The sequence below is a fragment of the Nipponia nippon genome, unplaced genomic scaffold (genome assembly GCF_047370975.1).
Source record: "Nipponia nippon isolate SJK-2023a ecotype South Korea unplaced genomic scaffold, ASM4737097v1 scaffold_7, whole genome shotgun sequence".
NCBI classification, from domain to species: domain Eukaryota; kingdom Metazoa; phylum Chordata; class Aves; order Pelecaniformes; family Threskiornithidae; genus Nipponia; species Nipponia nippon.
Genome location: NW_028262391.1, coordinates 52,141,778 through 52,262,266, shown reverse-complemented (window position 1 = coordinate 52,262,266; position 120,489 = coordinate 52,141,778). Strand labels below are relative to the sequence as shown.

General features: G+C 53.6%; 1 protein-coding gene and 1 long non-coding RNA gene across 4 annotated transcripts; both read right to left on the bottom strand.

Annotated features, from left to right (window-relative positions):
- Positions 1-6,640: 6,640 nt before the first annotated feature.
- ZNF469 (zinc finger protein 469) lies at positions 6,641-20,191 on the bottom strand. The gene has a single exon (XM_087740582.1). The coding sequence runs from the start codon at positions 20,169-20,171 to the stop codon at positions 7,389-7,391; it is 12,783 nt and encodes a 4,260-aa protein (XP_087596708.1). The 5' UTR covers positions 20,172-20,191; the 3' UTR covers positions 6,641-7,388.
- A 14,736-nt stretch (positions 20,192-34,927) lies between these two features.
- LOC148051077 (uncharacterized) lies at positions 34,928-107,674 on the bottom strand. Of its 3 annotated transcripts, XR_015700610.1 has the most exons (4): positions 107,615-107,674; positions 55,328-55,376; positions 39,070-39,253; positions 34,928-36,517 (listed from the first exon to the last, which is right to left on the bottom strand). It is a non-coding gene; the product is annotated as an uncharacterized LOC148051077 (long non-coding RNA). The 3 variants fall into 3 exon arrangements; XR_015700611.1 differs by lacking the exons at positions 55,328-55,376; positions 107,615-107,674 and adding an exon at positions 40,124-40,198; XR_015700612.1 differs by lacking the exons at positions 55,328-55,376; positions 107,615-107,674 and adding an exon at positions 40,016-40,093.
- Positions 107,675-120,489: the final 12,815 nt, after the last annotated feature.

The following is a 120,489-nucleotide window of genomic DNA, read 5'->3' as shown; positions in this document are numbered from 1 at the left end:
GGTTCCCCGGTCCCTCCTTTGGGATCCAACCCCCCCCTTTGGGGTCCCAAGCCCCTCCTTGGGGATCCAACCCCCCCTCCTTTGGGGGCCCCACGCCCCTACTTTGGGATCCAACCCCCCCCTTTGGGGTCCCTCAATCCCTCCTTGGGGATCCAACCCCCCTCCTTTGGGGTCCCCAAGCCCCTCCTTTGGGATCCAGTTCCCCCCCCTTTGGGGTCCTCAACCCTCCTTTGGGATCCCCAACCCACTCGTTTGGGACTCCAGTCCCCCTTGGGGTCCTCAAGCCCTTCCCTTGGGACCTCAAACCCCCTTTAGGGTTCCTAAGCCCCTACCTTGGGACCCCAGCCCCTCCTTTGGTGTCCCCAAACGCCCCTTTGGGGTCCCAATCTCCCTTTGCACCCTCACCCCCACCTCTGGAAGGTCCTAACCTCCCACAGGGCCACCAATCCCCCCTTTGGGACCTCAGTCCCCCCGTTGGGGTCCCAGCCCACCCTTTGGAGGTCCTCAAAGCCTCCTGTGGGGCCCCCCCAAACCTTCTTATGGGGTCCCCAGGGCCTCTCTTTGGGATCCCAAGCCCCTCGTAAAATCCCGCTCGTTTGTAGATGGACAGTCCAAAAAGTCCCACTTGCGACTTCCAGGGTCACCGTGACCCCGGCTCGGGGTGGGGGGGACACCCCAGGGTGCACCGGGAATGGCGTAGCGGTGCTGGGGTCCCCTTCGGCATCATCACAGCCGCGCGAGCTGGTCCTCGCCACGAGCATGCAGCCGGGCGGCGATTTTGGGGCTAATTGTGGGGTAAACAGGCGTGCTTATATTTTGGGTCTGCGATGGGAATATTCTATGAAAAATAACCATTTCTGCCAAACCCGGCCCTTGGCCATGGCCGATCTCGGCTTGGGGAGGGTTTGCCGGCGGCGACGGGCAAGTGCTCCCCAATTAGTGATGCAATTTTTGGATCAGTGGGGGAGCAGGGGGCTGGTGGGCTGCGGGGACACGGCACAGCCCGGCACGGCACAGCCTGGCACGGCACAGCACAACGGCTTGGCCGTGTCCCCCCTCCATCTATCCCTGGACATGGGGTGTGCTTCCCCCCCCTCTTTTTTCTTTTTTTAAAGGGTTTTTAATTAACTTCCTGTTCCAATGGTGGGATAATGAGTTTTAAGCAGCACATGATTCCAGTAAAGAGGTCAAGCCGGCAATGAGGATGTCAAAAGAAATTAAGTTAGGAATTAAGAAGAGTTCCAGGGGAGAAAAAAAAAAAAAAGCATCGAGGGAGGGAGATGCTGCTGAGGACAAGGCTTTGCTCTCCCCCCACTTGGCCGGCTGCCCCCCAAAATGGTCCTGACGAGGTTTTTCACCTTGTTTGGCCCTGAATCGCAGCCTTGCTGGAGACCGTCACAGCCCGGGGCAGGCAGCTCTGCTTCCAGAGCCTTTCCCTTCCGCACCGCGACACGTGCGTGATGAAACCAAGCGACGGCTTCGCAGGGTCCGGCCCAAGGAGACCTGAGCGGCCTCTGCTTTGCATCATCCGTGGCGGGCGCTGACTCCATCAGGGCCTGGGTGATGGGGAGCCCAGGCTCCGTTCTGCTGCTTTTGGGGGGTCTCCGTCCCCCCTCGGCATGGCCGCGGGCGTTTTGGGGTTTGGGTGCTGGTGCAGCGCTGCAGAGCCACCCGGCTCCTCCAGCACATCCTTGGCATTGCCCACTGACACCGCTCACAGCACCCGTGTTATTTACCTGGCACGTTTGCTTACACTGAGACGATTAGACAAGCCATTTCGTGAAATGCAGCACCAATAATTGCAGGGACCTGGGGGGCTGGGGGTGAGCGGCCCTAAACAGGGCGCCCAAAATTCCTCTCCCCAGAATGGAGAAGGGGGATGTTGCCTATTCCTGGCTCTTTGTGCCAGAAGCAGCAGCGACAGCATCCCTCGAGGGGCCGAGGGGACAGACCCCGGTTGCTGTCACACCCTCGGGGGGCTGCATCTCCCCCCTGCTGTAAGAAGCCAAAAAAAGCCTCGGCCGAGCCGGCAGGTGCCCAACACCAGCGTGCAGCCCTGCCCCGGGGAGGGGATCCCAGCTACGGGGGGAACAGGTTGCAGTCCTTCCCCGTGCACATTCCTCGCCAGTGTCCTTTTAATTAGCTTTTTGGTACCATCCCAAAGCCTCTTACATCCCCCCAGGCCTGAGAATTTGCCGTCCCTGAGCCCTGCATCTCCCTGCCCCTGCATCCCACAGTACCCATGGGTGCCTCTACATGGGGACAACCGGCACGGTGCCGGTGACAGTGGCATGGCTGGGTGTTTTTTTTTTTTTCCCCTCCCCGATCCCGTTGTGTTTGCAGAGAGATTGTTATAGGGTAACAGAATAAATAGCGTGTTTTCCTGAGGAGTGAATTACACGCCTGCAGAGCAGAGATAATGTGTGAGCAGCCGTTTCCCCCATTGTGAGCGAGGTGACATCTTTTTATGGAGCTGTGTACATTTGTATTAGTGCCAATTAATCTGGGGTGATATTATTAGAGACGCAGGGAGAGGAGGTGTCGGCGGAGGAATGTAAATGGGAAAAGCTAAGGCGCTGCCTCGGCCATATTTCACGGGCGAAGGGCGGGTGGCGGCGATGCTGGGTGCTGCGCTGAGCACCCCAAGGCGGTCTGGGTGCCTGTGGGACCACGAGCTGCCCCAGCCGGTGGCACCATCCGCTGGCATGGCTCTGCCAAGGCTGCAGAAACAGCTATTTCTAGCTGCAAAAAGTCATATTTTAGGGTTTTTTTTTCTTTTGTCCCAAGAGGGAGGAATGGCATCTCAGTGTCCCTGCCTGTGGGCAGGCCAGGAGCCGCAGGGCTGGGGGCTGGGTGCTGGGTGTGCTGCGGAGGGGCCCTGCCACCTACCGGCAGGAGAACCTGGCCCTGGGTGCCACTTGTCACCTGCCTGTGGCTCAGGGCAGCCTGGGGACCTCGGCGGCTTGGGCACGGCTTGGGCTCGGCTTGGGCATGGCTTAGGCACGGCTTGGGCATGGCGCTCTGCGGCTTGGGCATGGCTTGGGCACGGCTTGGGCACGGCTTGGGCATGTCCCTCCACTGCTTGGGCACGGCTTGGGCATGGCTTGGGCACGGCTTGCACACATCCTGTGCAGAGATGCTGATTCGGGGGTCCTGGGAGCTGCGGTGGCAGCACGAAGGTTTTTGGGTTAGAACAAATGATGCGAAATGATGCTGGATGTTACTGGAGCCCGGTGGGAATGTGCGGATGAGCGGCCCCTGTGCCCCAAATTCAAGGCTGGGATTTCTCAGTTCTTATTTTTCCCGCTGTATTGATCTCCTGCTATAGGGACGATGCTCTAACTCACGAAGGACTGATTCCCCCCGTCCCTGGGGGTCAGGCAGTGAAGCTGGGCTGCAGCTTGAGGGGCTTCGCTGCTGGCAGGACGGCAGCCCCCAGGCGGGTGCATTGCCCCTGCGTTATCTCCCCGGCTCCCCCGGCGCTCCTGGCCCCACACCCTGCAGCCGCCCGGGCTCGGGGTTTCCCCGCCTGAAGGCAATTCAGCATCAAGGACACAGGAGCCCATGGGTGCACGTGGTCCCCATCACGCACATACGGCCAGGGGGACGTGGGAGCTGGGGTTTAAATTCCTGCTGTGCAAGTAACAGCCAGATTTGACTCAAGAGCAAGAAAAAAAAATATAAATCTTTAGCCCCTGCTAGCAGCGTGACAACCATGGTGGATCCCGTTATCCTCTGGGCTTTATGGAGAGGCTTAAAGCACCTCCAGCTCAGAAACTTGGGTGTGCGGCTGAGAAGAAAGGCCCGCTGGATTGGGGGGGCTTGGAGAGCAAACAGCAGCTTGAGGAAAATTTAGGGTGGTGGCATTAAGCCGAGAAATCCCCTAAGGGACTCTGTGCAATGCCAGGCACCCTCTGTTCAAACCCAGGCACCCTGCGACCCCCCCGGGGCCGGCTGCAGGGTCGTCCTCATCAGCGGAGGGTGCGGACTGGGGTCGCGGATGGTGCAGACCAGTGGGGTGCAGCCCTGGGACCCCCTGACGTGCCAGGTCCCGTGGGTGCCCCCCATGCCATTGGCACGCGCTGAGCAGCGAGTTAATCTGCAGCCGGGAGAAGCTGCCCGGCTTTGCCTTCCTTTCTGGAATTACGTTGATGAGGGCCTGCAATCTTCCAAGTGACAAGCGCTGCTGGATAATGCAGGACTCGGCAAACCCGGGGGCTTTCGGGAGCCGAGGGATGGGGGGGTCGCCTGCTTGGCAGGCACTGAGACTGCAGGAGGGGGATGTGGGCGAGAGCAAGCAGGAGAGGATGGGGGGAAAAAAAAAACCCACTCTCACTTAGAGGGGAAAGGGAAGAATTAAATATTTCACCCCCCAGAGCCGCAGGGATGATGCTAGCATCTCCCTGGGGAGCAGCATTGGGGAGGGACTGGTACCCGAGGCGAGCATTGCTCGTGGACTGTGCTGCAATAAGGTGGGTGCTGCTTTAGGACGGTGTCCCTGCACCCTGCCCAGGGCCCTGGGGATGGGTGCCATCCCCTGCAGCAAACCTCTGGCTCCCAGGGAACTTCGTTTCCAGGTGCCCAGGTTATGAATCTGGAGGTGCGGGAGAGCTCCAGTAACACCCAGGCATGAAATACTCCTCTGCCTCGTAGGTTTGTTGCCCTGGTGAAATATAGCAGAGGGAAAACGTAAAAGTCCCATTTCCAGCTCCATAATATTTCCTGCCAAAACAAAGTAAAATGTGCTGCCTTAAATTTTCTGCAAAATTCTTTTGAGGTTATTTTTTTCCCTAAATTAAGCCATACTAATTATTTTCAGCCACTTTATCTCCACTCTGCAACACACCAGGAGGGTGCAGGCAGCAAGCATTTTAAGCCTCCATAAACAAAAGAGTAGTTTGGAAAATAATTCTATCAATTAATCAAATTAATCCTGCAGTTTTAGTTACAAGCCCCAAGTGGCAAGGATTCTAGCCTGCGGTTAGGAGCTATCTCTCATTGACAGCGTTTAAATGTTATGATTGCAACAGTAATTAAAGAATATAATATGCCTGGCTTTGTGTCAGCCTCCTACCTTCAGACCTCAGCGCTGTGCCGGCAGAGGTCAGCTTGAGGACAAATTGGTGATGACCAAGCTGGGCCATCACCATCACCAATTAACAATGACCAAACCGGGCCATCACCATCACCAATTAACGATGACCAAACTGGGCCATCACCATCATCAATTAACGATGACCAAACCAGGCTATCACCATCACCAATTGGTGATGACCAAACTGGGCCACCACCATCACAAATTAATGATGACCAAACTGAACCATCACCAGTTGGTGATGACCAAACTGGGCCATCACCATCACCAATTAATGATGACCAAACTGGGCCATCGCCATCACCAATTGGTGATGACCAAACTGGGCCATCACCATCACCATAATGTTGGGCTTTTTTTTCCCCCTTGCGACAAGACACCCGTGTCATGAGTAGGACTCGGGCAAGACGCAGTGGGGAAGAGGAGATGCACAAGCATCTTCACCACTGAGAAGCTCCACCACTTTGCGAATGATTGCAAGGTGATGGCAGTGGCACCAACGTCCTCCTGCAGCCACTTTCCAGAGGACACCATGAAGACGTACAGAGCAGCCAACTGTCCATTAGAAATATCATCGTTTGGCTAGAGATGTGTGCGGGAGGAGGGGACCGTGGGGTACGGGACACAGCCAGGGAGGGAGATCCCACAAACATCACGCAGACAGGAAATTTCTGTGAAAATATTGGAATATATTTGAAAAGATTAGTCATGTATGATTTTACAGTACCACCCCATATTTTCATCTCATACTTTATTTAACAATATTAAAGAGGCACTTTAAAAGCACACATACAACATCATAAAACGGCGTTTCCTGCTCTCTCTCTGCTTCTCTGACAAAATATCAAAATAAAAACTTTTGACAGAACACATTGCACCCAAGGTAAATTACCTACAATATTTTTATATAATACAAAGAATTGTAAAGATACATATTAACAGAATAAAGCCTCTTTTTTTTTCCTTTGAAATCTAAAACAAAACAAAAAATAATTGCAGGACAGACGCAAAGTACTCTGACTGTTCATATCACATCAGTGCATTACTTCACCTCCTTGACTTGGGAGTATTTCAATAGTATTTTTAATTATCTTCCATGTCCTCGTTTGCACCTGAGATTTCTTTCCGGATTCAAAAGTTCGGTTGTATAACATGCTTGTTTAACGTGACGTAACCTTTTCGACGCTATGGAGTACCAGCATACAGGATTTTTTTTTCCCTAAAGTTGGATTATTTTAATTTTTTTTTTCCTGCTTCGTTTTCTTTTACAGGTAACGGCTACTTCCTAACGGTTCCCTTTTATTTTTCAATCAAGGAAGTCTGTATTCACATTACAAAAGAAGAATAGCACCAGTAACTGCATAGTAAAAAGCGGATACCTATATAGCCACTAACTCAATACAGTAAGATAGTTTAGAAGTGATACCGTTGAGGGCACTTGGACAGTACCGGTTCGGTGCGGTAAATTGGCACAGTTTTGTCATTGCGCAACCCCCTCCCCCCCCCCCAAACAAAAAGAAAACACACACGCACACACACAAAAACCCTAAAAAAAATCAGAGTTTGTCACAAGTGTCAAGGTGCAGTTTGCTCGCGGTGGCGGCTCTCCTCCGGTTACATCGTCTACAGTGGTCAAAGAGTGGCAGCATCCTCTGAAGGGCTCCGACAGCCCCGGCAGCCCCAGAGCCGGTTCGTTATTCTCTTGACGATGTAGAAACAAATTCCTAGGGATGGCTGTCAAAATATAGGACACTCGATTCTTAATTTAATTTTTTTTTTTTTTAATTGTATCATCTCTTAGGCCAGCTCCCAATTAAATGAATTGTACGGGATTATTTGTGCAAAATCTTCAAAAAAAATAATTTGCTTTCTACAGTGTACTGCACCTTATGAATAAGACGTCTACGGAATGAAGTTCATCTCTTCAAGTACTTTGTACAAAGATAACACAGACACAGTCTCAAAAGGGTCTGAGATTTGCAAGTATCCTTATAACCTCAGCACTTCTGCAATAAAGCAATTGCTCTCGACGATTCAGTCTGCCCAAAGCGATTACAATTTCAGTTCGTGAAAATCATCAGCAACATCAAAGTTCTAGCATTTGCATGATAAATCAGGTGAATTAAAGTAGATTAGTAGACACAAAGCAAACTATTTCACAGAGGCTGCAGTGCAAGTTCATTTAAGCTAGACAGAGAAATCATGCTACACAAACGAATTTAATGCTTTGATAATTTTTCCCTTGCAAACGCCATGAAAGCAGCCGAGGATCACCACAAGTCACTTCCATAAATTATTCTGAAGTATCTCTTCTTAAAGGAATTTTAAAGCTAGTTAATTTTTGCCCAAAGAGTTGGCTTAGCAGGTTGTTCTGGGACTCGGCGGTGCGGTAGCTGGCCAAGCCGGCTGGCTTGGCACCCCGGGTGGTGCGCGGGCTGTGCAAGGAGCCGCGTGGGGACGGTGCCGGCCCCTTGGCCAACACCTGGTGGAGGCTCTTCCCTAGAATGGCCTTCCTGCGTTTCACGTCCCCGTTGGCGTGACGGAGCTCCCCCTTCTTCTGATTGTAAGTGTCCAGGACCATCTTCTTCAGTTGGGTGCCTGTTTTGGGCTTGGGTACCAGTTTGTTGCAGTGCGTCTCCCTCCTCCCGGGGGAGAGGGCAGAAGCTTCGGCGTTGCTCCAGCCGGTGCGTTTGAGCTCACCAGTGCTCTCGCTCCTCCCCGGGCACGGGGTCCGGGCTTTTTTCTTTTTCCCATCTCCCTCCATGTTCTCCCGGGAGCCGGAGCTGCTCCGATGGCTCAAGGACTTGTGCTCTTTCCGCCTCTTGGGGTGAAGCTTGCTGGCGGCTTTGCTCGGCTCCATGTGGCCGTGTCTCACGGCACTGCTGGCTGCCTCCCCTTTGGGCTGGTGGCTGGTGGATTTGCTTGGGTTGTCGCCTTGGTCCTTGGCATTAGCGCTATTGTCCTTAGCCTCGGTCACGGCTTTCTCCTTCTCCACAACAGATTGCTGAGCCTCCTCGGTGCTGCTGCCAGGGCTGCCCGTGCTGGGAGCACCCTCACTGCCAGGCTGGCTACCCACGGTCTTCTTCTGCAGGGTTGAATCTTTGGCAGCCCTGTTCAGTGTGGGCGATGCCGTCTTGTCCTTCAGGGGCAGGGGGTGGTGGGCAGCCTCTGGAGACGTGGCCTTAGATGCAGCTTCCCAAGAAGAGGCATCACTGGCAATGGGGTTGGCCCACCTGTGTGTCTCCTTGGCCGGTGGAGCCTCTGCCTGTGGGGAAGGAAGCTCTGAGACCTTCTTGGCAAGCTGGAGAAATGGGATCCCATCCACAGTGTCGGTGGCTGCACTGGGATTTTCCAGGACACCTGCTATATATTCATCTTTGTTGCCAACGCTTGTTCTTTTATGGGCATCGGTGTAGCCATGTTTCTCGGTCAGGTGTGGAGGAGAGAGCTTTTGGTCTGTGGCCTGGTTACAAGCCAACCCAGCAAGGTCAATGGTAAACTCGGGTGAGTCCAAGAAAGGAAGTGGTTTCCCATCAAACGCTCCTTTCTCCAGCTCCTCGATAGACAGGGCAGCGATATGGCCAAGCTCCGGACTGCTGGCTGCAGCCTGTGGCAAAGACGGGGAAAGGCAGGGTGGTGGAGGCAGGGTGTCAAACTGGGATTTCTCCATCTCCGCCAGGAGGTCAGAGAAGTCACCCACCAGGTCTTCTGTTTTCACGGAGGGTTGGGGCAGAGGTGCTCCTGGGTCACTGGGTGCTGTAGGGAAGGAGTCAGGGGGAGCCTGCAGGCTGGGGCTTGCAGCCTCTACCAGCTGAAGGTCACTGGTGTGGTCCAGGTGGACCGGTGAGCTGCGCGGGAGTGAGCTGCTGTGGTGAGCAACCTTTCTCTTCTTGCTCGGCGGCATGCCCTCCCGGAGAGAGCCATCCTCTTTCACCTTCTCCCTGCCCTCTCTGGAGGCAACGCCAGGTCTCATGACCCCTCTGAATTTGAAAGTCTTGTTGCTTCCCACAAGGTGCTTCTCCATGTGCCGGTCATACTGCTCTTTCTTGGAGAAGGTGTAGTTGCACATGCTGCAGATGAAGGACTTCTTGATAACGTGCATGACGTCTGCGCAGAGCTCACAGGCATACAGGGTGGTGTGCTTGATCTCCTGCTCCTCTACTATCCCGTGCTCCTGGCTGAGGTGGTTTCGAAGCTCTTTGGTCTCCTGGTAGAACATCGGACACTTGTGGCACAAGTAAATCTTCTGTAAACTGTGCACAACTAAGTGCCGCTGGAGCTTGAAGGGTTTGGGAAACTGTTTGCCACAGTGATGACAGTCCCTGGAAGGATCCTTGCAGTCTGGGTGCATGGGGACAGATTTTGGGGTGCCGTCGCTTTTTGCCATGTGCTCTGGAGATGGACTGGTGGATGCTTTAGAGGAGCTGGGTGCAGGTAGCTTCACCTTGATGTTGCTTTCCAAGGGGTCTTTCATCGCCTTGGCCTCCTGCTCGAGGAGGGGCTCCTTGGGGCTCTTGCTTTCTCTGCTAACCGCATGCTTGCTGCTGGGGTCGGTGTGCCGGGAGGACCTGCTGGGCTTCCGATACATGATGGTGTTGAGGAAGTGGGTGACAGCGGCATTGTCCTCACTGAAGCAGGCTGGCAGGCCCATCACGGACTTCTGCGCTTGCCCCTTGCGAGCGAACTGGGTGGCATGCTCCCGGAGATGCTCGTTGTACATCCAGACGTCGGAGATCTCCTTCAGGCACATCCCACAAGCCCACAGCCCGGCTTTGTTTTTGGCGTGCTTCTCCTTCAGATGGTCCCTCAGTTGCTCCCGGGAGCTGAATTTGCGCTGGACACACATGTAGCAGGTAGGTGGAGGGGAAGGGTTATGGGAGAGCTTGTGGAAGTCCAGCTCCCCTAACGTCAGGAACCACTGGAAGCAGACTTTGCATTTGTACTGCTTGTCTTTGGCCTTGATGGTTATCTCATTGCGGTTTTTCCCCAGCTTCCCATCTTCTAGCTTACTTCTGTGCTTGCTGTGCTGGCCTGGCTTCAGCTTGAAACTCACAGCGTTGTCCTCCCCATGGCCAGGAAGATCTTCGCAAGGGCCGAAGAAGCACATGTCTCTCATTTTCAGCTTTGCGTTCAGCATCTCGATGTCGATGGTATGAAATTCGGAAGAGTCTGAATCTTCATTAGTCTTGCCATCGTAGGGCTCCTCCGCCAGGTTGGGGGGCTCGGAGCTTGCTTCTCTGAGCGAGTGCTCATCCTCAAGGTCCATCAGAGGCTCAAACATGTCCTCAGCAGGGAGGCTTTCGCCCTCCTTCTCCAGACTCCCCCAGATGTTCAAGCTGGGGAAGTTGTCCACTTGGCTGTTTTGGCACAAGAAGGTTAGCATGTTGTCTTCCAGGTCAATGTCCTCCTTCCCTTGGTCAGTCTTCTCACAGTCTGGACTCGGCCCAATGCTTTTAGATCCGCTGGGAGCAGCATCTCCACTCTTTGCCTTGCTGCCGTGACACATGTTTAGCATTAAGGCGTCGTCAACAGAGATGGTTTCGTATTCGCAAGGGTCCTCCCTGGTGACACAGAAAGAGCTGGTTTCGCTGAGGTCAGAAGCTAATCGGATCGCGAAGAGGTCAACGGCACCCGTTGGCCGGAGGTTTACCTCGGTGACGGGCTTGGGTTTCTTGCTGCGCTTCCCATACACCCGTGTGCACTTCCTGCGGATGAACTGGTCATCCCGGGGGAACAGCTGGGAGAATGTGGAGTCATCATCAAACAAGCTCTGGAGGTCTGAGACGGCCGTGCTCTCCACGCAGTGCTCTCTGCCCAGTGGCACATCTGCCTTTGCCCATCGCTTTGCCTCCGCAGGAGGAGGGCTGGTCCCTGGCGTGGTCTGCAGAGCGCCTTGCCCAGGAGCCTTTTGGGTGGTTTCTGAATCACACGTCTCCAGCGGCAGACCCTCTTCAGCAAGAGCCGTGGGACCCTGTGGGGCACCGCTCCGGTTCCCAGCACCGCTGCCTGCTGCAGGACTGTCTCCTGTCTCAGCATCCGTCTCCTCTGCGCCATCAGCACCACGATCCTGCTCTTTGCCTACCTTGCCCAATCCCTTCTCCACTTGCTTCACAAACCTGCTAACCCATTTTTTGCAAGCCTGCGTGTCTTCCACTCCATTTGGATCTTCCACCTCCCCAGGACAGGCGACCGTGCCTGTTACAGACTCCTTGCTGACCATCTCCTTTGAAGACACCATCTTGTCACCCAGGTCCTCTGCAAGCTCAGCTGCACAAGGGGACTGTTTACCTTTTTGAGAGTGATGGCTTGAGTTGGACCTATTTTGCTCCTCTGTGGAGATGCAACCACTTGGCTCATGCAAGCCTTCCATGATCCTGGGCAGACTGGAGCTGAGTACAGCAGCGGGAGGACCTGCATTCTTCTCCAGCTCAGATGGACCATCGGGCTCATTTCTGCTGGGAAATGCCTTTGCTTTCCTTCGTCTCACTTTCCTGTTTAGCTTCTTTTCAGAATTGCCGTTCACTTCTCCAGGATCTTTGCTTTGACTCCTTCTGCCCTTTTCTCCCTTTCTGGCTTGCCGTCCCGAGTCCAGCTTCCCAGCCGCCCCCTCGCCTGCTCCCCTCATCTCTGAGCGCGGCCCCTTTGCCTTCATCTCCCTCTGCAGAACACGCGTGCAGTGCAGCTCCTGGGACATCTTGAAGGAGATCACGCTGAGGTCGCTGAGCACTCTGCTGACCACTTCTTGCATCTGCGCGCTGGGCTCTTTCTCCAGCTCTGGGCATATTTTCTTGGGGACGTGTTCAACTGTGGTGGCCAGCATCTGTAAGCTGCAGGTTTTGTCTTTGACCGAAGTCTTCAGGCTCCTCCTGGGACCCTTTTGGGCTGCTTTCGATGTCTTGTCTGCAGGAACCAAAGTGGACCTGGGAGTCTTACTGGGCTGTGGTATGCCACCATTCTTCACCTGGTGCTTGACAGCTTTGTGCCTGGTCAGGCCAGGCTTGGATCGGAAAGTGGCTGAACAAATGTCACAGGTCACTGGGAGCCCATTTGGCTTCTTTTCTTTGTGAAGTTCATTTTGGGAAGGGTTTCGAGTACTGTTAGGCATGTTACCCTCTCCTTGGCCCACACTGTTTAACACACAACTCCCAGCTTCTCCAGCCCCATGGCTTTTGGGTTTCTCCCCTTTTAAACTCTTTCCTCCACTCTCTGTTGTTTTGGGAACACCAAGTCTCACCTCTGCTGCCTCTGAAAACTCATGGCCGTTTAACTCAGCAGGACCAAGATCTCCAATCCCTGTAAGATCTCTACTGACAGCAGCTGGCACCTGCTGAACAACAAAACCATTGGACAAAGCCTCTGGTTCACTTTGATGCTTATTTCCACCATCAGAGCAGCTTTCAAGCTTGTTCTCTTGATTCAGAGTTACCTCTCTTTCTCTGATCGGCAGAAGATCCATTGTGGGCTGGGTTGGGTAATCTTGGGTTTCCGGAGGAATGGAGTTAACAACCATATCTGTGACGGCACATGCTTGGTTTTCTTGAAAATGAGAGCCTGACAGCACAGGACTGGCGCTTTCGGGTACCTCTTTCCCAACACCCTCTTGGCTGAAAGGTGGTGAGCAGGGAAGAGAGCAGTCCTTCCCATGTGGTTTCTGGGGACCATCCCTCTCCAAGGCAGAGCCCACCAGACCTTCAGCGTGCATCAGAGCGCGGGACCTCTCCATCCCTTCTATTTCAGGTGGCCTGTAGTTACCCAAAATGCCGTCAGGGAGGTGATGGTGACTGTCCTCGACTGCCTCCATCGGCACGGCCCCGCAGTGATGCAGTGAGGGAGGAAAGGTGGGTGCCCTTTTCCATGTCCCTTGCTCTATGGGGCCCACGGTGGGGTGATGGACGCGATGGCTGTTGGCCTCGGGAGGACAGCTCTTCATGACGAATGAACTCGATGAGTTAAGCAGGGATGTGCCATATTTCTTCTCATCTGAGATCTGAGTGCCAAAGCTGAGGACCTCTCCTCCCTCGGCCCCACCACTTTGCAAGCATTTGGGGTGAGAAAAATTGGTCGGCAAGGGCAGGCTGGCTGGAGATTCACCCGTGTAGTGACAACCATTGAGGGACTTCTTCTTGCCCTTTCCCTCCCTGGGAACCTTTGTACTGACTGTGCCGGCTTTCGTCTCCGGCACCAAGCGCTGATCCTGGTGGAGATCCTCCTCAGAGGGACCGGGGGGGCTGGTGGGACTCGTGGAAGCACTGCGCAGGGGCTGTGCCCCCTGCTCCCCCTGATTCCTTTCCAGCCTCTCTGCGCTACCCAGCGTTTCTTTCTCAAGCAAACTACGGCTTAAATGGGATTGCTCATGTTTTTTAAATGCCAAGGTCGCTTTGTTTTTATCTTCCTCCTGCTCTTCCATGAGCTGATCAGCTTTCTTTCCTTGCCCTGGCACTGGGGTCACCGCTGTGTTTTTGAGTGGTGAGAGGTCGTTCTGCTCTCGGGAAACACCATCTGCACAGATATTAATGTCATTCGGCTCCGCATGTTCATTTGCTAAGTGCTGCAGCTCCGTTACGTTATTTTGCAGCTCCGGCTTCGCAAACGTGGATTGTTTTGCACGGTAAGAGCCCATCGCACTGAATGACTCCAGCTGCTCGCATCCACCAGAGAAAAGCACAGCCTCTTTCTCTGGGGCAGCAATATTTTCTGCGTTGCCTCCAATGGGGACGTTCCCCTCCCCTTGGCCAGGGCAGTATGTCCGATTTTCCCCTTCCAAGGCACCACCACTTTCCTCTTTCTGCTCCGGCTGGATGCAGGTGATGGTGGAGGGGTGGCTGGGAGCAAGCAGCATGGGGAAGCATGGCATCAACAGCTCCTCTTCGTTGCTCTTCACCGTTCGGGCAACGAAGAGCTGGAGCTGCTGCAGAGGGTTGGCAGCCGTCTCCTGGGATGCCAACATCTTCTGGGAGCTGCAGTCGCTCTCCTTGGGCAGACTCAGCATATCAAACAGCAGCACTTTTTGCTTGCTGGCTTTGTCGCCGGGTCCGGGGGCTGGATAGGTGGTGGGGCTCTTCCTCTCCCCCGTTTCTTCCATCAACACAGACCCACCACCATCTCCTTTGAAGTCCATGGCGCTTTTTGCCATTTTGGGTGACTCGGGCCTGCTTAAGGGTCTTTCTTCTGTATCTGGAACCTCTTTGATATGAGGCAAAAAGGCGAGATCCAAGGCTGGGGTGGGACCTTGCTGAAAGCCAAATTCAGGTTTATGGTTTGGAAGATGGGCATCAAACTTCTCCAGCTCTGCAGCGTCAGCGAAGCTTTCATCTGCTTTCCCTGGCACAGGAAAGCTGTCGGCACCACGCTGGCATGGCAGGGATGGCAGGGGGTCTTTGGTCACTTCTGCTGCCTCTAGGGTCTTGGGGAACACGGTGACAACAGGGGGGCTTTTTGTCACGGGGTCTGTGTAGATGGGAGCCTCTGTTTGGTCTGGCGTGCGCAAACCGGGTAGACTTTTGGAGGAAGACCCATTTTCCATCTTTCCAGGGTCACTTTCCTCGGCAGCCGCAGCTCCCCGGAGCTGCTTGCCACTGTCTTTGGAGCAGAAACGGTCTGTGGCGAGTGGGGCTGGTGTGCATATTCCTGCCTCCAGCGAGCCCAGCTCCACCGGGCAGGGCCAGGGCTCCCTGGGTCTCTCATAGTCCCCATGGGTGCTCGTGACAGCCGGCTTTTCACCCTCCAGCCTCTCCCCGACGCAGAGGTTTGAACTGCCCAGCTCATCTGCCAAAAACAGTCCTTTCTCCTGGGCCGTCTCTTGCTCGACTGGCAGTGGTGGGAACTGCTCGGCTGCTTGTCCTCGCAGATGGGCAGTGATGTGTTGCTCGGGTTTCTGAAGGGCAACGGATGCCTCGTTATCCAGCTTGCTGGTTTGCAGTTGACTTTCCAGCTCTGTGACTAATCGCTTGATCTCCAGCTCATCGTCTGGTATGTTGTTCATAAAAGTCATGTTATAATCCGTTATCCTGTCTGGCAGTGGCAGGGAGAGTTGGCTGATGGGGACAGGTCCTTCCTCAGGGAATTTCTTGGCTAGTGGCTTCTCCACTGAAAGGCTGTGGAACTGATTCATGTCTTCTGGCAGCATCGGAGCCACCTCCTCCATGAGGGACCAGTCTTTCTCCGGCATGAATGGCGGATACGGCTGCTCAAATGGCAGCGGCTTGCTGGGGGGATTGCTGGGGCAGGCAAATGTTGTCACATAACTGTCCTTGCTGGCAGAAACGCTCTCGTACAGTGGTGGATCAAACTCGGTGACGGGAAGCTCTCCAAATATTGAAGAGGAATCAAAGCTGAGAGGGGAGGAGACCTTGCCCTGCGGTGTTTCTGCAGCGTAGGGGGAGATGATGGCATGCTTCTGCTCAAAGGAGCTGGCGTTGATGTCATCCCGGCATAAATACACGTCATCCATGTGTGAGGAGCCCAAGGCTGGGGGCTTTGAGAAGAGGTTGTCATCGTAGTGACTGGGAAGGCCTTTGGGATCGAAAAACACATTGTCGCTGCTGACGTATGGATCAGGCGCCTTGGCAGTGAGCATCATCCCCACTGCATCCCCCCCGTATGGGGCAACCGGTGCGGGATAGTCCTTCCGACCATCGCAGAGGCCCTGTGCCTTCAAGTATTTGATGCCTGCTTCTGAGTAGGCGGCACTCACGTTGCCAGGACTAGCTTCGTTACCGCCGTGGGCTGGAGCAATTAGCTCTTCTGCACGGTACTTCAGCCCATCGCTCGTGAAAGGGGCAAACTGATGCCTCTGGTTGACCATGGTCAGCTCGGGTGAGTCCTGAGCCTCCAGGGTGGGTTCTCCTGCCTCACCCGTCTGCTTTGCTGCTCCTTTGGGCTCTTCTGCCCCCTCCTTACAGGAGAGCCCGACAGGGCTCCTGCCCGAGGTGGCCGTGCTGGGCAGCTGCCTTTCCTGGGGCTCCTCCTTCGCACAGTCCATCACAGCAACATCTGGTTCAGTACTCGGACGTGTCCTGGCGCCTGCTGGCAAAGGTTTGGCGGAGCCAAACCGCCTGCTCCCCCTGGAAAAGTCCTCTTTGCTCTTCTGGCTCTTCTTTGGGCTCCCGTCCTCGGGAAGGCTGAGAGGAGTCCTTGGCATGCGTGCTGGGCTGCCCGAGTGCCTCCTCCTCTGCGTCCCTCCCTTCTCGCTGCCCGAGCTGGCCCCATTAGCACGGGGTGGGCTGGTGCCCGTCTCGCCGGGCACGCTACCGCTGTGGTTGCTGCCAGTAGACGACTGGCTGCTCCGTCTTCGGACCCTGGCGGCACAGTCCTCTTTCTTGGCATCCTCCTGGCTCGGGACCCCCCTGTGCTCCTGTGCCTCCCTTTTCTGACCGTCCCTTTTCCGGCTGTAGCTCCACGCTGGGTCTTTCTCTTTGGCCCTCTCACTTCTTCCCGGACGTTTCTTGCTAAAGCTGTTCCTGGTCCTCCCGATGAATCCTGTGCCATGTTTCTTCCTCCCCCGGAGCTTGCTGCACTCTGCCCCATCATCATCCGAGTCAGAGACGTAGTCGTACTCCCGAAACCTGCCCTGTTTGGTGGCTGGCACCAGCCTCTCGGTGACCTGGGGGAATGGCGCCTGCTTGCTGCTCTTCACCTGCAGTTTGTGGAGCTTGTTCTTCTGCTGCACGATCTTGTGAATGAGCTCCTTGCTCCATGTCCCACTTCGGGGCTTCCGCTTCTTCGTGTCCTTCATGGAGAACCGGGGTGGCTTGGAGTTCTTGGTGGCAACACCCAGCCCCACCTCGCTCTTCGTCGAGGGCTCCTGGCTGAGCTTCCTGGGATGCTTTTGGCTGGAGGTGGATTTGGAGGAGGTGGTGGCCGGTGGGACGCTGTTCTTCCTGCCTGCCCGCAGCCTGGCCGTCCTCTCCGCTCCCGCTGCCCCGGGAACCGGCTCCTGGGCTGCCAACAACCTCCGTGCCACCCTCCCCTTGTGAAGGTGCTGCTTTCCTGCCCCTCTCTTCGCCTGCTCCCCACCCGGGTGGCCGTCCTCATGAAAATAGCTGGCCTTGGGCTGGCCCACTGCCTTCTCCTCCACTGCTGCCTGCTTTGATTTGCTTTCCGAGGCCAGGGCTTCCTTTGCCTTGTGGGACATCCCATTGCCGGCCGCCTTCACGCCCGTCAGCTCCTCATCGGCAAACACATCTATGAAGCTGCTGTCGATCTCGGGGTTATCCGACTGGTACCCCAGGCCATTGAGGGCTTCGGTGATCAGGCTGTCCAGCTTGGCGTCATCGATGTCCAGGTCCGAGGCAGTGAGTGGCAGGGAGCTGGCGGTGAGGCCGTTGAAGAGGCCACCCTTCAGAGCATCTTCCTTGCCCTCGCTTTTGCTTTCCCCATCCAGCAAGAAGTCATCGCTCTTGTTTAACACCAACAAATGCGCCTGGGGGTCTGGAGAGATCCCCAGGCTGGGGGGCTTGGGGGGCTCTGAGGGGAGCGCTTTCCGCCCCTCGGCTGCCCGGGGAGCATCCTTGCCCTCTCCCTGGGGAGCGGGATGGGAGGCGCAGAACTGGCGGTGCTGCAGGAAGGAGGAGAGGTTGCTGTAGTTCTGGTCACACTGCTTGCAGGTCAGGAGCACGTCCAGCTGGTCCAGGCTGGCACTGCTGAGAGAGCTGGCCAGCAAGTGATGGGAGGAGTATGGTGGCGGAGGCTGCTCCCCATCCAGCCCATCCGAGCATCCCTTGGCCACCTCCACACCGGGTTTGTGGAAGGGACTCTCCGGGGCGCATTTCAGGAGGCTGTCATCTTTCAGGGCATCAGGAGGGAAGTGGAAGGCCTTGACGGAGTCCGGGGGGTGGTAATGAAGCGAGCCTGAGCTCAGGACGTCAGAGGGGTGGAAGGGTTTGTTGCTGTCCCTGGGATGGCAGGGGTGCTGGAAGAAGGGAGAGGGGGTCAGTGCTCCGGACATCTGGCTGTCTTCGAAGCCAGGGTTGAGCGGGCTGCTGGACATGGGGGAGAGCGACGAGCAGGTACTGCCGCAGGTGGGGTTGGGGACAGGAGATGGCAGCGGGGACTCGCAAGGCGAGGCAGCCACCAAGGCTGACGGTGGCAGGACCAGCGCTGAGCCCGACGAGCTCCTTGACGGAGGAGGAGGACCTGCTTGACCCATGCTGTAGAAGAGGACTTTGCTTCTCGAATCGCAGGCAGGAGACCCTGGCTCCTTCCCACTTTCGAAAGAGAAAGTGCCCGTTGAGTTGGGGTCTCCCCTCTGGACGCCGAGGCTCTCTCCCGACAAGAGCTTTTTGCCATGGTACCCCGGAGAGTTACTTATGGGGGGCCCTTTCTGGGCTTTCCCGCTCCCCTGCCACTCCGATGTGCCCAGGGGGAATGGGAGCTTCTGGCTGGTGATCTGTCTCGACAGCTCTAGCCTGTTTTGACTGGGCATTGCAGAAGTGAGGTGTATTTGCTGCCAAGGCATCCTGGCATTTTTCTGCCTGTGCTGCCTCTGCTCGGGGCCAGACTGGCACTCGAATGAGAACTGGTTTCCAACAGGGTTTGAATAAGGTGCTGAATTCTGATCCATGGGAGAAAACGCCTTAGTGGCACCTTCCCAAGCTTGCACAAGCCTGGGGTGGGTGGGTGCCGTAGTGGGAATGCTTGTCTCGAAAGGCACGGATCCTGTGCTGGCGCTGCCCGCGGGGGAACTGCAATAGGCTTTGCTCTGAAAGTGCACTTGGGAGAGAGAGTTGGGTGGCATGTTCCTTCTCAGAGGGCTGCTCTGGACCAACAGCCGCGGGCTGGGGACACTGTCTTTCGCTGAGGCTTGCCTCTTACCGACTGGCTTTGGCATACTAGGCGAGTGTAAACTAGACGGAAAAACAGCTTGGTTTTCTTGGAAAGTGCTTGGGTTTTGGTCGATAGCACCAGACGACGAGAGAGCACCATTGGGGTTGGCGGGATGCTCGCTCCTGCCCTTGCAGCACGGCAGCGGGCCGTGGTGCGGGGCCGGCGGCGGGTGCAGGAACGCTGGCAGCGGTGGCGGTGGCGGGGCGGGCAAGCCGTACAGCCTGCCCTCGGGAGATACGCTCTCGTAGGAGCTGCCGGTCAGTGCCTCCTCTTGCCACTCTCTGGAGGACGAGTGGAAGGCGAAGGCGCCGTGAGCCAGCTGGCCGGCAGCGAGCCCCACGTCCAGGTACTCCTGGCTCCCCGCATCGCTGTGGTATGGCTCCTTCCCCGAGTCGTGCAGCAGCTGGAAGGGGTACTGGCACGGCAAAGCCCCCAGTCCGTGGGCGCCGGCTTTGCCGCCCTCGGGGAAAGAGCTGGGCTTCTGCACCGAGACCCCGTAGCTAGCACCGGCAAAGCTCTTCTCCGGGGAAGGCCAGGAGTTGGACCCGTTCGCCTGAAACTCTAAATAATGTAGCTGCCCATTGGTGCCGGGACTCTTGAGGGGGATGCCAGCGGCGGGGGGCTGCCCTTTAGGGCCGTGGCGGGGAGCGGGCTGTGAGGTATAGTTGGCGGAGGTATGGCCGGCGGCGGCATCGGGGAAGCAGCGGCCGAAGCCGAGGTCTTCTTGCCGGAGCTCGGCCTCACGCTGGGGGATGCTGGGCACGTGGAAGCGGTAGCTGCCGGCCACAAGGCCGTGATTCGCCTCTGGCTTCTTCGGGGGTGTCACCTTCTGCTGGGGGTAGGCGATGCCGATGGTGGGGTTTGGACGGGCGCTGGTGATGCTGAGCCGGTAAAGTTGATGGTGGCCCCGCTCGCCCTTCCCCGAGCGTCGGCTGCGCTCGCGGGATCGACCCTTCCCTGGGGGGGACTGGGGACCGCCCTTGACCTCTCCCCAGGCGCCGTCGTTGCCAAACTTGGGTTTGCAATGGAGGGATTTGAAGTCGATCTTTCCCGCTTGCTGCGGCCGGATCACGGCTTCCCGCTGGCTGTGGGGCTCCTTCTCCTTGGGGCTGGGGAAGGGGGACGTGCCCTCCCCGCCGAGCGCCTTCCCATCCTTCTCCCCACAGCCTTCAAAGCCAAAGTCCTTCTCGGGGTCTTTGGGGCCGGCCTCAGTATCACCGATGGTGTAAACATGCTGGGTCTCTCCAGTCATGATACCGAGGTGGGGGGAAAGGCTAGAAAGCCCCGTTTTCCCGTCCCGCTGCGAGCTGCCGTCCCTCCGTCACGGGCCTGGTCCTCCGCCGATGGGCACCGGGGCGGTGAGAGGGGCAGCGGCTCCCCGGGGCCGGGGCGGCGCAGGGTCCCGAGCGCCGGCGGGGCTCTGCCGCATCGTTTCCGACCTGGAGAGGAGAAAAAAGAGAAAGAGCGGCCGTCAGCCAGGGAGGGGGCCAGCGAAGGGAGGGGAGATATTTTGGCCCCTTTTCTTGGCACTGCGGTGGGGAAGGGGACGGAGGAAGGGGCCGCACAACCCCCTCAAGCAGCTCCGGGGCAAAACCCTCCAGCTTTGGCTCTTCAAAGGATGCTCGGAGCATTTCATCTTTGGCAAAAGCTGCTGAGGGAGGCACTTTTTGTCCTCCCGGGGAAGCTATTTCTGGGTACTACTTAGCAACATGAGCAGAAAAAGATGACAGAAGAGCTCCACCTACGGATTAGCGGGAAGGGCTGTCGGGCTGGGCTGGGAGAGGTGTCCTGGGAAGGGCTCTCTGTCCCTGTGTCCCCGTGTCCCCGTGTCCCGTCTATCATGACCAGAGGGACGGCGAGGTTGGGCTGTGCAGCAAAAGGCTTTTGCTCCACCTCAATTCCCCCCGGCGCATCCCTCCGACCTTGCTGCCCCTCCACCAAACCCTCGCTCCGAAACCCCTGGAGAAAGGACTTGAGCTTCTGCTGCCTCTGCCTGAGCTTTAACACCACCCGCAAATTGCCCTCGCAATTTTAGACGCTGTTAAGTAGGTGAAAGAATAATAACTAAGTCCCAAATTTACCAGCTGAGTTTACAATACAGGACCTCAGGGCATTAGACATGAAGCACAAGTCAAGCGCAGCCTTTTAAAAGGTATCACCAGGATTTTAGCCCCGGACGCAGGTTATATTAAAAAGAAGAGTAAACCCCTGTTTTAAAGAGTCTTTTAAAAAGTCTGTTGGAAACAGAAAGGGTTTCTTTCTCCTCCGTTGCTAGAAACACCTCTTTACTGTCTGCTGCAGGGGGCAAAGGCATGATACTGCTGGGAGCTGGGGAGGGGGCAACCTGGCTGCAAAGAAGCGTGAAATTCAGCTTATTAGTCTTCTCCCGGGTGTAATTCTTCCAGCTCCCCAGCCCTGTTTGGGGTCCACCCCGTGCTGCACAGCCTGGCCATCTCCGCGCAGCAGCGATCTGAGCAGAAAAGGAGGATTTCTGCAAGAAAAGGGGAGCGACCTGCATCTATTCGGGGTCTCTGCAGCGTGCACGGGTCATCTCGCAGTCCACGTTCGATGCTTTGCGCGCACACAGCAGCCGGGGTGAGCACCCAGCGCGCCGCGATGCTGCTACAGCACGTAGGCATTAATAATATTAGTGTGTATATAGAGAGACAGCAGAGGCACGGCTGCATCCCCGCTGCTCCTTCTGCAAAGATGCTGCGAGCCCTTGCAGGGAGGGGAAGGCAACGCAACGGGGAGAGCCCAGGGGGGCTCCCCGGGGTCCCCTCTCTGATTCGAGCTGCCGGGCTCGAATTCCCCCACAATTTTACACCCCACTAAGTGAAATGAATCCTGGGCTGATTCAGACAGACCCTACGCGCTCGTCCCCTGCGCGTCGGCCAAAGCTCACACGCGGCCCTTTGGCACGCAAGGGTTTTGCTTGCAAAACAATGCGCCACTTATGCCGCTTCCAGCCACAACGGCAAAGCCTGTTTGCTGCTGTTTAAATTTGCAAAGGCTCCTTGCCAAGATAAAATACCCAAGGCCAGCGCTCGCTACATTATCACAGTTGTGCTCTTTCAGCCACATAAAGGAGCCCTTTTTTTTTTTTTGAAGGAAAGGCTCGTTTGTGTATCCGTAAATCTGCAGGATTTGCATGGCAAGGACTGGGGTTTGCTGGTGCGTTAGTGCTGAGCGCCAGGAGAAACAAACACCGCGCTCCCTGCGCTGGCAAAGCGATGGAGATGGGGAAAGCAGAGCTGGTGGCACGCAGGACTGTCCCACTGATGAAGGGGATTCATGTGCCGTGCTGGGATGCCCGGCGGTGGTGACAGAGCCTGGGCAGGGGATGGGCACGAATTTATCCCATGCAAATGATAGACAGCGCATGAGGATAAGGGTAAGGTGTGAATTAGGTCTTCGTTCCCCAAAACCTTGATGCTTGTCCCCGCGCCGGGGCTTGGGGGTGCCCCGTCTCTGCATGGGGGTCCCTCCCGCTGGCTGCGGCCACGAGGCATCACCGTCTGCAACGCCAGCGGTGGGGCACGATGGCACGGCAGCCCTGGGAGCAGCATGGCGCCGAAATCTGGGGCTTCTCGGTGCGGCTCAGCCAGTCCTGCTCCGATGGGGCGTTTGATAAGGAGGGCTGGGCGTGTTGATTTAAAGCGATATTCCCCAGGCAGCTGCCTGCATCCATCACCCGAGGGTTTACGGATCCAGCCCAAACACAGTTTGCCCCTTGCGGGATGGGAAACACAGAATAAAATGAAAATAGGGACATTTCATCTTTCCTTTTTACAGGCTCTCAGCCCACTCCTTAGCCTGCCCCCAGGACCAGGCTCCTCTTTGGGTTACCGCTGGCATTGCTTCTTTGGTTTTTATGTTTCAGCTCCTGGAAAAGGAGGTGGAAAAGGATGGGATGGGGGCAAAGGAAGGTCATGCTTTAAAAAAAGCACGTGATATTTATTACCAGGCTGCCTGGCTGCAAGGAGAGCGGTCCCTACCTGTAACTGTGTGCCCTGATGGGTGCTCAGCCCTTTCACCCATCCCTGGAGCATCCTCCTATGCTGGGGCCGACATGGGGCCACCCATAGCCTCCTGCAGCCCCGCTACGGCTTGGGGACACAGGGACAAGCTGAGCAGCAATGGCAGGAGCCTGGCTGGCAAGGCAGAGCCCAGCCTGCCGCTCCGCGGGGCAGGTCCCATCCTGCTGGGAGCCCCAACATGCCAGACGGGTTGTGATTCACCGCCCCGGCTCTCCAGCACCCGGAGCCAAGCAGCTCAGCTCCTTGCACCCCGAGAGCAGTGACTGCATCACCCCCAGGCCTGAGAGCATCTCCTTCCCAAGACAGAAGAGCTGTGAATCCCACCAGCGGGATGTCGACGCTTTGCATCTCAGCCGGGATGGGGACCACACCACCAAGACCGAGGGGACCACCACGTCCCCGCCGCAGGCAGGGCAGCAGCAGGTAAAGCATCTCCCCGTCCCTCAACCCCGCTCTGGAGGAAACAGCGGTGAGGGAACAAACCAGCAAAAAAACCCTCAACATCCAACAAGAAAAGCCCACCAGCTGCTGAAACAAGGCACGAAGAAAGGGCTGAAACGTCCACGCTGCCTGCGGAGAGGCAGGTTCAGCCCCTGCCCAGGCTCAGCCAAGCATCGCTCCGGGTGGAAGGAAAATCTCCTTCCCCGTAGCGGGGAGCGGAGGAATGGCCTCGCTGGGGGACTCGGGAGAGCCGGGTTCAGAGCTCGGCCCAGCCTCTCCCTTGCATGACCTTGGGTAAGTCAGTTAATCACGGTGACTCAGCCCTCCATCTGCAAATCAGGCCCGATAATGCTTCCCCTCGCCTATCTGCTCTTTGTATCGTCTATTGAGATTAGCAAGGCAGGGACTGTTCTTGCTATTTCTATGTACAGCGCCCAGTCCAGCAAAGCCCTCATAGGGCTGGGAGATGTGCAAGGCTGGGCGTAAGGGGCTCCGGTTGGGGTGGGGGTCCCGGGGCCGTGGCTCTGGTCAGGGTTTGTCACGGGCAAGCTGGCAGGTTGCTTCTGCAAGACGAATAAACAACCCTCCCGGGATGGGACTGCTGTTATCTGGGTGGGTATCGCGGTCGGAGGCACTGCGGTTTCAGCAATGGTGGCTCAGGGCCGGGCGTGGGAGTGGGTGGAAGGCAAAAAGATCAAGATGCCAGCTGGGTGGCATCACCCGGGCAAATGCCCTTCGCTGCAGCTGGCGGGAGGGAGGTGGGCAGGGGGCACGCGGGGGTCCCAAAATGAAAGCCCCCGGCTCTGCGGGCTTTCACCAGCTCCACGAGACGCAGGGGTGACTCTGAACACGCTTTGGGTTTTTGTCCCCAAAAAGGGGCATTTAACCCCTGCCTAAAGGATTTAAATCCTACCCAGGCGGGTCGATCCTATCCAGGCACACCTTCAGCTGGGACTGTGAAAAATCCCTTCCCCTCATGAACCGGCACCTTCTCGGAGCCCAGCGCCTCTTTAAACTTTCTGCCTCTCACAGTCAGGCTGCTGCGGGGCCAGAAAAGCAGCCGGGGAGGTCCCCGAGCACCCCTGCAGCTGGGGCTTGGGGGGGCCGGGGGCATCCCCCAAGCCTGTCGGGGATGAGGAGGAGAGCGTCTGGCTCCCAAAAATAGCATCTGACCCTGCTGTCAGCTGGCCCGTACCTTGGCACCCTCCGCCGCTCAGCTACTGCCGGGACTCACTTTCACCTCCCATGAAATATTAATTTCTTGGCTGCAAAGGAAAGAGAAAAATATGTCAGGAATCTGTGTTTGGCTTGGCTGCCGGTACCGCGGTGCGCGGGGACTGCTCGGCCGCCAAAAGGAGGGATTTCCACCCCAAAATGGCCTGTCATGGCCACCTGCAGCCGGGTCCCCGTGAGCGGGTGGCTTTGGCTGGGTGCATGGTCATACGGTGCCGTGGAAGTGAGGAAACTGAGGCACGGGTAGAGATGGGGTCCTGCATCCCCCTCTTCTGCACCCCAGCTCCATCCCCTACATCCCAGCCACTGCCTCTGCCCGTTGGGGTCCTGCAGACCCGAAGCCTTGCAGGGGCTCGTTGTAACCGCAGCCAGGATACGGCCCCGAGCAGCAGGAAACGGCCTCGTCGGTGTGAGGAAGAGGAGGAGGAGGAGGAGGAGGAGGAGGAAGGGGAGACTGAGGACAGCCAAAGCCCAAACCACAGCCCCGGGCGCGCTCAGGGCACTGGCCAGCCTCCGGCAGCTGTCAACCCGCTGCCAGGCAGGCCCGATCCTGCACCCTGTGCGCAGCGATGAGCCCAGGTCCCCCCTGCCGTCCCCGACCCTCGGTGCCCCCCAGCTGGGCGGTGACATGCCGGTCCCCAGGATGCCGAGGCCCAAGTGGGTGGGCGGTGGAGGAGCAGCCCACCTCCCGCCCATCTCCATCTGGATCAGGCCACGCTCCCGAAACAGCACTTGCTTACATTACACCTTGGGAGTGAGCTGGGAAAAGGGTGGTTTTTTCCCAAGTTTGGGAGAAAGGGAGGATTTTAAGGGATCACGGTTACCTCCCTGCCAGCCCCAGCTCCAGCCTGGAGTTAACCCACGCTTGCTGCCCCCCAATAGTACGTGGGTCATATCCAGGAACATCAAAACCTGGCATTAACCTATTTCCCAATCAAATAAAGAGAAAAGCAGGATGGAGGGTCTGGTTCCTGCCTGGGCACGATGCAGTGGGTGGGAGCATCTCGCCAGGAGGGATGTGACACCTTCCTTGCCAGCCCTGGTCCCTACTGATCCCCGAGGAGGGAGGCTGGGACCGGGGACCGGGGCTGGCCCTGTGCCCAGGTACTGCCCAGGACCAAAGGTGCAGGGCTGGGGATGGACAGAGGCTCTTTCTGAGAAAGGCTGGGGGGAGGCTGGAGCATCCCTTGGGCAGGAACCGCAGTGGGAAGGAGCTGAGCCCTGGTGCCGACAGCTTGAAAAGGACCTTGTAAGGGGCTGGGAAAGATGCTGGGGGTGTGCACACACACGCGCTCCTGGATGGGCTGGTCTGGCTGCGTCGGGGCAAGGAGAACTGAGAGAAGTTGCTTCCAGCAGATTTTTCTGGCCCAAGAAGAAGTTGGAAGGTGATTCAGAAAGTTTGTTTCTTGTTCGCAATGATCCAAAATTGATTTTCTGGATCTGAACAGGTTTGAATTTCCAATCTGGTGAGAATCCAGCTTTCGCTCGGGATGCAGATTTTGCAAACAGTCCTAATCCTTCCTCGGCTTATAATGTAAACTAGCGGAGGCGGGCAGGTCCCTGGGCGGGCACGGCCAAGCCTGGCAGCTCCCCGGGCACCCCGTGAGATGTGGGGGTGTTGCAAGCTGGTGTCTCGGCACCGTGCCCAGGGTCCTTCCCGAATCTTCGCACCGCCCGACCCGGAGGCGCTGGGAGAGGAGGCTGCACGCTGGCAGGGGGGACGCCCCATGGGACACGGCGCAGAGGAGGTGGTTGGGGTGGCGGGGAGAGGAGGAGACGTGAGATACGGCTCAGCCCCGGCTGGAGGTCACCCCAATCCCATGTCTGCATGAAAAGGGACGGATGGATCAGGGTGACCTGGCAAAGCAAATCCCGTAATTCCCTGGCTGGGCAGTCGCAGGAGCTGGGGCTATCAATCAGCTACAGCCACTCGCTCCGGTCCCATCCCAAGCTGCAGCCAAGAGCCTCTGAGTCTTTTCCAAAGGTAATAAGATGGCTGGTGACAGAAAGCGATGAGGACCTCCCGAGGTTTAGCTCAGCTCCTCCTCCATCACAGAGCGGGAAAGGCAGCTGGGATGTGCCGAGCGGGGCCGGGAGCTGCCGGGGTGAATGGGGCCAGGTTGGAGCAAGGTCAGGGTCAACTCCCAAACTGCCCCTCCAAAAGCAAGGAGCTGGCCTGGTTCTGGTGTGTTTTGGCAAGGGTGAGCAGCACCCTTTGAAGCATCTGCTTTCCTGAAAATCCAGAGGCATCGGACATCTGAGACCTCCTCCCCTCCTGCTCGCCGAGCCCCGAGCCTGCAGCGAGTTTAATCTCCCCCCAGGAATCAGCAGAGGGGCTGGGCCTGACAGCAACGTCTTTGTAGGGCTATAATAAAGAATGACTTATTTTGACATTTATTCAAGAAATATTAATCTTTCATTTTCCTTCTAAATGCTCCTGTTTGCTAAGGAACTATCTGTTACCTAAGTGCTCCGATAAATCTTCTAAGGTAAAATTACATGTTAGCTGCTGCCAGAAGGGTACATTTAAGAATACTTCCTAAATTATCAACTGCATTAATCTTAATTACTTGGGTAAAAGTAGAGTCTGGCATTAGGGTGAACTAAATTGAACGGGTGTTTGTTTGTCTTTATCATATCACATATTTGAGATCATTTAACAGAACGCAGATAAAAGGCGCGCGGGGCAGCGAGGTACAGAGCAGCTGCCTAATGAAAATGATGGCTCCGGGTGACAAAGAGCAGGCTGGAGGGGACCGCAGGAACCCCTGGGGTCCCCGCCACGGCAGGACCTGCTTTGGGGAGGGTGGTACACAGGCAGAGCAGCACAGCAAAAAAATCGAAAAAATCAAAATTAACTCCTTAGACACCGCTTTGAGTGATTAAAGCAGAAGATGGGGAGGGTAAAAGCAGTTCGGTGTCCCACCAGGCGCTGGGGAGGCGAAGGGCTCTGGGTACCAGCGCATCCCGCATCACCCCACGGATGCCCCGGCAACCGGCCCTCATCCTGCCGGGGTGCAAAAGGGCAGAATGGGATGGACCACAGCATGCACTCAATTTTTTTTGCCAAAATTTAGCAGCTGTCCTGCTTATTTGGAGAGCCGCGGCGTGCCGGTGTGGGCCCGGGCCCTCGCTTTGAGATGAGCATGTCACTCAGTATTTTAAGGCACAGAAATGAAATTAAGTGTGGGATTAAGAGCTCTCTTTCACTGGAGCCTTGGAGAGGTATTAAATAGTGCTGCGATGAAATCTCACCATCTCCCCAGGTCTGCGTGACCTGGGCAGATTTGTTATCAAAGCGGAGTGAATTTGCATAAGCCAAAAGGGAGGATTTTCCTCTCTCTTGCTCACATTTGTTTTAAATTTAACAAAAATTTCTCCATCGACACCCCTGTGCGTGGGATACCGAAGGGGAGCTGGTGGAAGAAGGGGAGAAATGATTCTGCGCGCTGCCGGAGATGCGGATAAAGGATGGATTTCGGGGAAGGGGAGCCCGGTGGCAACACCTTGCCCGTCCCCAGCCCAGGCTGGCCCCCTTGGGCATCGCCATGGCACGGCATGCCGGTGTCCCACATCGCCGTATCCCCCTCGCCCTGCTTTCCCGAGGTAGGGCCCCGCTCCTCATTTCTCTCCTAGCCTTCCATGACCCCAAAAAAAGGAAGAAAAAAAAAGCAAAAAAGCAAAGGCGATGACACCATTCCCGGGCCAATATCACGTTTCCTTCCTCCCGGCAGAGCCTGGGTCTGCTCCAAGCTGCCTTCTCCTCCGCTCCCAGCCCTGGTCAAACGGGGACAGGAAACCCGAGAGCAATGAGCACATCGCTGGTATTTTCACCCAAGCCTCATTTAGCGCATTGTCCTTTTGGCATCCTTCTCCTCCCCTTCGCTCGGCAGCACGGCTGCCGGAGCGGTTGCTCGGGGATGGGGGGGCCACAGCAGATCCAAATCTGCCCCACGTTCATTTGGCCAGTTCTGCCTTCGGGCAGACACACGCATGCACGCACGTATCTCCGAGTGACATTAATTGGCTCCTTGCAATTAACGCAGTCACAGACTTCAATTGGGGTCAGCTGGATGCACGTTGGCGAGCGCACGAATCCAGCCCTCACCCATCGGGGTGCTGTGAGCCCCCCATCCGTGGGTGAGCGACTGAGGAAGGCCACTTTCCCACAGGTCTCATCCTGCTGATCACAGCGATCCCCAGTGACACCAGTCTTGCTGAGCCCCAGCAGACAGACTGACAGACTGACACCAGCAGAGGCCGGTCTCTGCAAGAGCAGCAAAATCCCGCTATTCCTCCCCAGCTGCTCTGGCTTAATGGGTGCGATGGCCCCAGAGACCCCCACACGGGCGGGTTTCGGCAGAGCGGCATTTCACGGCGGGGCTTAGATGGACCACGGGCGGCACGAGGAGCATCGCGGCAGCGGCCAGCAGCCCCAGCACGGATGCTCTAAGCGCACCCACCAAGGTTCAGATGATCTTGTCACCCCCTGGGCTTCTCCCCGAGCTCCGGCAGGAGGGACGACCCGCGGCGGGAGCCTTCCCAAGCCCATCCCTAGCGACACAGATCTCTGACGCCCTGCAACCCACCTGGCAGCATCCCGGGGAGGCCCACCCTTCCCTGGTGGTACCCGCCGGCCGCGGCAGCCGTCCCAGCCCGCAGAGCAGAGATGCTCCTGTCCCGTCTGAGCCAGTTATGGCAGGATCTGATAGGAGGAGACTCCTGCTAGATTTGGGGGCTTTTAAGCTGTCAACTTTCCTATAATTATTAGCAATGTTTTAAATAAGCTCTCTTCTGAAATTTGCTTCTGAAGGACAAGATTAATAAGCATTTCCTTTGGGGATTTATTGCACTGTTAATTATTCTCTTCCAGAAATTTGGTTTAGAATATTATCAGCTTTTTTTTCAATTAAAAGTGATTATAATTTGCTCTGTATAAAAGAAAAGTGGATTTTAAAGAAAGAAAATTATAATATCCCCCCTTCCTGATTAAGTATAATAGTCAAGTGATGGAGATAAAAGTAGCCAGTGGCTCTGGCAGGCCACACCGCACAGACACGAGCTTGGCGTCCCCCCCCAGCAGCTCCATCCCTGGTGGGGTCCAGCTCTTGGGATAAGGCGATGCGTAGAGGCCGACTTGCAATTTATGGAGATTTCCTGCAGAGGGAAGCAAAGGTGTCTGGAAGCAGCCGCCCAGCGCGGTGCCAACTTTGGACAGGGCGTTTGGAGAGGAGAAGGCTGGGGATGGGGAGACCCAGCGGTGCCGCTCCGGCAGGCACCTTCGCCCAAATCACGTTTTGCTGCAATGTCAGGGCTCGTGGTGGAGGCCAGGAGATGCTCCGTGGGACACCGATCCCTGTCGGATCATGCAGCGGGAAGGTGTTGGTAGAAATGGTGTTTTTTCTTTACACCGAAAAAATGCCTTTTTGCACCAGGAAAGCAGCGGGGTTTGAAGGGGGACCTGAGCAGGGACAGCCCTGGAGAAGGGGCTCAGGTCCCCGAAACGCAGCCCGGGCCAGGCACCAGCACCTTGCCGGTTCGCACGCCATTTGCCCTCCCCAGCAGACATTCCTCGTGTGTCTCCCAAATGCAAAACATTCAGAAAATGCTCCGAATACAAATGCTTGCTTGGTGGGGGACGGATCCGATTACACCCAGGGCACAGGCGGGGAGCAGTCCCACGCATGGCTTTGCTAGAAAACACCCTGCAGACTGCACAAGAACCCGAGACCACGTCCACTGCAAGGTTTGCTTTAACCCCAGGCTGTCCCCACAAAAGCCCCGCCGCTTGGCTTGGCTGGTAGAAAGCAAACAAGATGTTGAGCTAAATGCAAAGGCTGGGTGGGAGATGCCCCGTACCGGCATGTCTCTCACTGGGACAGGCAGATTTGGCTGGTCCCTGGTGGAGTCGTGGCTGGGGTGACCCATGGGTGCTGTCCCGTCCCTGTCCCCGTCCCCTGGCACACAGACCTCCGGCGGTGATGGGATGCTCAGGGCTACGCGGACGTGCTTTGGGTGCCACCTGCCCTGAGGAGCCAAGGCGCTTGTGGTGCTGCCTTGGAGGGCTTTGAGCAGCAAGGCAGGATCACGTACCCATGCCCAGATGCCCGGGTGAGGGGCACATCACAGATCGACTGGGATCACAGGCGCGTGCAGCCTGGCCTCTACAAGCATGGTGTGCATTGCTCATCTCCCCACGCGCCTTCCCTCTGCCTACCCGAACATGCCCACCCGGGGCACCGGGGCCTCTGACTGCAATGCCACCGGTATCCCCGCTCATCCAGCCCCCGCGAGCTGGCACACCAGCATGGCCACGCTGGCACCGCTCGCTTGCATCCTCCACGAGCTCACACATGCACTGGTGACGTCCCTGCGACATCCCTGCCACTCTCGGGAGCGATGCCGGCTCCGTCCCCTCCCGCGGGAGCCCTGGTGCTCGCAGCTGGCGGCGTACAGCCATCCTCAGCTGCCTGCGATCTGCAGCTGTGGCGCAGACGCTGCTGCAAAACCCACACGGCTGCATCCCTCCCCAGTGCTGCCAGAGAGCGAGGACTCCACCAGCCCCCGCAGCAAGAGAGGATTTTAATACCATCCCCTTAATTTATCGCCTATTTGCTCCTTTCTGTAACCGATGTCCTCTGCTCGGCCACAGAAAACCCAGCCGGGAGAGGTCCCTGCTGCCCAGCCCTTGGTTTGCGTCTTCTCCAGAGCATTTCCCCGTCGCTTGGCCAGCGGCGTGCGTCAGTGCCTTGCCAACCTCCCCACGCCAAAAGGGAAGCAGATGGCTCGTGGGCCGGTGGGAAGGGGAGTGCCTGAGAGGAGGGAATCACATCCCCGAGAGCAGGGAGGGCAGCTGGGGAATTTTAGGGTGTCCCCTTTAGGCTCCCCCTCCCATCCATGGGGTTGGGATGCATCCGTGGGTACCGCATCGCCACGGGGAGCTGCAACCCCGGGAGGCGGGAGCCCTCGTGATTTTGATGGAGAATGCTATGGTTTGGCTTGCTCCGGATGGGGCTGCTGCCTGAAGCCAAGCTTGCCATCGCCTCCAGAGCCTTGCACGGTATTTCCTGGGATTCACAGCCCTTCGGAGGCAGGAGGGATGTGCCACACGGAAAACTGCAGTGCTGGGTCAGGGCTTTAGGAAAGGACTCAATGCTCAGGCTCCAGCATCACCACAGCTCCTCGCCAGAATGGTCCCCGAGCTCTGTGGTGTCTGAGCTGCAAAACGCGCTGGCTGCCCTGGTGCCGAGCTTTTAGCCCACACCGGGGCATAGGCACGCCGGGAATGTTGCATTTCGGGCAGCAGGACCCCAAAAAATGAGCTGCCCTGGTGCAGCCCCCTCCCACCTCGGCTGGCTGCGGACACCGGCACTGAGAGATGCTCTCTGTTCTCAACGGGAGCAGAAACACTCGGGGCCAAGAAAAACGCACGGAGCTATAAAAAGGCTGGCGAACAGAGGGACATTCATGGCGAACTTCAATCGGCCGCTTCGTAAAGATGCTGGTCGCAGTCGAGCGGGTTACGTGGCCCTGGCAGCCCCAGCCAGGGAGCAGCGGATGGCTGCTCGGTCCTCCTCTGCCCGCCAACATGATGTGGACATGTCAAAGCATCAGTGATATAAAAGTGGGATGGATTCGCACGCCCCACTGGTGCATCCATGGTTTGTGGGGTGAGGAGGAGCTGGACCAATATCCAACCATGCTTTCCATCGTCCCTCCCGGGTGTCCAGTCCCCTCCGGCCCCTCGCCAGGAGGGTGATGGCAGCCCGTGGCCGCGGAGACCCTCCCGCACCACGAAACATCAAAGCTGGGCGGCCGCTCGGGTCAGGTTTGTTTGCAGGTGCCGAACACAAGTCCGGCACATGCCTAAAACTTCAAAGGGCGAGTAACGGAAAGGATTTTGCCGACGGGTTTCCAGGCACATGCAGCCCTTCCCGCTGGTCCAGCTGCTGGGTGGCAGATGTGGGGACGCATCCCTGTGCCCCAGCCACGGCAGGAGAAGGCACGAGCCAGGTGATACCAAGGTGGAGAAAATCCACTGACAGGCTCCGTGCTATTTCTTCTGCTTTTTTTTTTTTTTTCTTTTCTTTTTCACCAGTCACCATCTGTGAGCGAGCACAGTCGAATAATGCCAATATTCATCGCCCGGACAAGCCCAGGCTCTGTTTGCTCCGGAGGCACGTTTTCTCCAGAGACACGCTGAGCGACAAAATCCCTTTCCTCACACCAGTGTATTTTTCTTTCATCAGTCAAAAAAATTAGCAGAGGGTATTTCAGAGGGCTGAAAAATGGCATCCTGCAAATATTTTCCTTTTGCTCGTGCTGCATGAGATGGAAAAGCACTCGGGGTCCAAGCCCATCCCTGCTGTGCTGGTCCAGGTACCGGTCCGGGATAACATCCCTCCTTAGCGTGTGCTTCCAAGATGCAAAGCGAGGACTGGGAATTTCCCTTCTGCTTCTCCGTATGGCTTTCAGGCAGAGCAGGGAGATTTTAAGACATTGTCTCAGAGAGACCAGGTCTGAAGAAAGGATGCTCCTGCCCTTTCCACAGGGAAAATGCAGATGCAGCCGCTCCTGGGGCTGAATCCCAGCGGTGAGGTGATGCTGCAAGGAAAAAGTGGCTGGAAAGCACAGAAACAGGGTGGGAATCTGGCCATCGCCCCTGGTCCAGGGCGGGCGGCATCGCCAGGGACCAGGCTCCATGCTTTCCCGTGCGTCTCATCCCTTTCCTCATCTCCAGCCACTGAAGGAGGAATGAAAAAGAACAACCCTCCAACCCCGACTCTCTAGGAGTCTGGAAAAAAATATGTATTTTTATATCCTGGCTGGAAAACCAAATTCTTCCAAACAGTGACAATTAAAAAAAAAAAATAAAAATCTTGCTTCTGAAAAATGGGTAAAATCCACTCATTAGTGGTTTCTCTCCAGACCCCAGCAGCGGGCAGATGCGGGTAGGAGAGGGCAGGGGTCAGGGCATCGCTCCCCGTCTGACGGGCCATGCTCATCCTGGGATTATTTTTCCTCCCCGCAGAAAGCGTCCCAGACAATACCTAATGCGATGGACACGGGAAACTATTTATTTCCCTCAGCTATTTAGCAACGACCGAACCAGTGCTAAGGCAGTATTACTAAATCCCGCATACTTTTACAGTGAATTCACAGACCAAAAGGTTTTTTCCTCCTTCACCTGGAGATTTAACGCTGCTGGGAGCGGGCAGGAGCTGTTTGCAGGGTGAAGCCGGGTGGGGATAGGGCTGCGGAGCAAATAACTTCGTCCATCTCTCATCTGCCCCGCTCCTTTTCCAGCAAAACGTTGCAACTAATAATTTTCGCACATGGTGCAAGAGCTGCCGTAAAGTGGCTGCTTATTTCATTAACGGCCGCCGGCTGCTCTCGGGTTTAGGGAAAGGGGGTGTTGGAGAAGGGCTGCCCGTGCCCCGTGGGGTATCGCTTTACCCCGCCGCTTCCTGCCCAGGTGAACCCACACAAACCCGCCTGTGTGATGGAAAACATTCGGCACCCCAGACACGTTTCCAACCGAAAACACAGGCTGCGATTCAGCTTCCCTCCCCTGCCTTCCAAGACGTCCTCCTTTTAACACAGAAAGTGGCATTTATCTCAGGATTCCTCAAACCCGTAGTATAAAAAAGAAAAAATATATAGAAAAAATTAAATATAGGTCTGGGAGTCTGCCTGCGCCCCGCTGGCCATCGCCTTGGGTGGTTGGTGCCCCTCACGTGCGTGGGGATGCTGGGGAGATGCTCCCAAAACAAACCACCCTATGCAAGCAACCCTACAATAACAAGCCAGCGCTGGGATCAGCGAGAGGGAAAGGGCTTCACCATCCCGGGTCCACCCGAAAAAGAGCTGAGATGGGGACATGGAGGCACGGTGAGAGGACGCTCCCTCGCGCCCGGTACGTCCCAGCATCCTGACACCCAGCCTGCCTTCCCCCGAGCCACCCTTTAATCTTCCTCGCCGCGTGTTTCTAAACTGAGAGTTACAATGATCGACCAGAGCAAGACTTGCTTTTTTTTTTTTTTTTTTTTTAGAGCTGGTTTGCAAAAAAACACGGTATAAAGAGGAAAATGGGCCGCCTGCCTCTGCCCCAGGACAGGGCCAGCAAGCACAGCGGGGGCTGCAGGGGCTGCGAGGACTTTGCCCCTCGTGCCTCACCAGGGCCAAGCCCAGGCAGAGCTTGGGGGTTACTTTTCCCTTTCATCGGACGCCAGGTTTCAGCCCAGGATTTATACGGTCAGATCCAAAATCCCTGGAAGGCAGGGCTTGGCGCGGTGGGAACACAGATGCTGCCTTTACCCTGCTGCTGTAATTATGCCACCAAACTTAGACAGCAGCGGAAGAGCCGTATGTAGCGCTACAATTAGGAGGCTGTTTAATTGCAGTGCAATTGCGTATTGTTTTCCTTTCCCTGACTCCAGTTGCCAACAACCAGCTGAGCATCAGCAGCCACACTGCAAACAAACCCAGGCACGCCGGCTGCCCGGCGCTCCCCGCTCCTGCATCCTCTGAGCATCGCTGCTGCGGTGACGCACGTGGCCGGACAGCTCTGGGGACAACAGGCTTGGCACCCCAAAACTGACCCATCACAGACATACCGTTGGGTCAAGAGCAGCGGGCAGATGTGGCCAGAGCATCCAACTGGGGAAGGAGCCACCAAAATACGTATCTGCTTGATGAAAGATGCTTTCTTCGAGCAACAAACATCGGTCTCCTCTCTCTGGGACTCCCCTTCTCTTGCCCAAAGCACGCTGGCCGGCCTCAGGAGCAGCCAGGAATGATTTCTCCCTGTCAGCCAGAAGATTAAAATGGATATATGCTTGGGAACCAGCAGCAGCAATGGAGACGACATGGGAGAGCAGCTGATTGATATCGCGTTGCCCCTGCAAAAGCGGTGCATAAATCTGCAGCTTTTCAAGGCAAAGCACAAATCAGAATAGCGCCGCTCGACTTCTCTTTATCTTCCCGCTGCGTGACTCATCCTCGGAGCGTTGAGCCGGGCTTCCTACGGAAAAGCGATGGATGCACACGGCCAGCAGACTGGCTTTGCATTGGGGATTTCACAGCAGCTGGCAGGAACGGTGCCACCACCAACTCCATCGTTGTATATGAAGAAAATGAGGGTCCACGAGAAGAAAATCAGTCGTTCCCACCCTGACGCAGGCAGGCACACACCGGTTTGGGCAGAGCCAACTCGGGTCCCCTGTTTTTGCCTGCAGACATTGCCGCAATCCCAGGGTTTAAACTGGAGCAAAGCATCCCAAGATGCTTCCATGGATTTATCCAGCTGTGGCACCAGGAGGAGGGATGCATGGGGGGACCCGGAGCACATCCCCGGTGTTGGCAGCCCAGCCAGGGCTATGCGGCTCCGACAGAGGTGGAAGACACAAGCAGGGGCTGGCATCTTCTGCAGGACAGCTCTAGGCTAATGGCATTGCTGAAAGGTGAGATGCTAATGCTCAAATATCAGGTTTAAAGCGTTCTGAAAGTGGGAGCAGATCTGGAGAGAAAGATGGGGGAGCTTTGTGTTCCCACCAGGGCTGGGGTCTCCTCCGAGCCTTTCCCAGCCGTTCTTGGGCGAGGCCCTTTAAAATGCACAGGCATGGTGACTTAACTCTCACATTTCATCATTTCAATCCTAGAAGCGTACATAACGTTTAGCAGTTGGCAAATGGGGCTGGGCATCCTCCCGTTGCAAAGGCTGAGATACCCGATGCACCCAGCGCTGTGAGTCCTCCACTCCCACGCCGCGGCGGTGGCAGGGGCTTTGCCGAAGGAGCCGGACGCATCCCCTGCACCATGCAGGAAGAAGGCGGTTCCTCTTGTTTTCACAGCTGATGTCAGGTCTGGAGAGGCTGCCGCAGAGCTACGCCGGGGAGGAAACACGGCAGAGGGTCGGCCGGCAGCTGTGGCCGCCGCTGCCTGCACCTGGGTTTGTCTCGGACCCGCGCCGATGCGGAGGCTCCTGGATCTGCAGCCCAGGGGGGTGCAGAGGAGGCTTTCCAGGGATGAGCTGCTGCTCCGAAGCCCTGCATGCTTGGGAGCATGGTATGAACAGCAGCACCGCTGGGTGATGCTCTAGCAAGATATCACCATGAAGAGCCACCCATGTCTTGCAAAGCACCCCAGAAGCTGCCTGCAGGATCACGTGCTGGGGGAGCACAGAGGGCTGACCAGACCCTGGTCTCGTCCCCGTGATGTCCTCGGTCCTCCTTGCCCTGGCCTGTGTTGCACGCACAGCCTGCGAGGGAAGGTACTTGGAGGAGGGATGGAGAGCGCACGGCAGGGAGCTTGGGTGCAGCCGGCAGCGTGGACATGGCGAGAGCTGCACAGACTGCCATGAAGGGAGAGATGTCCCAGCAAAGCCCAGGGATGTGCCACCACCCCAGGCCCTGGTGACAGTAAGGACGCCGCTCGGGGAAAAAACCTGTCTGAGCCACGCTCCAGAGAAAGGCCAGAGAGCCCCTTCCCTTCCTCCCTGTAATCTGCTCTCAATAAAGTCACGGGCAAAAGGAAATACATCTATATAAAAGCAGACCCTCTGGGTTTCCCTTCATTGCACCCTGCTGTTGAACGCTTCCCAGAAGGCTGCAGAGAGCTTGGCCAAGCCCAACACACGCCTGTCCCCAGCAGCCAGTGTCACAGTGCAACTGCCATCGGCTTGTCCCCCTCTGCAAAAACAACAAGCGAAGAAAGAGCACTTTTGTTTCTTCCTCCTCTATTGACACAGCTGGGAGGGCTGGAGCCGGGGGAGGTTCCTCCTCCGGAGGGCCAAGAGCCTCCGCACACTTGCTTTGTAGCTCAGGCGGCGCTGGAAGAGGCAAAGCTCCCTCACCCACCTCACGCGGGCTTGCTGGGCGCAGCCAGAGCGTCCCTCAGCCCATGCTGGGGCCCCGAGCGAGCGAGGTGGCAATGGGGAAAGACATCACCCCAGCTGCTCCCGCTGGCTTCCCTCAGAGCCGGGAGCTCCGGGAAGGATCGTTCCTGGGATGGCGGAGATGTGCAACCCCAAGGCTGCGGCTGCCGGCACCATGCTGTGCAAACCGAGCCCAGCCGAGCTGCCGATTGCTCCTCCTGCACCCATCCACATCCAAGCCAGGGATGCTCCTATAATCCTAGGGGATTGGCACCGGGGACTGTGCCACGCCAAGCTCCCCGCATGCATGAGCCACCGGCCTTTGCCTTCCCCTTCCCCACAGCATCTTCCCAGCTCGGTTGGACACAGCACGATGCCAGCGCAGACGGACGCAGTGGCCGAGCTGGCGTGTGCCCGCAGGCGAGCCCGGCTCCTTGGCCAGCCCTGTGCCACTCTGCTTTTAACATGAAGGCGCCAACCCCTCCTCTCCCTCCCGTTGCTGCTGAAGACTTTACTGCCCTGGCTTTCGCAGGTGTCCCCGGCAGCTATTTTATCCCCATTTATTCTAAGCTCCCCATCCAACACTCTAGCAACATAGGGAAGGGATTAATTAATAAACTGTAGAGAGGAGCTATACGTTTCCCCATAAATAAACCGTTAGGTGTTGCTGTGCGCGGGTTTGCAAAGTATTGCGATTAGCTGGGATCTGGGGAGGAATCCGGTTCAATCTCTTAGGGCAGAACGTGCCCTCCAAGCCAAACTCAGGGCCTCATCCAGCCAATGTTTAAGAGCGTGAAGCATCCTGCTTCACAGCCCCCCGCGAGCATCACCTCCGAGCAACTCTCTCCTGGGATTTCACCATTGACTTGCACGGAGCCGGGACCGAATCCGGCCGCCCGGCCATTGCGTGATCGGTGGGTTTGCTCCTCTTTGCCTCCGGCCTCCAAGGCAAGAGACAAATGCAAAGCATTCCTTTATCTCCTTGCCTCTACCGAACGACAGGCAAAGCAATAAAATGCATTTTTTTATAGAGCTGTAAATTTAATTTCCTTTTAAACCATTTGCTTCCACTTATAACTCAATGGAAATCCTGTGCTGCTGGCAAAGCTGCAGCCTCCCTGTCCTGCCATCAACGTATAGAAGCAGAGAGCCGCAGTTTTTGGATGAGCTTAAAAGTTGATGGAAGGGAAGATGGGGTGGGGGAAGAGAGGAAAATTCTTAGGGCATTAAGGGCCTATTTTCCATCTTCCCCATGAACCTTCCTCAAAGGAAGAGCTTGAGCTGCTTTACAGGGGCACAATTAAAGCTGTCTCTGTCTGCAGGATAAAAGTTCAGCCCTGGACATCGCTGTGAAGCCAAGGATGCTGGTTGCAAGGGGGAGAAAATAATGATTTTCTGGCCTGAAAACCGCACGGGGCTTTAGATTGGGTGCTAAGAAGCAAGGAGAAGCGGCGTGGGCTCGCGCGCGCGTCCAGCATCCTTACACCATCAGGAAACGAGAGGGAATTTTCCCAGCCAGCGAGGCAGCAGCCCGAAGAGGGTGGCGCGTCCCCATCACCTACCTGCAACCTGAGGACTCCTCTGTCCTACTTGGGCTCCTCGCGAGCTCCAGACGTGCGGAGGTCCCCGACGTGGCAAATCCCAAAAGCTGGAGAGGCCATTCCCGTTTATCCCAAGTGGATCCTCCTGTGCTCGTGCTTGTCCCGTACTGCTGGAAGGCAGCAGGCTGCTTACCGGGCGCTGGATCTGCGGGAGAAGGGAGCAACCCAGCTCAGCAGGGAAACACCTGCACGGGGATGCTGGAGAGGGGCTCCGAGCCTCCGCTGCAGGGACATCATCCTACCACCCCGGGGTATCGAGTCCACAGTACAGGAGCTACTTGGGAGAAGCTCCGATGCTGAAGCTGTTCCAGAAAGCCAGAGCAGGGATTTTCGAAGAGCCCCCCATCCCAGCCGGGAGGGGGACGCTGCGGCAGGGTTCGCAGGGGGCTCCCACCAAAGCTCCACGGTGCTGCCCCTGCCGAAGCCAGCGCCCCTGCCAGGGGACAGCAAGGGGAAAGCAAGCACCCGCGCGTGCTGCCGTCCCTCCTGCCTGCACTCTGCCCTCCTCGCTGCCGGTGCTGCCAGGCTGGGGAGGGCTGGGCGCTCTGGCTGCCAAAAACTGAGAGGTGTCGTGTGCTGAGGGATGCAGGCCACTTTCTCCCTGCCTTACAGCCTATTTTAGCTCTATTTCTGTCCTGCTTTTTAATTGAATGGTGAAGAATGAGGACAAAAAGGCTCAAGACAGATCCACGGGGACCACTGCTGTCTCTGCCGCTGCCTGTACCAGACTTCGTATCCAAGCTTTCCCCTCCTGCCCATCACCTTCCTCAGGGATGCACACCAGGCTGGCATGGGCTCTCCGGCCACGATTCGGGATACCTGCCTGCGGCCCAACACCCAGCGCCCTCCTCACCCCATGCTGGCTGCTTGCAAACACCTTCAAATCCCTCCTCCCTGCTCTCCAAACCTGCAGCATTCCAGCTTATATTCAGGTTGTTTTGGGGGACAGCACCCCAGCATGACATGGCCTGGACCGTCAAAAAATATAAGGGTATAAACAAGCAATAACAGTTACACTTTAAGCCCAGCTTAAGGCATTGCACGAATCAAGCTCGATGCATCCCCATGTCCTGGGAGGAGGCTGCATGACCCACGGCTTGTGGGTGCTGCTCGTTAGTGAGCTGGGACTCATTTGCTAACTGAATTAAGCCCATCCATTCCCTGTTAATCTGCTACAGGTGAGCAGAGCTCCCAGCACCAGTTGCTCGAGGCTGCTCCCATCCCGGAGTAATTTGCTGCTGCTTCAGGAAAGCTTCGTGCTGTTGCTTCCAGACGGATCGACAGTGCCTCCAAAACAAGACGTGAGGGTGCCTTTTGGGGGTGAAATTTTGGGAAGGCAGCCACGGCAGCAAAGCAGAAAGGAGTTTTACAATGATCCAGACGAGCACAACCCTGAAAACATCATCCCAACGTCCACGCCGTGCAGCTCCTCTGGAATCAGGATGTGACCTGTTTCCACTGCCCCAGGTCACAGCGGCAGGGCCAGATGTTCAAAACAGCAGCGGAGCACCCAAATCTTACCCAGACCACGGTCCTGGGCTCCTTGAAGCATTAAATCTCCATGAGCAGGCTGCGAGCTATGATCTCGTCTCTTCTGCAAGCTCCCAGCCCAGGGTGTGAGCGGTCCCAGCTGAGCCCTTGGACATCCCTCGGTGGCCACAGTCGTCGGATCTGAAGTTGGGGTGATCCGTACCAAAGCTGCACCCGGTGCCAAAGGTTTAAAACCCCCAGAAGTTTAAAGCGCGACATGAAGCTCACTTCAAAGAGCTGCAGCTTCCTACTTGATAACATCAGGAGTCTGGATCAAAGGCTGCATCCTAGGAAGTCCAGCAAGGGACGGGAAAATAAAATCGCTTCCTCTAGAGCATTCCTCGCTGCTGAACATCAGCTGCTGGTTTAGGAAAATTAGACTATTGCATTAAAATTATACATGATGGCTTTATGGGGTTTGAAAGCCGCTTGCCAGCAGAGGGAAGGGGTGGCAGCGTGTCTCCGGTGCTGTTTGAACCCGGTCTTGCACATCAGGATACATCCAGCTCTGCCTCGTGCTGGGATGGGGCTCCCAGCTTCTCCCATCCCAAAGGGGAGAGGGGCAAAGGGGAAGGCTGCAACCACAGCCCGGGATGGAGCGGGCAGCTGGGGACAGAGCGGCACTCAGCCACGCACGGGGACCCAGCGCGGGATGTCCCTGGCAGGTCTCAGGTTCGGGAGCATCCCGTGCCCCTGGTGCCTCTCAGCAGCTGGAGGCAGATATTCCTCTTTTCAAGGCTGCTTCCGTGCCAGCTACAGGCACGGCTGTGAGCTTTGCAATCCTCCCCGCTTTTAAGCGTTCCCAGTCGGCCGGTCCCTGCTGGGTTTGATATCAGCACTCTGGTATGCCGGCGCCGGGATCTGGACTTTGCTGGAAGCCACCCCGGAGAACAGCCTCATCTCATCCTCCAGCTCCGATAATAAGGTGGGAGCGAGCGAACCTCACCCAGCGGGGAGTTCCTCGCCTGGGGCGCCGTGCGAGGCTGGGCTCTCCGGGCTGGGGGATGCCCGAAAGTCACTGCCACGTGCGGGTGGAGAACAAGCTGTCACCCCGGGATGTCCTCGTCCCTGCTCGCCTGGCGCTAGACCTGCAGGGCAACGCCGCACGCGGGGAACGCTGCCCACGGCTGCTCCAAAAGCACTGGGTCCCACGCGGCTGCTGAGGGAAAGGGGCACGGTGCTGCCTCCTCCGCGGCTCTCACGTGGCCAGCCTGGCATTTCCTAACGCATTTTGCAGGACAGCGACCGTCTCAGCCCACTGGGAATCTCAAAGTCCCAACAAAGAGCAGCAGATTGGTCATGTGCAATAAAAAGTCAAAGTCAACCAACACAAGAAGAAGCCATGGGCAGCGCTGGTGCCCTGAGCTCACCCCAGGCAGAGGTTTTCCTCCTGGCATTGCAAACGCCATCGCTGAGAATCAGGGTAAAAGCAGACCGCCTGTTTCATCAAAGCGGCTCTGACCATGTCACCTTGAAACAATCCCATTTCACCCACCAGCAAAACCTCAAAGATCCTGCAAAAGCCTGTGACTGCCCCCCGCCAGGGGCTGCCCGAGCCCTGTGCCGTGCGGGTGGGCTTTGCACCGGCCGGTTGGAGCAGCTCCCCTGGCACCAGCAACCATGTGCAGCTCCGGAGGCGTTTGGGATGCTCGGACCCGCCCTGTGCCGCTCGATGCTGCCAAGAGCAAGGGTGCTGGGGACAAATCGGGGGGCAGGTGTACCACAAAAACACGTGCCACACACACATACCGTCAATCATTGCTGAAATCCCTCCCGCGAACCCATCCTTTCCTCTGCCCTGAAGTTTTGGGGATGCGTTTGCAGGGGCTGCAGCAGAGCCTGGGCCCGGGTGGGCTACGGCTCCTCCTGCCCCTCGTTTCGCATCCCACAGCACGCGGGGACAGCGGATCCTTTCTCTGCCCTCCGCCTCCGCAATGATTAGTGCCTTTCAGGAACAGGGTTGTTGTTTTTTTTTTTTTTTTTGGCTAGCCGGCCCCAGATGAATAGCTCTGGGCAGAAGCGAGCAGACAGCATCCCCTGTATTCCACCCTTCATATGAAAACCAGATGCCACGAGTACGGTTACAAATCAAAGCTGACAGGGGGACGAGAGGCTTACTTAGGAATTGAGAGAGGGCACGAAACCTTTCAAAGGGGGCTACCGTGCAGCCCCCCGACGCACAAACCCCGAATCGTACTGACCCTCCCTCCACCCCGTGCCACGGAGCCCGAAAAACGCCGATAACCATCCCCTTTCGCGTTATCCATGCTTCCCAGCGTCTTTTCTAGAAATGATAACCGGATAAGGAGCTGCCACCTGGGGAGCCTTATATTTTTGTTAATTTTAACTTATCGCTGCTTGCATTTAGACGGCTGGTTGGGATGGCACGGGGCATGGCCAAGCCTGGAAGAAAAGCTCAGAGGGCGAGGTGGTGGCAGCATCCTGATGGGTACCGCGCTCTAATGAACCGTCAGCTTGCGGAAGGAGAGCTGATGGAACAGCCGGGCTAATGTTTAGTGACAGCCGCGATTTACTAATCCAGCCGAGAAATAAATAGGAGCTGTGTGGAATAAAAGCGGAGTTCAAACCCGGCCCTCGCCGGGGCATTTGCAATGAAACAAAACGTCAGGTTTTATAAATGACCTTTTCATGTAAGTCCCCGGCGAGGCCCGGGAGGAAGCGGGGGGCGGCTGCCCGGGGAAGCGCCTTGAGAGCTGCAAAGTCAGGAGGCTGGTGCTGGATGCAGCCGAGGCCATGGCGGGGTGGGATCGGGGCTGGGAGGAGCAGTAGGGAGGTGATCTCCAGCCTGCCCGGCCAGAGGACTGTACCATCGGGGTGCGCAGCTCCCACGTCTGCAGCATGCATCGGGGTGCGCAGCTCCCATGCCTGCAGCATGCATCAGGGTGCGCATCTCCCACATCTGCAGCATGCATCAGGGTGCGCATCTCCCACATCTGCAGCATGCATCGGGGTGCGCATCTCCCACATCTGCAGCATGCATCGGGGCGCGCAGCTCCCGTTTAACCCTGAAAGTCTCAGCTCAGACCTGTCATGGGCGAACAGGGCTAAGAATTCAATTTCCGATGCTGAGTAACGCTCAGATGTGCTGTTCCTGGCCTCGAGGGTTTGTCCAGCCCCGCTGAGAAGCTGTCCCAGCTGGGATGCAGGGCTGCATTGAAATATTCTCTGCAAGCCGAGGCCTCGCATCGCTGGTGCCACTGTCTCGGGGCTGCTCGTGCAAAGCGTGGTGGCTTTTGATGCTGCAAAACTTCCCAGCTCGCTCCTCCTGCAAGCCAGGGCTGCCGGCGGTGACACCCTGACAGCCGTGGGAGGGATGTTATATTGCAAAATCCATCGGGATGCAGACCGGATTCGTGCCGTGTGAGCCCTGTAACTGTCCCAAGGACCTCACCGTGAACTCAGGGTTGTGAAACTCTCCCTGGCCGACATTCCCATCCGGGGAGCTCCGTCTGTCCGGCTTGTGCATCTCCCAGGAAGGATTTCTCTCTACTGGAAAAAGAGATTTTTCAGAGCAACCTGCCCCTGCCTCCCGACAGCCCTCGCTGCCGTCACAGCCCAGGAAACATTGCAGCTCTGGTAGCTGAAAGGATTGCTGCAACCAGTTGGCAGCAAAGATCGCTCGGACTGTGGAAGTGCTTTGGGATGAAAAGTATGTGATAAATTAAGATTACTACTCTTCCCTCTGATCAGCCAGTCACTGGTTTCCAGCGCGGCGCTGGCCAGAAAAGTCTCACCGAGGGATTCTGGCCTCACCCCGAGAGCTTGCGGTTGAATGAAAGCAGATATTTTACACCAGCGTCCAGAGTCTGCTTTGGGCTCTCGAAGTGACAGAGAATTCACCACAGCTTTCGTAATCTCTTCCAAAATTAATTATTCCCGCTTCTCAAAACCTTCCCGCTTGAATTGCTCAGCCTGCAGCTCCGGCGGCGGAGCCAGTGATGCCGTAGCGTGTGCGATGGGAGAGCCTCTGCCACCAGGTACCGTCCCTCTGGAGGGTATTTTGGGCTGCAATCAATCCCCTTTTAGCCTGCTCTTCAACAAGTGGAACAGATTGAACTGGATTCTCATTTTTTTTGCAGTAAAACCGGACTTAAAGCTCGTCTCTAAGCTCTCGGCATCATCGCGCCCTGCTCCCACAGAGCACCGTGACAAGCCCCAGGCTCGTTGCTCCGGCTCACGTGCAACCCGCGCGCTTCGCTGTTGGAAATTTGCTGTGGGTTACTGCTGTGCCAACCTGCATGTCATCTGCAGGCTTCCGCAGCATCACTTTACGCCGCTCCAAATTAAAAAAAATAATCCTGAAGAGTGAAAAGCAGTGAGCTGAATGAAGGGATCCCTCCAGGATGCTCTGGGAAACACCTGCCTTGCTTGCAATTCCTTGCTCGCAATTCCTTGCTCGCAATTCCTTGCTTGCAATTGCCTTGCTTGCAATTTCTTGCTTGCAATTTCTTGCTTACAATTCCTTGCTTACAATTCCTCGCTCGCAATTGCCTTGCTCACAATTCCTTGCTCACAATTGTCTTGCTTGCAATTCCTTGCTTGCAATTGCCTTGCTTACAGTTCCTTGTTTGAGAGCACTCATGGTCCACCTAGCACAGGACCCATTGCATTTATAGAGTGCTCAAGTGCCTCACCAGCCTTATCAGCAAGGCTCAGCTGAATCTTCAACGCTTCTCAACCAGCTGGACTTGCAAACCCCTCAAAAATGACATCAAAGTCAACTTGGCACAAAAACCTGCTGATTGCTTGCAAAATAAATAATACGGCAGATGCAAAACGCGGTGACAAACTCTGCAAGGCCGTGATGGGTTGCTGCCTCTCGTCGTGCCTGTGCCCCCACCATGTGCTGAGCTGATGGAAAAGCAACGCGTACAAGATCTGCCAGCGTCGTACGTGCGCCCACCACGCTGTCCGGCCACCGGCCGGGGCAGTCGGTCCCCTCTGCCGTGGCACGCTAAATGGCAATGAAATACTTCCCTGGCCTGGAGGGAGAAGAGGCCACGGAAATGTTCGGAAGGATTTTATATGAAATAAAACACTGGTCTTAGTGGAAATGCTATTGGGAAGCACATCACTTGCTGCACTGCTAGAGCTGGGAGGAATATTATGGAAAAAGGGATTATTACCCCACAATGCAGGTGTGAGCCGCTGGAGCTACTCAGTGATTAGCGTCAGCTAGAAGATGGACAAAAAAAGCCCAAATTTTCCATTTCAAGAGCAATGTTCCAGCACTATATTTAGTTTTTTTTTTTTTGTTGTTTTTTTTTTTTTTTAATTTGCAAGAGAATGCCAATGGGATGGATGAAACGGAGACCCTGCACACACAGATACTGGTGCTGGTTCCTCCGTCGGTAGCATCTCATGCCGTGCTCGGCCACCCTGCCCTTCTCTGCACCCTTCGGAGAGAGCCAGCACCGCCAAGGATGGGCTCCGCGGCCCATCCCGGCAGCACAACGCCACGGCGTTGGGCGGTTTTGCCGGGGAGATGCGGGAATCCTCCCTGTCACCATCTCCCTTCTGCGCCTCCGAACGCCGGCCAAGGAAAACACCATTGTGTTGGGAGCAGACAAGGAGCCGGTGCCAGCGAGGTCCGAACAGCCGGCTCATTGTGTCCCACCGGCTGCCGGCTTCGCTCGGGGTTAGGTCAGCCTAAGCGTGCAGCTTTTCACTTCGAGCCTTCATTAATGTATAGAGGAAATGAGAAACATTACACGGTAGGGCTGGTTTGCATGGAAGGCAAACGTGGAGAAGGAAAATAATCCTCCTTCCCCGACACGATGCTCTGGCAGCAAGTGATGGCCTGAAACGGGAGCGGGGCTGCTGCAAAATAGTGGGATGGGAGCGATGCCGTGGCCACTGGTCTCGCCCATGCTCGGTCCAGCTCCTTCCAGCCCATCCCCTCCATCCAGCATCCCGTCCCCCAGGTCGCCGGGATGCACAGGCAGGGTTTGGGGGTGCTCCCACCCCAGTGTGCTCCTTCCCCTCCCCTTTATTAATCCATTTGCTGAAGAACAGGCATCCCACACTGGTCTACCAACCCAGCCCCTTTGGCGTGTCCTCCAGGGGCTTTTCCAGCTTCAGAGGCATGGAATGGGACACCCGAGGCACGGGCTGGGACACTGGGACCATGGCGGGCGAGGGCAGAGGGGACGGTTCCCGATGGGCTCCCCTTTCAGCTTCATCTCATGAATCACCTGAAATAAGGTCGTTTTAGTTCAGCTACTCGGGGCTGTGTGAACTCCCCGAAGCCTCCTCCAACAGCGTCGTAAGCTTTGCCAGCCCAAGCTGCCTCCGCAGGTTTTACAAGGTCTTTTAGGGAGATAAGAGCGAGTGCATTCTCGGCATCCTCACGTCTCTCTCCTGTCAGGTTAGACATCAGGTTTTTAGTGAAAGCCACGGCCTCGAGGTTTGAAGCACCCATCTCTCCCTGCTCCCAGTCCTGGAGCAGCGTGGGCTCTCTGGCGGCTGCTCCGAGGTGCCCGAATCCCCGCTCTGGGCGGGAGCAGCTTGTCCTTGCAGCCGGCCGGCCTCGTCCGGGCAAACACCTCCCAGCCCCGCTCGCTCTGCTCCGTTCAGCATCCTTTTCCCATGGCCCCGGCAGCTGTGACGGCCCCAGCACCTCCGCACAGACGCCTGCACCGGCTTCTCCCATTCCCATCGCCCCGGCAGGGTTAGGTGTGGGCACGGGGAGCCCGGCCTTTTCACACGCGTGTGAAGCCCCACGCGTGCCACCGGCAGGCTGTCAATAAGCAGCATCGCTCTCTCCGGTCCAGCCACTTCCCGGGCCGTTGTTTTGGTTTTTGCAAAGATAAAATGTCAACATTTTTAGGCACAGAGGGACAGCCGGATAGCCTGACCTGTCAACATCTAGAATGGAAAACACGCTCGTCAAGTACTCGGGATGAGGTTCTAATTACTCCCCACATACCAGCCTGCATAAATACAGCGGAGCGGTCCAAGAAAAGCACGCTTCCGACATGAAGAGCTTTTCCCGGAGTTACATGCCGTCTCCTTTGCCCTGGGAGCCGGGTTTCGTCTCCAGTAGGTAGCAATTTGCTTCCGCTGGGTTTGCAGGGCTTTATGGAGGAGCCCCAGCCCAGCTGGCATTTCTCTGTGGAGGAAAAGAGCAGCATCCTCCACGGTGATGGGAACGGCAATGCTGCGGGACACAGCCCGGGGTCGGAGAGTCTGAAGGGTGCTGGCGTGGCCCTGTGGGCTTGGGGACATTGGCCACACCAATGCCAAAGCACCGGAGGATGCTGCGGGACGCTGACATCTCACCAGATCTCGTCCTCCCTGACTTTGCTTCTGGAAAAGCTGAACGGGGAAGAGATCTGATGCCTTATACCATGGCACAGGTCAAATTCCCTCATCTTCATCAACAGCTTCCAGGCTTCCACGTGCCCGTCAGGCATCGCAGGCAAAGAGACGCTACCCCAGAAAAATGCAACAAATTTGCTTGAAGCAAATCCTCAGCTCCCAGCCCCACGTCCTGGCTCCTCAGAGACATGGTTTCTGCTTCCTCACAGTAAGAAACTCCCTCTTTAAAACTCCCACCTTGACTTTGGACGGCCTGCCCTCTCTGGGCTGGCTCCAGGCTCTGGGGAGGCAGCCCCTGCCCAAAACCCGTGGTAACTAAACGCCTCCTGCCTTCCTAAGCATGGCAGCGGTGCTGCCGAGGGAGGTTCAGGAGGGATGAGGATGCTCCGAGCCAGGGCCCTTCAGCGCTGCTGGGTGGATTTGTGTTTATCTCAGTTAATCGCCGTGAGAACTGGGCTCTCTGCTACAGACCTCCTCTTTCCCGCTCTGCATATTATGATTTCTGGGTCACCAGTGGGCAAGGGAGAAAATAAACTCAGTCAATGCTTAGAAAAACGTTCAGCGGAGCAAAACTCCTTGTTTTAGAGGAAAAAGCCCCTAAACCACAGCTGGCCCAGCCATCAGCACCGAGCACACTTGACCACGAGCAGGACCAAGGTTGGGCTGAAGGGCCAGGAAACTCCTCAGAAGCCAGAAGAGTCCCAGCAGAGACTGGGATGAGGTGGGAGGACACCTGGATCTGAACCAGCGCTGCCTCAGTTTCCCCTCCAGCCTTTTCCCTGCCACGGATATTCCAGTTATAAGTTCCCAGATGATAAACCGTTGCCTCCCGAATGGCACTTAAGGCCAGGAGGGTGTCAGCTCAGATGGGCTCTTCCACGCCGTTCCCAAACACCCTCCAAGGGCTTTGCCTGGCAGCTCCAGCCTTGCCATCTCCCAGTTTCCAACGCCCACGAAGAAAAGCCCGAGAGAAGAAAAGCAGAACTGCAGCTTCATGCAACACACGGAGCCTCTTCGGGAGGCTCTCGGAGGAGCGGCAGCAGTTGCAGGCAGCGGTTGCAGGCAGCAGAGCAGGCAGCAGCAGAGCAGGCAGCGGCGCTGGCTGGGCTGTTTGAAGCCCCACGTGGGGGACCTGCCCTCTGCAATCCATTTAGCACTTGGCACCGCTCAGAGGGCTATTTTTAAAAGGTATGCAACTGTCCCAGAAACCCAACTTTGAAGTGTGGTTCAAGGCTTTGTTGTTGTGAAAAGAAAGGGCTTTTTTACGTTTGTAATTAAATGCAAACACAAGTGAGTTATTGGACCGGAGCTGGCCAAGGCAGGTCAGCTCCGCTCTATCCATTGGGGCTGGATGTTTTCCCGCTCCGGTTTCACAGCATGCCCGATAGACCGCTGGCCTTCTCTCCGCTCTGTAAAATGCTGTGGTTTGCTGTCAATTAGAAAAATTTGCTTCCTGGCCACTGATAAGTACCAGGAGAGCACAGGGTTCCTTCCCATCCTCTGCAGCCCAGCGCTGGCCCATGAAAATCATCCCCCAGCCCGGGTGGGGTGGGCAGGGGACGCGGTTAATGGCAGTGCCGGTGGTGATCCCCGGCAGCGGCTGCCACGGGCGGGATCCTCTCCATGTGCATCCCTGCTTCCAGCCTGCCTCCTCCTCCTCTTCCTCTGAAGAGCCCAAGCTTGTCAGGGTCTATGCTTTCATCCAACTTTCTGCATCTGCCGGGGGTAGGTGATGCCCGATCCAGGGAGACCCTAGAACTGCCCGGAGAGGCAATACCAGCCAGCCAGTGCCAAATGAACCCGGGGGCATTGCCCAAACACCTCCAGGCTGGCAGGAGACGTCTGTAGGAGCAGTTTGCATCTCTTGCCCGCGCGGTTTCAGATGCGGCAGGCAAAGCCACGAAGCTGCTTTAGCTCATCATCCTCCCGGGGCTGTACCGGACTGGAGAGCAGCCTTTCCCGCTTGCAGGGCTACCGAGCATCTCCAGCTCCGCGTCTGCAGCTGGTCCTTCATCTGGGGAGTCCCGACTGCAACGGCACGGTCCAGCTAAGAAGAAACATTAACGCACGGTGCAACGCTGGGAGAAAGGCGGGGGTCCCCTTACAATTCCCTCCCAGGGAGGTATTTTGGAGGCATTGCTGAGCGGGAAGCCCTGGGCCAGCGCCTGGTGTTATTGCAGCCTGGTTTTAACCTGGGCTGGGGCGGGAGGGTGCTAATTAAACCTAACAGCCTGAGAGGAAGGGGCGTTAAATAATTCCTGCCACCCCGTTTGTCTGGGCAGCTCCGTGCGGCCACGGGGAGGGAGCAGGCGGTTCCCCTTAATTAAAAAGGAGCAGATCCAAACCAAAAATAGATCACGCTCTTTTTTTAAGGGGACACTGATGGTCGCCGGCGGCTGCATTTTTCACATGCCTTCTGAAGGAGATCTCTATCGATGCACGGGGAGGATGAGCTGGTTTGGGTCCTGCAGTTCGCTGTGCATTGCACCCGGGGACACGACCATGCCCAGCTCCTTCCCGTGGGCTCCAGCAGCCCACGCACGGGGCACTGGGGCAGAGCTGGTGGGTAATGCCGGGATGGAAAGGACCTCGCCGGCGGGCAAAGCCACAAGAGGGGAAGGAGTCGGTGCCAGGCGGATTTCGGAGCGCTGCCTGGAAGGCAGGTGGGCAGGCAGCAAGGGTTGGCACGGGGGAAGCCGGGCTTGCAAGGAGGCCAAAACGCAGTGCAAATACCTGCCTGCCGCCCTGCCAGCGCCCGGCACTCGTGTGCCGCGCTCCCGACCCCGCTGGCCGGCCCCGCCGGGTCCGGAGCAGGTGACCATTCAATGTGTTTAAAACCAAGGATTAGAAAAACAGATTAAAACCCAAAAGAAAACACAGGGGACAGCACGAGCACTGGTCCTTCCCTGCTGGGTTTCGTTCCTACGTATGCGGAACCCCGGAGGAAGGAGGGATGTGCGGCCTCGCAGAGCAAAATGCACGCTCCCGCCTGCTGCTGCGCGGTGGAGAGGGCTGATGCTGACGACCCTGCGAGCATGGGAATGGTGAGAAAGGGTCAGACCTCAGGCCGTTTCGTCTGTCCCCGTGTCACCGAGAGCATCCCATAGTGAAGGATGGGGGACAGCCGCAAGCTGGACCCTGCCCATGGGAACGCTGGCTCTGGTCATCATTAACTACAGCCCTAAAGCTCCGGGATGAATATCCCCTTCTGAACTGGAGTTGTGATAAATCTGGACGGTTTTCTTAGGTATAAATGCTCCGTCCTTTTCCGAGATATGTCAAGTTCTTGGTTTCAGCCTCTTCCACCAGTGGCTTTGTCCACAGGCTCTTTGCTCCAAGGTCTTTGAGGGCTATAAATAAGCAGAGATGCTGGATCCCAGTACCCTCAGGCGGTGCTCCGAAGGGAGACCCCAGCTCTCGCATACCTGATGGGTGTTACCCTGGAAAACCCAGGAGAGGTGAGAGTGCCCACGAGACCCGAATCTTCCCTCCCAGCCGTTCCGTCGTCCCACGCGGGCTGGGTTTCCCTGAATCCTGGCTCTGGTTCACCAAACGTGGGGTTGGACATTGTTTCCAGCTCCTCCGGGATGCAGAGAGCCAGCGACAGCAGCAGCACAGGGATTCCTGGTGTGGTGGGGGATGCTGCTAAATGGCTTGGGGGCCATTGCCCTTCGCTGGTCTGCGGTGTGGGCATTAAGGCTCTCGAACAAGCAGCACCTCGGCCATGATTGCCGCAGGGGCTCCAGCCAGCCAGCAGCTGGGATTCGTAGGGGACCAGGCAAACCCCAAACAACTCCGCGGTGTCTCCTGGGGCGCACGGCCGCAATGCGGTCTCCTCCACGCCAATCTTGGCTTTGTTTGCAGTAACAGAAAGGCGAGGGCAGGCTCAGGCTTCCCGGGCAGCCACATCCACGCGAGTGGGTGTTAAGCGACGAGGAACACCATCAGCCGATCCCTCTGTGAGTCATCCACCTTCCCCTGCCCTTCGGTAGGAGGGAGAGGAGAGTCCCTTCCCATACCAGAGCGGGAATTTAAACTGGGAAATCCTTTCACTTGGTCCCAAGCGGACGATGGAGAGACCAAGGCCGGCACGTATGTCTTGGCAAGCCAAGACCATGCTCCCTGCAAGTTATTCCTTGGAAGCCCAACTCTGATTTCACTTACGTGCGTGTAAATGAGACCTAACCCCAGCAGGGCCGATGCTGTTGCTCCCCGTATGTCGGCGGATCTGGGTTGAGGAATTAGAAGCTGGATTGCAGCCTGAGGTAAGCTTCTGCAAAATGAATGCCCGGCAGTCAGGCACAGATACCTTCAGAGGTTGATTCCCAGCTACATTAAGGCCCCTTTATGCTCCTCTAGCCATGTAAAGAGGTCTCTAAGTGAGTGTAAATTAAATTTAAGTTACTTTTGCTTCCTTTTTAAGGCCCCTTTATGCTTCCAATGAGGGGTAAAGGAGCCTTAGTGTGACTGCGAGGCGGGCAGGCTTCCCTGCCAGACGCAGGCAGGTGAGAGCCCCTCCTGTGCTGCCTGCGCTCGCCCGGAAAGCAGGCGCAGCGGCTTTACAGGGTGCCGGCTCCAGCCGTGCCGACGCGAGGTGTGACGGGGGCCGACGTCCCGGGGACAGCGGGTCTCTGGGCAAAGGCACGGCAGGTCAGCAGGAACCACATCAAGACATCCCACATCCACGCAGGGCCAAAGCCTCCTTTCCAAGGATGAGACAGACTGGGACGTGGATTTTAAATGCCCAGGAGATTTTTTCGCCATACAGGTGAAGGTATTTCCTACATGCCCTGGCCGACTTACCACACAGGTAACTTTATTCTGCCAGAGAGCATTTTTCCTGCACCAACCTGGTTAGGATGTCTCTCTCCAAAGCTGTTGGCTGGTGGTGGTGTGCAGCCCGTTCTTGCATTTATCCCAAAATAACAACTGTATTTTTATGGTGCCAAAAGGGATTCTTGCCATTACTGCTTGTACAACGTTTGCTGACTGCAAGAGCGGTGCGGTAGGGTACGGGATGGTACCCTCAGGTACAGGTGGGATGTGCTGCGATGCCAGCACCTCACCGCAAGCTAACCACATCCTAACCGCATCCTCAGCCTCTCCTCCCAGGCACGAGGACCGCCGACGCATCCCGACCTGCTGCACAACCCCAAAAGCTGCTCTTTCACCCCAGTCCCGCGAGTCGCCCACTAACAACTACGACAAATACCCTCAACCTCATCCCGAGGTCCGTCTGTCCCCACGGCATCTCTCCGTCAGCGCATCTCGCGCAGGTGAACCCCCAGCCCGGTGAGGTCCCAAGTGGGGGAATCACCTCTCCCAAGCGCTCGGGTGCCAAAAACCTCCCTCCTTATGGGGCTGCCGGTTGCTTTTGCGCTACCAGGCCCAGGTTCCCAAAGCCGCTCAGCCCCGAAGGAGTTAACGGAGCAGAGCTCGACTCGGATTCCTCCACCTAACCCTCCAAAGTCCCCGTATAACCAGACTTGGCACTTTGAGAAAGCTCCACAAATCCAGAAGCTAAAACGCGCTGCCTTCCTGTTCGTCAAGAGAAGGCAAGTCCCAGCTAATTGAGGAAACAGAGCCTTCCCCCAGCCCCCTTCCAGGCTGCTTATTTATTTAGGGGCTTTTTTTTTTTACCTTTTTTCCTCTTTTTTTTTTTTTTTGTTCTTCCCAGAGCAAACATGAGGAAAAGAAAGTGAAAATTAATTTGGTGAGGCACGGCTGCAATTTATGATGCTCCCCAGCTGGCCAGGGCTGTTAACCCCATCGGCGCCCGGCTCGGGTGGGTGCGGACACCCCGCTACCCCCGGGGCGCAGCATCCTCCCGGGTGCGGCATCCCCCCGGCCCCCCGTGCCCCCGTCCCATCCGCCGCTGCCCAGTTCCTCCGCTCCCCACGCGGGGTGAAGGGAACGGGAGGAGGAAGGCAAAGGGAAATGGTAGCAGATGACTTTTTTTTTTTCCTAAATCGCAGTTTTTTCCCTAAATTGCATTTTCCCTAAATCACAGTTTTTTCCCTAAATTGCAGTTTTTTCCCTAAATCTAATTTTTTTCCCTTTTTCCCTTGTCTTGCTGCTGCTGAAGGTTTCCCAAATGTACAGTAGTTTTGTTTTTATTTTTTTTAATTAGTTTTTTTTTTTTTTTAACTCCCTCTGACTACTGCACACAATTCAAAGGAAATCTGGGAAACCAAATTCTCAGCTCTCCAAAGCAGCAAATGGAAAGTCACTTAAAGGGACTTCTGCCTTAAAGCGGCAGCAGCGCTTTTCTCCGGCGGCAAAGAAAAGGGGTTAACACCCCCCCCCCCCAAAAAAAAAAAGGCAAGACGACGGGGCTCAGCCCTCCCGCAGGGGGACGGTGGCCACCCCGAGGGCTCGGGCCACCCCAGGTGACAGCTCCCTGGCCACCCTACTCCCCTGGCTGTGCCCCCCCCCCCCCCCCCGGGGCCGGCGGGAGGGCTCCCGGGGGGCTGCAGACCCCCGGATTGGGGGGGGGGAGCCAAGGGGTGGGGGGGTGGCAGCACCCCACGGTGTCCCTGCGTGTCCGCGACCCTCCGCCACGCAGACGATGCTCGGGGGGGGGGGGTGGTGTCCGTAAATCCACCCGGGACCAGCGAGCACCGGTAGAAGGGTTAAAGGGGGGGGGGAAGCAAAAAAAAAAAAGGAGGAGAAGGAGGAAAGGGAGGACAGACATCAAAGGCAACTTCTCTGCTCAGCAGATGAGCAGAGCTATCCTCACTTCATATTTTTTGCAGCTGAAGTCAAGGGGGGGGGGTGGATTAACTCTTTATCTCCCGGGGGGTCACCCCGCCGGCGGCAGGCGACACTTTCCCGGGAGAGGCGGGATCCTGGCAGCCGATGACAGGAGGAGCCGGGGGGGGGGGGGGTACCGGTAGCAGCCCCCAGCCCGGGGTGGGGGGGTCCCAGCATCGCCAGCTGCAAACTGGGGGCAGCTTTGGGGGTGGGGGGGGCGGCACAGGGGGTTGCAATGATTTTTCCTTTTAAAGTTTCGGGATGACACAAATAGCCCAAATACTTCGCAGCAAAGGAGCATCATTTTTTAACGCTGACAAACCTCGTTGAGTCATTGAATGAGCAAGAAAGGGGAAAGGGGGGCGAAAAGTTGCGTTAAAGGGACTTCACGGAGCAAAAACGCAGGAGCCGTCAGCAAGGCGGATTGGAGGCGACCAGACCCTCGGAAATCACTGGAGCCGAGGTATTAAACCCCCAACGCTGACATGCGGCAAACAGCGCGTTCCCCTTTCCCCCCCGTCCTCCGACCAAACAAAAATAATATTTACATGACATCAGAGAAGCAGCCTAAAATGACAAAAGGGTGTTTACTCACCTCATTATAAGCCGGCCAGAGGGGAAGGCTGCATTCTCCTCGGCGAGGGCTGAAAAATTAAAAAGTCGGGAAATTAAGAGCTGCCGTCTGGCCCCGTGCAGTTCCTCCGTAATCTGTGTATAAAAAGAGAAGTCTTCATTACTGACCACAGGCACGGAGCCGCGCTGCTCACGCCCCCTCCGCGCCGCACCAGCCAGTAGCACACAGAAGTTGGGCTACGGGAGAAGGAGACAAGCTGAGCGGAGACTATAATGATTTATCTGCACCTCTGGTAGAGGGGGGGAAAAAAAAAAAGGGATAGAAATGGGGGGAAAAAAAAAAAGAGCTTCGCATCGAATATGACACGGGAGGAAAAGTGAGTCTTGTAGTCGCAGAAGGGTGACAGACGCGGGGATGTGCCAAGTCCCTTAAGGACAAAAAATCCACACACCTTTTGAATCAGCCCTTTAGCCAAAGCCTTAATTAAAAATGCTGCTACAAAATATCAGATAATGGATTGCATTTTCAGGCCTCTCTGGAAAACCAGCTCATATGGCAATGTTTCTCAACTCCTGCCAGAGCAGGGAAAGCTGCCAGTTTTCGGTTACAATATCAAAGGCACGCATCCTCCGCACCAGCAGCCCACTCCCGGTTACACCGGAGTAAATCCAGAGCCACCTCGCTGCCTCCGAGGCAGCTGGGGCTGATTTGCAGCGGAGCAGGATCAGGCCCTGCCCTGGCAAACTGCTGGGCTGCTCCTGCCTGCAGCACCGCTGGTGGAAGGAGAAATTTGGCCTCTTTTTCCCCCGATCTGTGATCAGGTCTGCTCATGTCTCGTATTAAAAGAAAAAAAAAAAGCAGCATTCTCCCAATTTGTAAGGATAAAAGGCCGAGAGGATTATCTGCTTTGCTCTCCTCTGACAGCAGCGGGTGTAATATTTGAGACCCTGCTCTGAGGTCAGTACAACTTTCCATAGCAAGAGGCCGATTGACATTTTTCACGTTGCGACGATTATTCCCGGAGCTCCGTAAGCGTAGAGAATGAGTTGTCATCTAACCTTGGCAATCAAGTGGAATTGCAATAAAACCCCTGGACTGGATGCCATCCAAGCAGCTCCGGACGGAGCAGCCCCTGGAAGGGCACATGCTTATTTACAGCAACGACTGCAAACTGCCTTTGAAAAGTCAATCTGGCTTTTGCGGACTGCAATAGCGGGGCTACACCAACTCCTGACATCGTTTGCACTACAGCTCGCGCCGTTTTGAGTTACTGATATTTAACAACTTTTTCTTTCTGTGTGTTTTTTGGGTTTTTTTTTTATTTTTCTTTCAGCCCCAGAAGCCAGCAAACATTTCTTGGCATCACTGGGTTACGGCTGCACCCCGCGCTGCTGTTTCGCACGGCACGGACAACCTCCCATCCATGGTTTTGCTCTCATAATGTCCAATACCCTATGGAAACACAGTATAGAATAATACACACCAGTTTGGACCAAAGGCTCTCCAAAGGCCTGCGCAATTTCAGCAAAGGCCTATTTTGATGAAAACCAGAACTAAGGGGTTGAAAAACGCTGCTTTTGCCCAGCTTGCCTCCAGCCCGCCCCACCGAGCCTGAACCCAGCTCTGCATGGGTGAGCCAGTCCAGGCTGATGGCGCTGCCCGGCGCTGCCCGCTCGCGCCCAGCATCCCGGCTCCCCCCATCGCCCTCCCAAACCTGCCAAGGCTTCGGCACAGGCTCAGCTTTTGCTTTTTGAATGTAAGCATACGCGTGGCTTTTTGCAGCAGATCTTTCCTTGGGGAAAACACCCCAAACCATCCTCTGAATAGCAAGCGACTTCCACGCATCCATAGCATGCTGTATTCCAGCAAGAAGGGTACCAGCACGCCGGCCTCGAGCATCCATTTGGCAAATATCGCCACGAAACATTACACGCAGTCCCCAGTAGAGCACGCGTATCCAGGAGGAGGGATGAAGGAGGAAAAAGGCTCGTTTTAGCTAATGAGCTAAGTCCAGAGGCACTTCCCCAAAGCCAAGGGAGCTACTACGGACTGAACCCGGCTGAACAGCGAGCTGGCTCTGGCTCCCAGTCAGGGACTGTTTTAGAAGACTCATTCACAGGGCAAAACAATGAATTTTAAAATACATGCTGTATTCATAGATTTGTTTTGAACCCGCTAACATGAAACCACTTATATAATTGTCACAGCGCAAACGTCTCATTATGCACAATAAAAGAAAAATTTCGTTTTTCTCCCCGCTCCCCCTCCCAGTTCTGTGCTTTTTGCCGTGGCCAAGACGTTTCTCATGCACCATAAATCAAACCCAGGTGCATCTGTCTGCATGAAGCACTTCGCTAATAAACGTTGCTTAAAATACATATATGGCTGCATTAAAATAAAACCCAGCCCATCATTTGGAGGCCTCAGAATTCCCTTTCAGACCCAGGAACAGTGGTTTTTCCCCCAGGTGGTGATGATCCCATCAGCATTTGATGCATTAGGTATCAGGATCGAAGCGCCCTGCTCTTCCTCACGCTAGATTTCTTCTGTGATACCTAACTCGCATCCAAATTTCCTAGAAATCAGGTGGGCTCGAAACTGTTCACATACACAAAACCATGATGTTTTCAACCAGGTACAGCTGGCCACATGCTCATTTTTAATGGTATGAGATTATAAGTATATATTAATTATATATTATTAATATAGTGCAGTGTTAGTTCATATAGAAGATTTTTCCCTGCTTTGCTCCCTTCTAGCCAAAGCCTTTCAACACCTTGCTGTTGCAGGCCAGGCAATTTGCAGGACCGCTGCCGTGACCTGCTGCAATGAGCTGGGTCAGGATTCGGCTCCGTAGCTCCTCCGGTCCATCAGGACGTTCCTTACCACGCCAGCCTCCTTGCAAGCACGTACCCCGTCTTTGCACGAGCAATGGGGTGAAAACAGACTCCGGTCTAACCGAAATTATGCGTCAAAGATGTCTGATCCTGATGTGAATCCACAACTCCGATCTGCACAGCTTTGGAGCATGCGGGCTGGCCAAGCACTTGCATGAGATGGTCCCAAGGAAGGTGCTGAGGACCCAACCTCAGAGACAAGCCAGAAGCTGATTCGTGCCTGGGAACTTTGCAGGCAGCATCACTCATCTTTGCCCTCTACTTGTTCTTTATTTCAAGGCTCCTCAAAACCACAATCCAAGCTAGACCTAGGCTAGAGACCAGAGACCACGGTAAGGGACATCATCCCTACACCAACACCATCAGGAGTGCCACCGCAAAACCATGCTGCAGATCCGGCTGCGAGGACTCACAGGGACGTTTTTGAACGGTGGCTCCAGACTGGGCAATGCAGCCAGGTAGCAGCGAAGCACATGGGCTGCTCAACGGGAAGATGAAGTTGAGTAGCCACGAACGCTTTTGATTTCATGTCCAATGGGGTTTGCGAGGCAGATTTCAAACCCCAGCCCACAGCAGTTATCATCATTGTTAAAAATGTATTTATGGGGGCACTCTATCTATGGGACAGAAGAAGCCAATGCCATTCCCATCACATCTGGGTTTGCAGGAGACGAGACAAGCCATGGGGAACATCTGTGGGGTCCTGGGCACCAGAAGGGGCCACCACTGCTAGCGAAGAGACGGCATCTCTCCAACCCCTTTTTCTTCCTGGGTGCTCATCATATGGGGTCCCCACCACAACCCTTCATATTTGCACCCTTCCACAGAGAGGAGACAACCACCAGCATCCAATGAAGGGAAAGAGGGCTCCAAAGGCAGCAGCACCATGAGACTCAGGGATGGCACCTCCGAAGACCCTGGCTGGCCTCGAAGGGCTTTCATCAAACACGATGAATCGCCCAGGACTCTGAGCTACTTGTGAGACCTCCAAGAACGGCAACTGAAAATATAAATCAGTGATCGGGAAACTGAATTTCACCCCAGATGAGTCCCCACTACTACCAGAATAATTGCAAAGGGCCAAAACCCAAATAAGGTTCAACATCGCTGCGGACGATAGATGCTCAATGCGAAGCTAACATTTTGCTATCAGTTTCTGTTGAAAAGCCCGTCCCTTTTCTGTTGAAAAACTCATTGAAAGTTAATTTGCTTCACCAGATCATCCATAAAAGCGGCAGCTCGGTAAGAGAGCCGGGCCAGGGCTGCGGGCTGATCTCATCTGGAGAGTGGCAGAGGGGGCGGCGAAAGCTGCGGCTCGGCAGCGGTGCCTTGCTCTTCCTTCCCAAAGCAAATTCCCTCATCGTAACCCTTCTGTGACCCTCTGCAGCCCAGCACGGATTTCCTAGAAACTCATTTTCTCGCTCGCCTCTAATCTTGTTCTGGTAAAGGCTCGCTCAATAGCTTGACTCCCAAAAGAAAAGCTGACATCAACTAAAACCGCTTTCTGCCTAGGGAGACCTGCTCCCGTCCATCCCCCGTCTGCGATGGGTTTCTTCTGTCCATCTCCCTTTTATAAAAGATTTGAACTGGCTGCTAAAACTGGGGTCAGCATCCCCTGCTCATCGCACACTCACACGGGCACGGAGGGCAAGGCTGGCGCAAGGACAGCCAAGCCCATATGGCTTCAGCTATGGTACTTAAGACACACATGCATACTATGCTGCGGTCCTGATGGGCGCTGCCGTGGCTTGGATGCAGGCAAATAAGCACCAGAAGATCCCCAAGCATCTTCTGAGGGGTCCCCAGGGTGGGCAGCGCCTGTCCCGCCTGCAGCTCCCCTGCCAGCTTGCAGAAAGTGCTGCAAATGCATTGCTGTGGTGGCTGGAAAGGGGGTCTGCTCAGGGAAACTGAGGCACGGGGCAGTCGGGGCAGCACTTAGAGTTGCTTTTATAGTAGCACTTTAGAAAAAAAAACCCAAACCCCAAAGATTTTGGCTGGAAAGGGGGTCTGCTCAGGGAAACTGAGGCACAGGGCAGTCGGGGCAGCACTTAGAGTTGCTTTTATAGTAGCACTTTAGAAAAAAAACCCCAACCCCCAAAGATTTTGGCTTTCTTGCTCTGCAGACCTCATGGCAAACGGCAGGAGCACGCACGGGGCAGGTATTTGCGGAGCCCTTATGCTAATAGGGTTGTAGCATCTCTTCCCAGCCCTTCGCAGCCATTCAATCTGGGAATCCTGCTAATGAAAGGAAAACAGAGAGGAGCTGCAGAGCAGAGGCCCAGGGTGTGGTAACTCTAGAAGGCAGCAGAGGAGGGATGAATGAAACCTTTCACTGTGGTCCAGAGGAGCCAGTGGCACACAGGCTTGAGGAATTCAAGAGCTCTGCACACCAAAGCAGGCGGTGAAGACGTTTCGTGGGACGTGGAGACACAACTTTCCTTTAATTAGCAGGCAGGGAGGACGATGGAGGAGCTGCGAGAGGGGGGACGCGCCACGCTGGATGCAGACACCCCACAGGGGGAGAATAACATCGGTATCAGCAGTCAGAAAGGGGACGAAGGAGGGCGGCTTCCCAAACGCTGAAAAGCTGTCCTTATTTTTTCCTGTAATTATGTCTCTAAGGGATCACTAACATTTACATTTTTGTACGAGCTGTATAGTTTATTCACAGCCCTGCTCAGCAAAAGGCTCCGCTACTAAATAGACTTATTGATGCTTGCACTTCTATACATTATGCTACATCCACGCTCAGACAACCGGCCTATTTTACCCTGCTCTATATTGTGAACAAATTATTCTCCTCTCCGGCGCGGTGCGCTCCCACCCAGCCACGCGCCCCGCACGCCCCCAGCCGAGCCATGAATGGCCGCAGTGTACGGAGCCGCTTGCTCCCCTGCCTCTCAAAACACTTGCAGAGGGGAAAAAAAAAGCCAAAAAAGAAAAAGGACGGGGTATAAAGATTCCTTCACACTCTCTGCCTGGGATTATTTCACCTTCCCCCTCCCCGCCCCCCCCCAGCCCCTTTTTCCACTCCAAAAATAAATATATAAGGAAAAAAGCAGAGGAAATGATTCCTTAATGCTTCTGCACAGAAATGCTGTGGCCTCGCTCCCCGTTGTCTTCCTCCTGCAGCCAGAACAAACTCTTTTCTCCTGCCCCTCATTGGGGGAGATTACTACGGGGAAATATTTTCCCTCCCACGCTCTCAGCTGGCTTGAAATTATTTATATGAAACCTATCTGGAAACTTCTCCCCAGCCCGAGCAGTGCTGGGTACCTCCAGGCCACGGGCAAAAGCCTGGGCAAGGTTGGTGAGAGCCGTAACCTGCTCTCATGCATGAAACGAGTTGGGGAGGTCTCAGTCCTCTCCAACGTGGCCCGTGGCCGTGCCATGAAACCACCCCGTGCACCGGAAAGTCTGGGGACCGGGGCTGTCCCCAGCTCATCCCTGTGCTGTGCCCATCCAGCCATCTGCAAATGCAGGAATTAGCCCAGCTCTTCCATTTTTATGACTTTTTTTTAGAGCCAACATCTTTTTTTGACCTTTTTTTCCTCCCTGCCCTGCGCATCCTTGCCCACAGCTGCCGAAGCTGCCCGGGCACAGGGAAGCACCCCGGCACAGGCAGCACGCTGCACCGCAGCAACCTGCGCCCCAGCAAAGAGCTGTCCTTGCCCCAAATCCCTCTCCAAGGGGGAGAAAAGCATTTCTGGCAGACATCAGTATCGGGATCGCTCCCGGCATCCCTGCTCGCAGCCGAGGACCGCTCCGAAGGCAAATAGTACCCCTCTGTGCCTCCGGTATGCAGCGCCACGGACACATAGATGGCATTATATTTAGCTGGCCCCAGATCTCGGGCATAATATTTTTTTTAGCAGTGGACTAAATATTTTTAACATATGCAAACATGCATGACTGAGGCAGCTACAGAGCCGGGGAGCTGGGATGCTGACGGCCTTCCAGGGCAGAACAATGTCACCTTTCTACTCCCCGGCGCTGTCTGTCCCTGGGATGACGACCGTGCAGCTCGAGAGGGATGGGGAGAAGGGGGCAAAGAAAAATGTGGAAGCTTTTCAGGGTGAATTTTGCAATGGTATCACAGTGAAAGGGTCTGAATTCCTCCGAGGCAGAGAGCCGGGGATGCACACAGCAGCGGTCTGTCTCTCGGGCAAACATACTTGCGTGCGCGCCTGGCTTGGCCGAGAGGAAACGTTCCCGGCTTTAAGCAAACACAGAGGTGCCGGGTCAAATAAGTGGAGCAGAAAGTTCTGTCGTAGGTAAATAGGTCACTGTCAGCCCTGGGTTGAGCAGCGCAGCCAGGGACGTGCCAGCCACCCTGGGTATGTACCCCAGCATTCTCACCCCCGCTTTACAGGTGGGGAAACTGAGGCACGAGTCTCCCAGGAGCCACGTGTGTTTGGCCACAGGAGGGAGAAGGGATGCTGCACCGGTACCTAACCCAGTGCTGATGCCCTGGACTCACGGGCCAGCTCCAGATAAATGAATTTGGGTTAATGGCCTGTGTTTGTGCAGCAGCTTTGCTCCGTCCGTCTGTCCCCCTGCTCCCACCGTGCTCCCCACAGGCCACCCGGCAGGTCGCTGACACCGCAGGCACTGGTGCAGGGGGTTGGTGATGGAGCGGTTGCAGGAACAGGACGAGGAATCCCAAACCCAGCCTTCATCCTGCACTGCAAGCAGCAGCAGCTTTGCCAGCTCAGCCCACTGCCAGGCTGCACGAGATGCGCAGAAATTCCCCAGTTTTATCGCTTAACTCTTTTCTTTTTGCACCGTCGCCGTGGCAGATGATCAGGTGTCAGCAAAGCGGGGTCGGAGCAGGGAAACTGAGGCAGGGAGAGAAAAAGGAGCTGCCTGCCGTGCTGGGCAGCAGGTCCATGGCTGGGCAAGGAGCTGGTGGCCAGTGTCCTCCACACTGCACAGCAAACTGCAGAGCCTCTTCTGTGCTTCCCCATGTGCTGTGGCCATCAGGCCAGTTCCCCTTGCTGGTACTGGCTCCAGGAGGCTTTGTGCAAGCCCACCTTGGGCTTCAGCAGCTTTTGAACAGCAAAGAAAGGTCACGAGGAACACAACGGGGGTTTTCCAGGGAGGAGAGGGGCTGCAGGGACGGGGCTCTGCCCCACGGCAGCTGTCCCGGCCTCGCTGGGCACCCTCCCCACGCCGTCCCCCTGTCACATGCGTTTCTGGCTCCTTATCTCAAAGCATCTCAGACATTTCTCCTTGCTAAACATCTGCAGCTCCCGCGTACAAGACGCTGGTCTCAGCGGTGCGTTATTGCTTCCAGGGGGCCAGATGGGGACAGGAGGCACGCGCCGTCCCCCACCAGGGCTTCGCGTCCTCTTCTTTCCCTGCAAACAGCCACATTTGCGCTGCCAAAAATTGCCGGACTGTTGAAAGCTGGCTCCAGAATAACTCTATCAACCAACATCATCTCCCTTACACCTGCGATGGGGCTGATATCACCCTGCCTGGGCGCAGGGTTGGGGTACGTGAACCATCTCTGTTTCCAACGGCCGCGAGCATAAGCTCAGCCCAGCGCATGGAAGCACGCGATGAGGAAGCTATAGGGGGCTTTTGCTTCCAAAAGGAAGAGCCAGATTAAATAGGAGCGTATTCCTGCTCTCTTTCCGAGTCACCGGACATTTGGAGAGCCATTTATGATGACTGAAGGCACCAGCCCAGCACAGTCCCAGCACCAGAACAACAGTTTTGTAGCCCAGATGGGTGGTGTCCCCGCAAGAGCTGGTGAAGGCAAAGGGGGAACCCCAAGGTTAGATCAGCTTGAAGCGTTGCAGGCTCAACCGAGAAGCATTACGCGGGGTCCTGGCTCAGAGCACGCATTGCTCTTTACCCTATAGGAACAACACAAGGTCAATCTTGGACCTTCATTTCTTATATTTCTGCTAACAAAAGTGTATTTGTACCCAGAGCTGCCCCGGTGCCTCTGGCTGGGCTGGGGGGAGATGCCCTTAGAGCAGCAGAAAACCCGGCGCTGCCAAAGCCCTGCCGGCTTCGGCACAGTGCCGGGATTCGGCTGCTGGGTGCCACCAGCTCTCCGCAGCTGGGAGCTGATCGGCCGACGTGAGGATTTTGCTGCTTGGCTGTGCTGGCACGGTGGCGACGTGCGGACTAGGCTCGGGACGCGTAGGAACGTCTGCTTTAAAGCTTCCTTTTTAACTCTAATAAAAACAACCAAAGCTTGCCTTGCCTCTTCTCCTGCTGAGCCAAAAAACTGCAACCTTGTGCCCAGGGGCGAGAAACCGAGCAAAACCTGGCAACGGATAGGAGTGAAACGTCACCCTGAGGAACTGGTGGCATTGACTGAGCTGGCGGGGACCACTGCAGGGTGGCACCAGGCTGGCACGGGTCCTGCAGCCCTGCCTTGCCCGCTGCCAGCTTTGCAGCTCTGCCCCAGGGCTGCCCCCCACTCCCCACAGCGCCGAGCCGCAGGCAGGCTCGTATTTGATTTGGAAAGACGCGCGATGCCTGCTAGAAGCGCGACGTTCCCTCTCCGATGCAATCTGGGAGGCAAGTGCCAGCACGGTTCCTGGGGAGTGGCCGAGGTGGCCGGTGCGTCCTCCCGTTCCCATTCCCGGCTCCCAGGCTGCCAACCCCTTCCCTGCATAAACACGTCGTTTATCCAGGGCTCCGGCACTGTTTTGACCTTGCTGATGTGAAACTCAAGGGCTCAATTTTCTGGCTATTTAGATGCAGAAAGATTGTGATTATGCCAAAATAGGCATCTTGGAGGTGGCTGCATGTTGCTAAACCCCTTCCTGTACCCTTTGGGTTGAACAGATGCTGCAGAGCATCCAGCCAGGATGGAGATCAGCCAGAGCCAGGCTCCCCGTTCCCTTCCCTGTGTCACCAGCATCAGTCCTCGTGCATATCGTGAGAGGCTGCTGGGATGCAGCATCCCACGCCAGAGGGAGGACGTGGGCCATCTGCCTCCGGCACCGCCGCTGCTGGCACGACCCCGGCAAAGAGCAGGGAGGCAGAGGGCCGTGGCTCCAGGCAAGAGGAGCGGTGCAGAAAGCAGAGCTGTAAACCATGGCCTTGGGTTGAAGGGGTGTGAGAGAGCCCGGGTGGCTGCAGGGGTGGCTGCTGGCATCGGCAGGAGGAGGATCTATGTTTCCTGGGGGTTTAGTGGCCACAGCGTCCCTGCTGCGGCATTTCCATCTGTGCAATGGGATTCCTGATGTGGACCTCTGTTTCAGAGCGTCCTCTGAAAAGAAGAGCTGGGAACACTCCAGGAGTCAGGCAGCACCCTCCGCAGGGCACAGCCACGGGGTGTCCCAGAGCCTGGCACCCAGCTCCTGCCCCCATGGGCGGCCACCTGCCCAGCTCGATACTGCACTAGGACTCAGTAATTTGCATTTTTCATTTGCAATCAACTGAGTTTGTCTTGGATTTTTCAGTTTCATCATTTCAAAGTGAAACTTCTGGGTGTTACCTGCAAAGGCAGGAGAACCGCTGAGCCCGTTCCTGCCTCCCAGCTGGCCACAAACCCGGCCGGAGTTTAATCCTTTTTCTTTTCTTTCTTGCATTTTGAATTGAACAAGAATAACAAAGGAGGGAACATCACCCTCTTCTTCCACCTGTCTTTGACCCACACCTCCCCCAGTCCTGCAGGCATCATCCCAGAGTTACCATGGCGGGTCTGGATGGACGCGTGCCCGCTCGAGCCCCGCCACGGCTGGTGCAGAGCTGGCAGCGACGGTGCGCTGGGGACCCGGGGACGCAGGACCTGGGGCATCGGGGCACCGTGTCTAGTCCCGCTGCACCCTCCAGTGTCACCGCAGCCACAAGCTTTCCCAAATTTCTCTTAACGCCATTTGGGCTTTCCCCCTGCACGTCTCTCCATCCCGGCTCCCTTTCACACCAAGCGGCACAGAGCCTCTTTAAAGTCTTATTGTAGATGCAGCAGTTCAGCCAGAATTTTACTTGCACGCGTGAATAAAAAGAAGCTTTTCACAGAGTTTCAAGCAGCGTGTGCGTTAAAAAAAATAATAAAAAGATTAGGAGGAGAAGGTTGCTGCCCCATCTGCAGCCACTGCTCCCAGTGCCGGGTCCTCTCTCTGCTCGGCCCAGAGGGCTGCAGTCTCACCCCGAGGTGTGCCGGCAGCTCCCCTGCGCGCCCGGATGAAAGGACACCTCACAGCCGCTGCTTAATGCCAGGTAAGTGTTTTTCCTCAAAAGTACAGGAGAGGAAATTCAATATTTTTTTAGGACTTGGCTTTGCATAATAACGACCGGCGCAGTGAGAACAATTCGGTATTCACGCTCAACACAAACAAGCACCTTCCAATAACCTCACACCTCTGACTCCAGCCCAGCCATCGCCTGGGGTGCCACGGTGCCAGCACACGCTCCCGAGGACACCCATCTCCCGTGGAGGGCAGAAGGGTGACAGCGTTGCGTTGTGTCCACCCACAGGCGCGGATGCCCCCTGAGATGTTTCGCAAGGCTGGAAGATGCAGAATGCAGAAATAGAGAGAGAGATATATATTTTAATACAGTACGGGGATTGGGGAAAGAAAGAAGATATCCTCTGGGAAGAGGAGAAAGGTCTCTCACCTCCGTGGTGGGAAGAGGAAGGGGCACGGCGGCAGCTTTGCCCAGAAATGCCTGATTTCTGCTGGCCCAGAGACCCAAGCCTAGCAGAAACGTAGGGAGAGCCATCCGGAGCATGACTTTGGCCAATGTTCCCAAGAGGTTTCAAAACCATGGAGAGCAAATCTAAGTTGTGTCAAATGAATGAAGACAGGGTTGCTTCAGCCACAGAAAAACCACCCGGGAAGCTGAAGGTGGAGACTGGAGCTCTCCAGCCCCACATCGCACCAGACCCCACTTTCGGGCGTCTCTCCCCAGACATGTCTCGCCATGTCCATGCCCTCTCATAAGCCCAACCTGCTCATGTCCTCCATTGTCGTGGCACCCAGCCTGGGTTATCCTGGACCAGCCCCAGAGGCTGAGACCCTTTTTACACGTGTTTCTGAAGAGGAGCAGGATAGTCCAGCATCTCCCCACCTCCTGGAGGAGAAGGACCTCCATCACCCAGCAGCTGGACCCATGGCGACGTTAGCTCTCCGCCGAGGGCAGCCAAGGCACAGACTGTTATTTACATTTTGATAAACACTGACACATCTTTTGCAGCAGAAGGCAGCTTTCGAAATACACAACGAAGGGGAAAATGAGCAGCGAGGTCGCTAACCAAAATTTTCAGGGAGAAAATCTGCTCAGTGGGGTGCAGGTAAGGGACTGGAGGCCCTGCCCCTGACCTCATTGCTTCGTTCACCAAATCCTGGTTCTTCTTGTCTCCGTCTTTTGCCATTTATTCCCTCTGCTCCCCTGCAGCCTTTTCTGAGCAGCTGCCCTTTGCTAGTAAACAGTCCACAGCCCCAGGGCCAGCTTTCCCAGCGCTAAAAGCCCACTTATTTCTGTTTCTCCTGACAAAACAGTAGCAGATTTGTGCTATAAATCCCCATTAACAATCTACGTTGGCTTGTTCCCATTAGCACTTGCCAAAGGAGAAGAGGTTTGTGTGCGTGCACACGCGTGTGAGTGTGTGCAAACATCTCCCTCCTGCAAACAGCACCCAGGGCTTTCGACTCAAGATCTTCCCGTTAAATGTCAATATTCATAAGCAGAATCTAAATATTTCAAATCCCGACAAATTTAAACATAAAAAAGTCTCATTGAGTCATTTCCTAAAAGGCTTCTCTCAAACAAAAGCCTGACACTTACTCCATGCACACGCTATTCATGGAAACGGGGGGAGCACAGTTTGTCCGAAATATATGAATACCCCTTATGCATTGTACAGGCACGAAAAGGCTTTGAATACTCCTATGCATTGTACAGGTATGAAACAGTTTTTGGCATCGAGGTGAAGGAGGATAAACCCAACACGTGATGAATCCTCAGTCTATTGCCAGATATCTTAAATATCCACTGAAAATTAAAGAAATCCACCAAAACCGATGCAGTGAGACGTGTGAGCCCCGTGCCCCGATGCTCAGCCCTAGCTCTTGCTGCAGCCGGCCCAAACCCTCAGCCTGCTCTTCTCCAAGGCATCTTCCTCAATACTTTTCCAGCAGAAGCAACTGGTTTTGGGGAACAGACCCTGCATTTCACAGCAGACAGACTCCAGTGCAATGCAGCCTGCACCTTGGCGTAATTCAGCCGCCTGCCCAGCCAGTCCCCGGTGAGCGTTTTGGAAAGACGAAGCCCTCAAAGGAGTTTTGCTAAAGGGAGAGCAAGAAGCAGGGCGAACCCCTCAATAGCAGCTCAGCCCTGCTTGCTCCAGCTCTCTGCATTTTCTAGCTGCCATTGCGGAGCAGATCTTCCAACAACCTCCCAGGGGGATGCAGCAGCTACGCCGGCTGCCAGGTAGGGCACAGATACGCGCAGCTCCTGACGGCTTGCATCCCAGTCACACGCAGCTCTGCGATCTCCTGCTCTCACCAACTTAGCCTTGCCTGTGCCAGGTTTCAGAGTCCTATTTCAACCTCTTGATGTGGATGGGGGAAAAAAGCACATTAAGAGCCTGGCAGCAAAGGGCTCTGGGGAAGCATGCAGAGGTGCGTGTAAAAGCAGATGGTCCAACAGTCTAGAGCAGCAAAAGCGGTACTGGCACCGCAGCACATTCTGCACTGCCCCACGGGCTGGGGAGCTCCTCTGCTCCGGCAGAAATCCAGCACTTACTCCTCTCTGTCCATCCCCTCCTCGTCCTGGCTTCGGCTGGGCAGCCTGTGCATGCTGCAGCCGGGAGCACCGCTGCAGGGCTGCCCAATGGGCTGCATCCCAGTGGGATGTATCCTGGTGGGGTGCATCCTGATGGAGGGCTGCCCGATGGGGTGCATCCCGATGGGATGCATCCTGATGGGATGTATTCTGATGGGATGCATCCTGATGGAGGGCTGCCCGCTGGGGTGCATCCCGCTGGGGTGCATCCTGATGGGATTTATCCTGCCGGGATTTATCCTGCTGTATGTTCGCCTGTGGCAAACAGGTGGCGATGTTGTACTCCAAGACTTCAGCTTCCAGCCCCAAAAAGCCGGCTGCTGTCAGGAAGCCGCTCTCGGAGCCTCCCTGGCCCGGGTGCCCCCCAGGAGGCCTTGGAGAACCAACGGGAGAGGTGCCGTGGTGAACCCAAGCTTTCTCCTTCATTTTAATTAAAATAAATGCAAGCCAAAGCTTCTCTTTCCATTCCCTTATAATCAAGACAAGGGAGAAAAGGTCCATCCTTTGCAAGTGCATTTTTCCCTTGAGCTTTGAAGTAAAGAAGAAAGTTAGGCTCGCAAGGGGAGCGGAGAGGATGCTTTGGGGAAGGTGCATCACCCCGTGGTTGTGGGCACAGGAGCAGGGACCTGGGACATCGCAAGGGTACGTCACAAGCAGAGGGAAAAATTCCTGCAGCAAAGCAGAGAGCCGTCCTGCGAGATGACTTCCATCCACGGCAGGTACCTGCACTGCCCGGGCTGGAGCGCGAGGTCTGCAGGGACCTGTGTGTACCCAAGGCAGCGGAGCAGCGGGGAAGATAATGGAGTTGTGGGGTTATCTTGCTTGTACCTGCCGCTCAGCGCAGCCCCCCGGAGCCAGCGGCCCGGGGTCTCGCAGGAGACCGGGAGGACGGCACCTCGCCGGAGCAATTCCTCATCTCGGAGGGAACGAGGCGCCTGGGGCATGCGGGATGCTGTGCACACAGGGGTTGCTTTGTGTGTGTCCCCAAGGGATGCAGGACAGCGACCAGGGGCACAGAGGGGACCAGGGCCACGGGAGCGGAGATGGCAGTGCTGGGGCAGATGCCGGCACGGCAGCCCGTGGCCACCGCCTGCTCCATGCCCCTGGCCATGTACCCTCCGGAGCACCTGGAGTGATGCCACCCAACACCTCCATGAAAGCAGAAGCTGCCAAGGGCTTTGCATCACTGCATCCCGCTTTTCCAGAGAGGCACATTTGAAGTCACCGGTGTCCTTCTCTGAACCGAGTCCCTGTCCCCGCACCGGAGCCTGTCTCTCACACTCCCCATCCTTCAAAAGGAAACATGGAAGCAGAGGGAGAAGCTCCTTCGAGCCTCGCCCTCGCCGTGCTGCTGGGCAGGAGATGCCTGCAGTCCCGGACGCGTTGAGCAAGTCGCAGAGCAATGCCGCATTCCTGCAGACCGATGGCATTCAAAAAACCCTCATGGTTCTCAGCACCGCAGCCAGCTGGGCTCATGGGTCACCAGAGATGCCAGACGATGGCGAGCAAGGGGACAAGGGCTGCAGATGGTACCAGGACCAAGGGCTCCATCCTCCTAACGAGTGTTGCCCGTTCAGAAAAAGGTGAGTGAGTTATTGAGGGGACAGCCACAAATTCAAGGGGATCCTCAGCAGGTCTTGGGGCGGTGGAGGCTGGAAAAACAAAGCAGCATCCACAGGCACGGCGAAGACGGGCAGGATAAAAAATTATGGTAATTGCAGGTGAAGAAAGCAATTCCCAGGATGGGGTGAGACGGGCTCTGCGCTGTAGGATGTGTTTAAAAGCAGGTTGGGAAAAGTAGCTGCATTTCTCTTCTTGGAGGGATTTCCCTGACTTTCTGCCTGTCTTCAGCGCCTCTCTTGCAAGGATCTGTATTTTGCTGGCTAACCCACAACACCCATCCCAAAAGCCGCATCTTGCAGAGGGGACAGGAGTCATCTAAGGGCACAACCAAACGGCTGCAGAGCTCAGGAGACGGGTCCCCTCTGCCAGCCCCGAGTCCCATCCTCATCTTCCCCCGGTGACCAGCATCACTGAAAAGTCAGAGTCCATGGCACGGCCCATGGGATGGCAAACCAGCCCTAGCAATGACTGCCTGGCGCAAACACATGCACTTTTCCTCGCAGCAAGACTTACTGTCCCCAAACCCTGATAAATTATGGGAGCACAACTTCCCACGAGAGCCAGGGAATGCCTCAGACCGACATCTGTCCGTGGAGACAGGCTGCCTATACAGTTATTTATATAGTGCCAGAGAGCAACAGCTCAGAGCCGAAATAAATCTACCTACACGTGTAAAATGCCTTTGCTCGAGCAGCCTTTCCAGCAGCGGCATGGCCACCCTGGGAAAGCTGCTTTGGAAACAGTGTGCTGGATAAAAACACTTTTTTTCAAAGGTTTGCAGAATAAAAGTTAGCTTTGTGCTTGCTTGGTATTCCTTTGAACCTCAGCGGTGGGATGGGCACCTCCAAAAGTGATTCTTGGTCTCCCACCTTTGGATGGAGCCCGGGACCGCTCAGCCAGCCCCTGTGAAGGGCAAAGCTGTAGGTGACTTCCTCGAAATATTCCCTATGCGATTCAGATCTTGAGGATCTGCATAAAAACCCAACATCGAACACCACTGGGATAACACCCTCCCTTCATCAAGGCTTAATGACCTGACCTGCAATGAGCTGCACCCGGGTGAAAGCCGCAGCTGAAAACGCACAGAGAAATAGCACACAACATCTGAAACATCCCGTAACTAAGCGTTAAAAAAAAACCAAAAAAACAGCCTTAAGGACAGAAACCCGTAAATACCAGCTTCTCGCTCATGCTATCTAGCAGCCAGAGAAATACATGTTATTTGAAACCGTCATAAATATTCGGGGATGTCTAATCTCCAAGGGCCGGCGGACTTGATGTGTGGATGCTGTCATCTAGGAACGAGCGGGGAGCAGCAGACGTGCACTACTGACTCACACCACAGAGATGCTGGGAATCAGCTGCAGTTCCCCTGTTTTCATAATCTCACGGATTTTATTTGCTTAAGGTTGTTGGTAACTGTTGCTTAGTAGTGGGCCACGGGCCCTTTAACACCTTTTTCCTCCAAGGACAGCCAGCCAAAGTGGATGGCAGAGGATCCAAGGGTGTTTAAAGCCCATGGGACCTGCAGGCAGCTCTTGCTAGCCAACTTTCGGGTCCCTGAGTGCTACGGTCCCCAAAAATCTGCAGCAAAACCCAGAACAGCACAACTCGTACATTTGCATTGGATGCACAACCAGCCGGTTACGGTGCAACTCAGGCTGAAACGGGCCTTGGGAGACTGACGAAATCCACGTCCTTGGTGGGATGAGGTGCGTTCCAGGTTCAGAAACATGCTCCCGTCTCCCTTTGAAGGCAGCCGGAGCCAGCCCGACGGCCAGGCTTTGCCATCTGCAGCCGGCATGGCTGCGTCTGGACCTGGCGCTGAGTGTGGAGCTCAAATCCCACCCACAAAAAAAAGAAAAATTGGCAATTTTAGCTTATTCTTGGGCAGCTCAGTACAGCCACAAGCTCTGCTGGCAGCTGGCTGGGAGGGCATGCAAGGTGAATCTCCGTGTCGCTGTTTTAAATGGTTTGGGGTGTATTAAGGGAAAGTCACCCTGAGAGCTCGGAGAGGCAAGTCAGGCTTGGGGAGGCTGCAGAGAAGCGGGTCACAGCACCCAGGAGACCTCGCCAAGGGTCACCTGGGCTTGTCCAGCTCTGCCCGCACCCAAGGTCCTTCCGTGGGTCCCCTGCTTGCACCCACCACAGGCAGGACACAAGACACTGGGGACGGGAACCTGGGCAGGGGAGTTAAGAAAGGAGGCAATCCTCCTTGAATTTTCTCTTATTTAATTAAAGCCGCGCTTGCAACAGGAGAAAAGAAGCCGGTGCGATGTCCCCAGGTGCAGCAGGGATGCGGAGCTGAGTCCATCGCGAGGAGCTCGCCCAGATGCTGCCCCGGTGTGCAACGCACGTGGGCGAAGGTGCGTTTCCCAGGTGCAGAGACCTCCTGCAAAGGGGACGACCTCCCAGGAAGGTGGTCCCACAGGCACGGCGGGGGGACGCCTACCCGTGCCCCTCTGTCGCCCAGGGATGGGGGTTTGCAGGGGTCTGCTTTGGGCTGGGATGCAGCTGAACAGAGATGTTGCTTTTAGAGTAACTCTCATTAAGGTTTCCTAGCTATAACGGGTTACGAGGAAACAAGATGCTTCTGATGTAGGATTAAAAAGGTAATCGTATCGCTAATCTCACTGGGAGTCCCCAGGCCCCAAAAATTCAGTTAATGTTGATATAACGTTAACCTCCATATGGAAAAAATCAAGGGATTTTTTTTTTTAAGGACGCATTATTTGCAATGAGGAGCAGGGTATTGCGGGAGTTCACATAAAGCCAGAAACTGGGTGTCTGTCTTCCTTGAAATACACTCTCAGTGTCACAAGCTTGGATGCTGCTGCAATAGGAAAATTAAAACTACCTTGAGGCAGAAAATGCAAAATCTGGGGACGGACCTGAAGGCAGGCTGAGGATCTGTACGAGCGCTAAGCTCGATGCAGTAGTTGAGTCGTCAGCTCATTTCTAACCGCTGTAAAGCCATACATGCTCAGCTTATCCCAGGAATAGTCCCAGGAACTCAGCATCTTGAACGGGTTAATGGCATCTGGTTAGGAGCAAAACCTCTTCTGCATATGTTTCTTTCATTTATGATAAACAAAAATGCATGTTTTCATGGTGTGACTTTGTATAAATTAAACAGCACTGTCGAGTCATCAGCCGCAGCGTGGATTTGCATAAGAGTTCCTGAGTTTAGCCTTAAGGCAACAGCTTAACGTAAACTTTGTTCTGTCCTAAGTTTCTTAATTACTCCAAAAAAGCCATTTTTTACAGAAAAGCTAGGACCTGAGCCTGTGAGCCACCGATGTTAATGTGCACAGGCTCTAAGAGAAAGGATGATAAAACCTTGACACGGTTTCTTCGCAAAGCCCCAGAGGAGGAGAACAGTATTTTTTAATGCTATTCAAACTGCCCACGTATTTCTCAAAGGGGGACTAGAGGGTAAGGACTAAAGGCAGCTGGGTTCTGCTTTACTTGCCGTTCCCGAGAGCAGCTTCCCAGCCCTGCTCTCCTGGGAGGTCCGCACCTGGGCGCAGGGGCCAGGCAGGGCTCGCCGGGGCATCGCCGTCCCCGGACACCGGTCCGCAAACTTCCCAGCTGCAGAGCGAGCACGCAACACCGCCGTGTTTCCAGAAACATCCCCCTTTCCCCACCCCCAGCATTGCCACAACCCAACAGCCGGCGACACAGAGAAACCCAAGGGATTTTCCAAGAGAATGCCCTCACCTTTCCCGCGGAGCCGGGAGCTGCCCTTTGCTGTCTTTCTAGTCTCTCACTGCACTATCTCCAGTCTTCCCGCAGCTCCCGCAGAGCTGGAAATATCATTAAGCTCCAGTGAAGCAAAAAAAAAAAAAAAAAATCCCAGGGAAAGCGTTGTAATATCCAAAGGGAGGGGAGTGAAGGCAGCGGGATGGCCGAGCCCCGGGTCCCTGCGAGCCCCGCTCCACCTGCACGCGCCTTGCGGGGATCCGAGGATACCCGTCCGGCATGGAGCAGGCATGAATACTTCTCTGGTGTCTGCTGATGACTTCACTTCATTAGCATGCTCCTGATAGTTCTCTCTGACTGTCTTTTTTACTGACTTTAAGGCTCTGCTAATCAAAATACTGTAGCGTTTAACTATTTCCTGACTCCGGGGTTTTGAAAGACGAAGCTCCGCGGGGCAACAAAACCCAAACGGGAGCAGAAACGCGAGCCACGGCGCGCACCGGCCCCAGCCTCCATCCAAGAGCGATTCGCGCTGTTGGGGTTTGCAGGTCACGACTCTGAACGTGGTCCAGTTTTATCTACGTAACGAGGGCGAAATGCTCCTCTGCTGCGCCGGACCTCCTAGCGCAGGCGGACTCAAAGAGGAAAGCACCCTTCCACCTTCGGGGATGAGATTTCCCCCGTAACTGTTTTATTTAAAGACAGCTCAGGCAGAGGGTGAAGCAGTTCATGCAGTTATTAACCTCTGACACCGCATCGAACCTCCCTTTGCGACGGGGTGATGCGACCCAGCCGGGTCCCAGGCGATGCCACCCTCCAAAAGTGCCACCCCTGCCTTCACCTTCTTGCTCATGTGCTTCGGGAGCAGAGGTGACTTTCAGAGGGGGAGAAAAGCTGCATAACCCCTGGGTTAGAAGAGCGGAAAGCAAGGCACGGAAAAATAAAGCAACTCCGCCAAGAGCACACCTGGAGCGCGGGACAGGGACAAGGACTCTGCTCCGGGCTCCCAGGTGCCAGCCTCGTGCTTTCTCCTTCGGGTTTCTAGCTGGTTTGGAGTCCATGTCAGGTTTTACTTTAACAAAGGAAAAACAGGAGTGGATTTTGCAACAGTGGGATAGGAAAAAAAAAAAAATAAAAAAGAGAAACTGCATTAAGTGTATGTGCAGTTTTCCCTGGGCGTGTGCGTCGGTATCTGGTTGCACATACCCATGCATTGTACCCACAATCATGGACAACTGTGTTTCCGTGCACGCATACGCGTGCCCATCCATGCACGGACACACGTGCCCATCAGCGTTTGCACACAGGCACATGCCCACGTTCACCCCGTGCAGTGCCAGAGCAGGCAACGCTGTGTCCCGGCACGCATGGATGCCACGGCGAAGCACACCTGCCCGTGCTGGCGCACACTTGTGCACGCGTGTGTGCATGGGTGCGGGGTGGGAACACCGGGTTTAACCATTTGAGTCCCTGGTCTGAGCACCATCGCTACCCCTAGGAAAAAAAACATGCCTGCACTCTTACCCAATTAACACCCATTCGTTATTACTGAGAAAACCGGCTCCAAAAAGCCTTTAATAAAGGCCTGCTGTGGGGTTTGGGAACCGCGTCCGAAGCTGCCGTAGCAGGAGCAGCTGTGGGGTCTGTCGGGCTGGAGGCCTGATTCATACCCAGCAAAATGAGGTCAGGAGCAGATGAGTCTCCGAATGTTCATTTCTTCGCACAGGAGGTGACCCACATTTTTTACTCCTGATTCACAGCTCAGCTGCAGACGCAGCTATCTTTAGCCCCAGAGAGAGACGCGGAGAGGCCGAGGGCCCCTCGGCAAAAGCCGTAAGGTCCAGGCTTCAGAGGGCTATGATTTTTTTATGGTTATATATATACCTTCCCTTACTTTCTACGGCATCTCTCAGAGCAGAGCGGGCCAAGTTCCAAGCGCAGGTTTGATGCACTAAACAGAAGAAGTCCCGCACGGGCTCCAGGAGGATGGGGGTCTCCCTGGGATGCACCCACTGGGTGCCCACCCAGCCAGAACCCATTGCAACCCATGTTGGGACCCACTGGAAATGAGGCCAGCTGCAGAGGGTCAGGACATCAGGAGAGGGGGGGTCCCAAAACCACCTCACTGATGGTGATACACGGGTTGATGGGACCCAGGAGCCTCCAGCACCCATCTTGCAATTTCCCCTGAGATGGGGGCTGGTCTTTGTCCGGTCATCGTGCCCCTCAAGAAGATGGGGGTTCTGTTTGTGCTGATAAGGGCAGAGGATGCTAAACAAATCTGTTCCCTGCTCCAGCTGGTCCCAGCGAAACTCCCAGGCACTTTCCCGTGCCGTGGAAGAAACTTTGCGGTTGTGGCCATATCCAGCACCCGGAGCGCAGTTGCACAAACGATAACATTTTAGCAATGTTTATCCTTCTCCTTCAGGGAGGGATTTTTTTTTTATCTGTTTTCAGAGCCCTAAAGCACATGTTTACTTTCGCGATGAGTAAAGTCTCCAGCGCTGGTGCAGGGGAGCCTCCAACGCTGGTGTGAGGTTAAGCACGTGCTTAAAGGGCTTGGGCTTTTCTTTTCTTTTTTTATTTTTTGAGCAAGGCCACAACGCAGCAAAAAACCCATCCCTGGGAGTGTTACACGAGAGCAATGCACATAAACAAGAGGGTCGCTGCCTGCAACCACCACCCTCCTTGGGCAGAGGCTTTGGCAGAGGCTTGCAGAAAGAAATGGACTTTTAAACTGTCCCTAAATAGCCCCAGTTCTGATCTGCAACCTGTCACTTGAAGACATTACTCGATGTCCAGAACCAATGCCCAGCTTTGTGACCTTTTGGTCAGACGCTGGCACAAATTGCCGGTCTAAATACACTGACCTTCTCACAGACCAAGTGGCCTCCAGGAGAACTGAGTCAGGAACCTCCACAGGGTTTGCTGGACCCTCCAAATCACGTCAAGTCATGCTCAGAAGAGATTAAGGAGCTAGGACAGATCTCCCACATCCTGAGATCCTTGTCTACTGCCATGCAGCAAACGGCCACTGGTGACACCTTATTTCATCCTACTGGGGCGGATGAGAGGGCGTTTGTCCACCAGCTTTTGCTGCAGGTGGGAACATCCCATCAGGGACCATGCTGGCAGTCTCCCTTACAGCTTGCAAACCCATAAATATCCCCTTCTTGCAGCAGCAAGGGCTCTACCGAGATCACCACATCAGATACATCTTCACCATAACCTTGATTTCTCTCATGGGTTTGGGTGGCCTCCCTTTGAAAGCACGTAGCTTCATAGAATCATAAAATACCAGGGTGGAAGGGACCTCAAGGATCATCTGGTTCAACCTTTCTAGCACAGTCTAGACGAGCTTCCAACAATTCCTTTCCTCATGTCAAGAAACATCAATTTAAAAGCCATAAGCCCCAAGTGATGTTGCTTAAACCAGCAGTGTCAGATCATAACCAGGGGGAGAAAGCCCGTGCACGTATCCAGGTTGCACCTGTAGTGTAACCGCAAGAAAAAAAGCAGGCTTGCCGTTTGTTCGAGAGCTAACGTGGATTAGCGGAGAGAGTGAATTTAAAGCCCAGCAACTATTCTTGACTCGTTCCATGCATGGACACCAATCACGCAAAGCTGACGCCCTGCCAGGTCCCCAGATTAGGCAGGTTGGGTTGGGTGGGTGCTGTCTGTCCATCCATCCCTCCCTTCCCCTCCCGGCTATACCACGAAACACGACTCAACTATTTCATAACAAACACAAGTTGGGTAAAACCAAGAAAAAAAAAAAGCAGCAGCACATGCTTTCTTAAATAATACACATATAAAAATGTTAATTAAATCACGCTTTTCAACAGAGAACGATGGGAAAATACTTTCACTCAATGCTAAAATCAACACAGCTTGCTTTTTTTTATGTCTCCTTGCAGCCAAAGAGATGCAAAGACCAAGCTAGATCCGGGGTGCACGCTATGCAAGCACTGCAAATCAGAGAGCCACTTTCTTCCTCAGGAAAGCATCTTCTGCACCAGTGGGGGATGCCAAATGACTTAACATGCCATGAACATCACTCTAAATGAGTCTGTGATAAACAGATATGAGACCCAGGTGTTTGATACTGACCTCTAATTTTGTGCGTCCACAACCTCCCGGTTGTGCTTGCAAACCGCAGTGGTGAAGGTTAAGAGCTTTGGGGCCTCCCACCTGGGAGCATCGCCCCTCCAAAGAGGGCACGGGTGAAAACCCAGCCTTGCAATTTGGGGCAAAGAGCTCTACAAACTGGCAAGTGGACACCTGGGAGGGTGAAGGGCTCCTGCAGTGTCTGGTTGTTCCCTCGCAGGCACGTGAGCTCAAGCAGTTTGGGGCAGCAGGGGAAGTCTGCAGGGGCTGAGATCCTTCTCAGCAATAGCAGGCTCTTGGTGCACGTCCGTTCCTTTCAGCAACAAACCTCATTTGTCCTTCGTCAGGGATGCTGCGCTGTTTTAAGGACAACTGCCTTCCCGGGTCCCTCCACGAGGTGAGCCCACCTTCCAGAGGGGTCTGCTGGGTCTCATCTCTGCTTCTGCGTACACCCTTCTCCCCCAGAGCTCTGCAATGGTGCCAGGACCAGCAATTAAAAGAGGGACTCGTGCCACAAATAAATTTATGGAATAAATCCTGCCCGGCTGCAGGAGATATTGCACAGCCTGTTTTCCTTATGTCGCCTTTCAGATCCTGGAGACCACAGGTTCAAAACAGTTGGCTGCAGAGGAGCTACGAGCCCAGGCTGCCCCTGCTCATCTCTGCCCGAAGCTGGGAAAGGAAGGATCCCGGGTCCCTGCTGGACACAACATCTGCCCCAGCAAGACCAATGCCCTATCTCCGAAGCAAGCAGATGGAGAGGGGCAGGCACGGGAAGGCAGAAGCAAACAAATTCCTCTGCAGCCGCTTGCTACTTGTAATGACTTTATGGTCTAGTCATTCCTGTAGCTCTCCTTTCTGCAGCATTACTCATGCTGCTGCAAGCTGCTTGGGACAAGTTTTGGTGTCAGGCTTCCCCAGTGCCTTGCTTAGTGTCATGCGTGACCAAAATATCCTACCTCCTCCTCTAAAAGAACCCACTAATAGCTGATGTGCTTCTCCTACAGCCTCTGCAAAGGTCAAGTGTGGATGCTTGGTGACTATCAAGCCTTGCCCACCCCACCAGGTCTTTACCAGCATATAAAACATATAGTTTTCTAGCTGGCAAAGACCTGGTAGGGTGGAGAAGGCTTGACAGGCTTTGTGTGGCTCCTTGTTGGCTCTCCAGCAGCTCTGCCCTTCCTAAAGTGCTTCTGGTGGCAATCCGCCAGGGACACCCACAGAGCGTGCAGCCACGGGACGGGCTCGGTTATCGGTGGTAAGCTCCTTGCCAGCTGCTGGCTGGCACTGCATCGATTCAGGCTTTGCTATTTAAAGCCTTGAGCATTCATGGAAAAAACCCCCAGAGCGAGTGAAATGGCAAGGGAGAGGGAGGTACACAGCAGCAAGAGGAGCAGAAATGGCATGTCTGGCATCGTTAATGGACTCTAACGCTTTCAACAGCCACGTTGTACTGATTTCCTGGGATTCTCCACGTGCCTCCTCGGTGCTTACCGAGAGAACAGCCCTCACTGAGCCAGCCTGAAAAGCAACAGGCGACTTCTTTGAAACCTGCTTAGGAAGCTGCTGAACAATAGTCTAGCAAGATCCCGTGGATAGGATTTAGGCTGCACCAAAGGCAGAACGGTGACGAAAAGCCAAAGGAGAAGGGACATGGAAGCAACTGGCTTCCTAGAAACCCAACAGCCACTGTGCACATGGCTTCTGTAGCGAGGAGGAGGCATTTCGTGGCCTCTGTGTTGTGGGGAGATGCTTTGGGATGGTATTGAAGTGGCCTGAGTCAGACAAAAGCATTTTGACAATAATGTTCTGGGGCCAGAAATTAAATCTGAACAAAAAATTGGAACTCACCCAGCAGGGATAATACAGCATGTGTAAGAGCTTGCTGACTCCCAGCTGTTTGGAGAAAGCCATCCTTGCCACCATCCCCAGAGCTTTTCCTCCACCCTCTTGTAGAAAGTTCATCCCAGTTCTCATCCTCTCAACCCCACCAACTGATGCTGTCATTCCAGAGCAGAAAGAGCCTGGCTCTGCTGCCTCCACCCCTCGCCTGTTCTGCCTAGGCTTTGAGAGAGGGCAAGATCCTCCTACGCAGCGCCATGGCGAGCTCTTGCAACACAGAGCTGCCTTCAAGAGCACGGCTACAGCAGTCACAGTGACTCGTGCAGATGGAGCCAGAGCCTTGAATGTGGACAGAAGCCCGTTACTGAGATGCTGAGCTTTGCTTCTGCAAGAAACCCCCTGCTGAAATGCACCAAGAGTGCAAACACCCATCTGAGCAGAGACGTGCTCCTCCAGCAACGTGGTGCGGTTGGAGAGGAGTGGGTTGGAGCGTTACACCACGCACTCACACGTACCCCAGGAGGCCAGACCTGACCTCAGATGCACGGTCCTCCCGTCCAGCCTCCTCCTCCCCATCTCTAGAGAGGCTTTCTTGAGGAACATTTCTGGCAGCAGCTCCCTCCTCACCATATGTGACACAGCCCTGATAAGGGGGTGCAGCCCCTGTTGCTGACCCCAGCTTCACATCAGCGTGATCCACCGAGCAGTGGGTCTCCCAGGCAGCCCCACTGTGCTTCCCAAACAAGCCTCCCTGTGAAACGCTTGATAGCCAGCATGTGTCTCCAGCTATAACACAGGCACGAGCCAGAAAAACCGTCAACATCAAAGACTAGATCCATACATCCAGTAACTCGGGACAGCAGGGGAGAAGAAACGGCCCCCAAAATTGGGTAGAAAACTGTCAAGCTGCATTTTTGGGAGCAGAGTTTTGTTGACACCATTTCTGCCAAGGGGAGAGGGACGAGTGAACGAGCAGAGGCCACCGAGACAGTGCAGAGGGTCACCAGGAAAAATGCAGATGCCATAAACAGCAGCCGTGCAAGCAAAGGACACGATGGGAAACGCTTCCAAACTGCTTCAGAAGCAAAGAGGCAGCGCTCTGCTCCAGACGAAAGTAAACAAGGCCCACGAAGGGACGGATCCAGCCCCTTCTCATAACGCTGCCGCTGCCCCGAGCATCTCCAAATGCCTCACTGGGGGCCGAGAAAGGAAAGCAGTTAACCAAGAACCAGCCAGATTGAGTCACCTTTCCCAGCCCCTGCGATAGGCACCTATTTCAGCAGCCACAGAATCATTTTCTTCAGATATTCATCACCCTTTGGAAGCTGGAAAACCCTTTTTTCCCCCCTCCCATGCCAGGGTTTGGTTTCCCCCATCACCTACGACAGCAGCTTGTTGCTGTAGGGCTGCTGCTGAAGGCTGGATGGAAGTTCACTAGTCTGTGATGGGGGAACGCTTGGAAAAGCTGTATATTTTGTTTTGCACAATATAGTTATAAACATATATATTTTATTTTTTGTTTTGCTGGAGTGATATTTTTGATGATTTGCAGTGGGGGAGTGAGGAGCAACACAGCAACCACTTTTTTCACGGTCTCAGACAGGAGTGAAGAAAGTTTGCAAACATCTGCAGCCAGATTATTTCCTACCCCACAAAGCGGACACGATCCCCTCTCCCATCCTGCTTACCTGAGCCTGCATCACGCTTATAAACGTCTTTATCAAGAAAATACCATCTCCGAGGCATGGCACGGGAGCCTGGCACGGCAAGAGCAGCTCTGGGAGCCGGCACAAGCCCCGGGAGCAGCCGGGAAGATGCTGATCCCCTGGCAAAACCAGCACAGCCTAAAAAACCAACAGAGATTTGTTGCTCATACCAATACCTGCGGAGAAGCCCCATTCCCATGGAAAAAGGTGACTTTTCCAGCACAAGAACCATTGCTCAGCCCTTCACTAACCCCAACACCCAGTAAATCATCCCAGTCTCAGATGGGGGCTGGAAAAATAACTGATTTTTTTGGTTCATTGCAAATTCCTGTGACCCTGGAGGGGGGAAGCACTCTAAGGTTAGCTCGAAGCAAAAATCTGAGGCTTGATGAGCTGAAAAGCAGGGGGGGAAACCTGTTCCAGGGTGAGCACAGTACCTCATCCAGACCAAATCCATCTCAATTATTGTGCCGTTTCGGCCTTTTCCAAGGAAATTGAGGGTGCTCCCATTCCCAAATGGGAATCTGAAATGTTTCGACATGTTCCAAGTATTTTAGGATGCGTTCCCCTTTGGTCCCCGAGGTCAGCGGCGCAGGGAAGCGGGGCAGGATCTGTGCAGCAGCCCGCTGCTCTGTCCTTCCTTTTCCCTTTTACAAAAACTCCGCTGGCCTAAATTTCCCTTCCATTTACACTGCTTCGTTAAGGGACAGGCTGGATTTCTCAGGACTCTCGTCTTTCCCTTTGTTTTGTTTCCCAGGGATTTCTCCATCGGCTGCCTCCCCTGTCTTAGCTCCTGGTGTTCAGGCACGATAACATCCTCCAGGCAGCCGGAGAGACATGATCTTAAAAAAATAACAGAGAGAGCACCTTGGTTTTCATCGCTGGCCTCTAAGATCTATTTTCTTTGAAGTCAAAGGGACCCCGACGCCACGCAGACCCAGCTTTGCAAAGCACTTAAGCCCAGCCATAACACTAAATGGGTGCAAATTGCCTCCTGGAGTCAGCAGAGCCAGCGATGGGCTTAGAGCACCGCGGGTGCCGGCGCACCAATACTTTGGGAAAAGCCACTTCTTCTGGCTCCTACGTCGCAGCAAAGACCTGCATAGCATTAACAACCATTGCAACTCTTTATAACCACGATGCCCTGGGAAATAAGCTGTCCTCCTTGGGTGGAAAACGCCACTGTCCAGGCAGGGGCTGCGGAGTCGGCTCTGGTCAAGGCGTCATTCCCGCATCTCAGCGCACCGCGTCGCCATCTGATAGACCCTGGATGGGCTCAGGCCTTGGAGAAAAGCCACCTCCGAGCATTTTCAAAACCCAAGAGCTCTGCTAGCCCTCCCCTTCATCTTTTTCTGGCAGCTTTTTAATGAATACTCCCGTTAAAAACAAAGGAAATTACATTAAAAAGGAGCGTGTTAAAATAGCTTTAAGGGCCTGACTTTAACTGACACCTACAGTTACAACACATTTTGCCAGAGTGTGAATCATGCACAGATTATCGGCCAACATGGGTGATTTCCATTATGCAGCCTGGAGTAGTTCAAGTCTGCTGGGCTGTTTGCACAGAGCTTGGCACAATCCGCTTGGATCTTCTCCCACTGGTGGTATAATTTCATTTAAAAGCCTTCGACTATTGTAGCCCTCCAAAGCAACAGAAACTAAGGGGGGAGAAAAGGGGGGGGGGGGAGGGAAGGCATTTTCTGTGGCTGGCCCGAGCTGCAAAACAGAAATCTTCCAGCACAAAGTGGAGAAAATGCATCTTTCGAAGACATTTGTCTTCGCTTGCCGACCATAGCAGGGAGAGGGATTTATTTATCGGCTTATTAACCACTAAAGCAAAAGGAACTTGATGATTTCTTAAGTGTCACCCTGACCAACTGAGTTTAGGAGCCTTCAGATTCATTTAGACCCCATGCAGAAGTCGCTTTTCCCTCCGTACGTGACCCCAAAAAGCTGCTCTCCTCCAAGTACACCCAAACTTTCCAGGTCTTCTCCTTGCTCCGGCGCTCGCCCACATCCATACTTCTCAAGCAAATCCTCCCCGCCTTCCTGCCAGCTTGGACCGAGCTCACGGGAGAAATCCAGCCAAAAAAAGCCATTTCTGGGATATTTTTTAAAGGTTTGGTTTGGAATTTTTGCTCCTTTTTGACACATGCAACAGCAACACCGCCGAGGGAAAACTCGGTGCTGGAGAACAGTGCTAGGTCAGAACATTTGATTTCTAATAAAAACATAGTTATTTTCCAATTTTACAAAGGAAATAAAAATTTAAAGTTTGGTCGGATGAGGTGTTTTCACTTACAGATCCCACGTAGCCTGACCTCAAGGGAAAGCGCCGGCGGGTTTTGTGGGGTGGGAGATAGGGATCCGTCCCCTTGTGTGAGAAAAGGACACCTCCCACAGCGCAGGGCAAAGTCCCTACAAAAAATGCCAGGTTTAGACGGGCTCCGGGTCCTGTTGGAAGCTGGGTCCAATTTTGCATCCTCTGCTGCCTAGTTATTTTATTCTTAATAAATATTCTCCTCCTCCCAAGCAAGAAGCCACACGCCATAAGGACCTGGCTGGGCTCAGGGACCCACAGACCTAAAGCGACTCCTCAGTCTTACAAGGCAGCAGCCAAATCCCAGGGCACTGCCCCAATTTGCTTTATTTTTTCCAGATATAAAGATGATTTGAACCATGCAAAGACGAGACGTTCATCCCATCCCAGCATCCGACCGCTGCCGGATTGTCATCTTATTTGAGGCACTGCTGCTGTCGGCTGCATCTCCGCGCGGGCATTGACCGCAGGCAGCTGGAAAATCCCACGCCCCCTTCCCCAGGGGCAAACCAGTCCCAGTCACCACCAGAAATACCACCTGGGAAATATTTGGAAAAAATATTTGTCTGCTAGGACACATGCCTGCCCCATCTGCGGACCAGGCAAAGGCTCCTGTGCTTCCTAGGATGAAGCGGGGAGGCAGAGCGTGCTCCGGGCACGCAGCCCGGAAAGCCAATGCCGGCTCTTCATCAGCAGGCGGGTGAAAAACTGTAAAGGCTGAGCCGAAAGGGCAGGTACCTCCCTGGAGCTTGCAAGCGTCTGTCGGCGGTGGCTGGCTGCCAAACCCCTCCTTTTTAGTCTGCTACGCTGAGTTTTCTAACAGCCCGCGGCTCCCCGGTTTCACGTGAGCATCTTCTGCCTCGACCATTGTTTCCAGTCCCACCTGCTCCAGCTTCCCCCCCTGCCCCAAAGGCTTCGGCAACGAGTCACGGCATGTGGGATTTTTTTTTTAGCAGCCTGACACATGCCAAACCTGAGAAAGGAGCTTGATAAACCCAAGGTCAGGAAGGAATTTTAACTCGGCTTAATTGCTAGGAGGCAGTTCAGATCCGTAATGTACCTAGACGGGCAATACAAAGAAGTAAGACAGATCGTGCGGGAGCAGATCGGTTAAAGCTACAGAAAATATAAAGGGATTAGGCTGATTTTTTTGTTTGGGTTTTTTTGGAAATTACGTGTTCTGCCAGGCTTTCTTGGAGGCAAACATTTTTGTACCGCAGCCAGCCTTGCCAGCCTCAAGTATGCAAAAGTCCTGAGTCAGATTTCGAAAGGCAAAGCAATACTGACTTAAAAATAATTTGACTGAAAAAAACGACTTGATTTTCTATTCTAGTCTCTATCCTCGCTCTTACAGCGGTTTTTTTTCAGGTTGCCAGTTACATAATTTTTATTCTAAATGAACCCACAAACCTCCGTGAATCCCCTGCCTCCGGCAGCTGGGGCTTTGGGGGATCCAGCGTGTATCGCAGGATTCGGGGTACCGCTGCCAAGGCTGGGGGAGCTACATTTCTGCTGGGGGGGCTGCTTTCTCTGCTCATTCCTCCGCTCTGTCCCTCTTCCCATCCTGGATCTGGATCCGGCCGCTGGTAGGGATGAGCTGCAGCACCCGGCACTGCCGGTGCTGTACCTGCGGCTGGAGGGGAATCCTTCTCCGGAGTGATCCAGCCAGCACCTATTGCAACCGCAGCCTCCATGCCAAAGCCTACAATTGGGAATAAATCCCTTTCCCTGCTTTCGGCTGCCGGATCCAGTGCTTCGGCCAGAAATCTGGCTGGTGGGTTCGAGCCCGTCGTGCCTCGGCCACCGCCTCTCGCGCTGCCCTCCCTTCCAAGAAAAATGGAAACAGGAGACGGAGGAACTTTCCTACGCTGCATCCAGCTTTGCCCGCTGCCAGATTATCATCATGATATTATATTAACGTGCAAATCATGATTGCTCACAATAAAAAACATAAAAAGAACAGAACGCGCGTGCCAGCAAGAAGCAAAGCAGAAAGCGCATGAGCTCCAGCTCAGCCTTTGGCAGGACCTGCCGCAACGGCAAAGCGCAGATGAACTGGACCGGTGTCACCAAAAGGGTCTGGCTCAGCCCCGCACAGGATTTTCCCCCCAGAAAACATTTTTAGCAGCCAAAAGTCCCCTCTCCCCCCCCGCCCTGTGCTGTGTTTTGCCCAAAGGGGCTCCCCGAGCTCCGTATGGGATGCATCGTGCCGGCCATCTGAGTGTTGGGGTCATCAGGGCTTTGCCCCCGTGACATGGACCAGAAGGGATATGTGAGACAGATTTGTGTGATTTCATCTGGGGGGATGAAGAACAAGCTGAATCACGTTCTTTTTTTTCTTCTTTTGAAAAAACAGTTATCGCCAAACCAATCCCCCTTAAAAAAGCTGCGGTAACCTCAGGAGGCAGGATTTCCACCCATAAACTGTTCATTTAAAGTGCTTACAGGTTCAGTCCTCTGGCTTCTAGGTTTTTGCATGAAAAAATCTGAAAGCAGCAAACACTACATCACCACTCGCATTTATACAGGGCTTCCTACCCTCTGACAATCCCAAAGCTCGAGAGATCGATGCCGCTTTGCAAACCCTTGACCACGCAGACCCACGCAAACACGCTGCCGGCGTTATTAAAGGAACGTTAAAGTTACAAAAGCAAAGTTTAGACATTCCAGAATTGCCGTTTCCTGAGCAACCTCAAAAAGCCTCTTTACGTCTTTGCGTTTCCATACCTGCTCTTTCTGCTGGCCCCCTCCCTCCCCCTGCAGCAAGCCCGCTCTCGCCCCTGCCACGGGCTCCCCCAGCCTCTCCCGTGCCCAGCGCTCCCGGCTTGGTCCGGGAGGCAGCTGGCACCCCAGATGGATGGGTTATTTGGGGTAAGGAGCACCGGGGATGCCAGAGCCCTAGGTGGGGGGATGAAGGGGGTCACAGGAGCATGGCATGGCTGGGATGGCTACCTCCCAGCCTTGCCATCCCTTGGCGTGCCGATAGCATGAAGGAGCACAGGAGCGCACGCGCTCTGCAGCAGCGGAGTCCCCGCTGATGTAAAATGAAGATGCCGGGTGGATTTCTGTGGTTTGGAGAAGAAGTGGAACTGAAATCGGGTCCCAGGCTGAGATTGCAGCTATTTTCCAGAGCTATTTTCAAGTAGTATCAGTTCTACCCTGAAATTCAAAGGCTTTCCACAAATACCCCCACCCACAACTCACCAAAAACGCCAGCTTATCTCCCGAAAGCATCTGCATGGTGTCAGCATGTGTGGATACACGCAGGCTGGGGAGGAACAGAACGGACCAGACTGGCTGAGAATTCAGATGAAAGTAGGAACAAAACCCATTAGGACTGTTTTGGGCAAAGCAGCATTGCAGCTCCTCTCCCTGAAGTTATACTCCTTTTTTTTCCATCCATCACATCACCATCGAACCCGAGGAGCCGGTACTGGAAAAGGCTTGGGAAGCCAAAGAGAAAAGCAAAGAAATTGCGTTCAGGACCCACCTCAGGATCTTAGAAAAAAATAAAAGCAAAGCATAGCCTGGGCACACCACGACATGGCCTAGGCACATAAGCCCTGGGTCCTGATGTGCCCAGGAAGGTTGTGTGTATTCGTGGGCACGTAAAAACATCCATATGTCCTGAGATATGTGCAATAAAGTCCGCAACGCAGAGCGCCAGCTTCCTTCAGCTCCGCAAGTCACAGCCTAAGCGAGCTCCAGGAAAATCAAAACAAGGTAATTAAGAGCAGATTTGGCCCTTAGCACTTTTTGTATACAAAACACTTTAGAAACTAATTAAACCACTGTCCAAGGCAATGCCGTTACGCATCCAGAATGCCACGAATGTACTGGCGAGCGCCTCTGCCTGAGGACTGGGAAAGCATCAATAACCCCAACCCGGGTGCGATGGAGCTGCCGCATCTGACACCCCCAACATCTCGCAACCAGCCTTCAGAGGCCGGCGCTGGATTTACGAGGTGTCAGAGAGAGGAGGGGATGTCACTTGCAAAGGATCATCCTTTTCCCCCCAGGAACCACGCTGTGTTTTTAACTGAGCTGGAGCTGAAGGGAAACCTGGCTTTCTGCTGGCGGGGAGCTGGGCTGGGCTGGACTGGGAGGAACAAGTCACACCAGCACATTGCTACTGGGGAGAAAGCAATGCTGTGGTGAGGCTCCGGGGCAGAGCTGCTGGGGCAGAGCTGCCGGACCATAGTTTTATGCCTCTTACAGAAGCCAGAGCTTCTCAAACTACAAAATATTCTGATACATTAGGAGAGGGACAGGCAGTAGAAACCTCTTCTGCAGGAGCGGGCTGCGAGCCAGAGCAACCTTGGGACTGCTCTGGGGCACTGCTGGCTTTTAGGTGATCTTCACGTTTGTTCATGTTTTTATTTAAGCAATGGAAACAGAAAAACGTTCCTTTCCTGAAAAGCCTAACAAAGTTGCCCTCAAATGGGAGACAGCAAAAACTGAAGCTGCAGGATGGCAATCGGGGAAAGTGCCATCGAGGGGCAGAAAACGAGGAGCCGCTGACCCAGCAGGATGGGGAGAGCAGGCGCAGCCCCACGCTGGTGCTTTGCGAGGGCTCCCCGCGCAGGGTTTTGCAAAAACCAAGATATCTAAATGGAAGACGACATGTAATTATGTCACGATGCACGTCAAACGCACGGAAAACATCTCACCTACACGCTGGTACGAGACATCTAGAAAGGCAGAGCAGCCTCCGGCCACCATCCTCATCTCACCCGCATCCCTCCAAGCAGCCCGCAGCAACGCGCCAGGTCAGCCAGCGGCTCATTTCCCCCAATTTATGATGAGGAAACAGCTTCTTAGCTCCTTCGTTCCCGTGCAAAGGCTTTGCCGATGTTTTTGAGCTCTTTGGCAGCCCATCTACGGGACGTGCCAGCCTGCTCAGATAGCAAATCCCTGCAGAGGTCATGCTGGCCTCAGGTGGGACCAAATTTGTGCTGCTGGTGACTGCATCTCAGCAGCATCCCAGCGACTGCATCCCAGCAGCATCCCAGCAGCATCCCAGTGGAGATGGATGGAGTCGTACCCCAGAAGCCTGGCCGGGCTGATGGGCAAGCACAGGGCTGCAAAGAGAAGTAATGAAATACAAGAGAAAGCGCTGCTTGGCTGGGATGTGTAAATAGGAGAAACAGAAAAGGAAGAAGAGGTGGCAGAAAGAGCGGGGCCGCGTACGGAGGTAATTATTGACCCACGTACAGATAATAATGGATGCGGATGCTAATTCCCAGGGGCACAGCACGTCCCTCTCCTAGGGAAAATGAAGCACTGCAAAGAGGATACGTCCAAAACGCCCCTCTATTTGTCCTCTAAGATTTTGGCATCCCATCTTTCTCAGGCAGCCTGGCGCCCCAAAACTGCCCCAGACCCGTACAAGAAGTGTTTCTTGGAGTTGAAGCCACTCATGCTCTCTTTCCATTTTCAAAGTCTCTACAAATATTCAGCTTTGATATAAAATTATAGTCAAAATACACGGTGGGGTGATAGGAAAGAGAATGCCCTGCTCTTTCTCTCCAATAAATAAATTAAACCCCAACTGGGTCGAACTTTGCCTGGCTGTATATTTTATTACTAATTCAAATTATTTATGGATGTCTTGAGACGGTCCCAATCACGCTGTAAAGAGACTCAGCCGTAGACGCACCCCAACATCTCCACCATGCATCTGAGCAAAGCGTTTGCTTCAGCTCGCATCGCCAGACAATAACAGATAAAAATAATAAAATTGCAGGAAATTAAAAATGCATAGTATTTGTCACCCTTTCTACGCCACAGCTTTCATCTTTTGCTTTTTGCTCCGCAAAACCAGACAGAAACCATTTTCTCTGCCTGCTTATTCTTGGTCAACCCTTTGAAATTCAGACTTTCTTGGGAGGAAACCCAGTAAAGACTGACCTTTCTTGAAACACTCGTAAACCTTTTCTAATTTTTCCTTTTGCCTTAATGTTCTGTGGTTTTATTGGGACCTGAATGTAGAGTTATTCGCCCTTTTTGTTTTCCTCCCCTTTTTTTGCCACTGAATCTGACAGTGAACATCCCAGAGGAAAGAGAGTTTTCCACCCTTTCTGGTAGCAAATTCTTTATGTTTCATTTTAGCCTTTTGTGGCTTCAAAGAAACAGCTTGAACTCCAGCAAGGGTCCAGATTGGCCAAGGAAATATGAAACATCGTAATATTTCTAATGTTAGAAGAATTTTTAAAAGGTTACATAGTGGAAAAACAAAATATGAAAACCTTGTGGAAGCAAGGAGGTTCCTCGAATGCTCCTGCCAGGCCCCCTGCTACTGCAAAAAAGGGCAAAAGAGGGGGGGAGAAATGTCAAAAATCCCCCTTAAAAGCAAATTTCACCAAACAGAAGGAAAAGCATTTTAAATCCCGCAAAGCAGAAAATGCTCCAAAATGGTAAAAAGCTTTTCTCAACGTTTTTCCCATAGCTGACCTATTGCAATCATCATTTTCACTCTCTTTTTCTGGCACGCCAGCCCAAAGCCGCTGTGTGCATGTCCCTAAAGCTGCCTATGGACTTTCGAAACCTGTTTTAATGGAAACGAAGCAGTAATGGAAACATTTTGATTTCCTATTAGCTTTCCTAAAGCCCTTTTACTACAAAAAACTAAACTTCGGGCTTAAGCCGTGCCAACAGACGCATCTCTTTAGTTCTGTTTGCTGCTGGTTTGCAGGGCTGGCCTGACCCGAGCCCTCAGCGCGATGCTTTGGGTTGGCAGAAAAACACAGCTACTCATCACCGCTGGGTCCCGCAAGCCTCAGCGGGCAGGCATTCCCTTCGGATACAGGCAACGGCATTTCAGGGCATATTTTATTTATGCAGAATAAAATACCACCCGCAAGAAGCCGAGGTATCGACCCTACCCATCACGAGGAGCCCGAATCACCAAGCAACCTGCACCGGCGTTTTTGGGCACGTCGTTCCTAACCAGCTCTAATGGAAACCAGGCACTGGTTTATTCACTTCTCCCTCTGGCTTATCAAATGAGCTGGATGTTGCCACTGCATTCCCCAGCCAAGAAAAGCTCCCTTTCTTTCCCCCCCTTTTTTTTTTTTTCAGCTGTTCTTTTGCTTGAAGAATGAGGTGGTTTATGAGGATTTTCTTCACAGGGAGAAAAAAAACGCTCCAAACTATCAACCCGTGCAGGCAGAGAATAAGCTGATTTTTCAACACTTCAAAATTATGTCATAAAGGCCCAGAAAGAGGCTTTGGCAAATATATAAACACAGAATCCAATAGAAGTCACAGGGTGATTAACCAAAACCAGCGTTTCCAGAGGAATAATATCTACATAAACAGCCACATGCTTTGTTTAGCTAAATGAGTAACAGCGCTTCAGCCACCGCCAAGTGTCTTTTTTTAACTAAAAAAAGAGATTTGAGAAAGATTGGCTCTTTTATATAAAATGTAGTGCTGGAAGCAAAAGTCGTACCCAACGGGCTTGACCTCGAGAAGTTTTGCCTTTATGGGATATATTATTGCCGCTTGGTTTGGGGGTCTGGGCCGGTGAGCACGGATGAGCTCAGTGCTAAATGCCCTCCCGTGCCCAGGCGCAGGCAGCTGCCTGCTCTGCCTGCACAGCTCGCCCGAGCTGCCCTCGGCTGCATGCAGGAGGAAGTGCTGATTTGGGACGGGATGCTAAGAGACGTGGTCCAAAGCTCACTGCTGGTAGGAGCGTGCAGAGGGAAGGGGAAGCTCCCTGTTACGAGCCCATTAATCATCAGCGTGGTCCCGCTGGACGAGCGCCAGGACGGAGAGATTTGCTACCTGCTTCTCCAGCCACAGGCAGCGCTGAAGCATCAGCATCTCGCACATCGCACGCGTCCCCGACACCAAGCGATCGCTTCGCGTGAGGCACCGTGCTTGGCTCGGCTGCGGAGGCGAGAGGAGGGTGCAAAAATTGCTGGTTTTTTCACAGGTCAGCAGGTATCCAAACCAGACTTTGAGCAATACAATAGAGCAATAGTATTGCCCTGCCGCTCCCAGGGCAAGATTAACCCTTTGCAAACATCGGCCTGAGCCCTCACAGCTGCCTGGAAAGGGATGGCGGGTGCATCGCCACCCTCCCATGGGGATCCCCCCTAAGGGAAGCAATCGAGGGACGAGCCTGGCAGCACAGGGCAGCCGGGGGCACTGCCCAAGTCCTCCCTGTTTTACCCTCCAGCTCTCCTCACCCACGCTTGTATCTGCTTTTGCTCCTTTCCCGGGCACTGGCTCCCTGCAGCATGGCAGCACCCAGCGCTTTGGCCTCAGTGGCAGCGCTGTGCAGAAGCCACCCCCTTCCAAAAGCGATGCTTCCCCCTCCATCGCCTCCTCCCCTGCCCGATGCTCGTGCTGGCTTCCAGCAGCATCTCCCCAAAGCGGCGGGCCGGGGACGGAGAGGCAGCCCCACAGCACACCCAACTTGGGGCTGGTGACGACTGCGACATTGAACTAAAGCAGCTTGTTTAAAGTGGACGGGGGGGAATAAAAAAAAATAAAACCCCTCCCTTCTCATCACTAGAGGAGCAGCCCCTGGACTGTGCAATCGCATAAAACTCACAGCCAATGCTGGGCCCTGGAGGAAAGTTTCCTATGGAAAGATGTATAGCGCCGAGGGGCTGGAAAGGCTCCCGCTGCCCGGGTGCACGCAGCAGCCCAACGAGGGGCTGGAACCAGACCTCGCCGGCTGCGTGAATGGCTTTAGCAGGACACTTTCCTTCGTACGGCATGTGCCTTCGGCCCCGAGTTGCCATGGCAAAGGGTGAATCTTCGACGTAAATAGTCTGTGCAGTGACGTCCCAGGTCAGGTTATGGACTTGCATCATCTGATTTGCATTTTATTCCCGTTTCTCCCTCCCTGCCGCCTCTTCTTTTAAGCGGAGACAAGCACAAAAATCCTCACGGCAAGGACCCTGCGCATTGCTCTGCAGCACCAGCTGAGACTGCAGTTAGTAAGTTTTCCTGGAACAAAAGCAACCCAGAAATGGGAACGACAGGCAGGCGTACCAGATCGGCGGCGAGAAAACAGACTCTTAGCTTCAGCAGCCTCAGGATTCATAACTTAAACCCTCACCCAGGAGAATACTTGAGCGCTTAGCTGAAGTTAAGCAGATGCTTAAGCTCACTCCTCTCCTTGAATATGTAAACTCATCACACGAGTCGTCGCACTGACTTCATGGACGTGGGGGAGATGCAGAGGGGGCTCGTGGCTGAGGAAGGTGCGGGCCAGTCTCTGGGTGGGACAGAAACTTCCCTGGCCAGGCAGTTCAGGCGGGCAGCGGCCACGAGCAGGTTTTGGGCATGGCACACGTGGCCCAGGTCCAAAGCTCAGCACCTTGAATCCGTAACTTATCCTTCAATAGCAGCTGCAAACCAACTGCAAATGATACTTGAACAAAACTTGTCCAGAAGTAAATGCATCAGTAGGTTTGCACGCTCTTATCACTTAAGATAACCACAAGTAGATGTGTGCCTTGCTTCCCTGCCCGCTTTCCTCCCTGGAGCTGGGGGTGCAAAACAGGGGGATGGGAATAAACATGCACAAGGTGGAGGATTCTCAGGCTTGAAACCACCCCCATGAAAGCTTGCACAGAGGCAGTGCGGACTGGGCGAGAGAAAGGCAGAAGCTTCCCTCAAAAGATGTTGAGAGGCAGGAAAGCTCTGGAGGAAACACGCTCCTTGCCAGCAATGCAGAGGTGTGGAAATACGAAGCAATTAAGACAAACGGCGACTGTGAAACAAGAGTCTTCTGGACCGTGAGATGTTGCTTACAACAAATTAAAAAAACCCAGAGCCTGATTGCAAAGACAGATATTCACGGGAGCCGCTTCTGCACCGAGACCCGGAGCCTTTCTGCAGCCAGCGATTGCTCCGTGCTCTGTGAGCCCCCAGCCCTTTGCAAACCTCCGCCCCTGCTGAGCACGGCAGCCACCGCCGCCAGACGCGGCGCGGCCGTGGGACGCGGTCCTTTTAATTAACAGGTTGTCATCAGATAGACGACAAATAAACGAAGCCCCAACAATGTTGAATGCAACTAATCTGATGCTGTGGAAGGAGGGGAAGAGCCGTGAGCGGCACGGGCTGCGGCGCATATGAATATCTCGTTAGCGCAGCAGCAATTAGTAGCTGCTCTGGTTTAATTGTACAACACCCTTAATCGCAGTACAGCAGGCAATTCCCTACGCTTTCCCTTCCGGCACACGCTTCTTCCTCCTCAAATTAGCTGCGTGGAAACAGCTCGTTAATGCACACATAAGCAAAGCTTGCTTAGGCCAGAAATAATTAGGTGTTGTTTTGCTTATGTTGTTCTGGCTTTGGTCATCTCAAAGACTCAGACCGGAGCTCCAGAAGATCTCCTGGGACTATGGAAATCCTCTGCAATCACCACGCATGGAGGAACCCCCTGAGTGTGCTCAGGAATTTGCTGTTGATCTGAGAAGTTTGCTAGGAAAAAGTAGGGGAAAAGTACGTATTTTAGCAGAGCAGGAGGCTGTGGTACAACAGAAAGGTGAGATGTTTCGCTGAGAGCTCACATCGTGCACCGGGCAGCCCAGAAGCCAAAAACTCAATGCAACCCTCGGGGGGCTGATGGGGAGCTGGGGTTGGAGAAAGCCCCTGGCTGCATCGTTCCCCAGGACCTGGCCCTTGCACGAGGAGTCGCCGTGTCCGGGGGCTGCCGGCTCCCACCACAGCTGATGCTGCTGGAACCAGCTACTTGCTTAAAGATAAGCGCAGTTTCAGGTGTGTTATGGAAAACCAGAGTTAAAGCTCATGATGAGAAGCGGTACCAAAGACCGATTAAGCAGAAAGGAGGAAGAGGTTTAAAATAAGAAGCATTATTTAGATTAGAGCAGGTACTATAGCTGGATTAGGATCAAGATGAACAAAACTGTTCGAGCAGCAGAATCCTTAAAGGAACGATCTGCATAGGATAATAGAGTGTAAAAATGTAACACGCGCAGGCAAATTCCTAATAACTTCCCAGATTCAGTCGAGGGAATATTGGGATTACTTCTTGTATTGGCAGAAAAATAATCCCTAGGATAATGGCAGAAAGGCTTTGAAGGTATAAACCGAGCAAATGGGCCGGCTGAAGTGCCACGCACGGGATAGATGTGCAGATAAGCTGGGGTAGATATTATCTTTTCAGCACTAGCTATGAGAAATGACTGTCTGTGCTCTTCACTTTCTAACAAAATTAATCGCTTCATGATGAACCAATGGCATTTCCACTTCCATATGCTTTTGATATTACTTAATAAACTCAATTAGGAAGCAGCCATCCTACTGGAAAAATAACGTTTCAGAGGGTTCGCTCTCCCTGGTTAGGAACAGGCCACGTTATATAACTGGATTTCTTTGCTGCTCCATATTATCACAATTAGGTTAAATTCCACTATTCATTTTTACAATACATGGTAAAGCTAATAACCATAATCATTTTGCAAGTAGGTAATAAAATGCCTGTCTGCCCAAGCTTGCAGGTAATGCCTTAAAAGATATTGGGTATTATTAAAAAAGGATGTCCCGAGTCTGTGGCTCTTCCTACACAACTTACGAATTACAGCCACGAACGTCCTGTGTGCAGGAGGCAAAAAAAAGGAAAAAAAAACAGGGTAATCTGCAAAGGGATGAGCAGCGTTACCCATAGGGATGCTGAGACAAAACCTGCTCAGATAAATTCTTCTGGGGAGGAGATGGCAGCCAGGAGGAGACCTTTCCTTGAGGCCGCTCCAAATCGAGCGGACCAAATGCTGGGATGCATTTCTCTTCTGACCTGCCTTGCGTCCCCTCGTCCCGCGGTGCGCTCGCCATCTGTGTCCCCCACGTGCTTCGGTGATGGGCACGCACGCCCTTTCCAGACAATTGCAACAGAAAGCAAAACCATCTGTATTGGTTTGAGAGAGGCTGAAAACAACTAATACACGTTTGACTCTTAATGTAAGGCACATTGCTGGTATTAGGGTGAGGGCTTGCCTGCAGATAAATCTTGTCATCCGACCGGGACGAGCCTGCACCATGTAATGCACGGAAGCAGCGAAGCTCGCTTGCTGGTTCAGCATCCACAGCTCGTTGTGCAAGCTTGCATGGGGAGTTACTGGAACAAGAGGATCGCTCTAGGCAAACCCCAGGGCTTGCTGCCTCAACAGCTGAGGCGCCCTGCTCCTCGTGAGCTGCTCGTACGCTGTGCTACGCACCCTTCACACCACTGTGCTCTGGTCCTTCCTCTTCTTCTTCCCTGCAAGGGACTTGGAGGTTTCCATTTTTTGAATTGAGGGGACATCATCCGATGGACTGTATTTCTTTAGTCACGACCAACCTCCTTCTGGTTTGCAAATTACATTCTATGAGAAAGAAGCTGGCGTGTTCAACCAGCCATTAAGGGTTTGTTCTCTTTTAAAATTATTTGTTTCAACAGACAGAAAACTGGACCAGCTTTAGCAGCTCCTCCCCGATTTGGAGGTATTTCAGAGGCAGTATAAATTTCAAGGCTTTTCTACAATGTGTAAGAAGAGTACACAAGCCTACAAGATTTGAAGGTGAGTCTCCCACCTCAGCCAGGATCTCTGCACCTGCAATGGGAAGGCATCACACAGGAGCAATGGGGTAGTAGGAAAGGTCTCAGGGCTACAAATGGAAGACAACCACAAGCGGAGCAGAGACGAGATCGGTTTTCAACCCTCAACCGATTTTTAAGACTAAAGATTTTCTGCCATCTTTGATTTTGTACAACAAATTGTCAAGCTTATTACAATACTGCATGAAAAATGTGATTAGTTTACAAGAAATGTGATGACCTTGTGATGGTTTTGGGAGCCTATGTACTGCCTGTGAATTCTGTTTGGTCACTGAGGACATTTTATGTCTAGGTTTTATGACTGAAAACTTGAACGTGGAGCTTATCTGTTTTTCCCATTGCCTTTTTCCACCGATGAGCCTCTGGAAGCTCAGCAGCCAGAAACACAGGTACCGTTTAGGCAAACCGTTTTTTTGAAATTGGAATTCCAGCGCTGAAATAACGAAGCAACAGACCTGGTGAGATGCCTGGATCATATGCTGGGGCTGAGCAAGAATCATCTGGAGAAGGATGGGAAGATTATGAAGGAGAAGATCTCTCAGTGGTCGTTTCTGGAAACCAGCCGCAAAAGGGCTCTGTGTGCTGGAGGAGAGCTCAGGTGCATCAAAAGAGGAGGGAGTACATGGGATTATTTAGAGGGCTTGGACTTGCTTTCAAAGACCTTTCAAGAGGCATTAAAGAAAAAGAGGCAGGAAAACATACTTGGACATCTATTATTTTGCCTAAATCTATGTGTTCCTTGAGTTAGCCAAAATAAAACGCCGCGGTTTCTTTGGAATCGCCGGTTGCCTGCAAAGCAAAGCTGGCGCTGGGACAGTACGTGCTCCAATCACATCGTACAGACTCTGCGCTCGCTGCAGAGCACCCGAGTGACCTTGGGTGAATCCCTTACAATCCATTTCCATTCTTGGAGCCGAGTCTGCCACAGACCAGATGCTCGTAGCCACTGCTCTGCTCTCCTTGGGCAACTCTTGGTCCTACTACAGCACAGCAACAACTAGCAGAGCTGAGGGGAGGAAGATGGGGTTACGGATAAGCAATACTACGCACAATTTGGGGGTCATCGTAATACCTGGCTACAACATAAGCAAGCAAAGGCAGCCTTTAACTCTGGTTTTTCTGGCAGTCAAGTAGTAACTACAATGTTGTTGTAATGTTACATTGAGTATTTAACTTGAGATTGCTGGCATGCTCGCACAAGGACATGACGGGGAGACAGGATGCACTAATATTTGCCAGTGAGACAGAACAGAAGACAAGAGATAAAGAACAGGATTACGCACAGCACACTACATACTTACACAATAAAGAGCATTATTTCATTGCTCTTGGGACCATCGTGCAAACTAATTAAAATGGTATTTCAGCATATTGAATTAATGACTCCACTGAGGGCAAGAAAGATCTTATCAACAGGCATTTTGAAACCTCATTTGCTTTAAAAAATGTACCGGATTGGTAATAATCTCAGCAGCGAACTGGCAGAGTCAAGTAGTAACACTTGTTTTGTCAAGGTTTGCACGGGGATGAACACCGACGCTTTGTAGCCCAGCAGATGCCATCGGCCAGGAGCGGGGCATGGCAGGACGAGCATTGAGCATCACTCTGCACGGATATTGATCTCTTCGTGGGAACTCTTTACCTTCTCTTTAGCTTAAGGAAAGGATTTCTGGCTGGAAAGGCAGGCTGCAAGGAGTGCAGCCCAATTCGCCTCTCCTGAAGGAGATGCCGTGTTTTCTCCTTTCAGCCACGTAAAACGTCACCCACGCAACTCCTGGCTCACAACCAGGGCTCTGCTTTGGGACATTTTTTACCCACTGCAGTTCCCAGACTGGAGATGTTTCATGTATGACTGAGAGGGGCCTCCCGCATCATCTGCTAATGCCAAAACCTATGTCAGATACTCCTCTTCACAGATACAACCAAGCTCCAGTCCAGAACCAGCCCCCACTTCTCCCACAAGAAGGACATGAGTGAGTCATGGCCACATACTATGCCAAAGTATGGATTGGTGTGTCTGAAGAAAAAAAAAAAAAGATAAATAAAATGCCTTAGCTTCCCTCCCTGCTCCTCTCCAGGCTCCCGGCAGCCTGGATCAGACCCTTGCATGGTGCAGCCCACCGTAGGTGACGACGTGGGCTTCACCGCCTACGTGGTCCTCATACAGCCCGGGGTCTGCGGCGTGAGCGGTGTCTCTACTCAGACATTTCGCTGCGCCATCACAGCCATAAAGTCTTTCCCATGGTCCTGAAGTCAAGTCTCAGAGCAAGAATCAGTGCAAAACCAACAAAGTCCTGGAGAGCGTGAACAGATGCCAAAAAGATAGATGGGAAAAACTTGCATTTCCAAGTGCCAGAGAAGACAATGAGACATAACAAAGCTCTTTGTTTGGGAGAGGGTTTTCTTTAGGGAAGAGGGGAGAAGACTGGAGAGGGAGTAGGGGGAATAACAGTCCATCCCACACCCAATCCAACAGTCAAATAATTCTATTGAAGCCAAAAATTTTTCATATCCAACCATCCCATTTTGGTGCCAGAGAACTCCCCGGACGGATAACCTCCCTGAGAAGAGACGTGTCCTGGGTTGGTCCAGCCAGCTTTCCTTATTTTATATAAATGCAACCACCCCTTGGTCAGCAGATGTACAGCAGAGCGGGCAGCGGGGATGCGCCGGGTTCATCACGCACATGCAGCTACGTGCACAACAGCCCTGTTCGGGTCCGGCGGGGACCGGGACAGGCGCAGAGGATCAGCTGGAGCCTGAGCATTTGCATTGCAAGAGAGGACCGGCTGTAGGGAAAAGGCAACGAGTCCCGGGGAGGAGCAGAAAAGTGCGGCGAGATGTCATCTCACCTAATGTCTGAGAAATTAGAGCTGAACTGTGCAGCTGCTGCATGCTGCAGGGACGTCAGCGCAGTCAATCATCCCCCAGGTACTCTGAGATCCCGACCGGCAGCGACACAAAAGCCTCTGCTGGCTTTCGGCAGCTGATTTGGAGCGACTGGGAGCTTAACTGGGAGCCCGACGGTGTTGCAGCAGCGCTTCCATAAACCAACGCAGGCATCTGGGCGTTTTAAAGCAGCACTGTGTGCTTTCTGGATGGCTGTTGCACATCAGGAAAACACCCGTTACCGCTTAGGAGGATTCAGGTTACGCAAAGGTCTCTTTTTAAAAGGTGCCAAAGTGTATGCAAACCTTTGGCCCCTGCTTCCAGAGGAGGTGATACACCTATAAAGGCAAACATGGGAAAACCGGAGCTTTCCCGTGGCGACCTCTCAGATCTCCCACTCCCGGGGCTCAAGGCGCATGGCTCACCTAGGCTCGGTCTAATGGCGCAGCACGCCTGTCTGCAGCAAGCTCTGACCTTCCCCTCCAGCCCCACGGAGCTGCAACGTCTTGACCTTGGCCAGCGAGGAGAGAAAGCGGCCGCAGGGACACCCAGGCGAGCACCCGCCGTCCCTCGGAGCGGGATTCAGGATGTGCTAAGTCCTCTGCCGAGCATCAGCTTGGTAGCCGCAGCAGAGCAAAGCTCAAGATGTGCTCTGGGGTAATTTGAAGCAGAGGATGAGGACTTGCAGTCATGAAACCTCATCCTCAGCAGGCTGCTGATGCAACTCCCCATAGACACCTGTCTTAGGACATGCCAGGTGCCTTTCTATGCCTATTAAGGGGGTGATTAGTGCAGGCGTAGGTGTCTGAGCTTTAGATGCCTAAGGTAAGGCAGGTGAATCCACGCTTCATCTGCTAAGGAGTTACCACTCAGGAGCAAAGACAGGCTGAGCCAGAAAACTCCTCACTGTGACAGCAAATAAAAAAAAAAACCCTCGAGTGCATTGACCTCCCAGTGAACTGCACGGGGAGAAAAAAATAACCCGTCAGTTAGGAGTAGCTGCTATCTCACCCGTCATCACCGTTACCTGCGACGGTGGAGCTGACGGATCCCACCTGACGGCGGGCACGGCGCTGTCCCGGGGACTGAAGTGCTTTCCTCCTTCCAGCCGGGCTGGGTTTCAAGGGAGCAGCTGCCAGCATCGTCCCTGGGAGCCTCCCATCCCAGGGGACCCAGGTAGAGGAAAGCTACGCCGGGGACCCCAAAAAGGAGCGGGGATTCTGCAAAGCAACAGCCACAGACGCTGGTATTTGAGGTGGTTATAACAGCGGTTCATAAGCACCCTTTTTTCCAGCCAGAATTTGCCAACAGCCAAGGCAGTCTCCAACACGATGCTATTTAACACCGAGGCCACCGCTGCCACTGTGCTGACTCACAGAATTCAGACACATGGCTCCTTGTAGGCTTAAGAAAACCTGAATTTAGATGGATTGTTGATTACTGTCTGCCACTTCGGTAAAGCAGGTTACCGGAGATCTCAGCCTGAGCTGACAGCCCAGCCTTGCAGCGAGGACCCTCCTAGGACCTGCATCTCCTCCCCGCTTGGCTGGGGAGCGTGGAGATCACCGATGCTCGCCCCATCATTGTGGCGTTAGGCTTTGCAACAGCGGGTCTTGAGAACAAAGGTCCAGCAGCATATAGCAAATCCCAGGCAGAAAATTACAAACATCAACGTTTTTTATGCTGTTTCCCATCCAGGAACAGAGAACAACACGGAGTGTGCTGGGAACTGGGCCCAGGGAAGGGAAGAGGCCCGTGTGGAGCAGAGATGGCTCTCACTTAAAGATTATTTGAATTTTTAAAATCTTGACCTTATCAGCAGTTTGGTGTCCGGATTCTGAGAAAGCCTGAGTACATTTCCCAGCTCACTCTTATGGTTTCCCACCGCTCTGTTTCTAGGAGAGAAAATGCCACAGTAAAGAGGTAAAGCAAAGCGCTTGAGCCTACTTGCAGCACGCGAACTGGGGCTTCAGCTTTTGCAAAAGCCCTTTTGAAACTGCTCTGCTGACTCAAGGACCCCTGGTGAAGTCCCGAGATAGCCACAGCAAGCCTCGCTGAGAAACAGCAGCGGGACAAGGGCCGATGCACCGGCAGAAACGCTTTGGGATGCCACCAGTGTGTGTTTTGCAGCCATTAGATGCAAAGGGGCTTTGCAAGGCGCTCCGCTGCCTCGGCCTTCGGGAAGCCCAGCACCACAAAAAGGGACGTGCAGGTCCCTTGCCCCTCCAAGCAGCAGCCGAGCTCCGTGCAGGACAAGTCCCTACTGACTTTCTCTTGTGTTGGCATCTTCTTTTGCTAGAACCAGCCCTAAGATGACTAAAATAATGCAGTCAGAGCTGCCCTACCATGCTCCCTGGATGGACAGACCTGGATCTTAACAAACATAAACGCCTTCAACCTCCCAGCGTCTGCACCTCGCTCACTGCAACTCACCTATCTCAACGTAAAGGAGCACGAGCCTGCTGACATCTCCGAGTGCTATCCAAAAAAAAAAGCAAGCCAGCTCCACCATACTTTCTATGGTGAAAAGTACAAAGCAAATGATTTTGGCGCCAAAAGCCTCCCCTGCACCAGAGAGCAAGATACGAGCCGCTGGAAGAGCTCAACCCCACGCACAGGGACAAGGCATCTCCGACGTGCCCCAGCCACCCGAGCCCTGCCATTGCCACAGCAGCCCACCCTGTTTGCGTCGCCCGCGCTGCTATTTCAGGGCTGTTCTCCGGCCTGCCAAGGGCAGTGCTTCGGTTGCTACGATGACAGGGGTCTGTTTTCCACGTGTCCCCGTTCGCACCTGATGCTGAAAGGAGTTTGACCTTTCCTTTCCTTCCCTCCCCTCCCACAGCTCATTACCGACAGCAGGAGATGGCAAGGAGAATAAAGCCCGACGGCGGCGTGCGCTCCAGCAGAAGGAATTGGAGCCCAGCTTGAAAACACAGCTAATAAACTTGAAAGCCTGAGCCTATCTGAAGCCAGTTCCTCAATTTTTACGATAACCCAAAGTGTCGTTTGAGAAAAGCGCGGCCTCTCTGCAGCTGGGGCTCGGGGCAGAAGCATCTTCCCCCGCCAGCGCCGGGCAGAAGTGCCATTTACACCCCAAACCCACCAGCTGGACCAGTTTGCTTTGAGCCATCGGATATCTCTGCTCCAAAACCATGCTGCGCCCTTGCAATGATAAATAATCATCTAACTAGAGGCTGCTGAATCCCATCAGGATCAAGTGCATTTTCCTAGCATCTTTTATCCTCCCCATTTGTCTGAGTGAACTTTGTGCTTCCCCCATAGTGGTAGGAATTTCCTGCTTCCTGAGACAGCAGTAAATACTTAAATATGCTAAATCAGCTGCTGTGCTTTTACTCGTATTTTTAAGAACGGGTCCTTGGATGCTGCAAGAGCCGCCCCGCGCTGCCCATCGCCCGCGGCACCGCTCCCAGCCCGCCCTCGGTCCTCACCCCAGCACGGTCCGTTTTTAAGTCAAGTCTTGGCAACAAGCTATCAGCATTTTTCTGGTACCAGCAAATACCGCTGCGTTGGAGAGAATTCCCAATTCAGCAGGATTTCATGGAGCTTGAGAACAAAATCACTTCTTTTTTTTTTTTTTTTTTTTTTAAATAGAAATCTTTTTCCCTGTTGCTGCTCTGCTTCTAATTCTTAATTGGACAAGGCAGGTTCTTTCCTATTTCCAATAGGGCTGTGCAAAATTATGAGATCCATTAGCTTTGCAAAGAAAAAAAAGCCTTCTCAAATGATTTTCAAATTCTTCCTTGGAACACATGTGCTCTGTGGCAGGGTAATTTTGTTTAGGGTAATTCACTTGCGCTAATTTCCTGTAAGTCTTGCAAGATATATGACTATATTTTTTGGTTATTTTCCACATATATTCAGCACTAATTTCCCTCGGAGCAATATTTATGTGCAAAATATCCCCAGAGATGATGGAGGGTTTTGGGTTTTTTTTTTGTTTGCAGGAACAGTGGAAATGCCCGGTTGATCAGATCACCGGCTCGTTCAATTCAGCATTCATCTGAGCTAGCAGGGAGCTGTTATTCCAAAATACATAGATACTGCCTCAAACACAGTCCCAACTTTCCCCAAGGTCCTGAGCTCTCGGAATTGTAGTTCTAATTAGTCTGGGTGACTTCATTTCAGTAAATTGCTCATAACTGAAAAATGCTGTTTCTGTTAACCGCAAGCTGTTGGTGAGCAGGTTGAATGGCGGACATTAGGAGTTCAGGGAGATATTTAAGACGTATGTTTGAAATTAGTAAAATCTGAGGAGGAGGCAGATGCTCAGCACCCAGGAAAGAAGCAGCTTGCCTGGAGATGCAGAGGCAGGAGCAAAAAAGCTTCAGCCGCCGAGCTCAGAAGAAACCTGTGCCCTGGGAGGGGAGATCCCTTTGTTCAAATCTTCGCTCCTGGCCCCAAAAAGCTCAGCGGTCTCCCCACGATAGAGGCAGCAGGGCTGGAGACAGCTGCTGGGAACGACTCAGCCTGGCGCAGGAGCATCTCCTCCCGTGCACTGCCTTTCCATCACGCAGAATGGCTTTGCACGCTTCCCCACCGCTTTTCTTTTAAATCATGGATTCTTCTTCTCAATATAACCTCGCTTTCAGGTCGACACACGGTAAATATCTACTCTTTGCTTTTTTTGGTTCAGTTGCTGATCTACAAATCCCAGCTGGCCACCGAGCCCCCGTTATAATTTGCTTTCACCTCCAGGTGGAGCGTTTCGGTTGCTGTTGCAGGGCTGAGCCCCGCTCTCCCTCCCGGCTGCGCAGCCGCTGGCCGCGGGGCCTCAACTGGACACCAGGCCGCAAAGGAGGAAAAAAAAAAACCCCACCCAAGCCCAAATCCCAAACGCCGTCGCACACTTTGAGTCACCGTTTGCTAAGAGAGACGGACGGCGGCCGCGCGGTCCCTTGTCTTGGTGCACGGGACCACCCCTGCCTTGGCGTATGCGCAACGAGACCCACCACCGCCATCCCTTGATGGTCGCAGCAAGGGTGTTCTGCAAAGGGCTGGGTTTTGGGGATGTCCCAAGTAGGTGATGTGATGAAGGGACGCAGGTCTTGAGCACCTTCCCCGTGGCAGCGTCGACTCCCCGGCAGCAGAAAGTTTCGGAGTTTTGCTGGAGAAAGCGTCTTGTTCCAGGGTGGATTTTCACGCTCTGAGAGGTAGAACTGGAAAGCCGGTTGCAAGCCAGGAAGGAAAAAATTGCAAAACAGGAGTAGGGAGGAGGGGAGACCTGGATCAAAAACCACCCTCCTCACTTACAGGAAGGCAACTGGGAGAAAGCATGGTGTGGAAATGAATTTCCCAAAATAAAGGGAACTTAATGCTAACCAAAACACCCAGACACAGATGAACTTAATCATACTGAAGTGAGTGAAAGTCATTAAATAAACAGCAAAAGTCAAAGTGTTGAGATTGGGCATATATTTAGCTATCAGCTCTTAGGGAGAAAAAAATAAACAGGGGGAATTGCACAGCAAAAAGTTATCTGAAGCACTGAGACAAAGAGAAAAAACCAAATACGAGTCTTTGCTGTACACATAACGTACATAATGGCTCTTTCAGAAGGACGTGGGCAGGGGTTAGGAGCCGGTTAGGAAGGTAACACTGCAACGGCAGGGGGATTTCCAAGGCACTTTATATGCATTTGCCTTCTCTGATTTCTTATTCTTCTGCACCGTAGTCCCAACACCACCATAAAATTTTTTATGTTGACTGAGGTTGGTATAACTATTGATGGCCACGGGCTGGTCCTTGGCTGCTGGCTGACCCTTGCGTTTCATCTCCCATTATTGCAATTAGTTTCCCTAATTGCAAAGCGCGGTGGCTTGGGCGCACGAGTGTCTTCGTCAACCATTTGCAACTCTGCGGTATAAAATGGGATATAAATTTTTATACTTCTCCGGTTTTCCTTTCTATCAGCTTGGCAAGAGCCTGCATTTTTTAAACAGATGATCCAGGGTTCAGTTCCCGCTAATGAATTTCACGTTCGTTTTGTCGTTGCAAGAAAATCCGTACAAAAAGCGCACACAACTTTTCAGCCTTTGTGTAAAGCTGATGTCCTGGCAACCAGTTTGCACAGAGGGATCCTCACGCTGGCCTTGATGGCAGCGGGTGTTATTTGCAGCGCTCACCTGGCAGTCCTCTGTGTGCAAAGGTGTCCGTGAAACTTGTGGGACCCATAAAATTGGAATTGGCCGGTTAGTCATCTGGAGCTTTTGACCTCGAATCACTCTTCAGTCTCCTCGATGGGGAGTTTAACTGGTTTTAATAGGACACGTGCTGAATAAAGCACTTGAGCCAATCTTTTCTGTCACACCTGCACTACAGAAACATCTTTGCAAAGCGGGTAAGCAGAAGAGTAATTTTCCTGATATGAATAAGCAAGAACCCTTTACACATCCGAACGTGGTGTTCAGGAGGGGGGATGGATGCAGAATTGCTGCGGAGCCCCTTTAGGAAGGATCGTTCGTGGAGCAATCGCTTGGAAACGCGAGGGAATAAATCACCCTCTCTGAATCACAAGTCTATACCAAAGAGATACCTGGACTGCAAATGCACAAGCTCAGCAAAAGTAAATAAATAAAAACCAGAGCTAAAAATCACAGGTAAAACCACCCCAAGAGTCAATGGGGATGTGCATCTGACTCCCGCAGCTGCTTTTAGAAGTATTAACTCGAGCTCTTAATGCCAGCAAGAACTCTGCTGGGCCCTCTAGATTTTCCTGAGTCATGAGACGGTCAAGAAAACAGCCAGCCACTGGATGCTCATCAAACTCCATAGAAGAAACTGATAAAGCCGCTTATTCTATAGAGAATTCAAAACCAGAGCATACAAATTTCTGCTCCCAAAAACTTTTCGATGATTAGCTTTGATTAATGGCGCTGCCAGAGGATCATTCATCAGTATTAACTAACAACATCTTTTTCCACATTATTTCCAACTCCCTAGAAGCTGGAAAGTGAAATATGTTTCTCTTTTACGACATTCTCTTTACCCTGTTCCCATCTGCATACTGGTTTTGTGGTTTTTTACAGTTGCCCACGAGACCCGCTCAAATACAAGAGGGTCGGTGAAAACCTTTGCACAGCACATGCTGGTCCTCCGCTAACAGGCTGTGAGCATCTCTCTTCCATTTGTTATTGTAGGGTTGCGTAGGAGCACCCCTTACTGGCAGGCTGCTCAGTGTTGTTGAGCTTCTAGAGTGATTTTTTTCCCCCTCCCCAGGCTTTTTTTTTTCCCCCTACAGGAGAGAACTACCATAAAGTCCTGAATTTGGAAACCAGGCCATCGCAGCCTGCAGTGCTGGTTTTGCAAAGATATAGTACAAGATAAAATTAGGTCAGATTTTGGGCTGCAACAGCATCTTACCACCACCGAAGCCAAAGGGGGGGCAGAGCGTGTCCCACATGTGGAACCTTGAGCTCTGCGCTCTCCTAGAGCATCCAGGAAAACATGGAAACAAAGCACGGCGTCACACACACGCACGCAGCCTCGACGGCCAAGATATCCATGCTGCCCGAGGTATTCCCTGCTTCCCAAATGCAGGATTCGAGTGCTGGCTTTCACAGGCTGAACATTTGGGTTGCTACAGAGGAATTATTTTGGAAGGTGTAGCATAACTGTGGCTCACCCTGTAAGTAGCATCATGTCGTGAGAACATACACCTATGTAAGCAGGGAAGGGATGGTGCAACCTTTGTGGCTGCAGGAATCCGGGAGCAGCCAGAGGTGTCTGGGGTGTCTTCGAGCAAACAAAACCTCACGAGCAAAGTCCTGCCCCTAGTCCCAGGGCATGAGAGTACACCAGAGAAAATATTCGGCATTGTGTTTAGTGATTTACCAATTCAGGAGAAATAAGAGGCTATTTCCTTACCGTTACTTGACCGGGTCCACGCTCCAGCGGGCAGCAGCGTTGTTTAGGATGGCCTCGGCGTTAAGCTGTGCTCCCTCTCCCGCTCCAGTCCCAGCCCCTCACCTGCTGCCAGACACCTTTGGGAAGAAAAAAAAACATCAGGAGATTTTGTTAGCAAACAAATATCTGTGTTACTGCTTCTCTGTTTTTTTTTGCTAATTACTTTATGCGGGGATATTAGCAATAAAAACAGCAACTAGGGGAAAGCAACTAAGAAATTTTAGAAGAAAAAGCTGAAAGGCAGAGCAAACATCACTTGTGATAGCTGTGCTAATGTCTGCCCTCCAGGTACAGGGCTGGGAAGGACTTTCCGTCAAGCTACGTATCTTCTTCCAGCTGGGGTGATGCTGTGGATGGAGTTAGGGCCCCCTGTAGCCCCTAAAACTTTGGTTCTTTCTCCAAACACCTTCTAGGCTTTCTGGTTACCAGCCAGCCCCTTGGGAGAAGCAGCTCCTCCAGGCTTGGGGAGATGAAGCAGTGGGGACCCAAACTGCTCCTCTGCAACACCATCCTCCTGGTGCTAAATTTGAGCATTTCCAGGAAATCAGAGGAGGCAATGATCAACCTCAGGGAAAGGCGGGACTCTCCCCCCGATTCCTCCTCTTCCCTTGTTCCTCTCCAAACTCAAGTGGTGGAACAACCAGAGACCAGCTTGATGCATCTCCCATGGCAGCGTGTCCCCTGTCCCCAGCCTCCCCCATGGCAGACCTGCCCATGACAATGGGCAGAGGGGCCAAACTGCCCCCCGGCTGCAGCCTGCCATGGGTCAGCTTTCCACCGAGCCGCAGAGAGCAACCATCATTCTTCTGACAGCTTGGGGAGCTTTTCCAGACCGCTGGACTCGCTTTCTGTCACTGCAGATCGGAAAAAATCTCCAGTCATCCAAAAATGGATTCCAGCGGGCCCTCCAGGTAATTCTTAAACCTTGAGACAGGCCTGGAGAGTGATCGTTCCCCTCTTAATCCCCTAAAAACATCCATAGGAACGGCAAGCCGGCTTCCCCCGCACGTCTGCCCCTTCCCCCGGAGCCCCATCTCTCCCTGTTCGGAGTCGGACAGACAAAGGCTGCCTCGAATCTCAGTTTTCCCAAGAGTTTAGTTTCAGGTCAACGAGCCTATGAAGAATAATTGCATCGAAGGAATGGCACATGCCATCGTTGTGATGTGATGCGGCTCGAAGGGCTTTCCCCAGCTGATGCCAGCTCCTGGGCTATGTTGTTCCTCAACCGCCTGGATGCTGCCCTGTCCTGGAAATGCCAGGACCTCATCCAGGCACTGAAAGCTCAACTGGTGATCGTTCACTCCTTTTTCCACCAATATGCATTTATATTTATGTGTTAACATAATATATATTTATAATGTTTATAAACACACTCTATGTGTTTATTTATGTTTTGCATTAAGCAAGTATTAACGCAGATATCTCAACTATGCAGTAGGTAGATAGAGATTGCAATGGTAAGAAAAATAAAGCTAATTACCTGCTCCTTCAGTAACCATGCGTACCTGCTTCAGGCAGGCTCGTATATGCTTCAGGAGCAATTTTCAACAAACATACCCCAGCCCTTCCCAAAAACAAGCTGCCGGACAAACCCATCTCCTGCCAGGCCACCTCCGCTTTCCTTTTGGCCACCGGGCAGCATTCTCCGCCGCGGCACACACACGGACACCCTCCCACGATACCCTCCATCCCTTACTGACCAAAACTGCCAAAAACAAACCAAAAAGAAAGCAGCGCACGTGAACCAGAGGGATTGTGGCAGATGGGCAAAACTAGAAGCAGCTCTTTGTATATGTGCCCCTTTTTTTTTTTTTTGGCTAGAAAACGCTAGAAAATAAGGCCTTCTGTATCCAAATGGCCTCGTTTTGCTTCAAGTGTTTCCCATTTTTAAAGCCTGTCTGCAGCTGTGTATATAGTGCTCTATAAATATTTCATTGAGGCCGCAGCGCGAGCCCTCTCCTTCGAGTTCATCCTTCGACACTTCCTTTTCGCTCTTCAACGATGCTCAAGTAGGAGCTGACCCCGAGCTGTCAAACCTCCGGGCAGCGCAGACCAGGGAGGTAGAAGTGATGATAACAGCTAACGAGATCACGCAGTTATAATTTCTAGAGTTAGGATCATCACAATGCACCTTTTTTTCCCACAGATAGGCTGGAAACCAAACTGGAAAAGATATTTTTTTCTCCTTTTCTAATCATCAGCTCACTTGAATAATGGGAAGAAAGCACGATATCCTACCACCTCCTACCAACAACGGATATGGCAGTGTTTCTAGGGACTACTGTGTTGAAAATGAGGATCACAGGATACAAGGAAAGAGAAATTGGGTATCAGCCCTCCTCGAGCATCTCCTTAACTCTGCAGATGACTTGCTGGAACAAGTGCAAGCGCCATTTGAAATATCCCTTCTCCCAGCGCATCCGTTAGCGTTCACAGAGAAGGAGCGAGGGTTAGCGGAGTAAGGTTTCTCCTCCAAAAGCCTCTTTGGTGACCAAAATTCCCACCGGCACTGCTGGGAGTCCCCAAATTTAACATGGTGGTTTCTGTGCAGAATATTCCTCACCCCTTTTCTTCCACCCCTTAAGGACTTTGCTCTTCATTAACGTTAATATCACGCGTGCTCCTCCCTCTAGGACTGGATCAGTCCTTTGGTAGGTCTAAGTCAGCGCAAAGGATCCTGCCCAGTTTGTTTGCGCCCAATCCCAAGAAAAAAAACTAGGTCCTACATGAATAAAGAAAAGGAAAGAAGGAGAGAAACCATGACTCCAGCAGTTTTCACGGCATTCAGCCGGGTTGGAAACAGTGATGGCAATAATTGCCCGTAGCCTCCCAAAAACTGCTTGTCACAGATTTTCCGAACGCTGAAAAATACAGAGATATATACTTGTAAGTAACCACCAGACTCAATCAGCTCATCTTGACCAAGTACTCCACAATGACATTATTCCACAATGGCATAATCCTTAGAGAAAAACCACAGCATTCTTGGACCCCAAACAGAAACTCGACACACGTAATACCTAATACTAGAGTGTACTTTATACCCTGTTTTCCTATGAGTCATTTTCCATCCCACTATCTGTTGAAAAATGCTTTTTTGTTTATTTATTAAAGATTTTCTCAATGCCTTTATTGATGACAGAAGAAGGGAGCGAACGAGGCAGAGATTCGGCATCCCGGAGACCTGCCACTGAATCTGGCCTAACTAAAGCCATCTGCTTGGGACAGGAGCCGCAGCCACCGGACCTGCTGCCAAAATCAGATTTTAAAGGGACAGCGCTCGAGCTGGCAGGATGCAGACTGGGCTTTGCATTTTGAAACAAAGTCATGTTAAAAAAAAAAAAAATAAATAGAGAGACATGCTTTTTAATTTACTGGGAGGGACATGGGATGGAAGGACAAAGTTGTTTTGTTTTGACTGTCAAAGCCCAATTTTCTTGGCACAAATGGAAACACCCCCAGGCCTGTCTGGAAGAACCCGCGCTGGGCAGCTTTTCAGCCGGCGCAAGAAAACGGGCAAACGAAACCATGTACCAACCCAAAAAAGCGAAACTGGCTGGCCCAGCTCAATAGTCCGAGCAAAGGCTCGATTCAGCCCTTGCCTGTGCCAGCGTCCGCGCAGTGGGACCCATTTAAAGCCAGCAAGAGGCAGCTCAGCATCAGCCCTGCGGGTGCAAGGCGAAAGAAAGATAAACCACCCATTTATTTAATAAATACATTTAATTGTGCTATTTGATCAATCTTCATAATCTCAACAGCTCAAGCCTGAGCTGTGGGGGTTTATTTTCCAATTTAATCTTGGCAAGACCCATTTAAACACTATAAACTGAGTAGCAGCAGCATCTTGTGGGGATGTTGCAGGGAGCTGAAGGGCGCTGGATGGAGTCGGGGCTGCTGCGAGCTCGTACAAAGCCAGGCGAACACGGGGGTGCCCTAGCTCTGATAGCAACAGTCCCAATCTTCAAGAGATGTTTAACCAACTAAACCTCTTAATTTGGAGTTAGGGCACGCAACTCTGCTTCCTCAATCTGTTTTGGTGGCAAGCTACTTGGTCACTTGATGAATGGAAGGCTGACCTTTCCTTCCCTCCAAAAAAGAGCTCCAAGTCTTTGCTTACAGGTTATGCTGGGTTTTTGCTGAATGTTAGGACTTTCTAAAGGGAAAGAAGAAGAAAGGTCTGCAGGCAGGGGTCTTGGGCATGCTCCAGCTCTGGTTAGCCAAATCCAGCTGATGACTACGGAGAGGGACTCATCCTAGCTTCCTCCATCATGCTTGAGCTACACAAGACTGACAATCACCAGCCCACCGGCTGAACAGCCCAAATATCAGAGATCACCAAACAACACAACCTGTCTGTGTTAATGACTGATGAAACAAGCAACGACGTGTTCACGGTCTGCAGGAGATCAAGTTAACCGATGGTCGTGATCCATGCAATAAGCGCCATGAATCAAAGGACCCGCAGCAGATATGCTCGCCTCCCGGTGACGACCGTGCCACCGCCATGAAGGAGCACATTGTGTGGAGCTCTCGGCATATGGCGGGACTTGCTGTTCACATGAAAACTAATAATCACAGATCTAAAACAATAACATTAGGAATACCCTTGCTTCAAATAGAGGTTCTGTCTTGCCCAGCTTCAGCCAAATACAAAGAATAAACTCAAATATATGCATTTATGTACATGTATCGTAAATACATGACACAAGCAAGACAGCCAAGTCAGCTCTCCCGACCTATCTGCGGTGCTGACAGGAGATCCCTAGTGCAAATGTTACACGTTTGCCTGATATTAGTTCTTAAACAAAACGAGCAAAGGTCAAAACTAAGTTCCCGTAGGACGGCACATTTGCTGTCCAGATGGTAACAAAATATGAAGGCCTTTTCTGTGAGAAGAATGGACAAATAGACGCTCTGCAGCCCTAACGTCATTCTGACCTTCACGCTGTACGGTACACATATGCTTTTTCCCTTGGGCTTATGCATCAGAGATGGAGTTTGGGACTAGCAAAGCAGAGTGCAGGGAGGGTGCCTTATTCGTACGGTACCTGGTCTTGTATTGCACCAAGCCAATGAAGCTCACCCTATAGCTCAAGCACCTTCACAAAGCCCTGGTGCAAAGTTCAACCTTGGGCTGAAGCCCCTGTCTGCAGCACATGGGGTTTCATTTCCAATGTCTGGCACAACCCTAAAATTACTCAAGAGTAGTCTCTAAAAATAGGAGAAGCTCTGCTGGGGGAAGAAGAGAAAATAGACCCAAGGCTAGGATCAACATCAGTTTAACGATCTTTCTCAGGACCACCGGGTTGACTTGCTGCTTTCTAAAAAGCACACACAAAAAATTCTCATCTATTTGTCTCTCTTAGGAAGAAGCACCAAGACTCAGTAGAGCAGGTTGCCTTCAGCGGCAACAGCTTCCCACCCTTGAGCAAGATGCTTTAACTGGGGATTTCTGTTACAGTGGTGTTGCACAGAGACTGGAGAGCTTGCGAAGAGCTGCAAGAGGAGGATCACGGATCTAGGGAACGGTGTTGCAGGGACTTTTCCCATTGACCACTGGCACCAGAGTCATGCCCAAGCCATACCTGGCCATGCAGGAGAAGACAAGGAGAGGCAGAGCTCTTTGAGCCTCCAATCCTGCCATCAGCCAGTGGTTTGGTGACTGTGCTCCAGGTCCCACAACGGGGAAGACGCACATCGCAGCTTTATCCAGACCACAGAGCAGAACTCCCCCACGGAAAACACTGGGCGAAATCTCAAAGGAGAAAAAAACCCCAAAAAAACAACCCAACAGGGCCATGGCTCAGAGTCAAAGCGCCTGGGTCCTACGGTCCTGGAAGCAATACTGCAGACTGAAAGCTGCAACAATTCCCAGTTGTTTCTGTTTTGTTTTCTTGGCCTAATTTCTTTCAGGCTGTCAATAGCTGCATATCCTCTGCAGAGCCATGCATAAATCTAGTCAAATCCTGACTTATCCTAGAGCAAAGAAACATCCTTATTGTTATTCTAGCCAGGAATGCATGCATTTTTATTGGCCTGAGAAGTGCAATCAATACCCTCGGAGCAAAGGTACTCCCCACCTGCAACCTCCTCTTTCTCTGTCCCACAGAGAGATCAAGCTTTTTACAACCTGTTTTTTCCTAGGTTGAACCACCAGGTAAGAACGGAGGTCTCCCATGGCAGGAGGATCGTCGCGCTGCAGCTTTTGTATCTCGCTCCAAATACTGAAGCTAATGGAATGTGAAAACTATTACCCAGTCGCAGAGGAAAGCTAATTCTCCAGGACAGTCTGAAACATGCAAATACAACCATGATATTTGCCATTTGCAACACAATGGAAAATTGCTAATAAAAGTTCCTATTGTGTTGGGGATGTAATACTAACCGCATGGTATTTCTCTCTCCCTCCTCCCTCCCTTCCCTTTTGCAGCCAGGCAGCTAAAAATGGCTTCAAACTTCCCAGCTCAAATGCTCGAGGTCAAACAGTGATGCTGAAGCACCGGAATAAAGGGTTTGAAGACCATTGACTGCACAGCCCATTGCTCCCTTCCAGGCTCAGGGGTTGCAGTGCTCCCGCTCCGTGCTCAAAGCCCAGGAACGCTGCCTGCGACTCCGGCTTGAGGGTGGACCCCCCCAAAGCGTGGGAGGCTGTAGGACCCCCCTCTAGCCCCCAGTTAATGCCACCCCATGCTCTCAGCACCATGCCATGGGGTAAGCCTGGCCTCCCCCATCCCCAACATCTCCAAAACACCACGCCAGCACCGTCCTTCCCACCCTGCCGCTGAGCCGCAGCTCACATTGCCTCTGTCCCATGCAACGTGATACGAGACTTTTCCCCATCCTCATGGCTGTGACGGCACCTTGCTTTGGACACAGTTCTCCCTCCTCCTTCCCCCTAAAGGGAAAACGTATGCACGCACATATGCTGCGTTGACGTCTGCCTGCACCCTCGTCCCAGCCCCAGGAAAGGAAGCTCAGACATAAGAACTAAAAACTGGGCCAGTATTTTCAAGGCTGGATGCCTAGAGCAGGGCTCCTTGATCCGTCTTTCGGCACGGAGACAAACGACCTGATTGCTTTACAACCTGTGTGAGCACCTGCAGCTCCCGGCAGCCTCCTCCTTAAAGGGGGTCGGCGCTTGCCGGGATGCCAAAGGAGGGATCGAAAACCTGACTCCGGGCTCCCTGCTTTGAGAGCTGTGAGTTTTCCCAAGGGCCCTTCCAACTCTGACTCATTTCCTTCCTCCCCAAGCTTTTAGGCTCAAGCAATGAAGTGGCAGCAGCAGGACAGGGGTCAAGGAGGCGAAAGGAGGCAAGCGCAGCTCACGCCTCTGCCCTGCTTCGTTGGAAGGGCGCTTGCCTCTTCCACTTTGTGCTTTTCCCCACACCAGCACTTTCTCCTACCAACATCTCACACCCCAGAGCATCAGCATCTCCGTTCTGCCCCAGCCGCTCCTCCGGCCCTTCCGCGGGAAGAAAGGGGAGGATTAAACCCTGGTGCACACAAGATGCAAAACCCAACGCAGAACCTCAGATCTCAACAGGCTGCGGGAAAAACACTCGTTACAGGGCAATCGAGGGCAATTACGAGATTTCAGCTGAAACCAGTGGCTTCAGCGTTTCACTGAGGCAGCCAAATGGCTGTATTTCTGTGTATTTGTTAGTAATCTCATTATTTACAGGACCCATGTGCTCTCTATTACCTTCCATATTCCAGTATTGAAGGGACATCTGAGGCTGGTTAGCCTGTTTGTAACGGGTCCATCTTCAGCTTTTTGGTATTTCCTGGTTGGCACGCAACCAAATCAACACGCTCCTCTTTCCACTTAAAAAAGAGTCCCTCCAAGGGACTGCGCTAAGCAATTACCTCCTTCAGCAATTCCTAACGCACAAGCTGCCTTGGGACTTCATAGGTTTTAGGAAAAAAACCCAAAAACTCAAAACTGAAAAACAACAACAAACCTCCTTGACTCCCATAGTTGTCCACTGGTGAGTGCAGGCAAGGAAAATCGTTTGGGGATTAGGAATATTTCAAATAAGGAGGTATTTCAGGGTTCTGCTCAGGCTGGTGGTGATTTTTAGGAGGATCGGAGAGCTAGCTGCAGATGTCAGCTGTACATCTGCAAGCAGAGGACGCGCTGCCGGCACCTCAACCTCTTCCACTCCCTTTTCCCCTTAACTTGCAGCTGATGGGGGCTCAGATAGAAGAAGCTACATGAAGCAGCAATATCCCTTCCTGGATGCTGAAGGCATCTGCTCCAGCTGATTTAAGAAGCAGCAGTCTGAAAACCAAGTGGTATTTGCAACTCTCTCTCCTGTGCCTCGTGAGTATTACCGCTCCATGAGGTGCAGGTTTGCTTTCCCTGCTGGCATTCCTATGTTTCATGGTGCTGGTGTTTAGCACATCTTTGCTTACAGCATGTTTCTTTTGCCCTGGGAATCTCAGCCTGGGTTCCCCATCTGGTACTTTCCAGGAGATGAAGTTTGGGGAGGGTTTCCAAGCTGTTGGGTTCAGGCAGAGCAAGTGACTCGCTGATGGCTCCAGCACAAGGTGGTGACCCAGCCTCAGCCCCAAACAGGCACCCTCAGCTTGGCTGCCTCATGCCCACTCCTACCCAGCACAAAACCTGGGCAGCAAACGTGCTCCTTTCCTGACCTCACCATCCCCTGAAGCTGGTCCCACGGAGCAGCCCACCCTACCATCAACCAAACAAGTGGAAATCCTTTGAACACAATGTGGACAGCTTAGGAGGCTTATTTCTGCAAATGACATTATGAGACCAACACGCTGATTTCTCTTCTAAATACATGTCCATGCGCACCCGTGTGAATAAGAGATATGTTTTGGGACAGTTTGCACACCACAATTATCAACAGAACCAGTAGCATGTAGTGAGTCAGATTAAATTCTTCTCCAGGGCAGCCAAAGACGGTCACAGCTAGGATCCAGAGGTTGACCATGCCAGGTCCAAAACTCCCTGTTAGAAAAGAGCCTGCCCCGTCTTGCCCTGTCCCCTTGAGAGATGAAACCACGCTTGTTGCCTCCTGCAGGGAGAGGAAAGCCGTCGGGACGCGCGGGTGGCAGGGCGTGCCGGAAAAGCTTAGTTGCTCTTCTCGTACTTGGAGTCGAGGGAATCGAAGGGACAATTCCCAGGCAGCCGTGATGGGCATCTGCAGAGATGCTAACACAGATCGCGCCCTTCCTCCGCCCCACCGTGGACTCCCAAGAGCGGCTAAAAGCCCTGCAAACCTGATCCCTGACAAGCCTGCCTCTGTCCTTCCCAGAAGCCACCTTCAACGTTGTGACCTTACGCATCGTGGAGGTTATGACTGCCAGCCAGGATCCAGCTTAGCACGTGCCCATCAGCTGGATGCGGACAGGACCATCACAAGCTGCAGCTCGTGACCACCTTTGTTGCTGCCAGATCCCGCCGGCACAGCTAGATAGGCAGATTTGCTGGCATTTCTAACTTCTCTGAGGTTCACGGGTGGCCCAGAATATGACAAAATATTGAGTTGTTAGCAAAGCAAAGAGATTTGGGCTGGAGTTCCTGTGTAAAACTGCCAGATGTGTCGCTTTTACTCAGAGCTGAATTGGCAAATCATCGCCGCTGGGGAAAAAGCTGGAGGGGAAGGAAAGGAAATCAAACCATTTCCCAAGTCACCTGTTTTCTTTATGCCAGCGCTGCCAGCTTCGTACCGAAAAGCACAGCCTGCAGATTTAACTTCTGCTAAACGGGATCCCTTCTCCACTCCTCCACTCCTTCTCCCACTCCCTTTGCATCCCTTGCCTTGAGCCATTCCCAGGCATTTCTCACCTAATTATTTATTATCCCTAATGAACGTTCTCATGCATCCACCCCTTTCCTCATCTGTAGCTGGTTTTAATCGGGCAGCTCCGTCCTCGGCGGCGAGAAGTTGTGCAATCTTTTGCACGCATCTGCCACCAGCCCTGCTCCACCTCGACTGCTATTTATTTTAATCCCAAACAATGAGTCTTGAGGACTTTCTCTGGTCTGGCTATTCAGGGAGAAGTGTCAGTCACTGCAGAGGGAGAGAGGGACCTCACCGAGATAATGTTCCAAGCTGATGCTTAATCAACATGATGGCCTCATTAACAGCACAACCCAGATAACGCAATCCTTGCAGCTCTGGCATTCCTCCTTGCTGAGCAGGCGCATAATAAATCAAGAAGAGATTTAGTGGGAAAGAAAAGCCCTGCTCCATTCCCGTGTGCTCTAGTGGTACAGCTTTCCACCCCAAAGGCCCCAGAACTTCTGCTGGGATGGAGTAACTGGCGATAACCAACACCTCCTGCAAACGCTTCCCTGACTCCCAAGGCACCGGTCCCCAGCTGGACCCCTTGGGCTCCTGCCGACGGTGAAGGCAGCAGTTAATCCTGCAATGGGCAGCTGGAAATCCATGGCAGCCATTGGCAGAGATGCTACAATCAATTCTCCCTCAGTAAAATCAGCCCCAGAAATTCCCCCAACATCAGTCGGCTGCTTTGGAAAGCTGTGCTCTGCTTTCCCTTTCCACTGTTTGGAGCCTCAAACCTGATATGGGGCAAGGAAGATTTTGGCCTATTTTTTCCCTCCTTCTTGGGTCTCTTTGCTTGCCTGTGATCGTAATCTGAGCTCCTGCCTCGCAGGAGGCAGACAAACAGGGCTGCACCGCTCGCAAGCCAGCCTGAAACCCACAGTGTCCTCGCCCCAGAGAAGCGCTCCATGTGAAGCCGGCTCAGCGTGTGAGCCGTGCTCCCGGGAGCACATCCATTCACTTGAGAGCCTAAATGGAAACCCTTTGAAAACGGTGGGAACAAAAGGGGCATAGATCGGTCCTTGGTGCTGCAGAATGGAGCTCTGCCTGGCAGCCGCCCATCCCACAGGAAAAAAAAAAATTCCACAATGTCTGTTTATTTTCCATTCATCCTTTCTACGTAGCCTATGCCGTGTGCTCGCCTTATGAAGGAGCAAGAAGATGAATTCAGGCACATTATGGACAACTTCCCTCACCCCACAAATGCCCGCAGCCTCCTGACGCTGCTGGCACCCACTCAGGGCTAAGAGATGAAGAACTGACCCAAGGCAGAGAATTGTCTTCTCCTCGTAGCCCCAGGTCTCCTGGAAATATCACAGGGAGGATTACAGCTTGCCACTATCCCCGCAGAGGCTGGAGAAGTTCAAGGGAGAGGGATGGAGGAAAAGGCCAAGAAGCAATCCAACAGCACAGCAAGTTTTCATTAAGACTGACTTCAGATTTGGCTTTCATGCACTTCTCAGATCCAGGCTGCTTCGCATAAAAGGACAGTTTTTACCCCAGTGAACATCATGGTTTAGATTTACATCAAGGCTTTTGGTTTGAGTCTGTTTTGCCTGCTGTGGGAATTTATGGGTAACTAATTTTTCCTTGGGAGCTCTGGAGATGATGGAGTCCCTTTCCAAAAAAGCCAGCCGCATACTTGTTGGGATCTCACCTTGCACTTGGCGGCTGGAGGAATTTGACTGCATCTACCTGACATCAGGAAAAAATCCATGTGGTTTGGATTCAGAGGAACAGTCGAGAATTTTGAAAGCGGAGGACACAAAGAGTCCCACAGACAAAAACCACTAACATTCAAACAGCCTCATGTCAAATGCCTTGGTGCTGCTCTCATGTTCCCCAGCACAAGGCTCTGTTGAGTCTCTTGATCTATTTGAAGGCAGGCGGTGGCTCATGCAGACCAGCCAACGCGGCTCCCTCAACAGACCTATTCGTTCACATCATATATATAATCGGAGACAGGCCTGAACAAAGCCCCAGATCAGGGAACATCTAAATCTGGTGGAGGCAGGAAACTTCAAAATCCAAACCCAACCCCCAGTTTTCAGAGAGACCTTGAACTTTTTCATGGGGCTCAAGTACAAGTACACTTATGGATTTTTGAGGTATTTAAAATCTGAACCGAAAGCCACTTCAGGGCTTGGACCCATCTCTCCAGTTCATTTTTCATCTCCTCTTTTACTTGAGAAGCAGTAGTCTCCCTCCTGACTTCAGTGTGCTTATTTTTCCATTTATCCCAGAATAACAGCATTCCTTCTCCAAGGGTTACTCTACAGGGTACCAGTACCTTGTAGAGAACATCTTAGCAACTTGAAATGAAAATCTTCATGGCGGCTCCACTGCAAATGCTAAATACGGTTTGCAGCTCTGCCTAAAAACCGACAGACAGTGACTTAGGCAGATCTTCTGGTAACTTGGGTCCAGACCGTCAGTGAGCTTCATCTCCATTTCCTCCGGGACTCTGGGACCTTCGTCATTCCAAAGCCCTTTTAAAATGTCATCACTTCAGGAGAGGCAAGTCGGTGCTTGAGCCAGGGCTGGCCTGCTGGGTGACGGAGCGTTGAGACTAAAGCTTTGAACTTTGAATAGTCTGGAAAGCCGGGAGAAGCCAGAGCAGGAGCTTACATCACCCTATCTCAGAGGCAAGCAAGCACGGATTCTCCCCAAGCCTTTGCGTTGTAGCCACTGTCGGACAGTTACGGGAAGCCAGGATGATGAACGTATGAGTCATTGCGGCTAGATGCTCTCCTGGGAGGAAGGAGCAAGAGTTTCCTCACAAGAAGTAGCTTTTTTCCACTGTAAATCTTCTAAGCACAGTGATGAGTCTGAAAGGTCACTGGGGCTTGGCACTGGTTTGGCAACTAAGAGCCAGATGGCTTTGATGGGAAAGAGGATAACACTGTCTCCTTCTGAGTGCCTCTCTGCTAACAGACTTCACCTACAGCTTGTCTGGTTCACTGTGGAGCAGCTTTCTTCACCTCCTGGCTGCTCTAAGGTAGGCAGAGGCCAAACATA

Bases quoted from the DNA above. Each gene is read 5' to 3' on its own strand.
- ZNF469 (XM_087740582.1), bottom strand. From the start codon at position 20,171: ATGACTGGAGAGACCCAGCATGTTTACACCATCGGTGATACTGAGGCC.